This window comes from Ochotona curzoniae, unplaced genomic scaffold (assembly GCF_017591425.1).
Source record: "Ochotona curzoniae isolate NIBS_2020 unplaced genomic scaffold, NIBS_Ocur_1.0 scaffold_4683, whole genome shotgun sequence".
Lineage (NCBI taxonomy): Eukaryota > Metazoa > Chordata > Mammalia > Lagomorpha > Ochotonidae > Ochotona > Ochotona curzoniae.
Window position 1 is genome coordinate 359,585 of NW_024467121.1, and position 118,432 is coordinate 478,016.

Genomic DNA, 118,432 nt, shown 5'->3' on the forward strand with positions numbered 1-118,432 from the left:
AGAGGAGTTGTGTTTGCTGGCAGGAAAGCGCCTCTCAGTGAAGATAGGATACGCAGCAGGGTTGAAGGGTAAGGGTGGAAACAAGCCAAGGTCTCCCACAACAAGCCCTGCGCACAGGGCCTCTTAACTGTGGTCTGTCCACTTTATCTTGGTGTTTATTATTGAAACAGCTGCGGTTCTGAGTGCGTGGGAGGTGGGAAGGGCAAGTTGGCACGGTAAAGAAGTCGTAGCTGAGCCATGTGGGTCCCGGGATTGGCACTGTTACAGATGCCAAGATCATGGGCGACCTTGGGTTTGGGGACGCGAGGGGATATACACAGCGGCCCTGACCTCTCGGGCTCTGTTGGAAGACAGATGGTTGCTTTTAAATCTCCCAAAATGTCACGGAACAACCCCTTTATAAGTTACGAAGACACACAGAAAGCTTGAGCGTTTGCTTTTTCGATTCAGCTGACCACGGTGTAAAATCAAACAGCTGAACTAGTTTCTGAACGCGGGCGGCTTTTTGAGGAGCCCGTTTTTCTCGAGCCGAGGCAGAGCTCCAGGTGAAGATGCTTTCTAAAGCGGCTCAGGTACGGAGGGCGGAGCGGGACCTGGGCCAAGGGAACGCCCCGCCTCGGGGTCGGACCTGGGCGGGGACAGCGCCGAGGCCGAGGAAGCGGAGGCGAGAAGGAGCCGGGGAGCTCGTGAAACGCACGTCCGCTGCCGCCGCCGGAGCCTGCGAGCCCAGACCGTAAGCCCTGGGGCCGGGAGGGACGGCGCTCCCAGGCGGTGTGTGCCCTTCGGGCTCCGCCGGGACAAGGACGGGGCCCGGGGCAGGGCCACGGTCGATGGGCACAGCGGGACTTGCAGCCAGGCTATCCTCGCGCTTCGGAGTTGTAGCCCGACCCAGGGGCCTGGTGCGTTTCGCCTGGCCGCCCGGTGTCCCCACAGGGCTGCAGGCCAGGAAGAGGCCGCCCAGGGTTCTACGAGCCGCTGGAGCGGGAGGAGGGCCAGGGCGAGAGAGCCACCACAGGAGTGCGCGAGCGCGCTGGTGGTCCCCCAAGGATCTCGTCCTTGGTTGGCCCGGGCTTCCTTCTCAGCTCCCTCCTCTCTTGCCCCTGCCCCGTCTGAGAACTTGGGGTCTGTGGGAGCCCTCCGGCTGAGTTGTCATCTGAATTTTGACTAATTGCGTGCCCCCCTCACCAAGCCTAGATCCACGCCGGCTCCTCCCAGGCTTGTGGGTGCAGCTGGAAGGCAGGTGCACTCCCAGCGCGTGCCCTGCAGAGGCTTGACGAGCCGTGCCTACGGTGCGCCTACCGTTGCGAACGACTGGGCCCTGGGCCTGCCGGGCCCTGCCGCCTCTCAGCCCGATTTAAAATAAACATTTTTTAAGTGTAACATTGTTTTCTCGGGTGAGGCTAGTTTTCTTCATCAGGCCTTTTCCACGCCCCGCGATGTCTGGCTCAGCTGCTAAAATTGGGGGAGTGCTCTGCAAACAGTTTTGTTTTGAGTTTTCCCTGAAGGGAGGAGGGCCTCCGGAGACTCTCCCTTTCCTGGGATTGGTGTGGGCTGTGCTTAGGGGGCTGCTGGCTCAGAGCCCTTCCTTGCCCCAGGGGGCAGCAGCAGACAAGCCTGGCAGGGTGTGTGTTTTCAGGGGTGGGAGTGGACTATAAACAGAGGAAACTTAGGATACGAGTTATGCAACTGAAAACACGCAGGATTACAGAGGGAAGAGGATGGGCCCAAGGAGTTGGGGAGTGGCCAGGGGGCGGCTCCGTGGCAGCTGTAGGCAGGGTGAGTATTAGACCCTGGGGCAGGAATGGGCCAGCATCAGTGACCTTCCTGGCCACACTAGGGTCGGTGACCCTTTGCAGAAACTGGAGCATCCCACAGGAAGCCAGAGGGCCCTAGGAAAGGGGGGCCCTCCCACAGAACTGAACTGTGGCGGAGGCTTCTGGGTCCCACCAGCAGGACACAGCCTGTTTGCTCTCTGCTGTGCTCACACTTGGTCAACACTTGATCAGCAGAGGGGCCCGCTGGCAGCAACCTTTAGGGAAGGGGCTCTTTCACCACTGGCAGCAATGGAGCGTGTCCCCTGCCCCCCATTCCTGCCGTGCCTTACTTCCTCTCTGATGTCTCAGCCCAGTGTCCCAAGATACCCATCTATCACTACACCCAGGGTCACCAATACCCAGTGCCTCTCCTGCCACCAGCATAAGAGTCGCCATGCCCCAGCTCACCTGGCACCTGAATATGAAGAAAGGGACTGCCCAGACTCCACGTCTCAATTGTGCTGAGAGACACAGGAATATGCAAGTGGCTGAGCTTGCAAGGTACAAGCTGGCCCTACTGAAGCCCACTGTTGGCATTCCTCCCTGCCAGGCAGCACCGGCTGCAGGAGGAGGATCACCCTAGAGAGAGGGTCTGGCTCTTCGTAAGGCTTTGCCCTTGCCAGCCTGCCTGCACCTCAGTTAAGGGGCAGAACTGGGCGCAGCTGGCTGCACAGCTCCTGGCGCTCCCACACCGGTGGTGTTGTAGATGAGTCCAAAGGGAACTTGGAGAAAGGCCACATGTAGCTGGGGAGGAGTCAGCTTTGAGGGGGCCTGTGTGGGCCCAGGCTCAAGGCTGGAGAGTCCTGGTACGGCCACGGTGCCTCCTGGGGTTACTCCCACGACTGCCTTTGCTGGTTCTTGGCTGACTGCTGAGTCTGCGTGGACTGGGCTGGGAACACGAGGAGGTTCCTGCTAGGTTCCAGCACCTATATGCACATACGCATGCGCACCCCCCGCCCCCCCCTCCCCGCCGGTCAAGCGCTGTTGGACCTCAGTGATGTAACTGAACACTGTCACTGCCTCCAGGCTTTGTTTGCTTTCCCAGGCGAGGTCCCAGGTCATCTTCCCCATGCTCACAGCCTGGCCCAGCTGCCAGACTGCATGCCCACCACACGACCACCTCAGTCCCATTGACCAGTGGGCACTGCTCTCCTGGAGCCCTGACTTAGCACATCCCCCGCCCTCCCGCCTATATTCCCCCCACCCACAGCAGAGCCACACCTAGCTGAGAGGGCTGGCTGGTCATGGGGGACAATGCCCTCTCCTCTTCCTAGAAAATTCCCTTGCTGACCCAGACTGGAACTGCAGGCTCATTCCTCGGAAGTGTGTGCTGCCTTCAGCCTTGAGAAGGAAGAGGGTCTTTCTAGCGTATATCAGATGGGTCAGTTCAGGCCAATCAGCCTCTCTAAGCTTCCTTTTAATTCTTTAATTCAACAAAACAGTTGTTTGTTTGAAAGGCACAGTTAGATCTCACGTCCACTGCTTTCCTCCCCAAATGGCCACAATGGCCAGAGCTGGGCCGGCCCAAAGTCAGGAAGCCAGGACTTAACCAGTGCCCATATGGGATGCAGGTAGCAGTTCACATGCTATGCCATTGCACCAAGCCCCATTTTAATGGTCTTTAACACTAAAAAAAAAAAAAAAAAAAAAAAAAAAAAAAGAGCGAGCTACTTCCTACCTCTTAGGGGGCTGTGTTACACGGGTGATGAGTTTAAAGAACCTGCCCACCCCATGGCACAGTCCAGCACTTCTTGGGGGGGTGTGCAGTCCTGGGGGCCTAGAGACCTCCTGAATCTCTTTAGTCCACCTGTGGCTGCACTGTGAGCCATGCCCACCGTGGAAACCCAGGAGCAGAAGGTCCAGTGTCTGTCTCTGGGGAGCCTCAGATGGCTTGTCAGTGCTCCACAGCCAGGCTCCTCTACGCCTCTTCTGGCTCCAGGTAGGGGGACTTGATATCTGCAGAGAATAAAAGCTACCAGGCAGGGCACAGCAGCCAGCTGAGCTGGGAGGCTGTTGGAAATGGAGAGGTGTCCACCAGAGCGGTTTTTGCAGCTTGAACATTGCCACCAGTAAGTGAACCTGCAGTGAGTTAACAGCCCAGAGCATTGCTCAGAACCATCCCCAGCGCCCTGCTGGAACCCACCTGCCCTACTGCTCCAGACAGGAAAGCTGGAGGGTTACCCAGTGGCCAGTGCTCTCGGGTTACAGGCTCAGTGGAGGAGCTGCTGGGGCCGGTTGCTTAGGGAGGGAAGGGAGGTCCAGAAGGCGCGAGTGATGGGGAGATGCAGTCCGTGTCTCCTGCGGGCCTGTCCTACTGGCCCTGCTACAAAAGCTGGCTGCCTCCAAGAGAAAGCCCACACAGGGGAATGAACACCTTTTCCTTCTAGGCAGTGAAGCGTGTTGCCCTGCATGGTTTAGACCCAATGGAAGGCAGAGCTCTTACTCTAGAGCACAGGGGAGGCAGAATGCAGAGGCATGCCTGAACCCTGCAACCTGAAGACAGCCTGTCACCGCCTTTCCTTAAGTGAAAGCACATTTGTGTGTGCAGTCCTCCTTCCCTTCAGGCCCTCCTCAGCAGGTGGTGGAGCCTGGGCTAGGGAGGCTGGGGAGGCTGGGGCCCTGATGGAATTCTAGCTTGTGTTCCTGAACAGACTCAGCCTATCTGCCAGCCCCTGACAGTGTCCACTGCAAGGCCAGTCTCAGATTGCGAGCCTCCTGTGTGTCTCTCCCCATACACAGAGATGGGCTGGGCTGGGAGTTTCTGTGGTGGCCCTACCCACAGCCCTTTTCTATTTTCAGTTCTGTCTTCACCTACAGAGCCCAGTTTCCTCTCCCCTGGTTGCTGGCTGCAGACTGTTCTTATGGGGCTCAGCTCCAGGGCTTGCACAACAATGAACAAGGCCTTTGGCCTGGTGTAGAGTGCAAGACTGGTGTGTGTGTGTGAAGGGGGGTTCTCTCCATGTGTGCTGGGCCAGGCTGCAGACCAGAGCAGTCATTGCTGGAGGGAGCAGGGCAAGGATGCCCACGGCTTGGATAGCCACTAGGGGAGCCTGTGGCAACAGCGTATGCCCATCCTGCTCTGGCACAGAACTAAGCCATCTACTTCTGCCTGTCCATGAACTGTCTGACCATGCCACTCATCTCTATGGAGGGGCCGCAAGCTGAGGGGGGAACAAGGCCAGCCAGCCTGGGAAGACCCCAATGCATGCCACCCTGTGGGACTGATTATTTTCCCTTGCTCCATGTGTCCCCACAGCTTGCTGCCAGAGTGGCAAAAATCCCCCAGTAGGAGCACAAGTCCACGTTCACTGTCAGGAACATTGGCAGCTTGTTGGAGGGAAAAATCCCTGTGAGCAGGGCCAGGCCTGCTCAGCCATCACGGCTTATGCACTCCCTTTGACCTTTGTTCTGGAAAAATCTCTGGTGTGCCTTGGGCCAGGTTCAGGCAAACAGTCAGTGCTGAGTCACCGTTAGCTGGTTCCCTGCTCTGGGTTTTGGAGCATTTCCTAGTTGTGAGAGTCCAGCTGCGTGCCTGGGTTAGGGGTGGGAGAGCCTCCCAGCTCACGCAAGAGACTGGGCCCAGACCTCAGCTTTTTAAATCCAGAACTGTTATGGGAGGTGCTCCCAATGCTGTTCTCCAGTCTCGTTGTTGGGGCAGACTCACCGTAGTGCCCCATGCCACCTGCTCAGCCCCCTGCCTGGTATGTTATAGTCCATCTCTACAAAACCAGAACGAGAAGTCTCAAGGAACATCCAGCCATCGTTCTGTGCAAACATTCTGATAACTTCCTTTCATGTTGATTTTTTTATGTTTACTCTTGAGTTCAACAAGTACTTAGCATCCAGTCCTAACCATGGATGTAGCAGAGCCTGAGCAGACGTGGTCTGTCCTCTGAAGGAGTCCATGTGCAGTGGGGGAGGCCGCTGTCAGTCCATGATCACAGAGTTGTATGATGGTGACAAGGCAAGGCATGAGAGGTGTGCCGAGCTCGCTCAACGCGATATGAAAGACAAGGGCAAGTTAAGGAGCCGGGGAGAGGAAACAGCACTCACAAAGACCTGTGGTGGGAGTGGGCATGTGGCCAAGCAGCAGGACACCTGCAGTCCGCACTGAAGTGCGCAGGCTGAGTCCTGGTTGCAGCTGCCAACTGCAGCCTCTTGATGCAGGTCTTGGGAGGGCACACACAGTGGTTCAGGTGACTGGGTCCCTGCTATACCTTCAGGGAAGACCCGGATTGAGTTCCTGTCCTTGGCTCCCCTTACCCCCATTGCAAACGTTTGTGGAGTAAACCAGTGGGTGGGATCTCTGTCTCTTTCTGAATAACTGAAAGAAGACAATAAAGGGTGGCTGGAACCCAGGAGAGTGGGGATGAAGTGGACAGTTAGCTACATGGACCTCGAAGGCCACGTGAGCTCTCCACGTGTGTGCACAGGCAGCAGCAGGAGTAGTAGATAGTACATGTGTTTGGTGAAGGCACAAAAGTTCATCCAGTGGAATCAGTCCTTGCGGGGTTGCTGTGAACTGAGGGACGCTCCCTGAGAGATGTGGCCACGGGGGAGGGGGAGAGTGTTCTTTGGTCCACCCAGACAGTGCCTGCATTTTTTTTTCATGAAACAGGGAGGTCTTGTCATGCCAGTGCATATTTGCCTAACCCTTTTTTTTTTTTGCATTTGTTTATTTTACTTGAAATAAACAAATGTCAAAAGACAGAGACCTTCCATCCACTGACTCATTCCACAAATGTCTGCAATAGCCAGGGTTGGGCCAGCCCAAAACCAGGAGCCAGAAGTTGTCTCCAGGTCTCCCATGAGGGTAGTGGAGATCCAAATACTTGGGCCAGGCTCTGCTGCCTTCCCAAGCACCTTAGTGGAAAGCTAGATTAGAAGCAAGGCAGCCAGGACTCAAACTGACTCTCCAATGAGAGGCTAGTATCTTAAACAGTGGTCTAACCTGTTGTGCCACAACACCAGGCCCATCTGCTTCTCCCCCCACTGCCCCACCTTCTGCATAACAGTCCATTGTACTAATAGTCCCCAGCTGGTGAGCATTTGTTTCCAATCTTGGGACATTTCCAATCCAGCTCGTTTCCATTCCTGGTACTCTTACACTTGCACACCTAACTCAAGCCCCACCACACATGCTCTTGTGCAGCTGGCTTATTGAGTTCAGCATTGTATTGTGGGTGGGTGCATTGTGTGTCATGTGTAACTGTTGATGGTGCCTCTTACTGTGGTCTGTCTGTTGTGGGTGAGCTTTAGGGTCATTTGTCTAGCTCTGTGAACACTTTGGGAGACATGGGCACACGTGGGTCTGTATCTGGGAATGGAACTGCTGAGTCCCAGAGGTGTGTAGCTGGTTCTTGCAGAAACTGCCAGGCAGTTTTCCTGAGTAACTTACCAGTCTTCCTCTGTTGTATATCCTCCAGGAGCTACTCTGGGTGCTTTGCTTTGCTTCCAGTTTTGGTGATACCCTCTGCACCACATACCCCCTTCCACTCTACCGGCTGTGACTGGCAGCACCATCAGGCCTGGAACCCCAGGCTCCCAGCTTCAGGCTGGTGGGTGCACAGACTCAGTGTGCAGATGCCAAAAAAAAAAAAAAAAGAAATAGAAGACTGTCTTTCACTAGGAGAGGGAGAGAGGGGTAGGAACCTGCTGGGGAGGCAACTGGAGCCCCAGCAACGAACACCCCAACCCCCATCGTGGTCATCCTGGCCAGGGAGCAAGCACATGTGTACGAACTAGGGGAGCAGCAGACTTGGGCTCAGCAGTAACCCCCTGGTGACCTTAAGCAGAGGCATTTAATGTCCATTAGCCCCAACCCAATGAATTTGTGTGACCTGCTAGCTCCACAGCCCTGCTGTGTCTGCTTTGTCTGAGAGCTAAGTGGCTGGGGCAGGGATCTGTCTTAATGCGCCCCCAGCCTTTGCTTTCTGCACACTGACAATAAAGCAGCAACACTACTAAGAGAGCTCCAGAGGGCAGAGGGCAAGCCCACTGCACAACTTGCCCCCAGGGATGCTGGTCGCCCTGAGCCATTGCCAGCTATGTTTCTCAGTCTCAGTGCTGAGGGGTCTGTAGGTGGGATGAAGCAAACAGAAGTGGGTTCTCAGGTTCTGATTGGTCAGACTCCATGATGTTATGTAGCCCTTTCTGGCTGGGTCATCTTTATTTTATTTTTGGGGGAGACAGAGTGGAGCACATGGCTTCAGCTCCTGTGGAGTGGCAGCTCAGGGGCTAGTAGGAAGGCTTGAGGCTGCAAGCAGGTGCTCGGTGGGGAACAAGATGGGAGGAGGGGTGAGGGACAGCCAGGGGAGTGAATGTGCCTTACCACAAACTCTAATCCTCACTGTTGCTGTGTGAGTTGGAGCCAAGTCTTTGCCTTTATAGATTCTTCACATAAAAAGGTGGAAAGGAAGTCAAATTCTATGAATTGTGGCTTCCTAGGGGACAGGTTTACACTTGCAGTGGTCCCTGAAAGCCCTTGGAAGCTTACCAGTAGACAGTCCACACCTGCTGCTAACACAGGGCTAAATCTGGAACACCCTCATGTGCATTTACTATTCACTCGTGAACAAACCACTGCCAGCATGTGGCACATTAGCAGTCTGCAGTAACACCTGTTCTCTAATCTGATGACAGTGGCATTAAGGCACTGCCCTGATTCTCTTAACCAGAACGCAAGAGAAAGTTTTTTCATTCTTTATGACTGCTACCTTGCCCGCCACTCCAATGAACAGTACTCAGGGCAGTGATGACATCAGCCACCATAATGCTCCTTGTCTTGGATTCCCTGTGTTCAGGTGGAACCTGAGCATGAATCTTTTCAGCCCTGTGTCCCTGGGGTCATGGGAGTTCAGTTTGCTGTTTGAAGTCCAAGGGAGATAACTGTGGTGTGGGCATCCAGTCAGCTGAGTCAGCAGGACTGTGTAGTTATAGAAAGGCAGCGAGGAGTGGGACCGACACCACAGTCTGCCCTGCCCCGACTGCGGCTCGCAGCTCTGCTTCCTCAGGAGGCGAGCACAGGGTGACTACGCTGCGTCCTTGTCAACAGGTAAGAGCGCTAGTCCAGGCAGAAGGGAGAGGTGGACCGTGGGGAGGAGTCCTCCAAGAGTCCACAAGGGGTGCCCAGTGTGAGGAGGAACTATGCGTGGCCTTTAGATTCTGTTGCACTGAAACAAGTGTGTCTTCCAGTTCTGTTCCCACACCCTTCCTGAGCTGCCCTGGTGTGTCCCTGGGGAGGTGCTGGTGGGGCTTCTGGCCTGTCTATGCTGAGGTCTGGTATAAAGAGGGCTACTCCCTGACGGCTGCCTGTTTGCTACCAGGGTCTACACAGTTGGCACAAATATGATAAATATTGGTGAAATGTCTTGCTGTGTTGAGCATTGCACTGGGGCTGGATGGGGGCTGGTGACCGGGACAGACACAATCCCTGCTTTGTTGAGCTTTGTCACCACCCACATGGCTGCCAGGTGAGCTGCGCCCATCTGCTCCTGCTGCAGGGGCAGCCTGGCCTTGCCTCCCCTCCTCCCATACTCTCCTCATGCCTGCTGCTATCGCTGAGGCTAGAGGGAAGGTCTGTGCAAGTGTTTGTTTCTGAATTCCTAAAAATAAGAAGGAACTGATGAATTGCCGTGCTCCAGGAGCTGGGGCTGTGCCTATTGGTACCTAGGATTGAGAGAGAACAGCTGCGGCCCCCGATCTGTCTTGACTAGGGCAAGGACACACACCCACGTGACCCCGGACCACATGTCTGACGCAGATGTTGGAAGCCTGCTTTGTGAATTTCCAATAAACATTGAGTCGCTGAGACCTTGAGCCAGTTCAGAGTTTCACAACCCAAAGAGGGAGAAGTGTTGGAAGCTCCAGGCTGGGTTTGCTAAGCGCAATTCCCAGGACAGTGAACATGGAGAGGCAGGGCTGGGAGCTACTTAATGAAAGCTGTCGTGATGAAAATGTGGGGTGACAAGGTCTGTGGTGTAGGAGAGGGGCCAGGCTCAGGGAACACTCTTGCTTGACTGTATGGGAGCTGGGAGGTAGCACCACCGACAAAATCAGGGCACTTCCAGACAGCTTTTCCCAATCAAATTGCCACTGTCCTGCCAGAAGGGAGCAGGTGCCAGTCCCGGCGGGCCTTTGGTGGAGCACCTTGGCTGAGCCTGTCTAGGTGGTATTTCTAGACATGACCCCCAGGTTCTGTGCTTAGTATCACAGCTCTGGGCCAGAGCACGCCTCAGGTCCCTGCAGATGCAGAACACAGAGCAGGTAGTGACCAAGGGCATGCAAGCCATAGCTCTCACTGTCTGTTGGTTGCAAAGCCCGACCTCCTGCACATCTAGGAAGGCAGGGGATGGAGGAGACAACAAAAGGCAGGTGAGTGTCTGTGGAACGACTTAGTTGAGTCCCTGTAGATGGCCGGTGCTGGGGGCACTGGGAGGAGACCAGGCCCAGGCTGTGGGCTTCTCTGTGGCGGCACAGATGTTCTAAAATTGGCTGTGGCTGTAACCGGACATTATCTGCACCACATGCTTACGTGGATGAGCTGTACCGGATGGGGGTTTGCATGAGACCTGCTCCAGCCAAGTTCAGAGCTCGAGGAAGCATGTGGAATTGGCGAGGGAAAGAAAAACAGACCAAACTGCTATATTGTGATGCTCATAATGGTTGCTCAGGAAAGCTGCCTTCTTTATTTACACAGAAATCATCACAAGCTTTTACACAAACCCCCTTACTTTAGGGTCAAGCAGGTGTTTTTCCTTTAAAGACAGTCCTGCAAATCACATCCTTAAAGGCAGGTCATTATATATTCTGACCCTGCAGCCAGGAATTCCTCAGCTGGCAGCATGTATTAATCAGTAATACATTCCTGCTACATTTCTCTTTCTACAACTTATCATTGAAAGGAGAAATATAAATATATAAAAGAACAGATCAGTAACAAAAACTGGAAGCATAAATTCCCATTACGGTCATGTATATAACCCCTTAATCAGTTTGAAAGTATGTCTCTATAATGTTAGTACAAACATCCTTGCGTTCCTCTAGCCAAAGGGTCATGGGAGCGAGCAGGGCAGTACGCTGTCCATGTCCAAACAGGTTAACCCTCAAGGTTACAGCAACTTCATTCATCACAACAGTTTGAGGGGTGCAGTCATGCATTAAGTGGATTTCTCATATTCCCACCATTTTAATCAACTTTTGAGATACTCATCAAGCCATTTCTCAGAAGGCACGTTACGTCTCTGGGCCAGGTTACGGAGTAAGGTATTCAGGAATGGCATGAGCTTTGAAATCCAAGTGCACTCGTGTGTGCATTGATTCTCATACATTGTTAAAGGACCACTCACCAAGACATTATTAATGACATTAGTTCCTAAGTTACATCAGTTACAGAAACTGTCCCCTGTCCATGCAAACAGGGTGAAACCACGTTGAAGTGGTTGGAGAAACATCTGCCAGGCCCTGCCATACAGCTGGAAGCTCCCTGTGGCCTTGCCAGCACAGAAGCCATTCTCTTTACACTTCTGAGTTGTTCACCCTAACTGCATGGCTGCCAGCAGGGGTGCTGTGAAAAGTGCACGGAAAATGAAATTCAAAGTATATGTGGATTTTCCCTCAAGGTTCTGAAGTGCCCTCATGCATGAATTATATTTCATATGTGAGGGCACAAGACAGGTGCGCTGTACCAGGGATTCCTGACATTGCCTCGCAGAAACCTCAGGGAAGGGCCTCTCAGGGAGTAAGGAAGGGGCAGAGACGCTCAGAAATCTCCACCCCCATGGGGCGTGGCTTGTAGAAGCTTCTGGAACAGAAGGCCTCAAACACAGGAAACCTCAGAAATGTTGCTTCCAACAGCTACTGCCCGGGACCACTCGGAAGCCAGCCTGGTCTCTCTCTTCCCAGCATACTTACTGATGGCTGTAACTCAGTGGGATTATGAGTGATGCCTCTCTGTTGTCAGCTATTTTTTGAGGTCTATATTCTAGGACACATATAAAGGAAATCAGGGGGTTGGACAGGAGAGAAACCAGGGAGGAGCTAGTGAAAAACTGGGTGTCTCCGACTCTGGAAGGATCCGGGGGCCATAGCCAGGCTTGGCAGGGTGGTCCCCTGCAGCTGATGGCTCATCCCTCCCCTTGTAGGAGCCATGTTGCTGGAACTTCTCCTCGCCTCGGTGCTGGGCTTCATCATCTACCGATTTGTCTACGGAGACAAGGAGGAGACTCTGCCCCTTGATGATGGCTGGTGGGGGCCAGGGTCAAGGCCCTCAGGCAGAGAGGATGAGAGCATCCGTCCCTTCAAGGTGGAGACGTCCGACGAGGAGATCAAAGTAAGGGCTGGGACCAGGCTTGGGGCTTGGGCTGGGTGGTGTTGGGAAAGCGAGGGGCACAGCCTGTCTTGGGAGCATTTCTGGTCCCCCTTCTCCCAGGTGCAGGGTGAAGCTGGCTCCAGAGAGGTGTGCCCAGCTTCCGCACCCTGTAACTTCTCCTTTGCTCTGCCCAAGGCCAGCCATGCCCCAGCAGGAGAAGGAGTGCCAGCTGGCTCCAGCTGCCAGCTTCAAAGGTCACAGAAGGCACTTCTCACCTCCTGTGAGCCCCACCTGAAAACCTGGGCAGGAACTTGTGTGGCAAAAACAGCAGGCTCCTGTCAGGGCCTAGGTGGAAACCCTGAGGGGAAACACACAGCCCTGAGGACGCCAAGTGTACCATTCACGGTCAAGTACAGTCCCTGCAGCCGTCCGGTTGTGTAAGGACGTGTCCCTGTCACACAGGCAGTGAGGGGGAGCTCAGAGAGGCAGAGCAAATTATCCAAGGGGAACAAGGCCAGGAGCAGAAGGGCTGGGCATTGGTCCATCTGCAGCACACAGAGCCAGAGGCTGGAAGGAAGTGGCACGTGCTCTGCGAGTGTGTGGGAGAAGACAACAGTCCTCCCCTCAGGCACGTGCTGTGCTGCCCAGTAGGCGAGAGAAGCGGCAGAGAGAGTAGCAGAGATAAGTACTGTGAGAAGTGCCCAGGGCAAGTCAGGAAGAAGGGTTCTAAAAATAAAAGCTGAGCCAAACCCAGGAGAAGGTGTGGCTAGGACTTGTTAGGACCCTGCTGTTGAGGGCAGCTGCAGAGCCCTGCGGGAGAGCCCACAGTCGCTTCTTAGGCTCCTCCCCTTCCCTCCGGGTCTGTAATGTTTATTGAGACAGAGCGCCACGTTGAGTGCTGCTCATGTCATGGGTAAACAAGCCAGAGCCTGTAGGCAAACAGGAGTTTGGCACCTGTTCCTGTGGACTAGGAATAATTCCATATTTTTATTTTTTTAAATTTTCATTTATTTGAAAGGCAAACAGAGAAATCTGTCTTCTGGTTCGCTTACCAGATGCTCACACCAGCCAGGTGTGGGAGCTAAGTGGGAGCTGGAGCTCCATTCATGTCTCCCACAGAAGTGATGGGGACCAAGTCCCTCAGCCATCACCGGGGTGCTCGGAAGCTGGATTAGAAGCAGAGCTGACTGGGACCCAGGCCCTTCGAGTGGGTTGCAGGCAAATGTCTGTCACCAGGGTCACATTTTTAAATGGCTAAGGGAAAGTCAAGAGTATTTTATGACGTGTGAAAATTGTATGGCATACAGGTTTTTGTGTTCGAAGACTTTTTTTTTCTTAAAATTTATTTGAGGGCCCGGCGGTTTGGCCTAACGGCTAAAGTCCTCGCCTTGAACGTGCCAGGATCCCATATGGGTGCTGGTTCTAATCCCAGCAGCTCCACTTCCCATCCAACTCCCTGCTTGTGGCCTGGGAAAGCAGTTGAGGACGGCCCAAAGCCTTGGGACCCTGCACCCGTGTGGGAGACCTGGAGGAGGTTCCTGGCTCTTGGCTCCAGATCGGCACAGCACCGGCCATTGCACTCATTTGGGGAGTAAATCATTAGACGGAAGATCTTCCTCTCTGTCTCTCCTCCTCTCTGTATATCTGCCTTTCCAATAAAAATAAATAAATCTTTTTAAAAAAACTATTTGAAAGAGGTAGAGAGAAACAAATTTTCCACCCACTGCTTCATTGCCCATGTGACTGCCACAGAAAGGCCGAGCCTCACTAAAACCAGGAGCTTCATGCAGGTCTCCCACGCAGGTGGCAGGGTTCCAAGGCTTTGGACCATCCTCTTCTGTCCCTTCCCAGGCCATGAGCAGAGAGCTGGATGGGAAGTGAAGTAGCCAGGACATGAACCAGTACCCATATACAATTCCAGCACTGTAAGCAGAGGCTTAACTATACCAGAATGCTGGCCCCCAAGTGAAACTTTAAAAAAAAAAAAGATTTTTTTTTTATTGGAAAAGCAGATCAGATTTGAGAGAAGGGAGAGAAAGATCTTCCGTCCACCAGTTCACTCCCCAAGTAGCCACAGTGGTCGGAGTTGAGCTGATCAGGAACCAGAAGCTTCTTCCGGGTCTCCCACCCAGGTGTAGGATCCCAAGGCTTTGGACCATTCTCTGCTGCTTTCCCAGGTCACAAGCAGGGAGCTGGTTAGGAACAAACACAGTTTGTTCCCACTTATCTGCCTATTGTCTCGAGCAGTTCTTCCACTATGAGGACAGAATGGAATAGTTTAATTCAGGAATCCTAAATTATTTACCATCTGAGTCTTTAAGGAAAAAGCTTGAGATATTCGTCTTTTTAAAAGACTAATTTATTAGAAAGGCAAAGTTACAGAGTGGGGAGATCTTCGATCTGTTAGTTTACTCCCCTAAATGGCCTCGGTGGCCAGGTCTGGATACCTGGTCTCTCGAGGTGGGTGGTAGCAGGAACCCACGGATTCCAGCCAAGGCTGCTGCTTTCCCAGGTGCATTAGGTAGGAGCTGGATCAGAAGTGGAACAGTCAAGACTCAAACCAGTACCTAAATGGACACTGGTGTTGCAGGTTACGGATTAACACAGTGCCACAGTATCAGCCCCCAGCTGACCCTTGTTTCATAGGAGACTTGGCAAGTTAAAGTTGAGTGGTGTGCAAACATTTAAAAACAGAAAAGGTAGACGACCTTCAGACTACTGAAGATGCTGACATCAAAGTACCTACATTCCACAGTTGACTGCTGCTAATGCGGGCCCCAGGAGGCAGCAGTGGCTGCTCCGACCAGCAGAGCCAGTAATGTCATCCCCGACAGGAGACCAGTGATGGTAGAAGTCTCTGCAAAGTCTCAGTTTATTGCTCCTTCACCTCTCCTTATATACCCTTCCCCCACATCCTCTTTTAGCAGGATATTAGATACAGATGAGTCCAATTAGTCTTTGCGTTCTTAGCCACAAGCCCAGTTCCTGTTCCACTCCAGGCCAATGAGCATTAATCAACTCCTTATGCCACAACAAGTGGCAGTTCAAGTCTTTGGGTCCCTGCCACCCCCGTGGGAAAACGTGGGTTGAGTTCCTAGTTCCCAGCTCCAGCCCTGGCCCAAACCTCGCCATTGTGCCCTTGTGAGTAAATCAATGAGTGGGAACGAACTCTTTTTCTCTCTCTCTGCCTCTCCATATTTAAAAATATATATATTTGAAAGTGAACCTGCAGTCTACAATGAGACACCCTTGTGCTTTGGGAGTAGCAAGTGATGTGGGCCAGTTTGGGCTGCTGGGTGCTGCGCCTACTCTTGTACTCCACCCCGCCCACCCATCTCCCCTTGGGGTCCTGCCTTTTGCTCCAGGACTTACACCAAAGAATCGACAGGATCCGCTTGACCCCGCCATTGGAGGACAGCCGCTTCCACTATGGCTTCAACTCCAACTACCTGAAGAAGGTCCTATCCTACTGGAGGAACGAGTTTGACTGGAAGAAGCAGGTGGAGATTCTCAACTCGTACCCTCACTTCAAGACCAAGATCGAAGGTAGGCATCCAAAACCCCAGCCGAGGGTGGGAGACACGCGCCCTGGCACAGCTGTCCAGTGTGATGGGACCCAGAGTCAGACCAAAAACGGGGAGGCCCCCAGAGGTCAGTACAGGTCACTGGCATGTGTTTGTAGCTGTAACTCAGAGTGGTGCTAAGTCCCCACAAAGCCCAGAGACTTGGGAGCTGCAGGGAAAAATAGGAAAAATTTAAATGCCAAAGAAATACAGACTCTAGTTGTACGATACGGCAGTCCTTGGGAGGAAAGAGGGAGATTCGGCCTTGGCTGTGGCCTTGGTTGGTTCAGCTCTGCTCAGAGGTTTGGAGGCTGTGACACTAGGACTTCGAGGAGAAATTGTGCTGGCAGTCAGCAGCTCTCAGCCTCGTGTCCCAGCTGTGTCCCAAGTGGTCATGCAACACTTCCGGGCAGGGAAGGTGACTTCAGTTTCATTGATGATGAGTTTAGTCTTCTTAGTGGAAAGCCTGTTTTTGTTTTATAGAGTTATCATATCTCTTTTTCGTATCTTTTATTTATTTTTGTTGGAAAGTCAAATATACAGAGAGGAGAAACAGAGAAGAAAATCTTCTGTATGCTAATTCACTCCCCAAGCTGCTGCAGTGGTCAGAGCTAAGCTGATTTGAAGCCAGAAGCCTGGAGCCACTTTCGGGTCTCCCATGTGGGTGCAAGGTCCCAAAGCTTTGGGCCGTCCTCGACTGCTTTTTCAGGCCACAAGCAGGGAGCTGGATGGGAAGTGGGACTGCCAGGATTAGAACCGGTGCCCATATGGGATCCCAGCGTGTTCAAGGCAAGAACTTTAGCTGCTAGGCTACCATGCTGCTGGGCCCTGTTTTTTTTTTTTTTTTTTTTTTTTTAAGATTTATTTATTTTACTTGAAAGTGCAAGCTTCCATCCACTAGTTTATTTCCCAAATGGCTACAACAGCCAGAGTTGTGCTGGTACAAAACTGGAAGCCAGAAGTTTCTTCCAGGTCTCCCACATGGGTGCAGAGGCCCAGGACCTTGGGCTGTCCTCAGCTGCTTTCCCAGGAACATGAGCAGGGAGCTGGATCAGAAGTGGAGCACTTGAATTCTAACCAGTACCTGTATGGGATGTCAGTGCCATAGACGGACTAGCCTGCTATGTCATCAGACAGCCCTCTGGAAAACTACTTTTTAACCCTGGAAGTTCTTAAGAATGAGACATGGAAATGTTGTAAGAAAATCAAAATTCATGCCTGGTGCAATGACTCAATTGACTAAATCTTCCCTTGCAAGTGCCAGGATCCCATAGGGGAACTGGTTCGTGTCCTGGCTGTCCCAGTTCCCATCCAGCTCCCTGCTTGTGACCCAGGAAAGCAGAGGATGATGGCCAAAAGCCTTGGGACACTGTATCCACATAGGAAGCCCACAAGGAAAAGCTACTGGCTTCTATCAGCTCAGCTCTGGCTGTTGTCCCCATTTGGGGAGTGAACCAGCTATATCCTTCTCTCTGTAAATCTGCCTTTCCAAAAAAATAATAAATCTTTATAAAAAAAATCAAACTCATACTGTTGATTTTTAGATGAAAAAAAAAGTAATGATAAAATACATGTAACATAAAGCCATCACAGCCTTTTTGAGGTGCACAGCTCCCTGGCGTTAAGTACCTTGTTGTATAACCATCACTACTGTCACCAGAATTTTTCTCTTCCAGTACTAAAACCCACTAAGCACGATTCCCGCCACCCACCCCTGTAGCCCTTGGCAACCACCGTGCTGGCTCTGTGAGTGCATTTCCCTAATGATGAGTAATGCCAAGCATGTTTTCATGTGCTTTTTGGCCATTCGTGTTTCTTTTTTGGAAAACTGTTCAAATCGTTTGTCCATATTTGTCTTTTTTAAAAAATTTTACTTTATGTATTTGAAAGGCAGAGTTACAGAGAAACAGAGATCTTTCATCTGCTAGTTAACTCCCCAAATGGCTGCAACAGCTAAGGCTGGCCAGGGCACAGCCAGGAACTTCCTCCAGTTTTCCCAGATGCATACAGCATTTGGACCATCCTCTGCTGCTTTCCCCGGTACATTAGTGGGGATCTGGATTGGAAGTGGAGCAGCTGGGACTCAAACTAGTACTCATATGGCATGCCAGTGTCCCAGGTGGCAGCTTAACCTACCATGGTATAGCACCGGCCGCAGAAGAGACAAAGGCTTTGCACTCCAGCTGGTGGTAGCCCCTCCCTCTTGAGACCTGGTCATGTAATGGTGCAGTGACAGTTCCAACGACAGTAGGTGGCGGGGGGAACCCAACCCAGCCTGGAGTAACCTAGCCAGCCAGTGACCCTGTCCTCAAAAACCAGGAGGCTGGGTCCAAGGGGAGACCTGGTGAGTGGAAGGCCAAGTAGCATCCTGGAGCTGGTGCCCTTGCTGGAGCTAGTCCAGAGACAAGGCTGGTGTGCAGAGCTGACCACCTTGGACCCCGCCCCGTGACTGCCCTGCACTGCATGTTGGTGTCTTCTGTTGTAAGCCTCACAGGGGCCACTGCAGGTTGTTGTGAGTTGCTTCCAGAGGCTCCCTCTGGCATGGCTCCCTCCTTAGCCAGGCCTCAGCTACTCTGTGTCCATCCAGCAGGTATGTTGATAGGGCAGTTCCTGTCCTCGTGCAGTTTTCTGCAGCCAGGGACACACAGGACAGGATCCTCCTTTCACAGCTTCTAGGTTCCTTGAGGGCACCGGGAGAGAGAGGAGGCTGGGAAGCCTTGTGAGTCTTTTTTTTTTTTTTTAATAAGATTTATTTATTTGAAAGCTAGAGTTACAGAGAGGGAAACCTTCCATTTGTTTGGTTCACTCCCCAAATGACCAAATGGTTGGAGCTGGACCAGGCTGAAACCAGGAACCTGGCACTCCGCCTGGGTCTCATGGATACCATTAGCCTAACTGCTTTGACTACCTTCTGCTACATTAGCAGGTGCATTTGCAGGGAGTGGGATGGGAAGTGGGGAATCAAGGGCTCAAACTGGCATTCCTATGGGATGCCACATCACAGCTGGTACCTTAACCTACCACCCCAGCTCCACAATGCTGGTCCTGTTCTCCACATTCTTCAAGCATGAGAGAAGATGCAGAGGCATGTGTGGGAAAGTGGGTCCAAGCGAGAAGGAACAGAATACTCAGAGTCAAAGGCAAGATGTTGGGCAAAGAAGGCTCTTTGTTGGAGACTGGAAGCTTGGACCATCTTACCCCTAGTCCACCCAGCATCCCCAGGATGGCGGGAGTTTATAGCACAGGTGCTCCATGGGAGGCCGTCTCTGGTATGTGTTCCTCAGGAACAGTAGCCTACTTTGATCTAACCCACCTACAGTTCTGGGGCACTCCCCATGGCTGGCTCCCTAGTTCTTGTCCTGGCCTGATACAGCGGGGTGCTTCTGCTGGGCCTGGGTCCTTTGTCCTCTGCCCTGCCCCAACTATGCCTCCATTCCCCAGCCTGAGGTCAGTCCCAGGAGGCTCCTTCTGTTCTCCTCCATTTGCTCCCATCTTCCTCCCTCATCTTGGATGCTGCCAGGGGCCTCACTTTGCGTGCTCTGACCACTGTGTTCCTGCTGTTTATCACACAGCCTCTGATACCCTGCCACTAAGGAAGAACTTGTCCCTGGTTCTGGGGAGCCAGAGGTGCGGGAACCAGGACAGTCTGCAATCTCCCTGAGTGTTCACAGCACTGCCCTTTTCCTTATACCCCAGCTTGGGCCCGCTGGCTGAGACACCTCCCACCCATGCTGTCCCCACGCCACCTCCTGGGCCCAGTGCTACCTCCCTGGACACAGCTCAACTGCTGCGTTCTGACACCATAGTTCCATCTTGGCATCCTGCAGTCTGCATCGACCTATAGGAGACCCAGGAAAGAGGGGGAGCACAGAGGAACCTGTGGCTTTGAAATATGCGGAATTCAGAAAGCACAGCAAGGGAGTTCAGGGACAAGGAAGCCTCACCCTCGCACTCCCCCTGGACATGCCCACATGAGTGAAAGAGTGCGTGTTTCCTAAGTGAAAACTTGATGTAGTAGAATTTTAATTAAGAAAACCATCTTGCATCATGCAATAGCTTCTGAAAGAGATAAGATTACCTACTTTAAAAAAAAAAAAACTTTAGAATGGGAATAAATTTAGCCACATGGAAGGACACCCAGGGTACACTGTTAAGTGACAAAAAAAAAATCATCCAGAATGGGATGAATGTAGTGTTCTATTTTGGTTCAGAGAAAGTTCTGTTCTCTTTAGAGTTTTTGCAAGTATGAATTCTCAGAGCTAAGAGGAGTTGAAAGACAACACAGCTGATGTCAGGTGATGTCCCGAATGGGGTTGTGGGGCACGAAAGGGTCTCTAGGTTAACACTGAGGCAGTCTGAGAGGGTACACACTGACTGGGTCCCGGGGTGTCAGTCAGCCTTAAAGGGAGGAGCCTGCGGCGCGCTGTGGCACGCTCCACCTTGAGGATGCATCTTGGTGGGCAGGTGCCGTGGCCCCCCCATCAGAGCGTGCGGCTCCCATGCCAGCCTCCCACTAACAGGAGACCCTGGGCATCAGCCGAGATGGCTCTTGCCGTTAGCTTCCTGCTGCCCATGTCAGGGACCCAGGTTGAATCACTGGCTCGTGGTTTTAGCCCTTGCCAGTGTTACTGCTGGCATGTGGACAACGAACCAGCAGACGGTTCACTACCCTGCCACCTTCTGTCATGAGTAAAATAATGTTTATATTTCTTCGTCATTGGGTGCTCATATCCATGAAAACTAATGTATGTTGATTGTAGGAAAATCACACAGTACATGCAACATGAAGAAGAGAAAAAAGCACTTGATTCTGCTCCTCAGGCAAAACTGCCTTTTTTTTTTGTATTTTCTAGCTTATTGTTCAGACTCCTATAATTCATACACGCAATATAAACATGCTTACATGACTGCAAAACTCGATCATACAATGGACATGACTTGGTAATTTTACCACCTGCTAATGTCTGCTGGGCTATTTTTTAAAAGATTTTGTGTTTTTTTTATTTTTATATATTTGTTTATTTGAAAGGCAGAGTGATAGGAGAAGAGAGCTTCCACCAGTTTACTCTCAGTGGCCTTAATAGCCGAGGCTGATCCAGGTTGAAGCCAGGATCAGGAACTTCATCCGGGTCTCCCACGTGGGTGGCAGGGTCCTGAGTACGTGGGTCAGCATCTGCTGCTTTCCTGGCACGTTTGCAGGGAGCTGTATCAGAAGCACGAGGGTGGCCAGGGCTGGAACCAGCCAGTGCAGCACGGGATGCAAACATCCTAAACAGTGACTCAGCCTGATGCCACCGTACCTGCATCTGAGATGTTTGCTGTGTTAAGTAAATTCACACACTGTCATCCTGAGTGACCATGTTGTATTCTCAGCCCCTGCCAAGCTGTGATCTGATGACTCCTCAACTTTTTTTTTAAAGATTTATTTTTATTATTTTTTAATTGGAAAGGCGGATATACAGAGAGGAGAGACAGAGAGGAAGATCTTCCATCCAATGATTCACTCCCCAAGTGAGCGCAATGGCCGATGCTATGCCGATCCAAAGCCAGGAGCCTCTTCCTGGTCCCCCACGCGGGTGCAGGGTCCCAAAGCTTTGGGCTGTCCTTGACTGCTTTCCCGGGCCACAGGCAGGGAGTTGGAAGGGAAGCGGGGCTGCCGGGATTAGAACTGGTGCCCATATGGGATCCCGGGCGTGCAAGGCGAGGACCTTAACCACTGCGCCGGGCCCGACTCCTCAACTTTTAAGTGGTTAGATAAGTGTTTGTGGAACCTTGCTGTGGGCCAGGAGTTGTCTGGGCCCGGGGTACGCAGCCTGCTTGCATGGGCTGACCCTGTCCTTCTGCTGTGACCAGGAGGTGGTCCCCATGAGGGCCAAGTGAGGATGTCATGTAGCTGGACTGAAATGACCACTCGATTACCACTGTGTTCAGAACCACCCCAGGGTGGGGGTCACTGTGCACATTCTGGGGACACAAGGGGGTGCAGGGCCTGGCCCCTGTGTCCGACCTCCCAGGTGCTCCTTGCCCTCACCTCCTCCTCTCCCACCTGTGCTCTGTTCCGCAGGGCTGGACATCCACTTCATCCACGTGAAGCCCCCGCAGCTGTCCTCCGGCCGGACTCCCAAGCCCCTGCTGATGGTGCACGGCTGGCCTGGCTCCTTCTTCGAGTTTTATAAGATCATCCCACTTCTGACCAACCCCAAGAGCCATGGCCTAAGCGACGAGCACGTTTTCGAAATCATCTGCCCTTCCATTCCGGGCTACAGCTTCTCAGAGGCGCCCTCCAAGAAGGGTACGGGGGTGCTGCAGGAGCCTGCCGGACCCACACTGTCCCCGGCCACGATCTGCCAGGCTTTCCCACTGGGCTAATGCTTCCAGAAGGAGGGTCTGGGTAGGGGGCATCTGAGAGGCAGGTTCAGGGGGCACTGATGGCTTTTGCATCTCAGGGAGTGGACAGAGCAATAGCCTACCCTGTCAGGTCCTGCCCAGCTCCCACATTCTGTCTCCATGAGTCCCTTCTTGAGGATTCCTGACTGGGCCCTAGGCTGCCCCAAGTTGAACTGACCCCCAAGCCATGTGAATCCTCAGACACCTCTGTGGGTTAGCTTGAGCTCATCAGCACACATGTGCCCCCTCAGCCCCAATAGGCACTGGCTCCTTGCCTCTTGGGAGCTGCTTTTGCCCCAGTCTCAGGTGGGGAGTGGTCAGAGGAATCCCACAGAGGGACCAAGGAGTCCCCTGCCTGTGACTCGGTTCTCTCCTCTTGGCCACCAGGCTTCAACTCAGTGAGCACAGCCAGGATCTTCTACAAGCTCATGCAGCGCCTGGGCTTCCAGGAGTTCTACATCCAGGGCGGGGACTGGGGGGCCCTGATTTGCACGAACATTGCCCAGCTTGTGCCCAGGTAAGGCCACTGCAGGGTGGGGCAGGGGGTGACATGTGCATGTGCACAGCCTTGGAGAGGATCTGCGTCAGGATGCAGGCACCTACTTGGGGCACAGAGACCCACCTGGGTACAGAGCCTTGCCAGAGGCCAGCCAGGAACGAGTGCTGTGGGCCTAAGGATGAGGAAAGGTCCCCAACATTCTGCTGGGGTTGGGGTGCATTGTCTCTCTCGGGCATAACTCAGAGTTAGTGACTCCTGGGCCAGGTAATCAGAGGGGGTCACAGGAAGAGGTGGTTGGGCATTACCAAAGCTGGGAAAACCCCAACCAGAATTTTCCAGAATCTCCATATTCCACTCCTAGTCCCTGTCCAATGATTCTTGCATCCATCCCAGGAGCAGGTGCTAGAGGAGGCTGGCACTGTGCTCCTCCCCCTTGGCTGGCCTTCCTCCTCCCTCCCCCTGCCCCTGGCACCAGCTCAGGCTCACCTGGCCCCCTCTCTGCCCCCAGCCACGTGAAAGGACTGCACTTGAACATGGCCTTGGTGCTAGGAAATAGGTACACACTGACACTTCCCCTGGGACAGCGTGTCGCGGCCCTCCTTGGCTACACTGAGAGGGATATAGAGCTGCTGTTCCCCTTCAAGGAGAAGGTGTTCTACAGCTTGATGAGAGAGAGCGGCTACATGCACATCCAGAGCACCAAGCCGGACACTGTGGGTGAGTGCTCCTGCCCAGCCGGGGTCTCCACTGGGGGACGGCGAATCCCACCTCCCTGGGGCACTGTACATCGGGCAGACCGCTCGGAAGGAACGCAGAGTTGTTTGAGCCCCTCGCTGCACTGTCCCATGCAGGCAAGTCCCATGTGGTTGTCACGTTCCCAGGCCGGTCCTGTCAAGTCTGTTGAGCTGATTGAGAGTTCACAGCAACTCTGACCACTGAGCTCAAGTCCAGTGCTAGGAAGCGGAGGGGAAGGAAAAAGGAGGAAATGGCAGAGCACAAGAGGAAACCCTAGGCTTGGCAGCTCTGGACCCTGGGGGAAGGGGAATAAAGTGAGGTACCACTTGTGCCACAAAGGTCATGGTTAAGGATAAATCACAAAAAGGAGGTGCCAGAGGAGCAGGTGTGTGCCCTAGAGTTGAAGAAACCCTTGCTTCATATCGGCATACCTGGGATTGGGACCCAGCTCAGCTCCTGACTCCCATTCCCAACAAATACAGATCTTGGGAGACAGTGAGGACTCCCTGCTGCCCCCATGGGAGACCTGAGCTTTGCTTAGACCCAGCCCCAGCCATGGCAGGGATTTAGGGCATTGTAAAATCTTGATTCTTATACAATGTAAAATTCAATCGCCAAATATTTTATTTAACTCATAAAGGAGATAGTAAATAAAAAAAATAGTAGTTCAAATATGATCAGGAACACAGAATTTATTTATTTATTTATTTAAAAGGTAGAATTAGGGAAAAACAGAAGATTTTCCATTTGCTGGTTTAATTCCCAATGGCAGCAAAGCCAGGAGCTGGTCCGAAGCCAGGAGCCAGCAACTCGTGCCAGGTCTCCACAGACTTGAACCATCCCCCACTGCTTTCTCAGGTGCATTACCAGGGAGCTAGGTCAAAGGTGGAGTGGCCAGGTCTTGAACCAGCACCCATACTGGTAACTGCAGGCAGTGGCTTTACTTGCTATGTCACAGTGTCTGCCCCACAGAACAGATTTTCTAGGAGATACAAAACTTGTTAAAACCCAGAGTAATAATCAGTGAAATCTTCATGTAACAAGGTTCATTGGTCTTTGTGAATAAAAGCATCTGGACCCTATCAGTTTCCCATAACTCACCCAGCTATAAAATAGCTCGAAGGTTAGGGACAGTATCCGCCCCCTCCACAGAATCAGACACCTGCGTGGCTCCCAGAATTCCATCTGGTGTATGGGCAGCACTCACGTGGACAATTTCCAAGGCTTTTATGGCAGTCTCATTCGTGTGATCATAATAGTTTATCAAGCCATTTTCCCTTTGCTTATAAAATGCGTCAGTCACCCGTAACCACCCCACTTTTCCTGACTTTCCAAAGAGCCTGCTAACACCTTGGCTGATGGGTTTTCACAGAGTCTGCCCCCGTGGCTGGTGGAAGGCTGGCATCCCAGGCACTGTGCCCCCCCACACACACACACCAAGGAGCACCACCCTCCTGCCTCCAGACCCCATCCATACATCTCTCTCTCTCAGTGTCACATCTATGACCACTTAAATCAGTGTGGATCTCTTAGCAACCTCTGGTTTGGCCTCAGAAGCTGTTTCTTAGTTCCACTCATCAAGTGAACCATAGCCACAGGCCCCTCAGCCTGAAGGACAGGGTAGGGCAGGTGCCAGCCAGCCTCATGGGTCAGATGAGGATGCCAGGTCAAAGGTTACCCAAGGGCCAGCCCCCAGGTGCCCAGACCTAAGTCCCTCGCTGTTCCCCGCACCAGGCTGTGCACTGAATGACTCCCCCGTGGGACTGGCCGCGTACATCCTAGAGAAGTTTTCCACCTGGACCAATTCGGAGTTCCGGGACCTGGAGGATGGAGGCCTGGAGAGGTGAGTGTGTCTGCCTGAGCTGGTGGGAACCCTGGTCCCTGGCAGCCACCTTCCTCACACCTCAGCGGCCTCTTCATCCTCATCACCAGTGCTGTGTGGGGTGGTGAGGCAGCTGCAGCTGTCGCTGGCTGTCACGCAGGTCCTCATATGCAACCCTGGGTTTTGGTGAGGTAGCATGGAGACTGGCCAGGCTTCCCCTTGAGGTAATTGTGGTGGAATGTGGTGGATTGTGGTAGGGTGAGGCAGCCTGTACCCTGTGGGTTCAGCAGCTGGTTCCCGACATTGGGGAGTGAGTCCAGGGGGCAAGGAGCACCCCTATGCTGCCAGGGGCAGCCATGGCCTCTCCTGAGTTTGAGAGCCCAGGGACCACGTGTTCATGGGGTTGGTGGAAGTGACCCTAGAGGGTGGCGGGCTGAGAGGTAACCTTGACCTGACTGACCTCCAGGGCCCTTTCTCCACCCAATCCCTTCAGGGAGCATCAGGGGTCAGGGTGGAGTTTCTGCCATGGCTGTGCTTCGCCTTGATCACCTACAGCAGGGCCAGGCTGTGGTAAGAGGCCTGGCCTGTTCCTCTCTGAGGTACACAGGAGCCCGATGTGAGGTCCCTGGCCACTCCTGCCCCATCCCCGGAAGGCACCAGGGAACAGAGAGGATCACGGCTGTGTCCTGGCATGACCATTGACACAAGCCGATGGTTACGATAGTTCTCGGGCTGTAGTCGGAGGTGCCGAGGAGATGGAGGCACTCAGCTGCCTTGGCAAAAGCTGGCTTACAGAGTTCATGTTTATTGTTTGTGGTGACCATAAGGGGTTTTATTGGCAATCCAAACCACATTGGATGAGACATGTGTCACTGCTCCAGCGTGGCTGGGGATAGAAGCTGAGGCATGCACAGCCCTAGGCATGCAGAGGCCTTGGGGGCAGACTCATCCTCCCCTGTCCCACGGGACCTGGCACTGGGCTCAGCCCCTCAAGTCAGCAGATGCTTTGGGAGAACCTAGAGAGCTTCCTGCCAGGCAGTCCTCACTTCCTCCTGGGCCCAAGGCCACCAGCAGTGACCAACCTCAGGCTGAGTTACTGTGGCCATGGTCATCAGTCACCTCCTACTTCCTCACATACAAAACTTGTGCCCCTCCATCCCCACCCCCCTGTGTCACAGGACAGCTTGGTCAGTGGCTTACAACCCAGCCTCCCTGCAGGCTCCATGTTCCTCCTCCAGACAGGCATCCAACCCACAGCATCTTTGGAGCCTCAGCACCTGACCCAGTGTGTTTAATAAATGCATTACCAGTGAGTCGATAGGACAGCAGTAATCCCTTTAACAGCAGGGAACTTGGCACCAACTTCCTGCCCAAACACAAAGGTCCTACACATGGGCCTAGACCCTGAGTAGTGTTAACTTCTGATGTGTCTGTGTGTTTTCAAGTGGTGTTGATCCTGTTTTCACCAGAGGAGAAGCAGAGTAAAACAGCAAGTCCTACAGCTCCTGAGTAAAATGACTGAGATGAGATCCCAGGCCCCTAGTATCCTGGGCTCACTGCCTCCAGGAGCTTCAGCAGGTCCAGGCAGCCTCCAGTGAGGCCCCAGTCCCTATGAACACATTGTAAGGCTCCCAGCCTTGGAGAGACCTAGTACCTTGGGGATGGCTTCCCTGGAGGCACCTGCTATGCTAAAGTCAGTTGCAGGTGCATGGAGGTGGGAACAATGGAGTGTGCAGTCTGGACCCCACTGCAGTAACAGGGGTACAGGTGGTAACAGGGCCTGTCTGTGCCCCTTTCAATGTAGAAAGGAATAAACAAACTTATTCCTTTTAGAACCAGCTGTCTTATTCAGGGCCTGCACTGCACTGCCCAGTCCTCAGTCTGGTGAGCTGGTGGCGTGGCGTAGGGGTCAAGGCCCAGTAGGCAGGGGCCTCGGCCCATGCTCATGGCTCAGAAGGGGCCACCTTGCACTGTGTCCAGCTTGAGCAGGGCTCTCTCTTCTGCCTCTACAGGAAGTTCTCCCTGCAGGACCTGCTGACCAACATCATGCTATACTGGACCACAGGCTGCATCGTCTCCTCCCAGCGCTACTATAAGGAGAACATGGGCCAGGGCTTCATGAACCAAAAGCATGATCGGTGAGCTCACCAGGGAGCTGGGGTGTGGCCTGGTGACAAGATAGCTATAGTTTGGCCCGGGTGTGCACGGGGGCCCAACACCCCAGCTCTGGCTCAGGGTCCAGTTTTAGTACGGCTCTGGTGGCTCTGATGGCCCTGAGACTTCAGATTCCAGACAGGGAAGGGAAGACAGCTGGAGCACTGGGGGCTGCCAGCGCCCCCCTCCTTAGTTGCCTCCTAGGGAAGAGCAGGTCCTTTGGACTGTCCTTGAGGAAAGGCTAAACAGATTTGAGGGGGCCAGCGTGGTAGTATAGCATGCTGAACTTCAGCCTGAGTTACTGGTATCCTATATGAGCACAGGCTTGAGTCGCCAACTGCTCCACTTCCAGTCTAGCTTCTGCTGATGGCCTGGGGAAACAGAGGAGGCTGGCCCCTGTCCTGGGTCTCTGCACTGACATGGGAGACCTGGAAGAAGCTCCTAGGCTCCAGCTATTTGGGGAGTGAATCAGCAGATGGAAGCTCTCTCTCTCTCCTCCTCTCTATAACTGGCTTTCCAATAATGAAAAAGAAAAGCTCTGGCTTTGGAAAGGCAGGTGGAAGGAGTTCTCATCTGTCTACTGGCTCACCCCCCACAAATGGCTACAGGGGCCCAAGGACTTGGGCTGGGCCGTTTTCCCAGGCACATTAGCAGGGAGCTGGATGGGAGGCCAAGCAGTCTGGTACTTGACCAGGGGATGGAGCACTTGTTAACCTGCTGAGCCACAAGGCCAGCTTCGCCTGCACTTCCCTTTATGGCTGGGTGTTGGTAGCTGGACAGGCCCAGACCCCACCCTTAAGGCTGTGTGTCCCTTCCAGGATGAAGGTATACGTACCTACGGGCTTCGCTGCCTTCCCCTGTGAGATCATGCATATGCCAGAGAAGTGGGTGAGGACCAAGTATCCGAAGCTCCTCTCCTATTCATATATGGCCCGCGGGGGTCACTTCGCCGCCTTCGAGGAGCCCGAGCTGCTGGCACGGGACATCCAGAAGTTCGTGGGGCTGGTGGAGCAGCAGTGATGTCCCAGTAACGCATCCTTCTGGAGGGTTTGCTTCCCCACCACCTCCTGCCAGAGTCCACCTCTCACTGCCACACTCACCACACCACCCCTGGCACATGCTGACACCTGTGGTAACAACATGGCTTTGCTAATAAATGGTTTGATTTATACCAGTGGCTGGAACCCGTTGATGAGCAGGGGTCACAGCCTACAGGCCAGGGCAGCAGGGGCCTGCAGGAGATAAGGCCCTGGCTGACTGTGCTGCCCTAGAAAGGGCACCCCCTGGAGGCAGTGGGAGTGGAGGGCTACTAGGGCAAGAGTCCAAGGGGCTACTGGGCCTGCCTTTGGTGATCACAATCCCCAGGGCAGCAGACACCCCCCTCCCCAACTACCCTTCCACCCTGAAGGGGTTGGACCCCATAGCACTGAGACAGGTGGGATGTCATGTCCAGCCCAGTGGGCACTTTATTAGTGGTCCTCGCTGTCCTTGCCTGCTGCAGAGTGGCCATGGCTCAGCCACAGCATCTATCCCAGGAAACATGATAGGAAAACAGGCCTTCAGGGGGCTGCTGCAGGGGCATACCCCTCCAGCTCCCGCCACATTCTAGCTTGGAGGGGCCGTGGGCCGGCCTCCCATCCAGATCCAGGATGGCCTGCTGCAGGAGGGGTTACCAGCTGGTTGGGGGCCTGCAGAGGTGGAGGCGGTGCTGGGCACTCAGGCTGGGGGCTCCCTTGCTCATAGGATGCTCCATTGCTTGCACAGTGTCCAATGTACATCAGCCTGGAAGACAAACCCCGACACATGGCCCCAGTTGCAGAGCTGGCAGCTTGGGCTGGGAATGTGAGGAGCCAGGAGGAGAGGGTGCTGTGTGCACTCCCCTCCTAGCTGCTGGGGCCAGGAATGAGGGGGACCGACTCCTGCCCCTAATGCCCTGCAGGTAGTCCCAGTTCCCTGCCCCACCTCCCCCAATCCCAGGTACAGAGCTCAGGTCCTACTAGCTCTGCCATTCATAACAACAGTGGAGCTTAAGACATGGAGCAATGGTGTGAGCTCAGCTAGGGGTGGAGGCACCTGCTGTCTCCTCCTGGGCTCCCATGCATGCGGCCCCACCCTGCCTGCCACTCACCCATCCTCAGGCCTCTTGGAAGTCAGCAAGCACACTGTCCGGCCCCGGCAGTGCTCCGCTGATATTGTGGATGGCACCATAGGTCTGCTGCAGCTGCGGGGACAGGGCTGTGGTCTCTGAGGCAAAACCGCCAAGAATCCGAGGCACATAAGGCTGTGGACAGGTGGGGAGTCAGCTCCCAGCAGGAGCAGGCGTGCAAGGGAGTGGCATCAGGATATGGGGTCAAGGGCCAAAGAGACCACAAGTACAGACTCGCCAGCCCACTGAGGGAGCAGAGCAGAGAAGTTTGCTTTGTTTCTCAGGAAACCAATGTCCTGGCAAAGTTGGTGGGTTGGGGAGGGTTGAGGGAGTGTTCTGCTTTCACACAGGAAGTCTGCACAGGCAGGCAGATTGTGGTGCATGGGACCTGGGATGCTGAGTGGGTCTGTATGGATGAAATTTCCTCCTACCCCAGGCTTAGGCTGCCTACCCTGGGCACCGAGCCCACCCAACTCCTCCACAGACCCAGGCCGAGAATGAGCAGTGCATACCTGCCCTGACCCAGCCACAGGTGGGTCTAGGCAGCGAGCTCTGTGGCTTGTCCCAGGATAGACAGGGGACGCACCCCCAAAGAGAACACGGCCCATGACATCAGCCCTGGGCTGTCAGAAAGGCAGTGGTCACAGCTTGGGGACCCAGTGGCTGTCTGATCCAGCCCTTTCTAGAAGCAGGGGGCACCAGAGAGGGCAGGAATCCTGGTGTTTTCCACAGTGCCTGCCTTTGCAGCAGGTGCACCACATTCATGAACTCCAAAGGGAAGCCTGTATGGTGCCCTCACACACCAGCAGGCACAGTGCTGGGGATCAAGCTTCAAACCGCAGGGTCTACTGACCTGTCTTGGCTTAAGTGACAAACACCCCACACACAGAACGTTCACAGCAGCAGACAGCCAGACACCTTGCCAGGGCTAATGATTGGTTCCATGACCAAGGTGTTAACGTGCAGAGGGCCCAGGGCTTCCTTCTGAGTAGACACACTGGGAGAACTAGCCTGCCACGTGACTAAGGGAATTCTGCCCCAGCAAGAGATGATCCAGCAAGAGTTGATCAAAGCACATTTGCCACAGCCCATCTGGCTGGAGACGGTTAACAGAGCAAGGGTGGGCAGCAGACACTGCGGAGGGGAGTGAGGGGAGTGAGGAAGGCTCACCGTGAACGGTGGGGGCGCACGGGCCTCAGCCTCGCTTCCTTTGTCACTTGCTGGTTCTTCTGTCTGCAGATAACAGCAAAGACTTGGAACAACCAACAAAACTGATCTCCCTAAATGAACAGCCTCCAAACAGACTTAACCTCCAGAATAACTACCAGCTGGCACCAGGCTGCCAGCAGCCCACAGCGGCAGGAAAGAGGGGAGGGAGTCGCATCCGACACCTGACCCATGGCTTCCCCAAGGATAAACTCCAGAAGGTGGCTTCCTGAGCCAAGACACGCAGGTGGCAGAGGATGGGCGGAGCCTCACTGTCCTGGGTCCCAGCTGGCAGTGCAGCAGCAGGTGCTTCTTTACCTTATAGTTGAGGGGGCTGAAGTGCTTGAAGCATCCAAAGCAGGTATAGGCCAGGCAGACCAGGATGGTGAGCAGCACCACCAGGAAGGTGAACAGGGTGGCGGGGGCCTTCATACCTGGGGACACAGGGATGCCAGCCTTGGGGGCAGCTGCCACCCATACTCACCCTCCCCCTGTCCAGAAGGGCTGCGCCTGGTACACAAACAGTGGATGACAGTGCCCTCTGGCAGGAACTAAAGGAAAAAGGCCCCTCCCTTCCCAGCCCACCCTCTCACCCCAGCAGCAGGTGGTATCTCCATAGCCAGGAGCACAATGAATGTGCCTTCTCATTGTCCCTGTTCTCATCTTAAGACACTGGGGTACCAAGTCAAGGGCATTTTGCCAGTATCCTGGCTGGATCAGTTTTTTCCAGTCTCAGGGTGCCCATGGGGGCTCCCCTAGCCTAAGACAGAGTCACGTGTGTCTTAATGCCACCACTCCCAAGGAGTATTCTGGATCAGCTGTTCCATCTCCTTGGGTGCAGTGCCAAGAAAGGGACCATCTCTACCCCTATGTCTAGGGATGTCTGGGGCCATGAGCAGGCCATTCCATGCTAAAGCTCCTCACGGAACCAGCCTGCCCCCTGCGAGGTTTATCATGTTCTCATTAGACACCCAAGCGGCCTGAGGCACACATTCTGATTGGGAACCAAGCTGATGCCCTTCAAACAGGGATCTGACTGGCTGATGTAGGTGTGGGAAAGCCAGGCCAAGAGCCAGGCACTCACCCAGGCGCAGGAAGGAGAAGAAGTAGAGCCAGAAGAGGCACAGGATGGGCGCAGCCAAGGCCTGGTTCACGGCAGCAAAGTGGATCCTCTTCTGCAGCTTGGTGGGAAGGTAGACAAAGTAGAGGTTGTGCCGGTCCACCATGTGTTTCAGCAGGATGTAGATGAGGCCTGCGGAGGAGGGGCAGTGAGCAGGGTTCTCATCAGGCCCCCCAGGTGCCTCTGCCCCTTGGTCCTCAGTTTACACATGTCTAGAGTTGAGTGCTGCCCTACTACGTGACTGCAGGAATTTTGCAGGAGCACATCCTGCTGCTCGTGTCCAGCTGCCCCTGTACCCATCACCCCCTTCCTAAGTCTCCTGAGATTCTGTCTGCTCAGGACTCTGAAGCACCAGGCTCCTCTTGGGAAGCAGGCTGTGTCACATGTGGATGCCCAGCCTCAGTCCTCCCAGACCCTTTCTGAGCCAAAGCCCCTGCCCCAGGCTCCCACACGCATGGCTGTCAGCAGCCACTCACAGCCCCCAGTCCAAGGCTGGGGCAGGAAGGTATGTGAGGCGTTTTATGCCAGGTTCTTCATTTTAAAATGCTTTGTGTTATTTTCAATGAATATATATGCAATCATTCAAATCATACAATAGAATACACAGGGCAAATAAACTTTCTCCTAGCCTTAACCCTCTGCTATCAAGGGTCTATTGGATGCTCTGTTTCTCTAGAGTCTTCCATTAGTCTGCTGGTTCCTGATGTTTTACTTTGGCCGCTAAGACTCCAGCCCTTAAAATGAAACAGTCCCTAAATTCAAATCCTGGCTCTCCTTCCTAACAAATGGACTGGTGAGAAGTCAGTGTAATCACCCACACGGTGCACTGGCACCTGGTTGGGATAAGAATGCCAGCCTGGGCTTCAACTCTTACAACACCACCACCTTACTGCCTTACTGGCTGTTAACAACCAGGAGGGCCTGGCATTGTGGTGGAGAGGGTTAAACCATCGCCTGTAATGCTGGCATATCAAATGGGCACTGGTTTATATCCCAGCTGTTCCAGCCCCAATCAACTCCCATGCTAATGTATCTGGGAAAGCACCAGCAGATAACCCAAGTGCTTGGACCCCTGCACTACCATACAGGAGACCTGCAAGAAGCTTCTGACTTTGGCTAGCCCCAGCCCTGGGACAGCTATTTGGGGAATAAACCAGCAGATGGAAGATCTATCTCTCCTTTTTCTCTGTAACTCAAATAAATCAATAGCTCTTAAAAAAAAAAATACAACCTAGAACAATGCAGTCACCTGGCATAGAACCTCAGGCAGGGACATAGGAGGAATGCAATGAAGTTGGTGTCGCATGTGGTCCCCAGCAGCTTGTGATTCTGTTGGCTACAGGTGGCCTACTGGGGGCCTGGTGTGGTAGCCTAGTGGTTAAAGTTCTCATTTTGCATACACTGGATCCCATATTGGTGCCAGTTCATATCCCAGCTACTCTACTTCCCATCCAGCTCCCTGCTAATGGCTTGGGAAAGCAGTCAAGGATTGTCCAAAGCCGTGGGACCCTGCACCTGCATGGGAGACCCAGAAGAAGCCCCTGCCTTCAGCTAGGCTCAGCTCTGGCTGTTGCAGCCACTTGGGGAGTTAACCAATGAAAGACAGATCTTTTTCTCTGTCTCCTCCTCTCTTTATATCTGACTTTGCAATAAAAATAAATACATTTTTAAAAAAGAGACCTACTGGCTTGAGAGCTCCCTAATGTCCAGGTGGCAGCTCTCCTGGGGGTAGTGTGGGGGCCAGCTGAAGTCAGCCACCCGGCTCCACGCCCACTCACCAAACGGCACGATGATGGGGCAGGTGATGCTGTAGGCCATGATGACGGTGAAGACGCACAGCATCCACGCGTACATGGCTCCAAACTCGTACTCGGATGCCTGGTTCTGGGAGCAGAAGTGGGGGTGACACAGACTGGTCCCACTCTGATACCTTCCTGGCAGGCTGAGTGGGCAGGTAAGCGCGGGGCAGGAGAGGTTGGGGGAACAGGAGCCAGCCACTGCCCTGTCCCATGCCATCCCACCCGGCCTGCTCCAGCTCCACTCCCAAGGCTCAGGGAGCTGCGGATTCTCCTCGTGTGTCCTGGTTCTAATCATTCTGCCCAGTGGCCCTTGAGAAACTGAGGATCAACTCCCCAGAGCTCAGGGCATCAGGCTGGCACCGGCTCAGCCCCCCAGCCCGGGCCTACTCTGCTGCATGGCATAGAATGGGGACCTGAACAGCAGACAAAAGAAGGTAGCCAATCCCTCTATCAGTGCCCACCGTGGTGGAGGAAAACTAATGAGAACCCCACGCTACCCCATTCAGGGACTCAAAACAAGTACCACTGACCCCAAAGGTCTCCGACAGCCATGGTTGTAACCCTATGCATGCAGATGGGGGGCCATGGAAGACAATGTGGGGGTTTCAGCTGTCTGTGTGTATGGCTGGGATAAAGCATGAAAATGCAAAAGCCCTAGAACTAGAGCATAGCACAGTGGGTTAAGCCACTGCTTGCAATGCCAGCACCCCATATCGAGTGTGGGTTCCAGTCTCAGCTGCTCCACTTCCCATCCCGCTACCTGCTTCCATGCCCAGAGAAGATAACAAACAATGGCCCAAGTCCTTGAGCCCTTGCCACCCCCATGGACACCTGGATGGGCATCTTGGCTCCTGGCTCCAGCCCTGTTAAAGTCATCTCAGGGATAAATCAACAGATATGAGATCTCTCTCTTCTGAGCCTTTCTGTCTCTCAAATCTTTGTGGGTTCTTTAAAAAAAAAGAAAGATTTATTTAAAAATTTTTTTTTTGGAAAGACAGATATACAGAAAAAAGGACAAAGAAAGAGAAAATCTTCCATCCACTGGTTCACTCCCCAAATGGCCACAACAGCCAGAGCTAAGCCTGTCCAAAGCCAGGAGCCAGGAGCTTCTTTCTGGGTCTCCCGTGCAAATGCAAGGTCCCAAGGACTTGGGCCATCCTCCAGTGCTCTTCCAAGCCACAAGCCACAAGCAGGGAGCTGGATGGAAAGCAGAGCAGCCTTGACATGAATCGGCACCAATACAGGATCCTGGTGCATGCAAGGCAAGGACTTTATCCTCTAGGCTACCGCACCAGGTTCCATAAACAAACGTTTGTAAAAATGCAAAATCCGACGCTGGTACTGTGGTAAAGCAACTTAAGCCTCTGCCTGGCACTGACATGCCATAGACACTGGTTCAAGTTCCAGCTACTCCATTTCTGATCCAGCTAATGGCCTGGGAAAGCAGTGGAAATGACCTAACTCCTTGGGACCCTGAACCCACATGGAAGACCTGGAAGAAGCTCTGGCCCCTGGCTCCTGCTGAGCAGTTGCAGCCATTTGGGGAGTGAACCAACAGATGGAAACCCTTTCTTTCTCCCCCTCTCTAACTCTGCCTTTCAAATAAAAATAATTTTTTTTTAAATGCAAGCCCTCCAAAATCTCTCCTTGCAGCCTGTGAGTGGGAGCAGAGGCTGGGAGAAGACAGGCTTTGTTCCTGCAGAAGCCCCTGTGTCCAGTCCAGTCAGAGGCCCTGCCCAGAAGCACCTGCTTAATGTTCCTGCGGTCAGCAGCCGTCTTAGCCATGAACATGCGGAAAGAGTAGAGGATGAGGCCCGGCAGGCGAACCATCTCCATGCCGTTGCCGATGAAAGCCGAGGCGATGACATAGTTCACAAAGAAGGCGCCCTGGTCAGGGAGGAAGACACACCTGGGGACCCAGGCGGGGTCTGTGAGTGGAGAGCAAAGGGAAAGGTAGGGCCCTGGGCTGGGCAGGGACAGCCACGGGCTTCAGCCCCATCCCTCACCTAGCCCGCGTCCACCCTGCACCTGCGACGGGGCATACAACCAAGCCCACCAGCACAGTGGACCAGGGGACTTGCCCAGAGCAGGGTAAGTGTTCTGTTGGGATGAGGGAAGGAAGCCACGTGGGTAGACATCACCCAGGTGTGAGAGGAGGGCTGCCATGTCTGAGGCAGCAAGGCGAGGGGGAGTCCTGGACCCCTCCATACAGAGGCACAGGCGTGTGCTACTCCACGGGGTAGTGGGGACACGTGAACCACAAGGTGTTGTGCAAGAGCAACTGCAAGACATTACGGAATGGGGAGCACGTGTTGGCGGCTCCAAGTTTGGGTACTGGAGAAGTAAAGTCTAGAAAGTTGCAAATGCCGGGCACTGAAGTGCAGGCAGGCAGGTGGAGGGGGCAGCTGGGTGACACCTATGGCGTTAATCACACATTTTAACTCTGGGGAGTAGTGGAGCAGCAGGAAGGGCCTGGGTCCAGCTGAGGTCACCCAAGAGAGCTGAGCCCTCCGGCCGCTGAGGTCTGGAGTTGCAGGATATGAATGAAAGCTCCCAGGGGCTGTGGAAAGAGGCCGTGGCTAGGCTGGCCAAGGGCTGGTGTGGACAGCAATTCAGGATCACGGGTGTCAGGTGTGGCACAGCACACAGAAGATCAAGTCTGAGAATGGCCACTGGGTCCTGCAGTCTGAAAGCCACTGTGCAGCCAGACAGGGGCCAGCAGAGCAGAAATAGATCTGCAGCTACCACTTCCATTCCCTCAGCCTGTCCTGCCAGCATACCCTATCCACTGGCCCCTGGAAGAGGCCACTCCAAGCCCAGGGGAGCCTTTGCAGGCAGGGCTGAGGTTGATTCCCAGTTCTCTTAACCAGCTGGGAAACCTGGGGCAGGTCACAGGATCGCTCTGGGCCTCATCTCCTGAGTGAGCACGTGTTCATAGGTGTTGGAAGGTGAACGGAGGGACAGGCTTTGGCACACCACCTGGGACACCCACATCACAGACTGTAGTGCCTGGCTCCAGTCCCAGCCATTTGGTATCCAATCTGTCTTCCTGCTAATGAGCACCCTGGGAGGCAGCAGATGGGGAAATATCCTCTCTGCACCTTGCAAATTATATGTGTGTATACATATATATATATATATATATATTTTAATGCCTTTGGCACTGATGTGGCATGAGGGCTTAAGCCACTACTTGCAATACTGGCTTCCCATAAGAGACCAGGCTGTTGTACTTGCAGTCCAGTCCCCTGCCAATGAACCTGGGGAAGCAGCCGAGGGTGGCCCAAGTGCTTAGGGCCTTGCACCATGTAGGAGACCCAGAAGAAGCTCCTGGCTCCTGGCAGCAGATTAGCCCAGCTTCAGCCAATGTGCCATTTGGAAATGAACCAGTAGATGGAAGATATCTCTCTCTCTCCTTTACTTCTCTCCCTCCCAAACTCTGCCTTTCAAAGAAAAAGTGTTTTTTTTTTTTTAAATTGCCTTTCTAAAATGCTAAATGAAATACAGATGTACAAAGTATTGAACTATCACCATTAGGTGAGTATGGGAGAAGTTTGAAACACCAACATGGAGCCAGAGTTGTGGCATAGCTGGTAAAGCTGCCCCCTTTAGGCTGCCCTCATCCCACAAGGGTGCTAGTTCATGTCTCGGCTGCTCCACTTCCAATCCAGCTCCCTGCTTTTGGCCTGGAAAGGGCAGGGGAAGATGACCTGCAGCCACATGGGAGACCTGGAAGAAGCTCCCCCTCCTGACTTCGGCCCAGCCCAGCCCAGCAGTGAAGCACCAGGTCAAAGCTCTTTGAGCACTTCTCATACTAACTCTTTTTCAAGAAAAATACAAATAAATCTGGAAAGCAAATCAACAAAAATCCTAACAAAACACTACCATCAGGGTCACGTGCCACTGTTGCCAGGCCACCCTTCCTAGGGGAGTCACGGGGGCCCAGCAGTGCCCTCTCTCCCCTGAGCTCTGGGCTCAGTGATAATGACTGAGACTGCCTCTGGCTACGTGAGAACCTTGGAGCCTCAGCACACTGCCGCAGGTGCAGCGCCCAGTAGGTGTGCTCCCACAGTGTGAGCAGCACCTACGAGAGAGCTGGGGAAGCCCTGAACCCCCCACTGCCTGCAGCTCTGACCACAGGCATCCCCACTGGAGCCTTTCCGGGACCCTTACCCAGGCCTGTGACTGCAGAGTTCAGTCCGGCTGATATACTTACTCCAACCTGATGGACGCCTCCGAGAGGGTTTTGTCAAAGAGCCACCGGAAGAAAAAATCCAGACTGGAAAACAAGAGAGCCCCATGAGCGAGTGTTCCTGGGCAGTCCATGTGTTTCCCATTCCTCAGGACCCACACTGGTGCTGAGCCATGCCACGTGCACTGCGCAGCATCCTTCCGGGCGACATGCAAACCTGTGACTGCAGCCTCCCTAGCAGGAAGGTCTCCAGGGAATGTTCCCACGTGTCATTTGGTTTGTTAAGGAAGGAAGGAAGCTATTTCCCCAGCATCCACAGGCCAGCCCAGCCACGCTAGACTTCAGTTGACTCCAAAACCATTTCCACTGTCTAAACATAATCCTGAGTCCCAAATCGGAGAGGCAGTGCCATGTACCTGGTGAGGCCGAGGGATGGCAGGATCAGCACCATGAAGATCAAAAAGATATACACCTTGGTCACCATGATCCGGTTCTCCCCCGACCTGCAGGAAGCCAGAGGTGACCACTCGCAGGGTTCCCAGGCCCCAGCCAGGTGCCCAGCGCCCTTGGGTGGTAGGCTGAGGGACATTCTGCTCAGTGGAGGGGTCCCAGCACTCACTTGGTCCAGTGGGACTCCAGCAGGGTGGAGTAGTAGACAGCGGATGGCAGCAGGGCCGAGAAAGACCAGAGCAGAAGGGTCGGAAAGAACTGGCTGATGACAGGGTTCTGGAAGAGAAGGTGGGAAGTGTGGCTGGAGGTCCAGGGACTACAGGGTCAGGGGCATGGACACCCTTTCCCCCTAGAACCAACACTGTACATCTGGGTGGTTCTTCCCTATGCAGTGATATGTCCAGCTGAACTCCAACCTGCTGCCAGCCCAGGTTAGACAACTCCCGTGCCTTATAGGCCAATGGCTTCTGTAAGCCAAAGGCCACAGGAAGACCCAGTGCTCCAGGCCAGGGCTCCAATTCCCACCCACCTGCCTTCCCAGCTCTCCTGGTCCACTGCAGCTTACAGGACCCTGGCATTTGCTCCAACTCTTGCTTAAGCTTGCAGCACCTGTCATTGGATGTACGTGACTTGGTTGACTTACTGCTTTTCTTTTTTAAAATACTTTTAAAATTTTTATTGGAAAGGCAGATATACAGAGAGGAGGAGAGACAGAGAGAAAGATCTTCCGTCCAATGGTTCACTCCCCAAGTGGCCACAATGGCCGGAGCTGAGCCAATCCAAAGCCAGGACCCAGGAGCTCTCCGGGTCTCCCACACGGGTGCAGGGTCCCAAGGCTTTGGGCCATCCTTGACTGCTTTCCCGGGCCACAAGTAGGGAGCTGGATGGGAAGTAGGGCCACCAGGATTAGAATCGGTGACCATATGGGATGTTGGTGCTTGCAAGGCGAGGACTTTAACCACTATGCTATCGTGCCGGGCCAACTTACTGCTTTTCACTGATTGAATGAACTTAAAGTAGTTTTGTGGAGTTGGTGTTGTGACAGGGCACCTTAATCAGATACTTGCAATGCCAGCATCCCATATGGCTGCTCCACTTCTGATACAGCTCCTTACTAATGCTTCCTACTAGAAAAGCGGCAGATGGTCCAAGAGCTTGGGCCCCTGTATCCACATAGGAGACTGAGATAAAACCCTGGTTCCTGTGTGGCCCAGGTCTGATCACTGTGTTCATTTGGGAAGTAAACTGATGAATGGGTGGATGAACTTTCTAACTGTGCCTTTCAAATAAATAATTCTTCAAAACTTTGTCTTTAGATTTAGAGAATACTTAATGAAGCCCAACTGCCAATAACACTGAATTAGAAAAGAGTAAAGTCATTAAAAAAAAGTAAAGACATTATAAAAGATATGAAGGTATTAGAAAGGATATGAAGTCTTAAATGTTTCTGTTTTTAGTGGCTTTGCGAGTTTATTTATTTATTTATTTATTTAGCTTCACTAGAGCTGGCATCGTGGCATAGCAGGTTAAGCTGTTGCCTGTGATGCCAGCATCCCATTCGGGTGCTGGTTCGAGTCCCAGCTGTCCCATTTCTGGTCCAGTTCCCTGTGTCTGGGCCACTGCCTACCACATGGGAGACCTGGATGAATGCCCGACTTCAGCCTTGCCCAGCACTGGCTATTAGGCCACCTAAGGAGGATAAGAAGACAGAATATCTCTGATTCTCTCTCTCTCTGTAACTCTGATTTTCAACTCTATTGTGATTTTCTTTTTCTGTTTTGTCTTTGTTTTAACTTCATATTGTTGTTGACCTTATTTTGTGGCTTCTCATTTAAGGGAATGTATAGTGATGGAGTAATATAGACTACCATATCCAGATGTGAAGATACAATGCAATATGCATCCCTACTTCTAAATCAAAGATGGATTTCCAATGAAACTGTTGAACATATCTAGACAATGGAATGCTACACTGACATTGTCTGTACCAGCAATATTGGGGCACACTTAAATAACAGACTGATGGGGCCCGGCGCAGTGGCGCAGTGGTTAAGGTCCTTGCCTTGCACGCCTGGGATCCCATATGGGCGCCAGTTCTAATGCCTGGCAGCCCTGCTTACCATCCAGCTCCCTGCCTCCCATCCAGCTCCCTGCCTGTGGCCCGGGAAAGCAGTCGAGGACGGCCCAAAGCTTTGGGACCCTGCACCCGTGTGGGAGACCCAAAAGAGGCTCCTGGCTTGGGATCGGCATAGCATCGGCCGTTGCACTCACTTGGGGAGTGAATCATCGGAGGGAAGATCTTCCTCTCTGTCTCTCCTCTCTGTATATCCACCTTTCCAATAAAAATAAAATAAATCTTAAAAAACAAAACAGACTGATGAAATTATAACTTGTTATGAAGGACCATACTATTGTAACAATATGAGGAAAATCAGTCAGGGGGTAGAATTTTTTTTTGGTGGGGGGAAATCCCAGACCCTACATAATTGTACCATAAAATTCAAAGTTTAAAAAAAATAGACGTATATGTCTTTAAAAAGAAGTTTGCTATAAAGAAATTGAAACCGGAATTAGAAACAATAAAACAAGGATGTGGTTTGTGCTAAACAGACAAAACAGACCCTTCTTCCAGAGAACAGGCCCATCCTAGGTCACAAGACCACCAAAGAAACGGACCTGTCAGCCTCCAACAAGCAGCCCCATGTCTGGGCAGATCTGTCACACGCCAGGCCAGAGCACCACTGTCTACTGAGTGGTCCTCACGGTCACCTGGCAGTGTGACACAACAGGTGCCTGCACCTTTCTGGGGTGGGAAACAGGTTTCGAGCTCCTCATGGGGGATAGCAAAGACCAGGACCGCAGGCACCCTGCCAGGCTGCCTTCTCAGAGGCTCATCAGCCAAATGCCAAGGGTAAAAGGGAGAAGATGGAGGGCGAAGTCTCAACAAAGCTCCCGGGAGACATCACTGCCCGTGTGAAGGCAGACGCCCACTTACAGGGCACGAAGCTGCCATCTCACTGAGCCTGCTGAGCCTTCTGAACATATGACTGTGTAAAATAATGGACAGAAACCAAAACGTAAGATGACTCATCCATGACCCTGCCACCCCAAACACGGAAGCGCTGCCCATTCGCTCCTGTCTCCCATGGAGTCTGCCATGTGCATAGGAAATTCTGCTTTTACCTGAAGCTGCTATGTTTGCTGCAGTTTACACAATCTTTAATGGATGTTCATTTAGTTGACTAAACATATCCCATTCCATTCAGATGGCCCCACAGAACATTTGATTGATTCTATTCATGTATTGTCCATGACTAGCACCATGGAATAACATATTAAGCCTCTACCTGCATTGCCAGCATCCCACATGAGCACTGGTTTGTGTCCCAGCTGCTCCACTTCTGATCCAGCTCCCTGTTAACATGCCTGGGAAAGCAGCAGATGACAGATGCTTGGGATCCTGCATGCTAGGGAGATCCGGAAAAAGCTCCTGACTTTTGACTGGCCCAGTTCTGCCACTGTGGCCTTTGGGAAGTGAATCAACAGATGCATGATTTCTCTCCCTGTTGTTACTGCCTTTACAATAAAAATCAATCCTTTAGGACCTAGCGTGGTAGACTAGCGGTTAAAGTCCTTATCTTGAACACACCGGGATCCCATATGGGCTCTGGTTCTAATCCCGGTGGTACAGTTTCCCATCCAGCTCCATGCTTGTGGCCTGGGAAAGCAGGCGAGGATGGCCCAGAGCCTTGGGGCCCTGCACCTGCATGGGAGACCTGGAAGTGGCTCCTGGCTCCTAGCTTTGCATCGGTTCAGCTCTGCCATTGTGGCAGCTTAGGGAGTGAATCAACGGATGAAGATCTTCCTCTCTGTCTCTTCTCCTCTCTGTATATCTGTCTTTCTAATAAAATTAAATAAATATTTAAATAATGATAATAATCCTTTTTAATGTATTTTTCACATTACTATAAAGGTGCTGTCTGTAATGGACAGAGCTAGCCTGCACACATGAGCTGAGGGACACGGCCTATAGGCTCAGCCTCCCTTCACACTCCTCTGTCCCTGTCCCTCCCCTGCCTGACCCCCATCACGCCCCTCAGTTCCTGTCTGTCCTCCACCCCTCAACCCCTACCCCCAACCTCGTCCTCCTCTCACCAGCCCTTGCCAATAGTCACTCACATTCAGTGCATGAATGGGTTTGGTGACGTTGAACTTGTCCATGGTGGACAGGATGATGGAGGGTGTGGTCAGGAAGAATAGCCCCAGGAAGAGGACGAAGTTGATGCCCAGCCACTGGAGCCACCAGCGGAACCCCTGGACGGAGAGATTTTTCCTGCAAAGGGCAGAGGCGGAGGACACATAGTGAGGCAGCTTTGACAGCCACATTCAGGCCCAATGACACAAAAGTGCCCTGGCTCAGGGCATCCAAAGGACAGACAGATGGGAGCCGGCATCATGCCACAGCAGCTAAAGCAGCCACTTAGGATGCAGCATTCTCTGCGGAAACTGGTTCAAGTCCCAGTTGCTCCATTTCCAATCCAACTCCCAGCTAATGACCTGGGAAAGCAGCAGAGGGTGACCCAAATGTTTGGGCCTTCATCTGGGAGACCCAGATGAAGCTCCAGGGTTCAGCCTGGCCCAGCCCTGGCATCTGGGGAACGAACAAGTAGACAGGTGGTCTCTGTATGTCTCCTTCTTTCTCTGTAACTCTGCCTTCCAAACAAATAAATGTAACGTAATCCTTTTCCTAGTTCTCACAGCCAATTTAGGTCAAATTTTTAAAAATATAGAAGACCAGTTTGCAGGAGAAGTGGTATACAGGAAACAGCTTCATCTGACAGGAGTATGCAAAGAATATGCAAGTTTCCCATAAGACTTCATAAGCTTGGTGCATTTTTAAGATGTTTTAGCTATTGAAATTTGTTTGTCTCTTAGAACAATGACACACAAACAGATGTAATTCTTGTGGTTTAAAATGAGTCATATGAGGTATATAATTCTAAAAATCACTACTTTACAATGTCCCTTAAGCAAGATTGAATTTAGTTTTGAGTTTTAGTCTTGCATGGACTAATGACCTCTAACTCCTGCCTAGTGACACAAAATATGATGTTTTAATGCTGTAGAAACAGCGTCAAAAGGGAACCAAGATGTGTTTTTTTCATAGCTGGCATACAGCACACAGCTAGATACATAAGCAGCTTCTAAGAGCTGCCGTGACACAAGCCAGTAGGTCAAAATATACGCTGCACCATTAAAATAGATGAGAGGTTTAGAAAAAACTCAGTCAAATTCTGGGCCGAAGTTGTCAAGTTGGTATAGAATCGGGTAAGTTTTGAAAGTTTATCCTCACTTGGGTGGAAAGGTCCTTAGGTTGTTCCTTGGGGCCTGGTGCAATGGCTCAGTGGCTAAATCCTCACCTTGCATGAGCTGGGATCCCATAGGGATGCTGGTTCATGCCCCGGCTGTTCCACTTCCCATCCAGCTCCCTGCTTGTGGCCTGGGAAAGCAGTTGAGGAAAGCCCAGAGCCTTGGGACCCTGTACCCACATGGGAGACCCAGAAGAAGCTCCTGGCTTCAGATTGGCTCAGCTCTGGCTGTTGCAGCCACTTGGGGAGTGAACCAGTAGGTGGAAGATGTTTCTCTGAATCTCCTTCTCCCTGTATATCTACCTTTCCAATAAAAATAAATCCTCAAAAACAAACAAACACAGTCTGTATTGGGAAATTTGAGATTTTGAAATTTAATTATGTCCTGCCAGTTTAAAGGGATGCTGCAGAGCTGAACTTGAAGTCACTGGGCAAGATTATCTTTCTCATGCTGTCATTTATAGTTTGTTTTTCTAAGAATCCTTGAGATTAAAGTTTTGGTTACAAAAACAAGTTTGAAATTTCCTAGTACAGATGTAATTAAAATAAAACAAAACACCAAAAGGTCAAATAGGAACAGGCCCTGGATGAGCCTAGGGACTCTGGCTGGGGGCTTGCATGGGTATCAGAGGTAACGGGCAAGATTGCTGCCATGAATTCCAGGATGTCCTGTCCAAAGAGAGACCAGGGAGCTCAGAGGGAAAACAGGTCACTCTCCCCTGGCTGGGGACTGGCTGAATGGGTCCCACAGGCACTAGACTGACCACAGAAGCCTCCTGTGTGCAGCTCCCGGACATGTCTCTGTGGCCAGCGACGCATTCTCCCCCACGAGGCCTGGTGTCTCTGGGCCTCTCACCCCTCCTGAGGGCAGAACCACACAGCAAACCCAAGCTCAGGGAGCCCCTGAACTTGGACCCCGGTGTGATAAAGGCAACCTGTCCATTCCATACATGGACTCAGGCCATGCTGCATGGGCTATCATGCCAGGGCTCCTGTGGTGGCTGCCCTTGCCTCAGGTTGGCTTGCCAGTGGCCACATGGACATGCTCCCCTCACCAGCCAGACCCCTAGACTGCTACCCGACCTCAGGCTGCACTGTCGAGATGACAGCCACAGCTACACATGGAATGTCACTGCTTGGGCATGAACTACATAAACTCCCTAAATGAAGCATGAAAGAGAATGAGAAAACCAGCTTAACTTAAAAAAAAATGCTGCCACATTGAGATGATAACATTTTGGCTACACAGCAGCCTTCCCTAATCTGCAGTGGCACTTCCTATGGGTGTGGCCCACAGCCCATGAGATCCAAAAATGCACATAGAAAATTCCAGAAATAAAAATCTAGGTCTTCAAGTGCATATGGCTCTGAGCAGCACATGAGAATTCTCACTGTCCTGCTCCGTCCTGTCTTGGATGCGGCTCACCCCTCTGCCCAGCGTATCCCCACTGAGTATGCTACTCACCCATCAGCCACTTGCTCACCATCTGGGTTATCACATCTCCTGGCACAGCCGCACAGTGCTTGTGCTCAAATGACCATTATTTACTTTAACAATGGCCCCAAGGCACAACAATGATAATGCAAGTATTGTGGGTACCCCAAAGAGAATCACAAGGGTTTGGTTTTGCCCACAGTTGCAGGCATTTCCTGCAGCAAAGAGCCACAGTGTACTGGCAGATTCCGGAGGAACATGAACTGCAACTGTTTCCTTTTGCTGGTAGTTTGTACCTCATTTCTGCCCACTAGAGGGCCCAGAGGGAGGCAAGCTGAAGCAAAACAGCTGGACTCCAGCTCACAACCCACTCACCCACCTACCCACTCACTCACTCACCCAGACCCAGCCCAGGGCTCACCAGCAGATATCCTCAGGGTACGCGGCGAAGGCCACCGTCCACTTGGAGGTGCAGAGCTCCCTGCTGTAGGAGGACGGCTGGGGTTCCCCTTTGCAGTGCAGGCCCTGGCACTTGCAGGCATTGAAGTCTTTCAGGATGCTGCAGGAATGCAGAAAGCACTGGGGGCCAGGCCTGCCAGCACACCGTACATGCATGTGGCCAAGACAGACTAAGGGGCACACCAGCTTGGTGGTGCAGGAGTTTTCCCCACTACTCTCCTGTTATACTGAAGACTACAGAGGAGGGACCTCCCATGGCACCAGCCCAGGGATGACAGTGCTTAACCTGACAGGCCTGCAGGCAAGAGACCCTGACCCCATGCATCTTCCTCCATGAAGGGGAGTGAGGCTCCCCTTGGCTGGGTCCAGGCACCCCCATATTGCTCCTGCCTAGGCCACCTCCTGAACTCTGTCCACTCGATCCTGCTGCCAGCCTAGCAGCTTCACCATCCATTTCCACTTTTTGAGCCTAGCCCCAGAATAGTGCCAAACGACACATCCTATCCTGAACTCCCCTCCCCAGCACCCCAGCCTCGACCATCTCTCTCAGGGGGTTGCCCCTGCTCCCTCTTTAGCCTCCCATAAGGAACCCACCAACTCCAACGCCTGAATCAGAACAGCTTCCTGAGTCCAACATTAAGTGCAGCAGGTGAAGCTGCTGTTTACAAGGCTGGCATCCCAGATGGGAGTGCTGGTTCAAGTCCCAGCTGCTCCACTTTCCTTCCAGCTCCCTGCTATGTACCAGGGAAAGCACTAGGAGATGATCCAAATGCTTGATCCCGTGCCACCCATGTGGGAGTTCTGGTTGGAGTCCCAGGCTTTGCCATGGCCCAGTTCTGGGCATTGCAGCCATTTGAGGACTGAGCCAGCAAGTGGAAGATTCCTCTCTGTAACTGCCTTTCAAATAAATAAAACAAATCTTTCTTACAAACCAAACACTTTTCATATACTGACTTCCACCAGGACGTGGTCCCCAGGGCCACCAGGCCTAAGCCCAGGAGGGAGGGGACAAGCACCGGACTGGCCTCCTTTCTGCATATTTCTCCCAACCCCATCCACCTGCTGCTCCCAGGGTGAGGTGACACCAAGATCCCAGGGGTGAAGACACTTCGTGAGCTCTGAGCTCTAGGCTTCTCCAAGCTGGGGGCCTTCCCCAGGAAGTGTGACATCCATCGGAGGAGCAGGGACGGGGGTGCCATGGACAAAAGGAGGGGCCATGTTCCCACCAGGCATATGAGGAGGAGATATAACCACCCCCACGGCAGAGTGCAGGGCACAGAGCCACTGGGATGGACCCTGCGGCTGCTGGCAGGTGCCTTGTCGGGGTGAGGGAGGCAGCCCATGGTGGACCAGAGTGTCAGCTGGAGCCACCACTCTATACGCACCACCCATGTCCCCTCCCCACTGCTGTCACACACTTAGGGGCTGGGTGCATCAACAGAATGAAGGAAGCACTGTCTACCCAAGAGAGGGGGGGGGCAGGGATTCAGTGGGCCAGGCCTGGAATGCCCATACACACTAGGTGGCCATGGACTGCTCCTGGAAGGTGACGAAGGCCATTCCCAGGGGCTGGTCCTGGACCCGGCGTTCCTCCTCTGTGATCCGCTCCAGTAGCCCATCCTTTAAGTGTGTGTAGTAGGCGATGGCATCCTCCTGCCACAAGACACAGCTTGGTGGACTGAGGCTGTCCCGGCAGGTGTCAGGGCCCACTCCCAGGGCGGAGAGCACGGAATCCTTACACGCTCACACCCGCGAACTTCACAGCAACAGAACTGGCCACAGGGCTTGGGGTTGATGAGCGTGGGCCGACCGGTCTTCCGCTGCAGATCTGTGTAATAGGCCAGGCTCTTCTCTGTCTTCTTCCTGAAGGGAACAGACTTCAGACCCAGTCCCTTGGCATGGACCCCACGTCCACAGTGTGATTATCAGTGGCCAAGAAAAAGTGGGCAGTCTGGCTGCTTCCTCAAGGCAGGGCAGGGCTTCCTCTGCTGGCTGGTGGATCCCAGGCCAGCAAAGGAGGAGGAAGGGAGAGAGGGGCCAAGGGGAGGGGTGCAAGGAAGCTACGGGCCCACCCACTGCCCCCCTTACCTTTCCTGGCACAGGTAGAGCAGCTCAGCCACATTGTAGCACAGCTGCACATCCACCACCTCACACGTGGGGTATGCGTCCCTGTGGCCAGAAGCAAATGACAGTTATTGTGAAGGGGAACCCTCACGGCTAGCACTGTAAAGGGGACGGGTTAGGCTGCTGCCTACAAGGCTGACATAACACCTGGGCAACATTTCAAGTCCTGACTTCTTCACCTCTGATTTAGTTCCCTGCTGATGTGCCTGAGAAAGCAGAATGCAACCCAAGTGCTTGGGCCCCTGTCACATGGGAGACATGAAGAAGCTCCTAGCCCAACTTTAGCCATTGCAGCCATTGGGGAGTGAACCAACAGATGGCGGCCAGGCTTCTACCTACTTGACTTTCAATTAGCTGGCTACTTTTCCCTATGACACCCACCACCCGCAAGCGGATTCATGGCCTGTCTCAGATCAGAATCTATCCCGGCCATCACTGAAATCTTGTTGAGTCTGTAACATTTTTGAATGTCACAGATCCTTAGAGGGTTGAATGAAGCAAAAGATTCTCATCCAGAAAATATCTAACAATCAGCAAAATACACACTTAACATTGGCCAGGTACCATTACACGTACTAACTTATTGAATCCTCATTGGATCAGAAAACGAGACACCCACAGGTGAAGCAGCTTGTGCCTGGTCACGCAGCTGGCCAGTGTCTGACCTAGGACCTAGGCATGGCTCCAGGTCCCAGGCCCACAGCCATCATACAAGGGCCCTCACCACACACAAAGAACCACACACACAACTCCTGGCTGCAGGATCACATAAATCCCAACCTACACAGGGTTTGTGCTGTGGCATTATGAGTAAAGTTGATGCCTGCGGTGCCAGCATCTCATATGAACTCCAATTCATGTCCCAGCTGCTCCACTTCCCTTCCAGCTCCTTGCTTTTGACTTGAGAAAGCAACAGAGGATGGCCTGAATCCTTGGAACCCTGTACCTGCATGGAAAACCTGGAAGAAACTGCTGGCTTTGGATCAGTTCAGCTCTGGCTGTTGTAGCCATTTAGGGAGTGAACCAGCATCCCTCTCTCTGTCTCTCTGTAAATCTGATCTGCCTTTCCAATAAAACCAAATTAGTTTTTTTAAAAATTATTTTAAAAATCAGTAGGGCAATCTCAGGCCTCTGTAAGAGCTCTGAGGGGCAGCCCCAGTTGAAGCAATCCCACCAGGAGGTGAATCCACACCAGCAGCTCGCTCAGCACAACGCTTCGTAACAGAAACAGGAGACTCACAGGCCGTGTGGGAAGCAGCCTTCCTGCTAAGCCAACACTAAGCGGAACCAGGGTCTCCCAATGGTGTGAGGCATGTGACTTGGGAAAAACAACTTTGGTATCAAGTGTTTACACATAAGTGGTTTTCCCTCAATGATTCGTAGTTTCTGAACTGTTAACATTCATCTCACAATGCTAGTTATAACTAACAGTTCACTTAGTGAGTACCCGCTTCATCAACCGCACAAAGTTAACATGAAGCCAGTTTCTAATCCACGTAAGAAATGAGTGGCTACAAGCACCAAACCAACCTCAGCCTCTGAGGTGGACTTTCAAGTCCTCTGGCTCAGGGTCCAGGAGCCTCCTGGATTGCTAGCCCTCACCCCTCGCCCCTTTTTCCTTATTCACGTGAGGACTCCAGGCCTCTCTCCCAGTCTGTGTGTGTCTTGGGACAACATCTGTACTATCCTCCACCCGCAGGCATTGCTGGGGCAGCTGCTCGCTGGGAAGCCAAGCCAACAGGTGCACGTGGCCTGGGGCCCTTCCCCCGCTGAGGCTCCTGCTTGTGGGCTGGCACACAAACAGCTCACGTACCTCTCACTCTGCAAGGTGACTCCCTCAGGTGTCACTGAGAAGCCAGGGCCAGCCACTTTTTTCCCATGTATCATACCTCCCTCCACACATACGCACCTGTACTCTGGACACCGCAGGGTCATCTGGGGCCACTGTGGCTGCCTGCAGAGACTGGGTCACCCTAGCCTCGCCCCTCTCACAGCCCCAGTAATGCCAGCACCTGGCAGGCATTTGATACCGTGGTGGCAGGGCCAGGTCTTTCTCTGGTGTCACCTTGACACTAGGTAGAAGGCACAAGGTGTCCCCTAAGGTGCTTGCCCACGGAACTGTGGTGACCCCATCTAGAAGGGGAGCAGCACCCCTTCCATCCCACAGTCCTGCTTACCGGAAGTGGCTTTCCACAGTCTCCTTCTTGGCCTCTCTGGGGAGCCCAGTGACGAACAGGGTCCGCCTCACCTGCCAGGGAAGCGCACCAGTGAGAGAGGTCACGAGAGCTGTCCAGTGTGCTGGGACCAGCTGTTGCACTCCATCCAAACAACGAAAACACGAGGCCAGGGCTTTCTCCCTGCCTGGCCTGGGCGAGCCCTGCAGCATGTACTGGCAAGTAACCTCTGGAGGCTGTAGCAGTTCACCTTCAAAGCAATGGCAAGAGCCTCCTCTGTGTGGTGGCACTGAGACACTGTTCTGGGGGTGCAAGCTACTCAGACGAAGTCAGGGAAAGAGCTGCTCCCAGCCCAAAGTTCCCAACCTCAGCAACCACAGCCCAAAGCCCACACATCACGGGGGTAAGTTGGCAGAATTGGGGAAAAAAATTCCCAAACTAACAACAACTCACCAGGAAATGAAAACAAAAAGAAGCCTGCCACTGCTCAGTGGGATCACGAACACAGGGGTCAAGGCTGCAAGGCCCTCCCGGCCCCCAGCCCCACTCACCAGGCTCTCCTCCTTGTACTTGATGGACCGGGTGTGGTGCCACATGAAGCCCACGGTGAGGAACAGGTAGATGACGGCAAAGATGGTGTGCAGCCAGAGGAGGTCATTGCTGAGAGGACAGTGCCTACATCAGCACTGATGCCCAAGGATGGGGGCAGGCCCTGACCTGGGGCAACCAGCTGCACCTCAATAGGTGCCTCCCACAAAAGCCGTGGGGACTGCACCTCTCTGCCCATCACAAGTACTTGGAGTACCTGGTCCTGACAAATGAGCTCCAGATCCGTTGACCCTCCCTGTCTGGAGTCCCCTCCCACCTAACAGCAACAGCCCGCAGAGTTCTGTGGCCCGGGAGCATGCCAGCTGCAGGAGCAGGCACTCCTCAGCCTACTGCTCTGGGCCACTGCTGGCTGCCCCAGTGAGGACACTCACTTGGTCTGCAGGTTGGCTATCGTCGTCCTCCCGAAACTGTAGGGATCCTTGTCTGCAGGGAAACACGGATGCTTAGCTACATGGTCATGGCTAGGGATGGCCCAGCCTGGGTGCATGGAGCTGAGAGAAGACATGGCCCACAATGCCAAGACCAGCCAGAGATGGGAGCCACCCAGGGCTCCTGCCTGCTACAAGATGCTCCCAACTGCCTTCAACCCACCGCACAGGCAAAGGCAGGCTGGCACTTCATCTTGCCTTGAGAGGTTTGGTTTGGTTTTGGAAAAGTTTCAAGGAAACCAACAGCAGCCTAAGCTGTTCCCAAAGCCAAGGCAGGGACCGACCAGGCATCCTGGGTGGCTTCAGGATAGCGCTTCAGAGCTGGATGCCCAGGGGTGCCTGGGGATGTGACACTGCCCTCGGATCTTCACCGAGTGACATCCTCCATGGTCCCTGACCATGATCTCCTAATCTGGGTGAGGGCAGGAAATCATAAAACACTCTGCAAATGTCCCCAGTTATATAAATTCTGGGGTTTGCAATCAGAAACTGCTAGTAGGGGCCCAGCTTTTGTCCTGACTTTGGGGTGACTTTTTTCTGGCACTTCAACTAATTGAAAAGGCTCAGAGGGTCACCCTGAGGTGCCTTCCCCCCTATTCTACCCTGCCCCGAGGCCCAGGTTTCTGACCCACTGCTGCCACAGCAAAAGGGTACTCACCCAGCAAGTCTCCCGAGAGATTGACGGGCAGGATGACGCACAGGGACAGGAGGCTGAGCAGCACCAGCAGGAAGATGATGTGCCTCTGGAAGGACAGGTAGTGGATGGCGTCCTCGCCACACCACTGCAGGATCTGGTCGTCGCTGACCAAGACACAGACGCTGTCTTAGCACGTGCAGCATGCTCCCCACACAGCCCTCAGGGCAGCCTGAGGCGGAGGCACTATGATCACGCCCTCCGTGTTTTTCCACACGAGGAGGAGGAAGAAATGTGTGGAACTCTGGGGGCCACAGCATGGGTCCCTGAGCCTATTCCCTCTCCACACTCAGGGCAGAGGCACTGCCACCACCCTGCCTGGTGGCTGGGAGCGTCAGGGTTTCCAACCACATGGAGACTAGGTGGTGAACTGCTTCCTGTACCATACCCCCTGTCCCATGGTGCATTGGTTACCAGCCTTTCATTCCCAGTGAGGCAGGGAGAGTCGCCTCGCCATCCCCTACTCTGTCCTCTGCCTCAGGCCAGCTGGGAGAGAGGAGTGGACACACTAACTAAGGCTTGGCCACATCACAGTCTCTGTGTCCCCACTGTGGCCCTAGAGATAGAAGGCGATCTGCTCCACTCCCACCCTCCCAGTCCTACCCTAGGATGCTCTTGCCCAACTGTGATTCCAGAAAATGTCATATTCACACAACGAGACTCTGCTTTACCTGCTCTGCTGTTGCCCTCTGCCCTGCTTTCACAACCCTAGCACCAGGCAGTACTTGGAGAGCACTGTGTGAAGTATGCTGGGTGGGTCTGTCACAAAGTGCCCACTGCTGCCCTGGCACCCACAGCAGCTCAGGAACAGCTGCTGCCTGGGGCTGCCTGGGGCTCCCTGGGGCTGCATGGGCTGCGAGCTACAGCACGATGCTTTGGGACTTACCATGTTGTCCCCTTTCTCAGTAAACCAGCTCCTTTCTGGCCTCCTCTGGTCTCCTCCTGCCCCAGGGTAGAGTCCATGGGCTTCTCCCACTGGACTCTACCCCAGCAGCAAATCCCAGCAAACCTCTCATGGGTAGCACCCCCTCCCTCATACTGGTTCACCTGACTTTGGGAAAGTGCATGCTGTCCCCAGGTCCCTCTGACATTTGGGGAAACAGAGGCCCAGGGAGAGGCAGGCCCTCATGGTCCTGCAACCCACACATCTCAGCAAGGCTAAGACACCCTCTTCCTGCTGCAGCTCCTTCCAAGGGGTTGTACCTGCAGTTACAGCAGCCAGCAGCTTACAGGGCAGCACTTTCCTGCCCTTGGTGCAACACAAAATAACAAACTCCCTAGAGTGAAGCCTTTGACACAAAGCAACAGGACAGAAAGGGCTGAGCAGGACACACATCTGGAGCCCAACTCCCAGCTCCTGCCTCTATGGCAGACAACCCAACCTGCACTCATCACCAAACACCTCTTTAAGAATCTCTCTGTAGGCCCCAAGTTCTGAGAAAATCAAATGAGCTCACTGTATTTTACAGCTCCACCTCTAATTCAAAAGACATGGGCAGCCTAGAAGAGCTTCCGTCCACATCCCATCTGTTAAACATTAAACAGAACAATGACAGTCTAAAGGAAAAAATTCCCTTACGCAGCATGATAAAAGATGAACATGTGATGGGGAGGGTGTCATGGTGCAGCAAGTTAAAGCCACTGCACCCACACCTCATCCGGGTGCCAGCTACTCCACACTTCTGATCCAGTTCTCTGCTAATGTGCTTGAGGAAGGCAGTGGAGGATGGCCCAAGTACCTCAGTTTCTGCCAGCCACTTGGACCCCAACAGTTTCTGACTCCTGGCTTCAATCTGGCCTAGCTCTGGCTGTTGCAGACATTAAGGGCATGGACCTTCTCTGGTTTTCCCTTTCTCTGTCACTGCCTTTCAGCATTCCACATGGGCCAGGATCCCATATGGGCACTAGTTCAAGTCCCAGCTGCTCCTCTTCTGAGCCCAATCCCTGCTAATATGCCTGGGAAAGCAGAGGAAGATTATTCAAATGGCTTGGTTTCCTATAACCATATGGGAGACCCAGAAGAAGCTCCAGGTTCCTGGCTTCAGCCTAGTACAGCCCTAGCCATTGCAGCCATTTAGGGAATGAACCTGCAGATGGAAGACCTTTTTCTCTCACTATTTCTCCTTCTTTTTCAGTAACTACATTTCAAATAAAGAATCTCATAAAGGAAAATGAACACACAATTCCCACTGAATAGGCTAAAGTAAAATTCATCGGCACCTTCAAGAGCCCTTGGGACCCACGTGCAGCTGGAAGGGCGCAAGCTGCCACAGGGACTGCATGTCCTCAAGACTCTTCCTGTTCCCAAACTCCTGACCTGGGGGGTAGCCCAAGTCACCACAGCCTCCATGTGCTGTCTTGGACATGAGCTGACACATGTCTAAAAGACTGTCTCAGCATCAGCATCCTGGTCCTCTCCTTGACTGGCCAAACACCCTAACCATTCTGGTCTGGCAGAGGCTGCAGTAGCTGCCCACGGGTACTCACTGCAGACGGAAGATGGCGGTCAGCCAGGGGCAGCATCCCTGCAGAGAGAGAGGGGATCAGCTTCAACACCCGGGTCTTAGGGGAGGCTGACATCAATCTCCTCTCTGACACTAAATGACCACTGACCCACCTCTCACCCAAACCAGCATTTCTGCCTGTACATGGTCCAGCTGCCACCTGTCCCAATCACAATGGGCCCAGCCCTTCACAAGGTGCCTGGCATTCCTGCTAAAAATCTCTCCAGCTGACAACCGGAGGACTCACAGATGCCCCAGGGTGCAACCAGGCAACTCAGAGCTAGACCAGGGCAGCTCTGGGGAGAATGACACTGGTGACTTCCAAGAGACGGTGTGAGTGGTGGCATTAGAGAGGAACCCAGCCTTGGGCACCAGACTGTTCCCACTGGAATGCAGTTCAGAGAGGGAAACTGATATCTGGAGGTTCTTTGTGTCCTTCCGGTCTATCAAAGGTAGCCCTCCCCAGAACTGGGCTGCTCCCTGGCTGGGAAAGACAAATATTTGCCTATCATTCCTTCAACAGTGACTAAGCCCCTGCTGGGCCCTAAGTGCTGAGGAACAGGGCTAGATAAGGAAGGGTTCCTGCCCACACCTGGCTCATAATCTAGCAGACAAATCAATAATTAACTGCCACCAAAGTCACAGGCACGATGAGAGCCACTCGAGCTGGGAGTAACCTGGGGGATGCTGTAGCCTGTTCTGCCTCATGGCCCCAGCCGCACTCCCACCGGGGACTCTTCCAAGCGAAGGTGTCTCTGTCAATCCAAACAGCAGCCTTCCCTGGCAGCTGCCACTTGCTCGAGGACTAAGTCAGCCCCTGCATCAAGAAGTCAACCGGCCTTCCCCTCCCCGAGGACCATGGCCGGTGCCCTTTCTCCCCATCACCCACCACAACCTTCCCTAAGATACCAACCAACTCATTTTCAAAGTCCTGTTGCCCCGAGGAGGAAGTTGATGACAATCTCTGGTATCTGGACTCACTAAAGAGAAGAGTGGGGAAATGACAAGAATTTTTTTTTCATTTTTATTTTAAATTTTGAATTTTACAGTACAATTCTGTAGAGTCTGGGATTCCCACACCCTGACTGATTTTCCCCATATTGTTACAATAATTTAGTCCTTCATTTTTTTTTTAAAATAATGCCCAGTATTTTGCTGCCTCTCAGAGTCTAGAACCCCAAGCTACCAGCCTCCCATGATTGGGATAAAATATGACTCTGAGATGCAGGACATGTTCGTGTTCAGGGGCAGTGTCAAGCTCCGTGTCATATGGGATGAATTATAGGGGCTCGAGGCATCCACAACTTTGCCCATACTCCCACCATGGAACTCCTGGGACTTGTCCTTCGAGTGGCTTCAAAGTGTTGTCTGTTCACAATGAGTTTTGTAATGTATCAAATAAAACTGGGAGTAACTACTACAATTCTTCAAATCAGAGACATAGTGTGTAAAACATACTATTATCTTAAGAACCATTAAGAAATAAAACCATGACGATTAAACTGCGATCACAAGACGTGTGCCCATTTCAGAGGTGAGAAAATGCCAGCACCCATGCGTCAGAGTTGCAGCGCTGCAGTGGTTTTGCGTTGTGGCACCTTCGTCTGATCCTCAGGGGCATTCAGGAACTTTGTTCTGTCCTGGTCCCACCTCTGATGGCATAAAACATGCCGCTCCTTCCCCTTCCGAGCACTCACACAGATGCTACCTCATAGGGCCTTCACACTCACCCCATGGGCAACAGAGGCCAGAAGAGAGACCCCGGTCAGCGTGGGGACTTAGCCACAACTCAGGAGGGCCTCCCGATGCCCAGTGCACTTGTTGATGGCACTGCCTGGACTGCTTAGGTCATAAATACAGCAGACATGCCAAAAGGCTCTCCCTCAACTTCAAGGTCATCCGTTTGGGCTGTCGGCAATGCCAGAAGAGAGGACACAGGGAAATAAGTGCATTTACGGATCCTTTTTCCAGGCCACACAAACCACGGGAGCAAGTGTAAGAGTGATAGGCTGTCCGTGAGCACCCTTGGAGTCCTCCCTGACTTTGCCCACGTGCTGCAATTGCTGCATCCCACACAAGATCCAACATGCAAAACAGCTGGCTGGAGCTGGAAAGTCTGGTTGTGCAGACTGAAAGTTCATGGCCCTCCTTCAGCTAAAGGCAACGAAGAGCCATCAGAGCCCAGTGTGGATGGGAGGCAGGGCAGCTCCCAGAGGTGCTCAGCCAGCACCAGCCCCTGGCAAGTGCCTTGCACAGGTTCAACACTGATACACACACACACTCGGGAGACAGAAAACGGGCAGCATCCTCAGTTACCCTGCAAGCCCTAAGGCAGCAGTGTCCTCAAAGTCCCAGCCATAGCCCACCAGGAACCCTAAAACAGCGAGCATGAGGACAATGAGGCTGACCTTATGGGGTGAGGTGAGGAACAGAGAGGACAAGGGCAGACCCAGGCCTGGCAAACACAGTCAGTGAGCCACAGTGCAGGTGCAGACCTGCTCACATGGCCCACTGCTCACGCATGCACACCCACAGTGCAGGCAACTCTGTTCCTCTGCCTGTTTTGTTTTGTTTTGTTTTTCACTATTTTATTTTTAATATTGTTTACATTACCTGCCTGTCTCTGACACCAGGGCAATGCGGCCATAATCCCAGAATCTTCTTCTAATGATGGAAAAGCCACAGATTAAAATCTAAAAGTAGAAAAGAAACCCAAAGTCAATCAAGCTGCTTCTCGTGAGACCCTGTCACAGCCGCCAAGCCTTCCACTTCTGCCCAGGAGCAGTGGAACCTCAAGGAATCACTCCCAGCCCAGAGCCGGGTACTCTGCTCACACCCTACACCAGCCACTGTCACCATGCCTGCCCCGGAGCCCTACCCTGGTCCAGTACATTAGCCCCTGGAGGCCCTGGCCTTGGCCTTGCCTGTCTGCAGCATGCCCCAAACAAACACATCTCTCCTGGGCTGGCCCAGGAACAGGCCAGCTGGTTCTCTTGAATACAGGCCCAATACCATTCAAGGGGCTGCACTTCATCCACTGGTTTCAAAAACTCCAAGATTCCAGCCTACCCCTCGCTCTCCCTTTGGCTCTGGCCAGCTCATGCCTCCCTCCCCTTTACCACTCAGGGAGGCAGGGAGAGACCCTTGAGTTATTTCCAGTCAGAGATTGGGTTATTCAAGACAGGGCTGTTTTCCTGGAGGGCACCCAGGGATGCCTGAACTCCCCTGGACACTTCTCTAGGGCAATCAGGAAGTTAGGGCTGGTCTGTGGGAGGCTGTTGAGTCATGCTACAGGAAAAGTGAGTACCTTCCACCCATCCAGGCCAGCTGCTGTCTGGACCTGTGGGGTGTGGGCATCTGCCACATGTCTGTGTCCACCCAGTGCTCCCAGCCCCATCTCCCCACACCCTGCCAGGTGGGACGAACCCAGCTCTGAACCTGGCAGCATGACTCTTCTCATTAGCCCTGTGGGAGCCATTCCCACCCAGCCTGCCTGGGGCCTCCACCCTGGCCTCCCCCGAGCCCTGGAGAACAGGGCCTGCCCATTCCCTCCCAGATTCACCAGTACAGCCCCTGCCTAGTCCTGCTCCTCCAAACGCCTGGGGCACAGAGTGCTGCTCTCTTCGACAGCGGACCACAGTCCCCAGCAACAGGCCCAGAGAGCACTTTCTTGTGAAAGTGAGGTAGACCACTTGTAGGTGGCCCACCTTGGTGCATGAATGAGCAACAATGCAGCAAGAAATGCGATCACATAGATCTTAACCCAGCACAAAACAGGAAGGGGGACTCCCTCCCCTGTCGGAGGGCAGCAAACTTATGGTTGGCACCCTTCTTGCCACCTCCTAGGGCAAAAGTCCCCTAAGGATGAGGGTTCTCTCCTCCCTCCAAGCCTCCATGCCATTTTTGGATATGGCATCAGGAGCCATGACCCTCTCATGAGCATCTGGGAATAGAAGGGATACTTTAACCCCAAAGAGTGTCGGCTAGCCAATGCCAAGTCCATACAAGGAAAGCCAATGACAGACTTTAAGTCGGGGCTTGGTGGGGAGGAGGGGTGAAGATCTCTAGGAATAAGGAGGTTTATCCTGAATGAGCTTAGAGGGCAGCTCTGAGAAGCTGGGTCCAGGGATGCCAGCGGGAAACAGGTGGTGTTGCTGACACCTGCAGCTACTCTAGCTCCACATACATCATTCATGTCCCTTTCTCCCATCCCACCCCCCACACCATTCCCCACCCAGGCCTTGGGGCAACCTGGGGACTGGCTCTGTGTCTCCCCTACATGCAGGGCTCTGAAATTCTCCTGGGCTCAAACCTTGATGTTCCTAACTGGTCAGAACACAGCATAAGCAGGACTTTAGCTCAGAGATGGGTGTCCCTCCCACCACTCCTCCAGGGCCCTGCCTGGGAGATTTAACAGAGTAACCAAAGAGGGGCCCAAGTATCCAGGCTCTCTCACCAGGAAGCAGCTGACGTCCAGGAGCAGCACAGTGGGGATGCCGCCAAAGGTGACCCCCTGCAGTACGGTGCTGTTTTTGGCCGAGTTGTAGCAATAGGACTCGTTGGGCCGGTCCCCGAGGCCCAGCTGCTCCCGGACAGAAACGGCTTGGGGCTGCCACAGCTCCAGGAACGGCGAGTTGGTCATGGCGCCTGCCCTCCCTGGAGAACAGGGCAATGCCAGAGATCACGGCTGGGACTTCCTCAAGATTTCCCCAGTCAGCGCTGACACAGTCAAAGAAGGTAGATCCCACAGGGGCCTGGTGATTTGGAACTGCAACTGGGGAGAGCTGGCCACTAGACCCCCTGCGTGCCTGGTAGCATCCACAGAGAATAGCTCCATTGTGGGGAAGAGTCCCAGAGGGGCAGGTGGCCGGGAAAGGCAGAACAAACAGGGAGGGAAAGGGTGGCAGGGACAGAAGCTGTTGCTGACCCCTAAAGCTCTGGCATCCCTCCAGCTACAAGGAAAGCTGTTGGCAAAGAACTCCTGCAGGAGAGACAGACACAAAAACAGAGATGCCACCTTACGGGGAAGGGGACAGTGAGATCGTCAAGGGCTGACTGCTTGGAGCCTCAGAGAAGTCCTCAAACACTGTTGCTGTCATAGGACATCAGAGACAGGCCATCTGACACACCCAGAACAACCTGGCCCAGGTTTAAGGAGCTGGTGGGGGCAGGACAGCCTCCACACAGCCCACTGATTCCCAGAACACATGTTTCCTATGGTGCCAGGCGGCCAGCAGCTGTGAACTCACTGAGAGACCAGAACAGGGCTTCAGACAGGCAGCCCAAGGGGAAGAGAGGGAGACAGCCCAAGGGTGACCTGGGACACTGAGAGGGAGGAAGACCCAGAGCCTGCTCAAGGGCCTCAGGAAGGCCAAAGCAAACACCACCCCAGATTGAGCCATTGACAACACACTGGGCAGGCACTGTACCACAGAAGTGCAGGTGGGTGGGTGGCAGGCCCCAGGGCAGGGGAGGACTACCCGCAAGGCTGAGCCACTCCCTCAGGCATGCAGGATACATGGTGACACTCTAGGTGACAGGAGTAGTGATGTCCCAGACTTGGTGCTCTGAACAGAGGCCCCACAGTTGGCTTCCCCTAGACCCCACCCAGTGGCACTAGGCCTGGCCTTCCTTCCTGTCCCACACTCAGCAAGCACACGCCAGGGCAGGAAGGGGCTGTGGCTGGGCCCACGGGAGGCCCTAGGTGGCAGAGCTGAGAAAGCCAAAGCAGCGCTGACCACCCCCACCCTGGCTGCTCGGGGGCCACGTCTCAGCAACTGCCACCTGCCCTTCACCAGCCTCCTGCGAGCCCAGCCTGCCCAGATGCCCAGCAGCAGATGGGAACCACCCTCCTTCAGCTTAAGGGTCCTGAACAGAAGCTGCCCTACACACTGCTACCTGCCAAAGCATAGGACTTGGTCTTGACCCCTACCCCTTGAACCCCATGCCTCAAGAGCCACTCCTTGTCACTCAGGGCCCCTGTGACTCCCCTCCCAGCCATGACCAGAGGCCCTGCTGGGGCCAGAGAAGGGCCTCAGGTAAGGGGGCCCCACTCTAGGCCCAGGGCCTGTGCAGGCCTTAGGACAGTTGCTGCTGGGGAGGTCCCCCAAGGGCCAGAATCGGGGGTAGGGAACACAGCTGAATAGACAAGGCAGGCTTGAAGTGTGGAAGAGGAAAAACATCCACAAAATGCTCACAGAGGACGCATTGTCCCTCGGGGCGGCTGCGGTGGCGGGTGGTGCTGGGAGGAGGACCCATGGTCCCGGAGGCTTCATGCCAAGAGGAGGGAGGGGCAGACAGGCAAGTAGGCACCTGGGGCACCTCTTGATCATCCTGCTCAGCACCTCCTGAGGCTCTGCACCCCACCCCTAGGCAGGCTCCACCATGTGGGTTTAACAAGCTTGATGAGAAACAGAATGGGAGGTAGCTAGCCTGGGAGCCGGAGGCTGGGGTCCAGCCAGATTGTGGAGAAGGGGTCCCCAGGGTCTCACAAGCCTTTCAGCCTAGTCACAGCCCACCCCTGACAAAGTCCCCATCCTGGTGTGGCTCTCCCCTGGGCCACACCGTGCAGGTCCTCCCTGCAGTGGCTGGGAACTGAGGACCAGGCCTGCCAGAGGGGAGCAAAGCAGCTACCACAGGAACCAGGCCAGACTGTAGACCGCACAGCTCAGACACACACCACACCCCTAGGGTGTGCTAGATCCACGGGGGGATACCAGTCATCCTCTAAGCCTTCCAGAAAGCAGGCATGTCAGCATCCCCTTCCTCCAATACCCAGAGGGTAGGAAAGCCTTCTGCCCCGAAGGCTAAGAGGAAAGTATTGCACCCCACAGCTGTTCCCAAACAGGCCTAGTAAGTCAGCCAGCAAAAATGACCACCTGAGCCAGCAGCAAGCCTTGTGGCAGACTGGACAAGCGCAGGCCTCCCTTCCACAAACCACAGCAGAATGCTGCAGGAAGTACATGGTTCTGCTAGGAAAGGCCGTGTTCTCGTTCCGGGACCGTCAACACCACCATGTCTCCTCAGGGCACTAGCAGCTCCAGCAGTCTTCTGCCCTCCAAGCTCATTCTGACCTTCTAGATGCACAATCAAGTTGCACACCCAAAGGTGTCCTTGAGGTATGGACACTATCTGGAAGCTGAACAGGAACCCTGAAGTCAGGGAAGGGCGGAGGATGGGGGTTGAGCCTGTGGCTGCCCTGACAAAGGTTACACAAGCAGGTTCTGGAATTCCATCTCAGCACCACTTGTAGATCAGACAAGTGCCTTAACTACTCCCTGCCTTGTTCTCCTATTCCATGAAATGGGTTTTTCTCAAGAGACAAAGCTTATAAGACACTGAAGCCCTGAGTATGCCCCTACTGAGCACAAGAAAAAACTTGTGCCAGGGCCAGCACTGTGGCACAGTAAGCCTCCACCTGCAACACCAGCATCCTACGTGTTGGGGTCATGGCTGCTCCACTTCCAACCCAGCTCCCTGCTAATGGGCCTGAGAAAGCGGCAGAGAATGGTCCCAGTGCTTGGGTCCCTGAACCTACATGGAAGACCCCAGAAGAAGCTCCAGGTTGACCCAGCCTTAGCTGTTGCAGTCATATGGGGAGTGAACCAGTGGGTGGAAGATTTCTTTTTTTGTAACTCTGCCTTAAAAACAAAATGCCCCCAAAAAAACTCCTGTGCCTTTAAGGCATCCCTCTAGCCAATGCAAACACAGCAGCAGGCAGGCAGGGGCCCCAGGAACAGCTGGAGACAGTAAGCAAATGCCAGGGGTGTGTGAAAGCAAAAGAAGACCTCCCCTCGGCTTCTTTCCACATCCTGGTGCAGGCAGCACAGATCTGAGGACGCCCGGCAGGTGTCATACAAAGGAAGGGAGGACAGCCGGGGCTGTAAGAGGGAAAGCAGGGCTGCTTCTCCACTAAGGATGACCCGGAATGCCCACAAGCCACTGCAGCCAGCACAGAGATCCCAGGATGTTTCCCCACAGCCCCCATGTACCCACCAGGTAGGAACTGGGGACTGCCATCCTCTGGCTTAGCTTCAACAGGTAGGGGCGGGAAAAATCCAGGGGATTTGGAGGTGGGGGAGGGGACGCTGGGCGGCAGCAGCGGGGGGCGGGGGGGGCGGAGCTTGGGTCCACCACACCAATGGCCCCCTGCCCTTTAGGACATTGCTTAGGGTTGACCCTGACTTGGAGTGTGACCAAGTGCAAGGGGCTCCCCAGACTCGGTTCCCGGACAGGGCTCTCCTCGCCCTCCCCACTGACCCTCCAGGCCACAGGCCTCGGCGGGTCGGCAAAGGGCGGCCACCAAAGAGCCGCGCCTCTCCCACCGCGTCTAGAGACTCCGGCATCCAACCCTGCCCCCCACCAAACTGGAAGCAGGAAAACACCTGGGGGGTGTTCCTGGTTGGGCTGCGAGGTCCACTCCTGTCTGCAACCCGCCCCCACAGGACCCAGGAACCGGGAAGGGTCGGTCGCCAGGGCGCAAAGTGGCGGCCTCAGAGAGAGGCCAGTTTGCAAAGCCAAGTCCCTCTCCCAACTGCGCCCGGGAGTCCCCCTGGCTTGGGGGGTGGGGAATGCGGACGCTGACACTGGGCACTCAACGTGGACCCCGGGTCGCGCAGTTCCCGTGTCCCAGCCGAGGTGCCCTCCCACTCCCCACTTTACCTGCGGAGGCGGCGGGGGCAGCTGTCCTTTCCCACCTGGAGGGACTGGGAAGCGTCCCGGCTACTTAAAAGTTACAAAGTGAAACTCCGGCTCCTCCTACACATGCGCACAGCCGCGGCCGCCGCTTGCCCAATTTGGAGTTCCAGCTTCCACCTGCGCCGGCGCGGCCCCGACGCCGCCGACCGCGCCCGGCCCGGCTCCCCTCGGCCCGGCCCGCGCAGCTCCTCCCCGCCGGATGCAGGCTGGCCTGGCCAGCTGGCGCCCAGGGGCGAGGACACCGCCGCCGGGGCCAGCTCTCTTTGCCTCGGCTGCCCAGATTCGTGGGAGACCCCGGCCCAGCCTGGTTGGAGGTGCGGATTAGGAGGGTATCCGAGTGTATTCATGTCCCTGTTTTCCTCTGAGTATCCCCCACAGGCCCAGGGGGAGCTGGGGCGATGGGTGAAGAATGCGTGTTGAGCGTGCTCTGCCTGCCGCAGGAACCAGTGGAACCCTGAGGAACCCTGAGGCTGCGCGTCCAGCCACCCACGCGGGTAGCTACGTTGAAGGCTCCCAGGGGCCGAGCCCTGGGGTGCTGAGTCCTGCCCAGCCCCCTGGCCCTACGCGGTAGCCAGATGGTGCCCCAAGGTCTCTGCCCCAGGACTGCCCGCTCACTGCCCCTTGGGGCCGCCCAAACCTCTCCCTCTGTCGGCCAGGCTTCACAGCTGCAAAACAAGGGGTTGGGACCAACTTCCTCCCAGGCCTTCCAGGCCCTGAGCGGCTCCTGCCTCCCCACATGCGCAGCCTTGCCGCTTCTCTGACCTCTCTCCCTTCTCTCGGCTTTCATCTCTCCCCGTGATGACGAAAATACTCTCCTCACTGCCTGTCCCGGATCCCAGCGCTGGCCTGTGCCGGGGGAGGGCTGGATCGCTTGCCTCCCTCCCTGCCACACACACACCCAGTTCTTTTCTGTCCCATTCTTTCCCTCCCTCTCTACCCCAAATTTAGTCTCCTGCTGCCAAGACCCCACACCTGACCCCAGCAGGTTCCTAGGCATGGGTCCCCCGACTTGGCCTGGCTTCTTAGACTGCTCCTGTCCATCTTTTCCCCAACCTGCGTGTCCTCACTCCGCCCCTGCCTCCATAATTGGCAGACTTCCACATTTGTTCTCCAGTGTGCTAAGATTATTTTAAAATCAAAAGAAGGATGCATACATCAGAACGGGAGTAGAGAACCTGCCAGCACCTCTTGTGTCAGTGTGCACACGGTTGTAAAACCAGCCTAAACTGCCATTAACTGTGTACAAGTCAGGGATTGTTCCTATTGACAGAAGGAAATAGTCTCAAGGATACTGAATTTACAGACCATAAAAGCTGAGCAGACTGACAAACCCACGGTATCTGAGAGGCTGGTGTGATGGCTCATCTGGCTAATCCTCTGACTGCAAATGCTGGCAGCCCATATGGACACTGGTTCGTGTCCCTCTGCTTTCTTTCCCCTTCCAGCTCTTTGCTTATGGCCTGGGAAAGCAGCTGTGGATGGCCCAAGTCCTTGGGACCCTGTGTGGGAGACACAGAAGAAGCTTGTGGTTCCTGGCTTCAGATCAGCTCAGCTCTGGCTGTTGTGGCCATTTGGAGACTAAACCAGCAGATGGAAGAGCTTTCACTCTGTAAGTCCTCCTATTCAATGAAAACAAATAAATCTTAAAAAAAAAAAAAAAGTGGCCCCCAGGTCAAGGACATAGATTGAAAGCACCTTACTCCAGACATTCTGCAATATTAGTATGGAAAGTGGCTGCCTTTCCCCAAATCTGTACTTCTAGTCTAGCTCCTGCTGACACACCTGAAAACAGTGGTACTTGGGACACCGCCACCTGTGTGAGACCAGGCTAGAGCTGCCGGCTGTAGCAATGATCATTTTGATAGTTGTTTAAATTGTTGCTGTCAGGGGTTGAAATCAAATCCCATCACTATTACAGTTAGAATGGCAGCAACAAAAAGATGTTGTCTCCCAGGCATCCACTAGAATCAGAATGCATCTCAAACCTGGCTTCCCATGTTGCTTCAACAAGACCTTAAGAAAGTCTTTGCCCAGTCAGGTCCTTTGCTTAATTCTCCAGTCAACTTGCCTTATTCACTGTAGAACTTTCTGTCCTCAAGTTTTAGGACTCTTGATAAAATAGAGAAATACAAAATTACAGAACAAATATGTTTTGTGTCTCACTAAGTCCATGTGAGAAGCATACCCCACACTTGATCCAAGGTCTTTGGTACTGGCCAACGCTCAGTGACAGGGCAGGAAACGAGAGCTTGGTGCTTTTTCTGGAGGTCACAGTACCCACATGGCTAAGTGCTTAGAACATAATGTTGCAAATGACAGAAGTGCAGAGAACACAGGGCCAGGGAGTTGATGGAGAACAGGTCAGCTGACTCACTGTCAGAGGAGGCAAATTCAGAATCTAGAACGTGTGGTCATTGGCAGTCAGCTGGCACTTTGGGGTCACAGTTGTCTTGAGCTCTGTGGGGAGACAACCAGGCACAGGGTCAGAGGTCAACTGGGAGCTCAGGGGCAATGAAAGTATGATCCATATGACATCAGGTTCAAAAATCCAGATACAGTTACAAACTGGAGCTGTGGAGCTGCAATGAGGTGGGCATCCCACATCAGATGCCAATTCCAGTCCAAGCTACTCTACTTCCAACCTAGCTCCTACTAACTCACCAAGCAGTGGTGCTTGGTCCCTGCCACCCATGTGGGACACCAGTATGCAGTTGCTAGCTGCTGGCTTCCAAATGGTCCTGTTTTACCTGCGGCTCGCTCGACATGCCACCAGCCTCCCCCTGCCAGGCAAAGCGCACCAGCCTGTGCGTGCTGGACGCGCCCGCGCCCAGGTGCTCCCTGTGCACAGACACCTGCAGCAGCAGCGGCTGCCGGGGCTCCCTCAGCTGCTGCCAGAAGTTCACGGCCTCCGTCACGTCGAAAGCCTTCCAACCGCTCTGGTGGATGGACACTAGCCTGAAAGAGAGAGAGAGCGCAGCCTCAGGGCGGGGTGGAGCCTGGGCTACCCCTCCCGCCCCGCCCCACAAGCATGCACACACAGAGCCACATTCCCCTGCCCGCACCCCGCCTACACCCCAGCCCCTCCTTGCCCCCACCTGGAGTCTATGAGGGAGGTGTGGTTGGAGCCGTCGTCACGGATGTGCAGCCACTCCACGGTGACCCGGGCCTGGGCGCTGTGCGGGGGCAGGCGCTCGTGCCTGCGCAGGGCGGCCTTGGGGACTGGCTCCTGGAAGAGCCGCAGCACAGCTTGCACCAGCTCGCTGTTAGGCGGCAGCCGCTGCTCCATGCCAAACACCAGCAGGTGTGTGTGTGCCTCGGTGATCAGGAGCCTGCCGGCCACCTCTGAGGACAGGAGAAAGGTCAGCAGGGCGCTCGGAGTGGGGGTCACAACCAGGTGGCTGACCATCTCACCCTGCCACAACCCCACCACAGAGTGCTGCTTTCACTCCTATGTCCTGGTCCTGGCGATCATCCACAGTCCCACAGGGCCTCCCCAGAGCCACATAGCAGGGATGCTCTGGCCATGCTCAGCGCTGCTCCTGGTAGGGCCAGGGATAGCAGTCACAGTGTCCAGCAAAGCCACAGGGGCCCCATGGTGCTGTGTTCAGAAGGCTCCTAGAGGGTCTAGGGTGTGGCTGGTGTGCTGAGAGTCTGGGCTGTGCCAGCTTTATAGCTGGGCCTAGGCTGTCCTGGAATGGCGAGAAGGAGAGAGGGGGGAGGTAGAGTGAGGGAGAGGTCACACCCCTCGGACCTCCTGGGAGCTCAGCATCCAAAGTCCCTGAACCTGGAGGAGGGAGCTGTCTGGACTGGATCTGGCCATCTACTGCTATCTGTTCAATAGTCCTGAACCCAGTCCTTACCTTAGGTGTTAAGCTCAAAATCTGATTTCCTGACTCTCCTTGGTGCCAGCATGGGCTAAGCCTCAGCCTAAAGCACCAGCATACCATATGGGCATTTCCTGAGCACACCCAGGAATGTTTGATCCCTCACATGCCAGCTCTAATCTGCAGGCCACCTTTCTCCTGGACCCTGCTGTTGGCTTCACCAGGCCCAGCCTGGGGCCAGCTCATCCCTGTCATAGTTATCCTCCAGGACCTCTGACCTCACCTGGTAGCCTGACCTTGGGCTGAGGTCAAATCCCAAACCCATAGGGATTTGGGGTTATGGGACTACCCCAGCCTCAGGCATAATGCCACCTTGCAGGCCCATTAGGCTTCCCTGACCCTCAGGGCTTGTCCATGACAAGGGGTGGCCAGTTCTGCATACTGAGCCTCCCACTTCACATTCACTTTCAGCTGGCCCACTTCATTGATTTCCCCGGCATACTCTTGAGCCCCCTGGGGAATCCACTTGAAGATGGAGCCTCTGCTTGCAGAGGGATATTGGGCCTCTGTATGGGATATTTGCCTTCTGCCTGCCCCTGTTGAGTGGCCACCCAAGCCACTCCCTGCATTGGGAACATGTCACCTACTCTCCAGGCCCTGGCCAGGATGCCCCCAGGGTCTGAGCTGCAGGAGGCAAAGCTTGAGTTCATGGTCCCAGCTCTCTTTTCTGCTCTGTGTTTCACTAAGCACAGAGTGGCTGCAGGTACCAACCTTTTACAGATGCATCCCAGGCTCCTACCTCTAGCCTGACCTCTCAGTAGACAACTGAATGGTGCATCCAAATGCCCTTCGACCCCTTCAACTTTGGCTAGGCTCCACACCTAGGAGTCCTTCTGCATTCTTTAATAGCCCACATCCCTCAGAGTCAATCCCCTGCAAATCCCTTTCATCTAATGTCAAAAACATCAGGCCCAAAGCAGTGGCCTAGGGCCTAAATTCTTGGCTTGCATGCATCAGGATTCCATTTGGGCCCTGGCTCATGTCCCAGAAGCTCCAGCTCCAATCCAGCTCCCTGCTTGTGGCCTGGGAAAAGCAGTGAGAAAAGACCCATCTCTTGTATCTAGTCCCAGTCCTCCATTGCTTGTAATGTAACTGCCTCTTTCCACTCCTGGTCCCCACCCCCACAGCCAACAGTGATCTGTGACTGAAGGTAGTTAGTGCTCTCTCAATCAAAATCCTCCAAAAATTAACTCAAAATGGAGTGCAGTGAGGCCAGCACTGTGGCTCTGCAGGCTATACTGCTGCTTGTAGTGCTAGCATCCCATATGGGTGTCGGTTCAAGTTCTGCCTGTTCTACTTCCAATCCATCTCCCTACAAATGGCCTGGGAAAGCAGAGGAGGGTGGCCCAAGTGCTTGGGTGCAAGCATCCATGTGGAAGATCCAGGAGAAGCTCCTGTCTCCTGCCTTCAATAGCCCTGGCTATTGTAACCATTTGGAGAGCAAAAATAGCGGATGGAAGCGCTCTCTCTCTGATCTTCTCTCTAACTCTTCCTTTCAAATATATAAATGGGGCCTGGCGGTGTGACCTAGCAGCTGAAGTCCTCTCCTTGAATGCGCCAGGATCCCATATGGATGCCGGTTCTAATCCTGGCTGCTCCACTTCCCATCCAGTTCCCTGCTTGTGGCTTGGGAAAGCAGCCCAAAGCCTTGTGACCCTGCACCCGCGTGGGATACCTGGAAAAGGTTCCTGGTTCCCAGCTTCGGATCGGATCAGCGCAGCACCAACCATTGCACTCACTTGTGCAGTGAATCATCGGACAGAAGATCTTCCTCTCTGTATGTCTGATTTTATAATAAAAATAAATAAATAAATAAATAAATATAACTCTTTAAAAAGAAATGGATCAAACCTGGCACAATGGCTCAACTTGCTAATCTTTCCCTTACAAACACCAGAATCCCATATGGACACTGGTTCATGCCCCAGTTGTTCCACTTCCCATCTAGCTCCCCACTTACAGCCTGGAAAACAATAGAGGATGGCCCAAAGCCTTGGGACTCTGAACCCACATGAGAGGCCCAGAAGAAGCGCCTAGCTTCTGACTTTAAATTGACTCAGTTCTGACCATTTCAGCCATGTGGGGAGTAAACCAGCAGATAGGGAGATCTTTCTCTCTGTCTCTCCTTCTCTTTGTAAATGTGATCTGCCTTTGCAATAAAAATTAATCTCTCTCGTTTTAAAAAAAAAATAGTTATTGATCAAAATACACAAAGATGTAGTATAAAGGTTAAGCTGTTGCCTGTGATGCCAGCATCCATGTGTATACCAATCTGAGTCCTGGCGGCTCCACTTCTAACTCAGCTCCCTAAGGTGCATGGGAAAGCAGCAGGAGATGGCTTAACTACCTGTCACCCATGGGATAGCTTGAGGGAGTTCCAGGCTCTGGGCATCAGCCTGGCCTGGCCCAGCGCCAGCCACTGCAGCAATTTGGAGTGAACCAGTAGATGGAAATTCTATTTCTATTTTTAAAATTTTTTCTTTTTTAAAAATTTTTTTGAAAGTCTCTCTCTCTCCCCTCTATGCAACTCTGCTTCTCAATTAAATATATCTTTAAACAATACCAGAAAAACTTAAAATTTAACATTGAGAACCTCAATAATTCACTAATATGAGGCAAAAGACCTGAATAGATTCTTGAGGAAGGACAAGCAAAGAAGAGAAGGAAGAGGAGAAAAATGTCATTTGGTAAGAAAGCATGTCACAAGATGTTCCACATCATAGGCCATTGGAGAATAACCAACAGGCAGCAATGAGAGACATTACGCAACTATTAGAATGGCCAATTAGGAAACACTGACCGCACCAAATGCTGGTGAAGCTGCGGGGAACTGAAACACTCCTTCATTGCTGGAGGAAATGTGAAATAGGACAGCGCCTTTGGAAGACATTTGGGCAAGTTTCTTACATAATTACATACACTCTAACATTGCATGTAGCAACGTGTTCCCTGGTATTCACCAAAATGAACTAAAACCCAGGCCCACACAAACCTGCACCTGCATGCGTGCAGAGGCTTGACTCATAACTGCCAAAACTTGGAAGATGCCCTTCACGGGGATAATAAACTGTGGCACACCTAGACAACAGAATATTACCTAGCACTAAAAGGAAAGGAGCTCTCAAGCCACAAAACGTTAAAGAGGAAACTTACATGCATATGACTATGCAAGAAGTCAATCTAAAATGCACTCTGTATGATTCTAAGTCTGTGCCATTTGGCAAAAGGCAAAACTCCAGAGTCAGCAGCAAGATCAGTGGTGGCAGGGGCTGGGGAAGGGGCATGAGTAGGCAGAGCACAGCGGGGTCAGGACAGGGGAACTCTGCATTGCCGCAAGGGGGTCCACATCATCGTACATTTGCCCAAATCCAGAGTGTACAACACCGAGGATGAAATGATGTGTCAATATGGGGTCATCTGTGGCAACAAACACAAAGCAGGAGTGTGAGTGTTAGCAGTGGGTTCAGGGGAGATCTTTGCACCTCCAGCTTGATTCTGCTGGCAGTCTCAAACTGCTCTGAGAAGCAAAGTATGTTTTCAGAGAGGAAAACACCCTCCCATGGCTTCTTCCTACACTTTGGATAAAATCCAGATTCCTGCCCAGGTGGCTTAACGTGCAGGCTAACCTGGGCCAGGTTCCCTGCCTCAGATCTCAGCTCTGGTCCATGTCCCCTGAACATCAGCCAATGGGCCCCTCCCCCATGTGCCTCTGGGCCTTCTGCCAACCAGCCTGTGCCACCAGACGGCAGCATGGCTCGTGAATCCTGTCCATCACAGCCGATGCCACATCCTCAGAAAGAGGTTGTCTTGCCCATGCATGGGCACCTGCGTCCCTTCCTGCTTCCATCCCCCCATCACCCAGCTCTATCTCCTCGGTGACAGTATAGCATACATTTCCTCCATCTCTCAGTCTAGTCATTTGCTGTCTCTCCATCAGCTGCCCCACCACAAGCTCGGTCCATTTACAGATATGTCCTGTGCCTGGACACCACCCATAGGTGCCTTGTCAACATTTGCTGAGTGAAGAAATGAAGAAAGAAAAATGTGGGTGTTTTAGCTATGCAAGCCTAGACCGTGAGGAGACAGGGAAGGAGGAGCTGGGCTTCTGTCCAGGACCGGGAGCCACTGTGTGTCACCTCCCCAGGGATCCCCTGTACACCAGTCCAGAGCCCTGCTCCAGCAAGGGACAGGACTGCAGGTACACACTGTGGCCTCCGGCAGCTCCACCCTGTAGGCCCAACCGCCACCTGCAGGCTGCATCTTGGTGAGGAGTAGGCTGAGTTCCACCTGTGGAAAAGTAGCTTTTTGTTTGGGCATCACACTCCCCAGGGCATCCCCTGGTGGGCAGGCACCTCCCAGCAACAAAGGCCACCTCCACCTGCCCAGTGTCAGTAGATGCTTGCTGAAACCAGCAGGCAAGGGGGTTGGGACGGGACATGTAGTTCGAGCCAGCTGAGGGAGACCCTGCCAGGAGTGTGGCCTTGTCATCACCTGCTAACTAGCCACCTGTCCCTCCTGCGCTGGAGGCACAGAGGCCCAAGGTTTCTGGCAGGAGTCTCTGTCCCCAGTGCTTTAGGGCAGAAAAGCTGCTCAGGATGGCAGAGAAAGGAAGTGGCCAGGTTCTTCGGGGCTAGGTGGGAAGTTGGCTCTTCACTGCCCATCCTCCTGGTGCCCAGGTCCAGGGCACTGAACAGCCTGGTCATGGCACCAGTCATGGACTGGGGTGGGATGAGGACACGCAGGTCGGGGAAAAGATGAGACAGGAGCAGTCTGAGAAGCCAGGCCAAATCCGGGGTACCATGCCTAGAAACCTGCTGGGGTCAGATGTGGGGTCTTGGTAGCAGGAGACTAATCTTGGGGTAGAGAGGGAGGGAAGGAAATGAGACAGAAAAGAACTGTATGGGCCCAGTGCGGTAGCCTAGCAGTTACATTCCTCGTCTTACACGTGCTGAGATCCCATATGGGCATCGGTTCTAATCCCAGCAGCACCACTTCCCATCCAACTCCCTGCTTGTGGCCTGGGAAAGCAGGACGGCTCAAAGCCTTGGGACCCTGCACCCATGTGGGAGACCCGAAAGAAATTCCTGGCTCCTGGCTTCAGATTGACTCAGCTCTGGCTGTTGTGGCTGCTTGGGGAATGAATCATTGGATGGAAGATCTTGCTCTCCCTCTCTCCTCCTCTCTGTGTATCTGACTTTGCAATGAAAAGAAACACATCTTTTATTTTATTATTTTATTTTATTGGAAAGTCAGATATACAGAGAGGAGGAGAGGCAGAGAGGAAGATCTTCCGTACGATGATTCACTCCCCAAGTGAGCGCAAAGGCCGATGCTATGCCGATCCGAAGCCAGGAGCCAGGAACTTCTTCCGGGTCTCCCACATGGGTGCAGGGTCCCAAGGCTTTGGGCTGTCCTCCACTGCTTTCTCAGGCCACAAGCAGGGAGCAGAATGGGAAGTGGAGCCGCCGGGATCAGAACCAGCGCCCATATGGGATCCCAGGGCGTTCAAAGCAAGGACTTAAGCCTCTAGGCCACGCCGCCGGGGCTGAAAAGAAACACATCTTTAAAAAAAATAATAAAAAGAACTGGGTATGTGTGTGGCAGGGAGGGAGGCAAGCGATCCAACCCTTCCCCGGCACAGGCCAGCGCTGGGATCCGGGACAGGCAGTGAGGAGAGTATTTTCGTCATCACGGGGAAAGATGAAAGCCGAGAGAAGGGAGAGAGGTCAGAGAAGCGGCAAGGCTGCGCATGTGGGGAGGCAGGAGCCGCTCAGGGCCTGGAAGGCCTGGGAGGAAGTTTCAGTCCCAGGCTGTGTTTCCCAGGTGGAAAATCTGAGCCTGCTTTGGCTGGTCCCTCTTGATGGCAAGCTGGACCAAAATCCCCCATCCAGGACCTGGCCTCACAAACCCCAGTGCCTGGCGAGCTCTGTGCTGAGCCCAAGGAAGCTTTCCCTCTGCAGCACCAAGATCAAACTACAAAGCTGGCTCGGTGGGAAGGCACTGCTCCAATTAACAGAGTCAGAGGGGAAAGTGAGGAGGGACTGGTCCCCAGGTTCCTCTGGCAGAGTGGGGTGGTGGGGTGAGGAGCACCCAGAAACAATGGGGCAGCTGGGAGGCTGGCTGCTGTCACCTGTGTGGCAGGGACCACCCTGTCTAGGATCCAAGCACCAGGCTGCTGTGTTGGGAGGCAGGGGGAGAGTCACAGGAGCCTGTTCGTGAGTCAGCGCAGGAGGGAGGCTGGGGCCACCTTGGAGGCTAAGGGGGTGCAGCTAAGGGGGCTTGCAGGCTGATGGGCTCTCTAAACAAAGAGCTGTGATTTGCACCACATGCGAATCCCTGCAGCATCAGTAGCTGGACCCCGGCAGCCTCTACCAGCCAGGAGCCACCTGAGGATCATGCCCATCCGACGGCTGGGCTAGCGTCCACAACGTCCACAACGATGGAGCAGTGTCAGTCTCCAGCGGGAGGGAGGGGGACAGAGAGAGCATGACCTTGTGTCGCATTCCTCCCCTGCCCACGGCTGCCCAGGACAGCACCAGAGGATGAGCAGGCTCAACATGGTCCTGGGAGCAGCCTTCTGGATTTGGGCCTCACTCGTGGAAGATGCTGATCCCTGGGAAGGGTTGGTCCTCCTGCCTGGCACCCCAGTTCCCACCCCTTCCAGAGCATGTGCAATAGCAAAACCCAGCCTGTTCAGATCTCCCCGTCCCACATGGGAGCAGTCAAAGGCACACTGCAGACATTACAGAAGAGGGGAAAGGACTTCTTTGGGGGCCGGGGAGGGGCCATGAGGCCATGGGCTGGAGCTCTGCATCTTGTGGCCAGTGGGTCAGGGCTGCTTATGGCTGTCCAGTAGCAGATGGAGCATCTGCCATCTCTCCAGCCCTGCTCACCCCATTCCTGTGCCCCAGATTATCTGACCTCCATCATGGGCAACCTCAGGATCTTAGTCTCCCCGCTTGCCCTGCCACTGCTCCCCACTTCCCCAGGCTGTCTCCTTACTCGGTCTCCAGGAACCAGACTCTGCTCACCATAGCCTTAGGGGTTGTGTCCTGCACGCACGTGTGTGGTTTGAGCTCTAACCCCCAGTGCCTCCCAGTATGCCTGAAGTTGGAGACAGGATCTTTACAGAAGTTATTCAACAGCAAAGAATCCACTCATGTGGTCTCTGACCCACACCGTGGGGGTCATTTTAAGAAGCGACCAGGAAGCCAATGCTGTAGTAGGTTAAACCTTGCCCGCCACACCAGCATCCCATATGGGCACTGGTTTGAGTCCTGGCTGTTCCATTTCTGATCCAGCTCCCTGCTAATGTGCCTGGGAAAGCAGCAGAGGATGGTCTAAGCGCTGTGCCCTGCACCCATGTGGGAGACCTGAAAGAAGCTCCTGGCTCTTGGCTTCAGATTGGCCCAGCTCAGCCACTGGATTAATTTAGGGAGTGACCTAGCGGATGGAAGTGTCTCTCTGTAACTCTGCCTTATACATGGATAAAAACAAGAAGTCAGCACCCAGGCAGGAGGTGACTGCCTGCAAGTCGACCAGTGCCCAGCCAGGGTTTGCTGCCCCATGAACGCAGCTGTTATCTGACAAGCTTTCAACAGGTCATAAAATCAGCAAGCCCCGCCTCCACAAATGCCTCTCCTTCATCTGCCCCCTTGTCGTGGCTCAACGATCCCATTAATGACCTACTAATCCGTGGTGAGCAACTACAGCCCAGGTGCACACACAAGGGTGCAGTCTGTGAACAGAGCGGCAGAGGGCGCAGCTGAGCTGTAGAACAAACTCCTCTTCAGCCAAGCAGGCAACACCCAGCCACTCCGGGGTGCCAAGGTTCTGAAGCCAGCCGTGGGGTTACCCTTTTCCACTAGCCCCCTCATCCTTGAGGACGGCTGCAAGGCACAATGCATGGTGCCCCACACTCTCAGAGCTTTCTTCCCCAGGCAGAAATGAGACTGCCCCACCTCCTATAGCTGCACTACCTTCCCAGAACCCAGACTTTGTGCTACAGTTCCCCCAGCACCACACGTTTTCCTCTCCTTTCTCTCAACACCAGAAAGGAAAGGACTTACCCATATACTGGCAAGGGTGCCCCACTGCACTCCTGGACTCCGAGAGCGCCTATCACTCACCTGAGGGCCACTCCTTGCCATCCCTGCCACCCACACCATGCTTGCAGATGTCCCACGGCTCTTCTAACACCAGCTCTACTTCCAGGGAGCCTCAGCCTCTGCACCTTGTCCTGTCGGCACTTGGCAGTGATCTCTTTTCAGCCCTGTCTTCACTAGCAGGCCAGGGGAGACATTAGGAGACAAAGCCGTGCGCTGGCACACAGAGGGAGCTCAAGGAGCCCTCAAGGAATTAGCAACTCAAGGAATACATGTACGTAGGAGGGACCCAGCAGGTGCCGCACACCTCATGGAACCTCTCACAGCAGAGTACAGGCAAGCTTCTAAACATGCCTTGCTTCCTCTCTTCCCTCTCCCACTGCCCCCTTACCCCTGTGGTCACCTTGGGCTTCACTTCTCAGGGCCAAATGTCTCCAATAAGGACACTGCTACATCGAGGCCCTGGTGTGTGAACAATGTACATTTTTATGTGCCTCAGATAAGACCTTGGTAAGTATGTGCTGCCTGGTCATCGGACTCCTGGGGATGTTAGTTAGCTGCTGGCCACAACCAGCTTCAATTGTAGTTTTTGTTATGTTCTGTTTTGTTTTTATTATTTTTAAAATATACTTTCTTGGGCCCAACACAATGCTTCAATGACAAAATCTTCACCTTGCAAGAGCTGGAATTCCATATGGGTTCATGTCCCAGTAAGCCCCACTTCCCATCCAGCTTCCTGCTTGTGGCCTGGGAAAGCAGTAGAGGATGGCCCAAAACCTTCAGACCCTGCACCTGCGTGGGAGACCTGGAAGGAGCTTCTGGCTTCAGATCGGCTCAGCTCCAGCCATTGTAGCCATTTGGGGAGTGAACCAGCAGACAGAAGATTTTTCTCTCTGTCTCTCCTCTCTGTAAATTTATCTTTCAAACAAGAATAAAAATTCATTTTTCATTTGAAAGGCAGAGTCACACAAAGAAAGAGAAATCTTCCACCCAGCCAGCCACTGGTTCGATTCACCAAATGGATGCAACAACCAGGGCTGGGCTAGTATGGCAGGGTGGGCTAGGGTGGCAGGGTGGGCTAGGGTGGCAGGGTGGCAGGGCCTCAGTGCTCCAGTGCAGGATGTGGACATCCCAAGTGGCAGCTGAACCCCTGTGCCACAACGCTGGCCCCAGCAACACTCAACTGAACAAGGCTTTGTCAGCTCCAAGTCCAAGGAGAGAGCCGGGTAGTGGGTCCTACAGCGGGTGTATGTGGGGGTCCACCATGGAGCCCCCAGAGACCAGCCCTGAGGCTTAGAGAGGGGGACAAGAGTCCGTCGTGTGTAGACAGGTGGTGAGGAAGGAGGAGAGGCTTCTGGGGGGGAGGGAATGGGTCAGCTGAAGGCGGGGGCCCACAGATACGGGGGTCTGTGGTCAGGATGAGTGAGGGTCTTTCAGAGTTGACGATAATGAAGTTGGAAGAAGTGAAGCCCCCCCATGTGCTTGTTCCTCTCTACTCCCTTCGTTCCCAAAAGGAGGCTGTTGGTCAGCAGCTCTGGGAACGGGACCTGGAGACAGGGCTATGCAGGGACACTCACAGCAGAACCAGTTTCGGCCCATCCTCCCAGCTTAGGTCCGTGTCACAGGTTCCTCAGGGACTGAGTTGAACACAACAGCAGCCTCCATTCACCTGCAGGATGCCAGGCCCAGCTCCAACTTGCTGCTGCCTCAGCCCAGTACTCCCAGGTGGGGACTGTTCTCTCACTTCTTCCAGGAGTTCCAGGAGGTCGATGCTGTAACTCTGCAGAGTAACTCGGGCAGCATGGAGCCAGATGACCCAAGGAGTTGGGGCACGCAGACACTTGCAGCCTGGGCTCGGGCAAGGCTGACAGGTCCAAGGGCAGCAGGGGGGTGGCTGCCTGACAGTCCTGGAGGAACCTGTGGGGATGCAGCCAGCTGCTCCCCAAGTCCAGGAATTACCAGCCACACCTGGGCCTTGTTTTGATTCCCTTCTCCCTCAGGGCCCAGGTCGACAGGATTTTGCTGGGACTCCCCCGCTTGACTCCTGGCGCCCTCTAGTGGCATGGAGGGGCCTTTCTTCTGTCTGAGCGGTGAGGACCAGTGTGCTGGCTGCTGAAGGGTCATTTTAAGGGCTTGAGCTGGTGGGAACAGCTGGAAAGAGGACTTGGATCCAAAGGCTGGGATTTTGGGTACCAGCTCTCCTAGTAGCCTTAGAGGGGTGCCCTGGGCTTCTGGGTGTGAGATGGGGTTACCTCTCAGCCCCGCCTCCCAGGAGGGCCGTGGGGTTCTGTAAGATGCACTGTGTGACCCCAGAGCCTTGTCAGCTCAACAGCGCTATAATAGAGCACATAATGTTCATGAGGAAATGCCTGACTGTACGGGGTGCCAAGGTGCAGAGGCAGCAGGGTATGGGGGCAGGAGCAGGTGTGGGGCAGTGAGCATGGTGCGGGGCAGTGAGCATGGTGCGGGGCAGTGGTGGCTGCAGGCACTGAGAACGCCGGAGTGCTGTGGGAAGTGGAAGGCACACCACAGAAGCCCCAAGAAGGAAGTCTACGCCTGCCAGAGCAGACTTACCAGTGTCCTCAGAAACAGGCCTGCCCAGCTGGGTCAGGCCAGGCTACAGCATCCAGAGGCAAAGGTCATGACAGGTGAGGGACTAGGCCAAGCTGGATCAGAGCAACCACTGCCCCGTGCAAGATCAATAGCTGGGAGCAGCCCTAGTTGGGGAGCTAAGGGGACACCCTGGCTGGGTTGTGGTAGCCACTGGTAATTGTAGGAGCTGGAATGGAAGCCACGTTCTGGTCTGGACATGGCTGCAGTGTCCCTTGGCACAAGTGTGGACTGGAACTGAGTGCACCAGACTGGGATAGACTCCAGCACCCACTGGTGCTCGTGAGAGCCAGGGTAGGTATAGGACAGGCTAGGCTAGGTTTTTGCCCCTGCTGAGCCATGTGTGAGCTATATCTGGGTGTGGACCAGGCCAGACTGAGCTGTAACATCCAACAATAACAACCAGAAAGGGTTGAAGGTCGATCAAGAAAGGCCATTGTTCCTCCTAGGTCAGGAGGTGGACTGAGTAGGGCTGGCCCATGGACCCACCCTTGTGCACAGGATCTGGCACTGGGAGAGGTTCTGATGGAGGAGCCTAGGAAACCCTCTGTCGGGACACAGTCCCTGCAGGTGTGCACAAGAACCACGATAGGGAGCAGCCTAGACCAGGCCAGAGAATGGTCAGGGTGCAGGTCGGGGGCAAACCAGGCAGGGCCAGTTCACATTACCCGCTGGCAAATCCAAGCACCAGATTGGCATGTGCGTTGGGCCACGTTGGGTCACAACACAGGCCAGTATTCATGAGGGCTGGGACTGGATGCCTGCTGGGCTGGACTAAGCTGTAACCCCCACAAATGTGTGCTCGAATTGGGGATGGGCCAGGCTGGGCCAGATTACAGCACCCACTGGCAAATGTCAAGGTGAGGCAGGCCATGCCAGACTGGGTCACGGCACCCAATCAGCACACATGAGACCCAGGAGTGGTGGATGAGACAAAAGCAGTAGTGGGGCTGCATGGGGCCACCCTGCTGGATCACCACTCTCACTGGAGAGGGTGAGTTGGGATGGGGGCAGACCAGACCAGGCAGAGCTACAATACCTGTTGGCCCCATGTGAGTTGGACCAGAAAAAGCCAGGCTGGGCTAACTGTTCCTACTGATGCAAGCATAAGTCAGAGTGGATGTGAATTTAGTTGGGCTCTGCCATAGCATAAGCTGGCAGATGCTGGCACAGGGGGCTAAATCTGTGAAGCCAAACTGCAGAACCCTACTTCCAGACAAAGATGGACTTACAATGAAACTCTTTATTATTATATCTTGATAATAAGATGCTGGACTCTCTGCCATTGTCCATGCCCGCAATGATGGACATATGAGTGTGTATGAAGAACTATACTTTAGTAATGATATAGAAGAACTAGGTGGAGGAGGGGATTGGGGAGGGGATAAGGGAAATCCCAGGAACCTCTTTACTGTATCATCATCATAATAATAATAAATAAAGATTTGAAAAACAAACGAACTGTAGAACCACCTGGAGAGTACATGGTCTGGGAACGGGCCCATTAGGGAAAGAGTGGGCACGTCCCTCTTGGGTTGCCATTCTGACTGGTGAGCATGAAAACCAGGACTGGGGCAGGCATGGCTAGACAGAGAGTGGCACCCACTGGAATGTGTGTGGGCTGGATAGTGGAGCTGGTTGGGTTGAACTAGGCTTCAGTGCCCATTGACATGTGTGAGAGCTGAATGGGATGTGGGACAGACTGGATCAGTCTGCTGTACATACTGGCAAGCACAGGAACCAGGGCAGGGGGTAGGTCTGGTAGGGGTTATTGCTCTGACTAGGCTACAGCTCCCACTGGTTTGTGTAAGGGCTGAGTGTGTGGTGGGCAGGATCGAATTGGGTTCCAACACTCATTGGTTTGTGTAGAAGATGGTGCTGGAGGCAGAACTGACCCAGCAATGGCAACCATCAGTATATGCATAGGTTGATTGGGGCGATAGTCTGTGCCAGACCCTGTGCTGGCAAGCACACACAAGAATCCAGTCTGGGATCACTTCAGATGAAGTTTCTTTGGGGATACCCCTGTTCGCTGTCCTGTAGTGATGGATTTGGTGCACAGAGCCTGAAATTAACACACATGAACTATTGACTGATGGTCAGACTTTTGTAGACTGAGGGTCACACAGGATAAGGGGAGAGGCATTGAGCTTATCTACGGAACCCAGCAACTATTTCCAAACCCTTGTTTGGAACTCTTTTCTTTTGTATATCCCACCAAGTGTTCTCATTCAAATGCTATCCATTCAGTTGTTCTCATACAAATGTTATCCTATCAATTGTAATCCTATGCTCACTGTCCTAAAATCACAAAGTCCTTCTGCACCCCCCCCCACATCGAATCGCTGGACTCAGAACCCCAACCATGAAGAGAATAGCAGGTTCCATGGTCTGACAGCGGAGTGCGTGTGTCAAAGCTGAGCCTCCTCGGGCTCAGTCGAAGCAGTGGACAGCATATCCAGGTGCACATGGAGGATATGGCAGTATATTGGAGCCTGCATAGGACACCTGGTACCACAACAGAGGGCAGAACAAATCAATCAACTACCCCAGCCAAGTGTTGGCAGTGAAAATCTGGGCAAGTGGAAACACTAAGTTGAACTATATCAGCCAGTGGATTTTAAAGAGATTTCATCGTGCTTGGAATGGCGAGACTGGCAGCAATTCATAACTGTTGAACTATCAAAACTGCTTGAGCAGGACCTTTGGAGCATGCCCCACGTCAGGGACCTGGAATGGGTGGGAGGCTGGGTGGGGCTTCTCTCTTTGTTTCTCCCCTTCCCCCAGATACAGGAAGGAAAAAAGAGAATGTGAAAACAAACACAAAAGAGAAAGAAAAAAACAACAAAGAAAAGAAACAGGCCTGCCCCTGGCAAAGGCTGCGCTATGGTCACGCCCAGCCCAGCCTGTGTTCTTGGTCTCCTGGGAACCCAAAGAACTGTCCACCCACTCCCACCCCCCACCTGGCAACCATTTCTAGTTTCCAGTCCCAGGTCCTGGCCAGGAGCTCCACAGCTGCACTCCCAGCTTCCCGCCCAGCCTGTTTTTCCAGTTGTTCCCTTGTGTGCCCTCCCTGAGAGAGCAGTGAGGATGGCAGTGCCAACCCTGGGCAGCACAGGGCAGTGCTCAGCCTGTACTTGTACCTGCTCCGTGCCTCAATTTCCCCAGGGCTACAACTGGAGAATACCTATATCAGAATTACTACAGAGCACAGTTCAGGCATGGGTCAGGGTGCCCCCACCCTGCAGTGATGCCCCCGGCTCCTGACTCCACCTTCCTGCCACAGCGGCTGCTGGGAGGTGGGGTGGGACCCCAGGAACTGGAGTCCTGCTGCCATGTGAGTGATCTGGGTGGAGTTTCTAGCCTAGTTGTGGGCATTTGGAGAGTGAACCAATGGATGACAGTTTTGTCTTTTTGCCACCCCTTACCCCACACACAGTTAATTGAAAAGAATGGAACCTGGCATTGTAGCATAATGGGCCAAACTGCTACCTGTGACACCAACATGCCCTGTGGGCCCTGGTTTGTGTCTCAATTGCCCCATTTTTTTTTTTTTATCTGGATCCTCATTAATGGCCTGAAAATGCAGCAAAAGATGGCCCAGGTGCTTGGGCCCCTGCTAACCATGTGGAAGACCTGGAGGAGGCTCCTGGCTTCAACCTGGCCCTTCTCTAGCTGTTGCAGCCATTTGGGAAGTGAACCAGCTCTGCCTCCTTCCCTTTATAACTGCCTTTCAAATAAATAAACCTCTTTAATAAAATAAAGACTTCCTGAGATCATGTGTCCTGCAAGTAGGAAGAACACATGTGTTTGTTAAGAGGCTTTCCACATGTGGGGCGAGGGGCAGCTGGGCATGAGCCATGAGCTGGCTTTCGGTCTTAGGAAAAAGAGGCCCTGGCATTGGAGTTGTGGAAAGAGAGATGACTGGCAGGACCACCCACTCAGCTGCTGAGGGGCCGCTAGGCTATGAGGAGACCCAGATGGGCACCCTGTGAGAAGCCCCAGGAAGATGCATTTTCCACTCTTTGTGAAATAAGAACATGTTGCAGAGGGAATGGATTCTTTCCTTACCTGAAGTCACACTGCCAGTGAGGGTTATAACTCGGGCCATGGCTCTGTGACCAGAATCACACTAACTGACCAGATTACAAGCATGTTCATGTCCATCAACAAGTTCCAGAGGTCAACCCAGGCCTCAGGTGCAGCTGCTGCAGCCGCCCACACCCCTTTTGCAGCGGCTGTCACTGCCAAACAGAACACCAACCCACAATCCCTCCAAGCACAGTGCTGCAACCACCCCGGCCCTCGCTGGATGCTTCCCTCTTACCTGAAGGAGTCCCAAGAAGCAGGAGCTGGCAGGTTGTCCTCAGGACTCTAAATCCTGACGAGGCTCTCAGGCAGCCAGCTGGGCAGGTGTGGGCTGCCATGACAGAGAATCCCTGTGACAGAGAGGACGGGACAGGACTTCACACCCTGCCGTGGGGCACCAGCACAGCCCTCACTGTGCCGTAAGTGAGCATGCACTGCATAGAGGCAAGTCACATCCAAACTATGGGCCGCCAGGTCCCAGAGTGGCTGGGAGTCTCTCAACCTGGTAGACCAGAGGCCCGCTTTAGGTCGGGCAGGAAAGCTGTCATTCATGGATGTGTGTATCCAGCTATGTGGACTGGGCAGCAGCACAGCTGTGCTTTGGCTAGTCTCCCTTCCAGTATCGACAGCTAGCATTACAGTTCCATTGACAGACCACGAGTGTGAGTGCCAGCCCCGCCTGGAGCTCCCAGGCTAGGGCAGGAGACAGGAGAACAGCAGATAACCCTGCGTGGTAGGTGTGGGGAGTGTTGGCACAGGAGCCAAGCTGGGGGCTCCAGCCCATCCTGGAGACCAACTGCACAGAAGATGGGCTGGTGAGGAGAGAAGGGGGTGGGCAGGGGCACCCTTCTACTCGTCTTGGCCATGGGAGATGCTCTCTGCCTTGAGCATTCTGGAACAGCTCGAGACCAGAGTGGGCAAGCCAAGGGTGTGCACCCAGGCCTGCCCCCATTGGGCCACATGCTCTGCTGGGGCACGGCATGGCCAGGGCAGCCTGGCAGCCCCCAATGCTACCCAGACATACTGTAAACCACAGTTCTGTATGAGTCCTAATCAACACAATACCCAAGCTGTGTAAAGCAACACCCCTCTCCTGCCCCACGCCATTGGCCACATTCTCCTGCCTCTCTTCCAAACCCCTTTTGTTGCTTGCTGGTGAGTCCTTCTAGAATATATCTAATTCCTTAGTAAACTGTTTTTATTGATTTATTTGACCAATAGAATTACAGAGCGAGAAAAAGGTAAAAGATGCAGAGAAAAAGATCCTCCATCCACTGGTTTACTCCCCAAATGGCTGCAACCACCTGGGGCTGGGTCAGATCAAAGCCAGGGGCTTCATCCTGGTACAAGGGCCCAAGCACTTGGGCCATCTTCTACTGCTTTCCCAGGCCTTTGGCTGGAAGCTGGGTCAGAAGTGGAGCCGCTGGGAGTCAACATGGCATCCATATGGGATATCATAGATGTCTGTGGAACCTGCTGTGCCATGGCACCAGCCCAAGTTTATCTAATTTTGCATTGTCTGTCTATCTTGCATTCCAAGTAGTGTGCTAGCCACACTGTCATGGGCCTTTTTAAAATGCTGCTGGTCACATATTGTGGTGATGTTCTCTTGGGTCTGGCTCCAAATGCTTTGCTGGTGAAAGCAGCATGCAGGTAAAGGCTTCCAGGTGTTTGGACAAGACCTGCCAGAGTCTCTCTGGAGAGCGTTGCTTAGCAACAGCCACATCGGGATGCTGGAGAAGGAGGAGGGTACATCTGTTCCCACAAGGCCTGGAGTGACAGCAGCAAACAGCGAGTCTCTGGACTACCAAAATCAGTCTTAAAAATAAGATGAGCTAAGAAAGCAAGGGGAAGTCAGCCTCAAGCCTGTTTCCCAAAGGAAGTATGCCCTCTGTCCTTAGCAATTAGGACAGAAAGCCATATACAGCCCTGGGAGCAGCCCCCAGGCATTGAGGACTCCTGGTGGGGCCTCCCTGGGATACAGGTAGTGACCAAGGGTAGAAGGGGCCTTCACGCTGGCATGAAGATGGCAGCTCAACTTGGGGTAGGGCTTGCGCTGCAGCAGAGCAGACTCCCCTCCCAGGAGGCAATGGACAAAAGTGGCAGCGGTTGACCAGGTGCCATCCCAGTCCGACACACACACAGTGCAGAGCAGAGCCAAGGGTGGCCATTGGGCCTGCCCCAGGACAACACCCACACGGAGCACCCAACCCCCCCCGGCTGAGGACTCTGGCTCCTGGCATCCAGACCCATCCCCAGCTCCCACCTGACTGACTCCGTTTTCTCAGCCCTCTCTGTCTGCTTCTCTTCTCCCCACCACACCTGCCCCATCTCCCACATCTAGGGCTGTACTCCACCGTGGAACAACTCAGAGCAGAGGGTCTTAATGGCAGGCCCGCCCAGGCTCACGGGCCACATGACACCGAGGCACACTTGACCTGCACTGCATGCAAAGGCTGTGCTGACCCCTGGGGGGGAGGGGGTTGGTCCTTGCAGTTGCCACTTGGAGGCTTCCCCAGGGAGACGGGGGTACCCAGGGGAATGAGAGAGCCAGGTCTAGACCTCTGCCCAGGGCCTGGCAAGCTGTGGACTCCTTGCACGACCTCAGGCACTTGCCAGTCCTGGCTCTGGCCACATCCATGGCTGGTCAGCCCTGTGAGGAGGTGGGCAGTGGTAGAAAGGTCCTGGGTGCTTCCCAAACTCCAGCCCCACCTCACCCCCCACCAAGCCTGAGGTCCTGAGGAGAGGGGACCAGAAATGATGCTCTTCAAGGAATGACCCTCTGACATCTCCCTGGAAAAGAGTAGGGCTCCAGTCACCTTGCCAGATATGGCCCTGCTTATACCTCACCACAATTCAGAGATGAAGGGCAGTGTCCCAGCTACTCCACTTCCCATCCAGATCCCTCCTTGTGGCCTGGGAAAGCAGTGAAGGATGGCCCAAAGCCTTGGGACCTGGGTGGGTGACCAGAAGAAGTTCCTGGCTCCTGGCTTCAGATTGGCTCAGCTCTAGCCCTTGTGACCATTTGAGGAGGAAACCAGCAGATGATCTTTCTCTCTCCTTCACTCTGTAAATCTGTCTTTCAAACAAAAATAAATAAATCTCTAAAAAAACAAAGTTTAAAAAATAAAAAGTTTAAAAAATACTCGAGCATTTTATTTTTAAAAACCTTGCTGAATATAATTTACACATGGCAAAATTTACCTATTTAAGCACACAATTTGGGGCTGATGTCGTGGCACAACAGGTTAAGCTGCTACCTGCTACACAGGCATTCCATATGGGTGCCAGGTTTGAGTCCTGGCTACTCCATTTCTGATCCTGCTTTCTGCTAATGCACCTGGGAAAGCAGCAGAAAAGTGCCCAGGTGATTGGGCCCCTGCACCCACAAGGGAGGTCCAAATGAAGCTCCTAGCTCCAGCTTCGGTCTGGCCCAGTCCCGCTGGTTGCAACCATTTGGGTAGTAAGGCAGCAGATGGAAGATCTCTCTCCCTGTAACTCTTTCAAATAAATACAAATCCATCTTTTCAAATAAAAAAGAAAGTTCACACTATATGTGAGAGTACTTCAGAAAGTCCACGGCAATGCTCTGGAAAACTGCACAGATTTCAAACGTATTTTACACCACAATAAACCGACCTTTGGATTCTGCTTCTTCATGAACTTTCTGCAGTGCTGTCCGTACACTTACGCATGATGTAACCTGTCTGGAATCGTTTGGCTTTCGATCAGCAGCCCTGCGCACATCGCACTCCAGCCCTGGCAACCCCCCATTTCCGTCCTCCCCATGCTTGTGTTTGGTGATCATTACAGAGGAACAGGATGAGCTGCAGCCTGAGTAGCTGGCTCTCGCTCAGCACGCCTCTCGGGCACGTCAGGTGTGGCAGGGCGGCACTTCTTTCCTTTCCTTGTTGAATCACACAAGCACACTTGCAAGAGTTCACGGAAAATGAAATTAAAAGACACGTTTACTGCCATGCATCCATGCAGCTTTTCAAAGTATGTATTGTCCATGAACTTTTTGGATACCCTCTGTAGAGATATACAGGCTTTTGATTTTGATTTTTTTTTTTTGCAGCAAAATAAACTTCTCTTGTAATTCAGTTTCCATGAACTCTTCTCCTGATAGACCATTGTGTAGATATAATGTATTTTGCTTACCTGTTCATTGGCCAATGGACATCTGGGTTGTTCCCACCTTTTGGCTATTTTAAAAATCTTAAAAATGCAGGAACAGGGTCTGGAGCAGTAGCCTAGCGGCTAAAGTCCTCGCCTTGAACAAGGTGGGATCCCCTATGGGTGCCAGTTATTATTTTTTTTTAACTGTTTTTGGTTTTTTTAATTTTGTTTTTTTCTTTTTGGGCACTGGTTCTAATCCCAGAGACCCCGCTTTCCATCCAGCTCCTGCTTGTGACTTGGAAAGCAGTCGAGAATGGCCCAAAGTCTTGGGACCCTGCACCTGTGTGGGAGACCTGGAGGAGGCTCCAGACTCCTAGCTTCGGATCAGCCCAGCTCCAGCCATTGTGGCCACTTGGGGAGTGAATCAACAGATGGAAGCAATTCTTCTCTGTCGCTCCTCCTCTCTGTATATCTGACTTTGCAATAAAAATAAATAGTCTTTAAAAAAAATACAGGGGGCCCGGTGGCATGGCCTAGTGGCTACAGTCCTCGTCTTGAAAGCACTGGGATACCATATGGGTGCCAATTCTAATCCCGGCTGCTCCACTTCCCATCCAGCTCCCTGCTTCTGGCCTGGGAAAGCAGTCGAGGACGGCCCAAAGCCTTGGGACCCTGCACCCATGTGGGAGACCCGGAAGAAGTTCCTGGCTCCTGGCTTTGGATCGGCATAGCATCGGCCATTGCGGTCACTTGGGGAGTGAATCATCGGACGGAAGATCTTCCTCTCTGTCTCTCCTCCTCTCTGTATATCTGACTTTGCAATAAATAAATAAGTCTTAAAAAAAAAATACAGGGAGGATAAGAGCAAGAGCAAGAAAGTGAAAGTGAGACAGCATCGTTCATCTTCTGTATCAGAGCTGGGACTCTGAGTCCCCAACGCAGGTGGCAGGAGCCCGAGGACTTGAGCCACCACCCTCGCCACCCAGCACATCAGCAGGAAGCTGGACTGGAAGTGTGAAAGAGCCAGGATCCGAACTAGCACCCCCTGCAGCTATCCTGTGCTTCACCTGTGCTGCCACACCTCCCTCCTACACAGGCTGGTTTTTTTTGTTGTTGTTGTTAAGATGTAACTGAACTCCTCATCCCAGCGCGCAGCACCTGCGTGGGCGGGCTGGGCGTCTCCCTCAAGGACGTCGAGCATCCTTCCTCACGCTTCTTCCCAGGGTGCAGATCTTCTCCAGGGACACGTTTACCTTTTAGGGCTACTTACTTAAAAGCTCTCCCAGCTTCCCTTCACTTTTCTGGGAGAAAAAAGAAAAAGATTATAGCCAGTGCCTGAGGCCAGAATGAGAGTGTGTGTGAACTGCTGACAAAGAGCTGTGGGCGTTGTGCAGCTGTCATGGGAGGAGCATCCCCAGGGGCTGCCAGGTTTGGTCCTGGTAGGAGGGAACTGGCAAGCTGCCGTGGCAGCTGGGGGGAAGGGAAGCACCATCGGGAGGAACGGCCTATTACACTCCTGACTTTTTAAAAAAGATTTATTTTCTTTACCCAGATACAAATAATAATGTTGAAACAATGGTCTTACCCACTTTCGTGTAGCCCTTGATCCTTTGTGCACTAATCAACTATGTAAAGATTGTCAAAATAATCTTTAAAAATTTATTTTTATTGGAAAGTCAGACATACAGAGAGCAGAAACAAAGGGAGAGCTTCCATCTGTCGATTCATTTCCCAAGTGGCCGCCAGGAGCCCGGAGCCTCTTTTGGGTCTCCCATGTGGATGTGGGGGTTGCGGGGAGCGTTCTTGACTGCTTTCCCAGGCCACAAGCAGGGAGCTGGATTAGAATTGGAACCCATATGGGATCCTGGCACATGCAAGGCATGGACCTTAGATGCTAGGCTACTGCTCTGGGCCCCATTCCTGACTTTCTATTGAGCCAATTCCACCCTGGAAGTCAGAAACATTCTAGAACTTTTCCAAGGCTGTGGAGTTCAAAGTGCCAGGATCTAAGACTTGAACTTTCACTGATGCCAATGTTAATTGTGCATGCCTTTTCTTTTTTAGGTTTTTTATTTTTTAATTGGAAAGGCAGATATAGAGAGGAGAGACAGATCTTCTGTCCACTGGTTCACTCCCCAAGTGGCTGTCACAGCCAGAGTTGAGCTGATCTGAAGCCAGGAGCTTCTTCTAGATCTCCCATGCAGGTGCAGGGTCCAAAGGCTTTGGGCTGTCCTCTACTGCTTTTCTAGGGCTCAAACAGGGAACTGGATGGGAAGTGGAGCTGCTGGGATACAAATCAGCATCCATATGGGACCTAGGCAGATGCAAGGCAAGCATTTGGCTACTAGGCTATTGCACTGGACCCACCTTTTCTCTTTCTGTAGAATTGTATTCTTATCCAAAAGGCTGACAGGAGTGAGGCAGACCCTCTACCCGCTGGTTTACTGCCCAAATGCCCACATCAGCCAGGCTGGGCCAGGTGGCGACCAGAACCAGGCTGGTCTCCCATACGAGTGGCAGGTGATCTATTACTTGACCATCATCCACTGCCTTCGCAGGCACATTAGTGGGAAGCCGGATCAGAACTTGAGTAGCCAGAACTCAAATCAGCACACTGGTATGGAACGCTGCTATAGGCAGCTTAGCCCACTGTCCCAATGCTCACACCATCTACACCTGTCCAAAACAACCTGGGTGTGTGGCAGACAGCACACTCATGTGCATGAGCACCAGGTCCACGTAAGCCTGCGCAGGGAACTCACCAAGAGCTCAGGGAGCTGGCAACCCAGCCCAGGCTTCCGGGAGGCCGGGCTCGGGGCTAAGGACACAGCCCTACCACTTACTGACAGCACAGCAGTACACATGCGCACTACTTCCCCCAGGCCAGAGAAGAGAGGGCTGGTTTGACAGCCATGTGGTCTGTGGGGGACAGCCAGCTTTTCCCTGGGCCAGGGGAGCGGGGGGTCTGGCGCCGTTTCACCATCAGCGATGGCTAACGTCAGAGATGACAGCCCTCTGGGCCAGGGCCCTCATTTCCCAGCATCCTTAACCCTTCCCCACAGAGGGTGACCCGCCCACAGAACTAATGATACTTGAGAAGTCCTCCATAATGATGACTATATGGAGCATGAGAAAAGCAGAATAAAAAATACATTTTACTAGAGGAGTTAAAATTTAGCACAGAATAATGCATCCCAATTGGAATACCTACAAAGCCAAAAGTAAATGTAAACACAGTCGAATTCCGTGCACTTCTGATTGGCTGGGACGATTCTAAGTTGCTCACTCCATTTTTTGATTCGCAGAAAAGCCGGATCAAGCTTTTTTTTCAGCCTCTTTTGCTGCCATCCAATTGACCCTGCAGCCCCAGCTGCAGGCCACGCAGCGTTGGCATGTCTGCCAAGCCAGGTTCTGGCTTGAGTGCTGTCCCCCGGCCTGATGCCCACGGTGGGTGGCGAGCAGGGCTGGGTATGACCCCCAGCATTCGTCACCCAGCCAGGGGCTCTGGGCTGCTCAGTCCTTTTTGCCTCCAGGAGCCATGTTCCTGGTGAGGAGCTTCCCTGTGCTGGAGGGGGCCAACGTGGACACGGTCGGGGATTCCAGCTTGACTCTGTCCAGGAGGGTCTTCTTCAGGGCCGCCGGGGAGATCTTCTCCTGGTCAGCCATGGATTGCAGCTCTCTGCAGATAAAGCCCACGTGAAGCCCAGAGCTCCCCTGTGTGGGGAGCCCCTGGGCCCTGCTGCTCCACTTCCGCCAAGGCCTACAGCCCAAACCCAACGCCCCTGCCGGGTCCTCAGCAACCCTCGGCAACTAAGTGCCGGTGTGTCTGAGTTATCTGATTCACACTGAGCTAGGCGGAGAGCGATGAATCTGCCATCCTATGAAAAGAGTATGGAAAATGATAGGTCTGGAGTCGTAGGTGAGAAGTGGAATCCTGCTCTCATTGCTTATTTGTTGTTTGACCTTGGAAAAACTGCTTCTGAATCTCAGCTTCCTAAATCTACATGCACTACAGCTGTCAGAAACGCAGTGAGAGCTTGATGAGGCCTGCAGACCCCTCACTACACGAAGTTTAACAGGCTGTGGTGACTCCAGCACCACTCATGGCCCCCAGCACGGCAGGGTCTGCAAGATGGTGCCCAGCCCAGGCACTGAGAGGGGGAGTGAGGTAGACCTACCGTGTTCGGGTACAGGAGGCCTCGACTGCATTGATGAGCAGAGAGCGGAAGCCTCCACTCTCCAGGAAATGCAGGGCGTGGATGGTGGCCCCCCCAGGGGAGCACACATTGTCCTTGAGCTGGCCTGGATGGTCCTCAGAGTCCAGCAGCATCTTGGCAGCTCCCTATGGCAGAAAGGGACAGTAAGGGGAGAGGATATTGCAGGTGCTCATGGAACAAGCTATCCCAAACCCACTGCACCTGCCCAATCCCCATCGCGGCTTTCTGATCTACCCTCTGGACCCGCACCTCACACCCTGATCCCAAACATGCAAGAGGAAAAGTACTGACCAGCAAGGCCTGGGCCCCCAGGCGGACTGCCAGGCGGCGCGGCAGGCCCATCTTCACCCCACCGTCAGCCAAAGCGTCCACAGCCATGAATGCCTATGGAAACAGTTACTGAGCCCCAGGTAGCAGTTACTCAATGCCCTCCCTGGGGTCTTCCTTTTCTGATCCTAGAACTAGCTCCCAGGGTCAGCTGCCTCCACCAGCCAGCCAGCCACATCCTGCTTGGCCCTGTCCCCAGCCCACTCCACTGCCCCTATTTCCGGAAGGCTGAGAAAGCAGGGGAGGCCTCACATAGGCAGGCCCGCTGCCACTGAGTCCTGTGATGGCGTCGATCAGGTCCTCCTCCACTTCGGTGCAGAAGCCCACGCTGCTCATGAGCTGCTCCAGGAGCTGGCCGTCCTCCACGAGGGCGTGTGTGCCTGTGGCGTACACCGTGGCCCCCTCCCGCACCAGCACAGGGGTGTTGGTCATGCAGCGGATCACCTTGGGGGCCGGCTGGAAAGCCATCAGCTTCTACAGCAGCAAGACACGGGGCTGAGTGAGAGGCCTGCACCCTACAACCCCCACCCTGCACCCCCACCCATTGGTGGTCACTCCCAGGGGCGGCAGAACTGAGAAGGGCACCTTCTCCACAGAGCTGATGGTGACTCCGGCCGCACAGGAGACCACGATGTGCCGGGGCTGCACATCAGCCCCGATCTCGTCCAGGATGAAGGGGATGATGTGTGGTTTCACGGCCAGGAACAGGACATCACTGTGCCTCACAGTCTCCTTGTTGCTGCGGGTCAGGTTCACACCCATCTTCTGCAGGACGAGACAGCCAAGCGCCTGGTGCTGAAGCAGCCTAGCTGAACCCGGGGCCACCCTGCAGCGGCTAAACCCTGGCCAAGCTCACTCTGCCAACGCTGCCCACAATTTCTTGCCCTGTCTCCTCACTGGACACAAAGTTTTTCGCTGCTACTACTGAATAAGTCAGCACAGGTGTTAAGCCCTGGAAAACTTCTCCGTGGAAACCAGAAAAAGGCTATCCCTTCAGTCCCCGCCCCCAATCTTCTAACACCCAAGACACACATGGTGAAACGTGGCATGTGAGAGGAAAGTGAGATGTCAGCACCCAATGGGTGCATCGAAGACAGATCAGGTCCCATCCAGCTCCAGCTGCTAGTTCAGTTGATTATACCGAGTCCATATGGTCAAGAGGTGGGCCCAAACTGGGCAACCAGGTCTCCCAGTGCCAGGAACATCAGGGACTATGTCCCTGACCTCATTTACCACCCTCTTAGCCACACAGCTCAGGGTCTGGGTGAACCAGAAAAAAAGGTTGCTGCATTCATGCCCCAGCATAACAAAGTTACTATTCTAAGAAACAGCCTCAGGGCACTACATATGTTAAAACCCCACAACCAGTGGTCAAAGAAGAATGACTCATTAGTTGGGTGCTCCTGTGCCTGTACTTTCCATATGTTGTTGCTATTGGTGGATCCTCTCCAGTACCACTCCCCTCTTGTCCCATAGTGGGGTGCACCCCCCCATACGGAGGCACTCCCTGAGGGTGGGAGGATGGTAAGGTTGTTGGTGGGAGGTCACTGCCAGCCATAGGCCAGCACGATTCAGTTCTTTTCAGGTCTTCCCTGGCCTGGCCCGCCACCCTCTTCCCCACCACCTCTTGGCACCGCCTACCCTGAGCGCAGACACGGTGGGCAGGTCCATTTCTGGGGAGCTGGCCATTATCTTATGCGCCGACAGGATGCCTAGAATTCGAGCCAGATGAGGAATGTGACCCCCAACCTCAGCCCCATCCCATTCCCATTGTTTTCCCTGAGGAAGCCAAATTAGAACCACAGTCGTTCCAGTGCCAGATTTGGTTACTCCAGGTCTCGTGCGCACCTGCTCTTAACAAGAGCCTCCTCAACCCCTCGGGGCTCAAACTGCCCCCACCCCATTTATTCACTGATGCATGCTGATGAGGAGGAGACCTTTTCGGATCCGGATCAGGGCCCGCCGCACCCCCCCCCCCCCCGCCCCGCTCACTCCTGCCGCCCTGGGCTCACCTGCAGCCGTGAAGCCCCGCGCCAGCGCACAGGCCAGCTGGCCGGCGCCGATGAAGCCCACGCTCATGGTGCCAGGTCCGCGCCTCCGGGCAGCCGCAGGAACCCGCTCCGCGTCAGCAAGTGCCGGGCCCACCCGCGGCGCGGAGAGAAACGCCTGATCTTGGGGGTCCCGGGCAGTTTCTGACCGATGCTGGGCTCAGCCTGGCGCGATCCCTCCCTTCCACGCTCACACCGGGATGCTCTCGCCGCGTCGGCGACGGCGCCTCCGGCCACGTGGCCCCGCCACGCCCTGGAAACCAATCCTCAGTCAGCGGCTCGGAGCGGACCAATCCGCGATCGATTCTGCGCCGAAGGCCCGCCTTCTCCCGCTCGACCAGTGGGAGGAACCTTGGATAAGACCCAAAGCCGCTGGCGCCGCGGGCTGACGTGAGCCCCGAGGCCGGAAGTTGCTGTCAACCCCTGCCGGGGCTCCGGGTTCTCACTCAGCTGAAGTCTGGGTGAGCCGTCAGGCAGATCTAGAGGCGAGAAGAATGGTCTGGGTTGGCGGTTGAGGGGGATGGACGAGACCCCGCGGGCGGAAGCATGGAGCCCCAGGGGCTGTGAGACAAGGATCCCAGCTCACCGTTTCTGGCCTTGTACTTCCAGGTCCATGGTTGCCCTGGGTCTGTGTCTCTTCTAGGTCTCTGGCTTTCTCACGTCTGAGGCTAGCCCGGGTCCATGGCTTCTGGATGTGTGCATGTTGGGCTGTTAGGGAGGACTCTGTTGATGACCCTAGTGCTGGCACAACCCCCAAACCAGCGCGGGTCACTTAAGACAGGGAGCAAAGTTGCTCTTGCTCCCCTAAAAGTTTGGAGACTTGAGTGCTGGCCAGAAACTGGTGAATTTTGGTGAGTTTTAGTGAGAGCTGTTGTTTTCCAGAGCTAAAGTTTTGATGTTTTGTTTGACTTGTAGCCATTGCTAGAATGACCTTGCAGACCTCGAAGGTCGATTTTCTTGGTGTTGTGGTTCCCAGAGCATCCAAGGCAGGTGCCTGTGAGGGGATGTTGAGAAATGTTGAGAGGGGAGGCCTTCTGTCACCACCACCACTCCTCACCTGTTTCCCCATCCCCTGGTGACACACCAATCTGCTACTTCCATGGTGCCAAGGACGCAATGTCTCCATGTCCCCCAAGTCTCCCTGGGTGCCCACGCCCTAGCCTGTCAATGTATTGAACCAGCAGGCACAGCCACGAGGCTGCCAGGACTTGCCTGACCTGGCTCCCCTCTGGCTCCCCAGCATTCCAGGGTGCAGCTGCTGTGTCCTGCATCCTGGCCCACCGCTGTACCCTTGCCATCCACCTCAGGCAAAGTGACTGAAGCTTCATTTCTGTCTTCACTTGCCTGGGTTCTTCCATTGCAGGCCTCAGGCCTTCCCTCCCTGCTTATCTCTAACTGCAGACACATCTCTTGTGAGAACTGATGCCACCCGGGAGACCAATCAGGACCTTGAGAGGGCAGGCAGGCCCACTGGCCACCAGCCCTCTGACCTGGGAACCTCTTGGGGGGGAGTCTTACCTTGCATACATTTTTGCATTTATTTTTGTCATTATACAAAGAGTCCATGCTGATAGAAAGACTTGGGATTATGGCCAATAAAAAACACACATTGCCTTTAATCCCACCAATGAAAATGGAAATCTGCAGGGCCAAAGCAATGGCTCAGCTGGCTAATCCTCCACCTCTAAGCACAGGTGCCAGTTTATGTCCCACCTGCTCCACTTCTGCTCCACATCCTTGCTTGTGACCTGGAAAAGCAGTAGAGAGAGGATGGCCCAAGTGCTTTGGGACCCTGCATCTGCACGGGCAAGCTAGAAGAAGCTCCTGGCTCCTGGCTTCGGATCGGCTCAGCTCTTGCCATTGCAGCCTTTTGGGGAGTGAGCCTGAGAATAGAAGATCTTTGTCTCTCTTTGTAAATTTGCCTTTCCAATGAAAATAAATCTTCGAAATGGAAACCTGTGACCCTTTAGAGTATAACTCAGCATTTTTTTCTGTGTAGTAAGACACATCTTAAGCCTGATTTCTATTTGTTAACATATTTTAACAATATTTATTTTCATCTACTTGAAAGGTAGAGAGTCCAACTCAAAGGTACATGGAGGGAACTTGCCCTATGTGGCAGCTCTCCAATGAGAGATTCTAACCCTACGACTGTGTCCTGAGCAAAGCCCCCTGCCCAGGGCAAGGGGTGGGAAGGAGTGTTGACAGTCGACACTTTTGCACTGCCTCAGCCTCAGTTTATCCACCTGAAGAACAGGAATGACTCTGACATGAAGGGTAGTTACAAGTTCACAGTGAATGCTTAGTGAAGGGATCTTGCTTACCGCACCGCTATTCCACACACCCATTCCCATCACCACCAGTGCAGCGTTAAGTGCTTCCCAAGGAGCAGGTAATACTATGTTTGGAATGAGATTTGTATGAGAAAATAATCCTAAATGAAAATTTCAAACGCAGTCATTCCTATCTTTGATGCACCCGAGAAACTAAGGGACTTTAAGCCTCTGCCTGCAGGGCAAGCATCCCATACGGGCGCCTGTTGGGTCCTGGCTGCGCCACTTCCTATCTAGCTCCTTGCCTGGGAAAGCAGCAGAGGATGGTCCAAGACCTTGGATCCCTTCACCTGAGAGAGAAACCCACAAGAAATTCCAGGCTTCAGATGGGCTGAGCTCCAGCTGAGGCAGCTGTTTGGGGAGTGAACAAGCAGAGAGGAGCTCTCTTTCTCTGTCTGGGTTTCTCCTCTCTTAAAAAAAAAAAAAAATCTTTTAAAAAGTATTAGAAGTTGCATTAAAAAAAAAGAATAATCCCAGAAATACAGAGTGACACGTCATTTTGTTTTATTTCTTCAGCTTTTCTACGTGCATGTGTTTCGGCTACATTAAAGAAACACTGTGTAAAGACAAGTGGTTTCTGGCACTGTGGTCCCTGCAGTAATTATGGGATCCCCTACATGGGACTGGCAGCAGGGAGTCTGCAGGGATGGCTTGGGTCCCTGCCCCACAGCATCTTCCAGCTGGAGCCCACTCCTCCTTTGCGAGAGAAAGTGGGGACCCTAAGTCTTCTACATGTGCTGGGGGCGGGGTTCCCAGCTTGCAGCTCCATGAGGCTCCAGAGCCAGGGAGGTACTGATTCCGCATCCATCTCCCTCAGCTGGCAGTCTGCTTCCTCTGTCCTAGTGTCCTCTCACAGAAGGGGGGACTAGAGTGAGTTCAAAAAGTCCAGAAGTACTTGCAAGGGGATGAAGTCGTTTTCTCAGACATCCTCCTTATCTAGGAGAAGCAGGGATTTTCATTCTTTTGTTCTTAATTCATCATAGGATGGGGGCACCGGTTTTCTTTCCTCGGTTCTCATTGCAGCATTTTTGTTGTTGTTATTGTTGTTCTGTGCTCAATGAAGAATTAATTAGCCAGAGAATAGAACTCCCCCTGCCCCCATCCCCCAAAATCTGTCCATTGCTCAGCTCGCTGGGATTCCCTAACATAACTGGTATTCTTCGCTCATGTAAGTGCTTAGGATGAAGGATGGCAAAAGCTCTATGGGGCTACATCTGCATGGGGTCACTTGCTAAATGTGCAATTAAAATCTATGTATTAACACTTGCATCTATGCCTGTGTCTAGTCAGAGGCCTCAGGAGCAACACGGGCACTACGGCTCCAACCTCCTGGGCACAGGTGCCCCATCCGAGGCACAGCTACACCTCTGTACCCTCATGTTGGGCAGGCTGACCACCCGGGGCCTGGTCCTGCCTCCCTCCTTCACGTTGACAATTAAGGGCAACGAGGTCGTCTCCGAAGCAATGCACTGTCGTGGGCCCAGGTGCGGCCACTGGAGGCTCAGGCGCTCCGGGGGCTGCAGGCAGCTGCCCACACACTCGTAGGCCAAGAAGCCAGGGGGCTCCAGGACCCAGTTCTCAGCCCACTTCATCCCCTGCAGGTCAATGTAGGTCTCCTGGCGACAGCAGCGGGTGCCCTCGGTTGCTGGCATCTCAGGGTCACAGTTGTCTTGAGCTCTGTGCGGAGACAACCAGAGTTAGGGTTAGAGGTCACCTGGGAAGGCTGAGGTGAGGGGCGCGGGAGGAAGCTTAGAGGCGCATCTGAGAAGGAGGTTTGTGATCCATGCCTCATCAAGTTTAAGAAACTGAATATTGGGCCCAACGTGGTGGCCCAGCGGCTAAAATCCTTGCCTTGCATGCTCTGAGATCCCATATGGGCACCGGTTCTAATCCTGGCAGCCCTGCTTCCCATCCAGCTCCCTCCTTGTGGTTTGGGAAAGCAGTCGAGGACGGCCCAAAGCCTTGGGACCCTGCACCCACTTGGACTTCAGATCAGTACAGTTCTGGCCACTTGGGGAGTGAATCATTGGACGAAAGATCTTCCTCTCTGTCTCTCCTCCTCTCTGTATATCTGACTTTGCAATAAAAATAAATATATTTTTTAAAAAGCTGGATATTCACAATAGAGAATGAATGCTCAAGTGTCTACTTCTCAGCCGCTATGTATTAGGATGTCCCCAGGAGCCAGGTGCCTCCCAGGTATCACCTCAGGGGACAACTGTCTTTCGTCCTCAGATGAACCTTGAAGCAGGGTGCAACTTTACGTGTCTTGCATCAGAGGCCTGAAGCCCCCACAGCATTTAGTGAGGCACCAGAAGGATGCAGCCAGTAGGAGGCAGAGCTGGATGGAAGCCAGGCACTCCCGCTCCAGGAAGCCCGTTATTAACCTCTTCTGTGGTGATACCCATGAGGGGTTTGATTCCAGGACACCCCTCACACATACACCCGGCATAGCCTAGATGTTAAAACCTACCCGTGCTCACGTTCCTTATCTGCTTAAAACTTGTACAACTCTCCCGGATCCCTTACGTCTTCCCTGGGGTCACTCATAATAATACCATGCAAATGCTGTAGCTCTAGGCCCTACGCTGTGCTGTTTAGGGAGTAAGGCTCAAGGGCAAAGTATCCACGTGTTTGAGACAGGGGTACTTTCATTCTGACCTCTGGCTGAACCCATAGGAACAGGGTTTGGTTGTACTACACAACCACTGCCCTATACAGGCACCCAGTCCCCAGAACAAGGACGTCACCAAAGTGGGAGGAACAGGATTCCGCTAATATTTTCTGCTGATATTTTTCAAAGACTTATCGTGAAGATAAACAACAAACGATTAATGTATGTGACTCAATGAAAACGTAAAAGTCCACTGGAAATTGTTGGATGTTTTTCATGAAATGTTCAAATAACAAAATTTCTACCATTGGAAATCGTGCCCTGATACCTTGCTGCTCAGCAGCAGCAGCCAGTCCAGGGAACAGAAACCCTGGACTAACCAGCACCCTGCATCCGCAGCCCTCACATCCCAGTGCCTACCCATAGTGCTTGAGGTCCAGGGTGTGCAGCTCCAGCTGCGGCTCGCTCGACATGCCACCAGCCTCCCCCTGCCAGGCAAAGCGCACCAGCCTGTGCGCGCTGGACGCACCCGCGCCCAGGTGCTCCCTCTGCACAGACACCTGCAGCAGCAGCGGCTGCCGGGGCTCCCTCAGCTGCTGCCAGAAGTTCACGGCCTCCGTCACGTCGAAAGCCGTCCAGCCGCTCTGGTGGATGGACACTAGCCTGAAAGAGAGAGAGCGCAGCCTCAGGGCGGGGTGGGGCCTGGGCTACCCCTCCCGCCCCGCCCCACAAGCATGCACACACAGAGCCACATTCCCCTGCCCGCACCCCGCCTACACCCCAGCCCCTCCTTGCCCCCACCTGGAGTCGATGAGGGAGGTGTGGTTGGAGCCGTCGTCACGGATGCGCAGCCACTCCACGGTGACCCGGGCCTGGGCGCTGTGCGGGGGCAGGCGCTCGTGCCTGCGCAGGGCGGCCTTGGGGACTGGCTCCTGGAAGAGCCGCAGCACAGCTTGCACCAGCTCGCTGTTAGGCGGCAGCCGCTGCTCCATGCCAAACACCAGCAGGTGTGTGTGTGCCTCGGTGATCAGGAGCCTGCCGGCCACCTCTGAGGACAGGAGAAAGGTCAGCAGGGCGCTCGGAGTGGGGGGTCACAACCAGGTGGCTGACCATCTCACACAGCAGGAGGGCTGACAAAGTCCCAGTGGGAGGCTGACAAGGTCTTCTCAGGAAGAGCTGGAGAATCCCCTGTGGGATGCTGGCCCTGGGAGGCCCTTGGAGGAGATTCCATGCCCAGGGAAACAGCTGCAGCAGGCCTGGGACCACAGCCCAACAGTACGTCACATGGTCTTCAACTTGAGTGTTTCCTGTGCCCACCCAGTCACTCCCATGTGCACATTTCAGGGAAGCAGATGTTCCAGGTGTGCAGGGCGATGCTGGCCTTCTGGAAACTGGGCCCCAGCAGGGTCTGCCTGTCCCCCAGTGCTCTCAGGGGGGCTGTTCCCTGCAACAACCCACCCCAGAGCATTGCTTTTCCTCCTGTGCCCTGGTCCTGGCCACTATCCAAAGCCCCACAGGGCCTCCCCAGAGCCACACAGCAGGGATGCTCTGGTCCCCACCCTCCCCGTCCTATCCCTACAGGGCCAGGGTGCAGCTAGGCAGGGGGCCTCACCTCGGAAGTTCTGGCTGAACCTCTTGCCGCGGGAACGCTCCCTGTGGCCGTGCTGCAGCAGGGCCACATATTGGGCCCTCACATGGGCAGGCACGGCCAGGCCCTCCAGGTCGGCTCTATCCAGGACAGGCGCCTGGTGGAGGTGCAGCTGTTGCAGCAAGCTGGCCAGGATCTGCTCCCCGCTCAGCGCCGCCCCTGGCGGGGCCAGGGATAGCAGCCACAGTGTCCAGCAGAGCCACAGGGGCCGCATGATGCTGTGTCCAGGAAGCTCCTGGAGGGTCTGGGGTGTGGCTGGTGTGCTGAGAGCCTAGGCTGGGCCAGCTTTATAGCTGGGCTTGGGCTGGCCTAGGGTGGTGGGAGGGAGAGAGGGGGGAGGTGGGGTGGGAGAGAGGTCACACCCCTCGGACCTCCTGGGAGCTCAGCAGCCAGACAGGTCCCTGAGCCTGGAAGAGGAGGCTGTCTAAAAAGGCTCAAGGATCTGTGGAAGCCACTGGGCACTGGAGCCCGGGCCTCCGCAATGTTGTTAGTGCTGGTTCCACTTCCCTGGCTCTATCCTAATGACTGTGGTGTGGAAGCAAGGCCCCTTAGCCAGCTATTTCAGGCGCTTTCTGGAGGAGAGTCTGCATGTAGGTTCATCATGAAGGAAGCAGTGAAAGTGGTTGGCTCCCCTTTCAACTCTGGCCACTGTCACAGGAGCCCCTGGTGCCGTCCCATGCCACCCTTTAGCCTGTGCACACTCCTGTCTGTTCGCTGTACTGCACCACCTAAGCCCCTGAGTAGTAGGTCACAGTCCTTGAGCTCCCCCAGCCAGGACAGGGACCAAGCAGCTGCAATCTGCAAACCCCATGAGAAGCAATGAGGCAGGTTTCTTGGCAATCACTCACCCTCAGAGCCAGGGTGCCCCTTTCCAGACACCACTGGGTTCTGGTCAGGGCACTGTCATGTCCAGGTGATTTCCAGACACAGCACAAGGGATAGTGATCAAGAAAGCAGAGGTCAAGGTTGTCCACAGGTGTGCCCTGTCCAAAGACACAGGAAGTGGGAACCCCTTGGGGTGGGAGCTCCCCAGTGCCTGCTCAGATCCTCATTCTGGACTGGCTGGATTTGTCAGAATGAATCAGTAAACAGCAGGTGTTCAGCCCAGGACCGGGTCCCTGGTGAACAGCCTGCTTGCTAGGAGTCTGCCTGAAGTCTGTGCTCCCAGGGTTGGGACTTTCCTCAAAGTATCAGAAACAGGAGCAGCGCTTCCTCTGTGTCAGGCCCTGTTCCCAGTGCTGAGCAGGTACTTGCCCAGTACCTGAGGAGCAGGTGTTGGCTTCAGGTACAGCCCTGCAGGCAAGATGGAGTGGACTCCTGGCTATGGGGGGTCAGTGCAGGAAGGGGGCTGTTTCCAGGGGCCCCTGCTGGAGTTGAGGACATGTAAAAGGAAGCCTGTGCTATCTCTGGATGGTCTTATGCTGTATTCTGCCACATGATGGTGAGTCAATGGTGGCAGCACACAGGGGGTAGTCTCAGTGAGGCAGGAAGGAAGGTATGATGGGGCTGTGCCTTGTGGGCGTGCCTCGACACCGAGAGGTCACTCATATCACCCTCTGCTTCTGTCCTGCTCATGCGTGGATGGCAGTGCTCACTTCAGCAGCACATATACTTAAAATTGGAACCATACAGGTGGCAGGCAGGGCAAAATTGTGACTGCATGAGGGACACTGTGTGCATATTACTACTCACATATTCACATGCAGGTGCTCACAGAGACCCAGGCATGGAGGGTCCCTAGTCAGGGGGTGCTTAGGATGGGGCGTGGTGAATAAGAATAGCACTAACCATGAACTTTGTGGTGACTAGTGCTACAGACCATGTTTGTGCATATTATTAACTCCACCCTCACAGGCACGGGGGATGTTGTCAGCATTATTTCCTTTTTAAAAATGTTTAAATTTTGGCCTCAGCATGGTAGTCCTTGCTTTGCACACGCTGGGTTCCCATATGGGCACTGGTTCTAATCCCTGCTTTCCATCCAACTCTTTGCTTGTGGCCTGTGAACGCAGTTGAGGACAGCCCAAAGCCTTGGGACCCTGTACCCACGTGGGAGACCTAGAAAGGGCTCCTGTCTCCTGGCTTTGGATTGGCTCAGCTCTGGCCTTTGCGGCCGCTTAGGGAGTAAACCAGTGGACATAAGATCTTCCTCTCTGTATATCTGACTTTCCAATTAATTTTTAAAAAATAAAAATGCTTAAATTCTGGTTTACTTTATTTGAGAGACAGAGATCTCTTAACCACTGGCCTACTCCCCAGGTGCCCACAACAGCCAGAGTTGGGCCTGGCTGAAGCCAGGAACATGAAACTCCATCAGGTCTCCCACCTTGGGAACAGGGACCCAAGCAAGTTCTTGGGCCACCATCTCTTGGTGCAATAGCAGATCAGAAGCAGAATAGCTGGGACTTCAACAAATGCTTTGATAGGGACCCGAGCATCCCAAGTGGCAGCTCAACCTGCTGTGCCATGATGCCTACCCCCCAATATTTCCATTATTTTTAGGTGAAGACATGGAGACTCTAAACTTTTCCAAAGTCATACAGCTAGTCTACACAGAAGGGAAGGGCACAGGAGTAGGATCTCAAGCACTAATGAGAGGTAGGAGGCTCCAAGCTCCTGGCAGCCCACCGTGGGGGAAGAGAAGCGAAGTGGTTATAGGCTCATGACCTCAGCTGCTTCTCAGCTTCCCTCTCCTTTCCAAGGAAACTGTGTCATTCACATCCCATCCTGGAGCTCCCATCTCCAAGTCCGAATCTCCCCTAACACCGGAGGTTGCATCCGATCCCAAGTCGCACTCCTGTCCTGTCTGTGACAAGTGTAGCTAGCCTACTTCCATAGTAGCTGTGGTCTTTCTTTACAAGTGATTATCAGAGAAAGGACTTACTTGATGCAAACATTTGGGTCTTAAGTCAGGCCAAAAGGTGCAGAAATGTCACATTTACAGGCAACCCCAGGCCTAGTGGCCCCGGGGCCTCGGTAGCTGTTTGGAGGCTGGTGTTCTGTAGATATTCAGTAGTCCACCACCCTGCTGCTGGGTGACAGGAGCCTGGTGGCTTATCACTGGATCACCGGTAATTGTGGTGCCACAGATCTAACACCCAGTGGGCTCTCGCATGCCACAGCCCCCTCCCCAAGGCCCGGTACCTAGATGCTCACAATGATGTGAGCCATTCAGAAGTGTCCTTTCTCTGACTGACTGGCAGATGCCCACAAACAAGCTATTGCCCACCTAAAAGACTCTGATCTGAGCTTCACAGGGAGTCCCTGGCTGGTCAGGAACCCTGCTAACCTTGGTTAACTAACCAACTAAAGTGCAATCTCTTAGCACAGAGCCAAGCCCAGGTCCAAGCCCTCTCAGGGCTCCATGGTTACTGGAACCACCGGTCAATGGCCAGACTCTGCTGGCCAGACACTGCTTCTTCAGTGTCCTTGGAACCTCTTGGAGCCTGGACGCTTGGTTCATCACTGGGGAACAGATCTCTTCCCAGTCTTGGGGAGCTCTTTCGGGAGGGGAGGGGTATCTGAGAGCAGTTAGTACCACCAGAGGGCTGTCCGGCAGGTACCCTGCCCTCCTTCTTGCCCTTGTACCTTTGTGGCAGCAGAACACTCCAGAACATCCGCTTGCCCTCCAGTTTTAGGGCAGAATAAAAATAAAGCTGAGAAAGATTCTCGCTTTCCCAAGCGTGTGTTTGCACAGTTGGTGACTGATAACCATGCCAAGCCAGGTCTTCCACCTTTAGCCCGTCTTGCTCCTGACCCCATGAAGCCAGCCAGGCTTGGCCACTGGCCTCCAGCAGCTGGGGACTCCGCCAACCCAGGGGTGAGTCTGGGTGGGGGCAAGAGAAGTGTGAGAAGCAGACAGACAGGGCAAATCCCCCAGACCTCGGAGCTTTCCCAAGACACCAGCCCTGAGGTCGTGAATGTGGATTCCTAGCAGCCTGAAGAGCTTTGCTGGGGACATAAAGTAATTGGGCAATTAGCTAACAGCCAGAGGAGCAGCCCTATGTGGATTGGGAGGCTTTTGACAATGGACAGATTAGTGGAGGGCAGCCTTCCTTTGTCGTGCAGAGGAAGGCGCCTGGGGTCAGGTCAGGCCTGAAAAGTGGTGCATTTGTAAACTGGCAGCTTCGGGAGCGGAGATGTTTGCAGAACAGGGACCACCACTTATAAAACTGTCTAGACCAGACTGTCCCCTCCCAGACACGGCCGGGGGGAAGTCACCCAGACTGTTGACCCACCTGTAGGGCCAAGGGGTTTCAAATTTGATGCCTATTTTTTTTTTACTGTGCTGTGAATGCCCCGAGGGGTCACTGTAGGATGCCGTGTGTGTGCAAACGTGAAGGCTTTGCACGGCATTTGTTTTGCTTGCTTAGGATAGAACTGCACCTCCTCCAACCCAGATGGCCTTTGGATAACCCAGACATCTCAGCTTGTCCTGTGAGCCGGGCAGTGGCTCTGCCTGACTTAGTATTACCCAGACTGTGCTCAGGGCAAGCTGGCATCCTGAGCTTTCCACAGCCCTGAGGTTCTGGCACCCCCTGCCTGCTGGCAGTTCTGGGTCTGTTCCCTGACGGAACCTAGGAGCATCCTTGGGGGTTCCTGGACCCAGCCCAGGCCTGTTGGGTGGACGTGGCAGGGGGCAGGGTCTGGAATCAGACTGCTGGTGATTCTGGGCATTTGAGGTTTGAGAAGCAAGGATGCAGTGTGGGGGTGAGGGGCAGCATCACTTAGGAGCTGAGAGTTAAAGAGGCTGCTAGAAGAACATCAGGTAAAATGGAAATCCTGGGCCCGGCAGCATGGCCTAGCAGCTAAAGTCCTCGCCTTGAACATGCTGGGATCCCATATGGGTGCCAGTTCTAATCCCTGGCAGCTCCATTTCCCATCCAGCTCCCTGCTTGTGGCCTGGGAAAGCAGTTGAGGATGACCCAAAGTCTTGGGACCCTGCACCCATGTGGGAGACCTAGAGAAGGTTCCTGGTTTCCAGCTTCGGATCGGCGCAGCACGGCCTTTGCACTTGGGGAGTGAATCATCGGACGGAAGATCTTCCTCTCTATCTGTCCTCCTCTCTGTATATCTGACTTTGTAAAAAAAAAATAAATAAATCTTTAAAAAAAGTGGAAATCCTGTCACTTGCACAGGTGGACCCCTATTCTTTCTGGGTGTTAGTTTCTTAATTGCCTATGATGAGAGGGAAGAAAGCAACCGGAAAAGAATTTTCCTTTTTCCTTAAATCCTTCCTGTCTTTCTCTGAAAATTTAGAGAAAAGAATAGCTAGCAGGAATTAAAAACAATTTTTTTTTTTAAAAAGAATGACAGAGAGAGGCAAAGCGAGACACAGAGATCTTGCATCTGCTGGTTCCGCCCCCCAGTGGCTGGGGCTGGGTGAGGCCAAAGCTGGAAACTTCATCTGGGTTTCCCCTGTGGGTGCAGGGGTCCAAGTGCTTGAGTGACTTGCTGTTACTTTCCTAGTGTGTTAAGAAGGAGCTGGATCCGAAGCAGGGCAGCCAGGACTCAAACAGGAGCTCTGATGTGGGAAGTGGCATCACAGGGGCTGCCTAACCCACAGCTTCAAGAGCCCACCTGAAAGAGTTCTTTTTGCTTCTTTAAATGAACACTCAGAATAGAATCACATTGCATGCAATCAAGCAACACTGTATTTAATGTTCTAGAGTTCATGGCATATAGGTCGTAGATCCATCAAATTAAAATCTTCTCCATCTTCCTTTAAATTTCTGACTCTTTTCTGCTATTTCTTGCTTTGCCAAAAAGATTCTTTTGTGTCTCCCCCACCCCACCCCCCACACATACACAACTTTAATACTCCAGGAAAGGTTAATGTCCAAGAACCCAGAGCCTGGGGCCCAGCGTGATAGCATAGTGGTTAGGGTCCTTGCCTTGCACGTGCCAGAATCCCATGTGGGCACCGGTTCTAATCCCGGCAACCCTACTTCCCATCCAGCTCCCTGCTCATGGAATGGGAAAGTGGTCGAGGATGGCCCGAGGCATTGGGACCCTGCACCTGCGTGGGAGACCCGGAGGAGCTCCTGGTTCCTGGCTTTGGATTGGCTCAGCTCTAGCTATTGTGGTCACTTGGGGAGTGAACCATCGAATGGAAGATCTTCCTCTCTGTCTCTCCTCCCCTTTGTATGTCCGCCTTTCCAATAAAAATAAATCTTAAAAAAAAAAAAAAAAAACCCTGATCCTGGGGTAGAAGAGCAGGTGCTGGTTCTGAGCTGTGCCTGCTACATGGAGTCCCCAGCCTGCTGCCAGCATCTCTGTGCCTATGAACAATGCTTTCTGTCTCACTCCCAGTTGCAGACAGAAGCGACTCCTCCTGAGCCAATCTGGAAGCTCTTCCCCAGGCGCCAGCCAGGCCTTCACCCCATGCCCTGCTGCTGTCACCAGGTCCTCTGCTTAGCTGGCATTCGGGCCTCTCCAAGCAGGCCCCAGACACTCATCTGTTGGTTCATCCTTTTTTTCCCCTGTGCCCAAATGCCCTTTGTCTGTTTATTTACCAGGATGGTGGCACAGCAAGTGAAGCTACCACTTGCAATGCCAGCATCCTGACCTAGGACACCAATTCAAGTCCTGGCTGCTTTGCTTCTTATCCAGCTTCCTGCTAATGCTCCTAGGAAGGCAGTAGATTGTCCAAGTACATGGACCCAGGTGAGAAACCTGGATGCGGTTCTTGGGCTCCGAGTTGGGGCCATCCAAAAAGTGAACCAGCAGATAGAAATCTCTGTCTCACCCTCGGTAATATATAAATAAATATAAATATAAATAAAATTGTTTATTTGTATTGGAAAGTCAGTTTTACAGACAGAAGGAAAGGCAGAGAGAAAGATCTCCCAAATGATGATTCACTCCCAAAGTGGCCACAATGGCTGGAACTGAACTGATGCAAAGCCAGGAACTTCTTCTGGGTGACCCATGCAGGTGCAGGGTCCCAAGCTTTTGGGCCATCCTACAACTTTCCCAGGCCACAAGCAGGGAGCTTGATGAGAAACAGGGCTTCCAGGACATAAACCAGCACCCATTTGGGATCCTGGTGCATGCAAAGCAAAGGCTTTAGCTACTAGGCTACCATGCTGGGCCACATAAATAATCTTTTAAAAAAAATACTACCCACCAGCAAATCTCAGCATAAATTTCACTCATACCATGCAAATTCCTCTTTTTTTTTTAAGGACTTATTTATTTTATTGCAAAGTCAGATATACCAAGAGGAGGAGAGCAGAGAAGATCCTCCATCTGATGATCTACTCCCCAAACAGCTGTAGCTGAGCCAATCCAAGGCCAGGAGTCTGGAGGAGCTCTTCCGGTCTGCCACGTGGGTGCAGGGTCCCAAGGCTTTGGGCCATCCTCAACTTTCTTCCCAGGCCACAAGCAGGGAACTGGATGGGAAATGGGGCTGCTGGGATTAGAACCAGCACCCATATGGGATACCAACGTGTTCAAGGCGAGGACTTTATCTGCTAGGCCCCCATGCCAGAACCCCTAATGTTCTGACCATTGCCATCTCCCCTGAGATGGTCGAATGCCACCCTCCCCTGGGGCCCTAGCTAGGCTCTTGTGCTGCTCTCCCAACGGAGCGCCTACTCCAACCCACACAAACCCTCCTGTTCCATCCTGTAATGACGCGTGGTGCCTGTGGTGAAGGGGTGCCGACAGAGAGAGAGAGAGAGAGAGAGAGAGAGAGAGAGAGAGAGAGAAACAGATGAAGGAGCTGCTTCTTCCTAAAAAATTTGAAATGGGAATTTAGAGATATGAGCTGTTAGATCAGGTAACAGCCAAGATTCATCACAAATTAGCAACCAAAGCCATACAAGTGACAAAACCAAACTAAACCAAATCCAGGCCAGGCAAAGGAAAGCACGGATAGAAGTTTCCGTGTTGGCCGCCTGCCCCCTGCTTAGCGTCAGCAAAGCTGAGCCATGTCTTACATGCACCATCCCCACCCCACCACCCTACCCCTTAGGCCAATGGAACTGGCACAAGCCCAGTTGTGTGAGAACATGGTGCCCGGTGTCCGCAGGAGTGCCTCTCCTGGCCCTGCCAGTCCCCAACCACACGCCTCAGGGGCACACTTCCGCATCCCACTTGATGCCCTGGGCTCATCCTGTTTTGGAAGAATTCCAGTGAAGCCCCTGGGGGTACCCAGTGGGTACTGCGTATTGATAATAAGGGCCATTACCTGATTCCCTAATTCCCTAATCGTAGAGTGGTTGATAAGGCGGGAAGGAAGGTAATTGGAAAACTGCACTGGGTAAACAGAATAGGAAATAATGAATAAGGGGTCGTTTGGGAATGGCTGGGATAAGCCCTGTCCTGCTGGGACAGTCCCTGGCCCCAGCAGCCGCTGCCGGTTATCAGCAGCTCAGCCACAGCTATCGCTGAGAGGAAACGAGCTTGGCTTGCCGTGCACTCCCATGTGTTCCACCCCCTCCCTGCGCAATCCTTAGGGAATGTGACACTCCAGCCACCCAACACTGACACCTCCTGAAAACACTTTTGGCTTCCTCTGCGGTTCAACTCCAAGCTGTGCTTGTAGCATTTGGCCAGCCTCTTGGTCTGGGAGCTCTAGCAGGCCCCTGGTGGGAGCTGATGAGTTTTCTGAAAGAGATCCGTGTGTGTGTGTGTGTGTGTGTGTGTGTGTGTGTGTCATGCACCAAGTCTATCCGTGGGAGGAAAATAAAGCGCAGACAGGCTTACGAGAAGCAGCAGTCTCTGCTCCCGCCTTCTCCACTTCCCCAAAGCCATAATTAAAGTATAGAACATATACTCATGGATAATTCATAATACTTAGAAATGGTTGGGGGGGAGGGGATTCCCAGACTACAGAATTGTACCATAAAATTAAAAAAAGAAAAAAAGAAAGAAATTATAAGGAACAACTACGGGGGTAGGCAAGGTACCATAGATTAGGCCTCTGTTGCAATGCCCATACCAGAGAACCCAGTTCATGTCCTGGTTATTTCACATTTGCAATCCAGCTGGTGCAAGTATTTGGGACCTTGCAACTCACACAGGAGACCCGGATGGAATTCCTGGCTCCTGATTTTAGCCTAGCCCCAACCTGGCTGGTGTAGGCATTTGGAAAGTGAACCATCAGTTAGATCTCTCTCTACTCTGTCTCTTCCTCTCTCTCTTTTAAATAATAAACAGATCTTTAAAAAAATTATTTATTTTATTGGAAAGTCAGATTTGCAGAGAGGAAGAGAGACAGAGAGAAATATCCTCCATCCACTGATTCATTCTCCAAGAGTGACCGTAATGGCTAGAGCTAAACTGATCCAAAACCAGGAGCCAGGAGCTTCTTCCAGGTCTCCCACATGGGTACAGGGTCCCAAGGCTTTGGGCCGTCCTCGACTGCTTTCCCAGGCCACAAGCAGGGAGCTGGATGGAAAGTGGGGCCTCCGGGATTAGAACCAATGCCCACAAATAAATAGATCTTTAAAGAAAAAGCAGGAAAAAAAAAAAAGCAGAAAAAAAGCAGCGAAGCAACTCTGTGATGGGAGTATGTGTTCGCTCTATCTTGATTCTACAGTGTACTCCTTCTGTTCATAGTAAAGGAAAGCAGGTTGTTCTACTCAGTGTGCTGGGTTCCACAGCCATGGCCTCGCACACCTCGTGTTGACTGTGTCTCCTGATTGTATCAAGGGGCCTTCGTGTGGTTGATTTACACAGGCAGTGTGCAGGTTCACTGGGTCACACACTGACACAGTAGCCTGACGGCTCATTTCTCCAAATCTATGTGTGACACTCAGTCACACGCGATGGCACTAACACCTCTCTGCTTCGCTCCCCAAGTGTCTCAGTGGCTTACCACGTGAAACGAGCCCATGTGCGCCACCTGCTTTTCTGTTGCTGCCTCTCCTGTCCTCCGCTATCTATATCCTCATCGTGTACCGTCACAGCAGGCGATCTTCACATCTTCCAGTCTCCTATTTGTAAGTTGATTTAAAATTCTGGAAACTATTAAGTAACATTATATATCATTTTTTAAATTAAGCAAATACATTTTTACTGTGGAAGATTTAAACGCCAGTGATCAAACCAAGCTTCCCTGCCCTAAAACCTCTTCACATTCTCCATCTCCTTTAAACTCTTCCAAGCCAATTAGCCACTGCTATCATTTTGTTGTGTATTCATCGTTTGTATGTAAACAAACAAAATATTTGTGTATACCTGCAGAAATATAAAAGTTGCATAGTTAGTTTTATTTAATTTGTGAAGCGAAGAGACAGAGAGGGAGTTTTTATCCGCGCTTCTCCCCCGAAGCGTCTGCAGTGATCAGGGTTGGGCCGGAGGGACCCACAGGATGAGCACGGAGTGCGGATCTAACTGCTTGAGCCGTTACTGCTGTCTGCGAGGGTCTACAGCAGCAGGAAGCTGGAGTCCAGGGCCTGAGCTGGGTATCAAGCCGAGGTACTCCAGTATAGGACATGGACATCCGAGCCAGTGTCTTACAGCTGGACCACATGCCTGCCTCTGCCTTGCTTTCTGTTCTCTTTCTCATACAGTTGGGATCGCCTGACAACCTTGTTTTCTCACTTCACACAAGAGGCTTCAAAAAGTGTATGTGGAGGGCCTGGCGCAGTAGCCTAGTGGCTAAAGTCTTCATCTGGCATTGTCAGGATCCCATGTGGGTGCTGGTTTGTGTTCTGGCTGCTTCCTATCTGAGGCCTAGGAAAGCCTTGGGACCCTGCACCCATTTGGGAGACCTGGAAGAAGCTCTCGGCTCCTGGTTTTGGATAAGATCTTTGTCACTCTTTCTCTCTGTAAATCTGATTTATAAAAATAATAAAATAAATCTAAAAAATAGTAAAAATAAATAAATCTTTAAAAAAGGGTGTGTGGAAAAATAAAATCAAGAAATAAGTTGTGACCTGCAACAGTTGCCTTCCATATGAGAGCTGACTCAAGTCCTAGCTGCTCCATTTCCTTTTTTTTTTTTTAAGATGTATTATTTATTCTTATTGTAAAGTCAGATACGCAGAGAGGAGGAGACAGAGAGGAAGATCTTCTGTCCCATGAATCACACCCCAAGTGGCAGCAATGGCCAGAACTGCACCCAATCTGGTACCAGGCCAGGTATTTCCTCAGTTCTCCATGTGGGTGAGGGTCCAAAGCTTTGGGCGTCTCAACTTGTTTTCGGGCACAAGCAGGGAGCTGGTTGGGGAAGTGGAGCTGCCTGGGATAGAACTGGCGCCCATATGGGATCCCAGCAAGTTCAAGGAGAGGATTTTAGCCGCTAGGCCACCGTGTCAGGGTCTCCATTTCTTCTTTCTTAGGACTTATTTATTATACTTGAAGAGCTAAAGAGAGGACATCCTCCATCCACTCTCCAAATGCCAGAATTACCAGAGCTGGGCAGGTCTGAAGCTGGGAGCCAGGAGATTCTTCTGAGTCTCTCACAAGGGTGAGGGGCCCAAGGACTGGAGCCATAAGCAGGAAGCTGGATTGAAAATGGAGCAACTGGGACTCAAACTGACACCCATATGGGATGTGGGCACTGCTCCTCAGCCTGCTATGCCATTCTGCCAGACCCTGTTCCACTTCTGATCCAGCTCCCTGATGACGCCCCTGGGAAAGCAACAGAAGATGGCCCGAGTGCTTGGATCCTGCTATCTACATGGAAGACCAGGAGGGAGTGTCTGGCTCAGCCCGGCGCAGCTCTAACCATTGTGCTCATTTAGAAAGTGACCCAGTGGATGGAAGACCTCTCTCTGCCCTTCTCTATAACTCTGCCTTTCAAATAAATAAGTAAGCTTAAAAAGAAAGAAAGTTAGAACGAGAAAAAGAAAGAAATCAGAACTTGCTCTTGGCGAAGCCATCAGCTACTTTCTCGAGTGCGCTGCAGCCAGGGTGCAGGTTGCCTTGCGTCCCAGGGAGCTGGGAGCAGAAGTCTCCTGGCATCACCCGGGCACTATAGGTGTCTGAGGTCCTCAGGGACACCCTAGTGTCTTTTGAGGAAACCTGCTGTGGAACAGGGGAGGTCCCACTCACCCTATCTCCAGAGCCTGCAGAAGCTCATGAAGTGAACAAACGGAGGTCCTAATGCTGTGCAAAAAAATCTGTGGAGTTTGAAGAAATGGGACTCCAGCAGTTGGGCAGGACCACCCATCCCCATCCCATCGTCCCGGAAAGGGTGGCTGGGGATTGTCTGAAGCCACATCCATGGCAGCTGGCTTGGGGCTGTCATGGCTCCTCAAACTGGCACCAGCGTAGTTTGAGGAAGAGGTATCAGGAGCCTGAGAAGCAGCACAGACTATAACCTGCAGCAGGTCACCCACGCTGTGATCCTCAGCACACAGGGTCAGGAGCAGGGGCTGGTCTCATACTCAGGAGAGAGGATTTAGGGCTGACTCCTCTGATGCCCTAAAATGAGGAGCCAGCCGCCTGGTCGAGGCCCATCTCCTTGGGCTCATCACAGTTGGTAAGAACCTGTGAGCTGCTACCTGTGACAAGGTCCCAGCTGCTCCACTTCTGATCCAGCTCCCTGCTAATATGCCTGGGAAAGCAGCAGAGGATGGCTCAAGTGCTTGGTCCTCTAGAACCATATGGGAGACCTGGAAAAGCTCCTGACTCCTGTATTTGGCTGGGCCTAGTTCTGGCTGTGGTGGCCATTTGGGGAGTAAACCAGCAGATGGACAATTCTCTTTCTCTCTCTGTAACTGCCTTTCAAATAAATGAATACGAAATGAAAAGAAAGGAAAGGGATGCTGAACCCCAAACACGCAAACGAATTTCATTCAGGGTCTTGCAGCCTGTCATGTCCTCAGGGCCAGGGTAGCCCAGTGGGATTGGAACCCAGGCCTCTGCCCAGCCTAGGCCACACCCTGAACACTTTTAGCTCAGAGTCCACAATCTCCTCATCCAGAAGATGGGTCACTGCTGGACAGCTGGCTGATCCTGTTCACCGTTCTATCAATCAACATTTACTGACCACCTGTCTGTCATCAGCCACCTCTGAGCTGGGCAAACAGGAGGACCCCGCCCTTAAGGAGTTCAGGGCTTGGTAAACAGGTTTGGTAAACAGAGCACAGGTGATAAGTGTGGCTGGCCCGGGGAATGCTAACACTAACGTAGATTCTCATTGGCTTCCCTGCAAGGGGGGAGATTTTAGCCTTGCCTTCCATTGGGGATCGGGCCCTAGTGTGTTGAGTGGACAGGTGCAGCCAGTGGCTTTTGGTGCGAATCCCTGCACACCTGGTTCCGCTCCAGCCTCTTGGGTGGGGACCTGCGCCACAGTCGGGGACTGGCAAGCAAAGCGTCACCCTTGCCACTTCACAGGATCCTGGCTAGACTGCCTGAGGGCCCAGGGCAAGGGAACCAGGCTGCGCAAGCGTCATCGAACCAGGACACCAAGAGAAATCAGTACCCTCAAAGAACGAAAGCGAAGTTGGCAGATGTATGGCTGGGACCCCAGTCAGGGATCTGCAGAGCCACCCACCCCCAGCTTCCACTGTCCCCCACCTCTGGGTGGCCCCAGCATCTACTCCCGGGCAGTATGGAACACTGGCCAAGCCCACTGGTACCCTCGCCAGGAGTCCATGAGCCAGGTGAGACTGGATGCCCTCTGTGTCTGTTTCCAGTAAAGATGGGGGGGAAAATAACAAGAACCCTCTTTGTAGCATTGTTTAGATCACTTAGTATCTTTTTAAAAATTGTGGCAACTTGGATTTATTACAATTATACACAGTCATGTCTGATCCTCTGGAATCTATACATGATCACACTGACAAACAACTATTCTGGTGGGGGGCAGACGAGGTCGGCGGTCAGCAGGGCCCTCTGCCCAGCTCTGCAGAGACGTGGGATGCACGGATCACTTAGTATTTCTGAAAGAGCTTCCTCAACATGAGAAGCATGTAAATGCTTACAAAAATAAATAAATAACAGAAGACGGCTGGGCCTTGGGCCTGGCAGTTCAGCTGCTGGCTAACGTGTCCCTGACTCAGCTTTCCACCTCCAGCTTCCGGTCAGGGCAGACCTTGGGACGAAGCAGTAAAGGCTCAAGTAATTAGATTTCTGCCACCCACATGGGAGACCTCGTGAACTCTTAGCTCCTGGCCAGGCCCAGTTGTTGCAGGCATTTGGAAGTCAGCCAGCACATGGGCGCTTTCTCTCCCTTTTTTCTTTTTTTTTTTTTTTAAGATTTATTTATTTTTATTACAAAGTCGGATATACAGAGAGGAGGAGAGACAGAGAGGAAGAGCTTCCGTCCAATGATTCACGCCCCAAGGGGCAGCAACTGCCAGAGCTGAGCCAATCCGAAGCCAGGAGCCAGGAAATTCCTCCAGGTCTCCCATGAGGGTGCAGGGTCCCTAGGCCTTGGGTCATCCTTGACTGCTTTCCCAGGCCACAAGCAGGGAGCAGAATGGGAAGTGGAGCTGCCGGGATTAGAACTGGCGCCCATATGGGATCCCGAGTTCAAGGCGAGGACTTTAGCCACTAGGCCTCCATGCTGGACCCATCTCCCTTTTTCTTCATGCATTAAAGTGCCAAGATCTCTGCTGATGGCCTGGGAAAGCAGTGGAGGATGGCTGTAGTTTTTGGGCCCTGCACCCATGCAGGAGACCTGGGAGAAGCTCCTGGTTCCCAGCTTTGGATCAGCCCTGTTTTGACTATTATGGCCATTTGAGGATGAATCCGTGGGTAGAAAACCCCTCTCTCTGTCTCTCCTTCTTTCTCTGTAAAATCTACCTTTAAAATAATAATAATTTTAAAAGGCACATATAGGCCCGGTGCAGTCAGTGCACTAGTGGCTAAAGTCCTCGTCTTGTATGTGCCAGGATCCCATATGAGCGCCAGTTCTAATCCCAGCAGCCCCACTTCCCATCCAGCTCCCTGCTTGTGGCCTGGGAAAGCAGTCAAGGACGGCCCAAAGCCTTGGGACCCTGTAACCGCGTGGGAGACCTGGAAGAAGCTCCTGGCTCCTGGCTCCTGGCTTTGGATCAGCACAGCACCAGCCATTCGTGGCCACTTGGGGAGTGAATCATTGGACAGAAGATCTTCCTCTTTCTCTCCTCCTCTCTGTATATCTGACTTTGCAACAAAAATAAATAAATCTTTAAAAAAAAAAAAAAGGAGGGCGCAATGGCATGGCCTAATGGCTAAAGTCCTCGCCTTGAACATGCCAGGATCCCATATGGGCACCAGTTCTAATCCCGGCAGCTCCACTTCCCATTCTGCTCCCTGCTTGTGGCCTGGGAAAGCAGTTGAGGACAGCCCAAAGCCTTGGGACCCTGCACCCGTGTGGGAGACCTGGAGGAATTTCCTGGTTCCCGGCTTCGGATCAGCACAGCACCAGCCATTGCGGTCACTTGGGGTGTGGATCATCGGATGGAAGCTCTTCCTCTGTCTCTCCTCTCTGTATATCCGACTTTGTAATAAAAAATAAACAACTCTTAAAAAAAAATAAAAGCGACATACCACTATTTATTATGCCTGGCCCCAGTCAAAACCTGTAGAGAACACAGATTTTTTAAAATTTATCTTTATGGGAAAGGTATATTTTTAAACAAGATTTATTTATTTTTATTGGAAAGTCAGATTTACAGAGAGGGAGAGACAGAGAGGAAGATCTTCCATCTGGTGGTTCACTCCCCAAGTGGCTGCAATGACCACAGCTGAGCCAATTCGAAGACAGGAGTGAAGAACTTCTTCCAGGTCTCCCACACGGGAGGAAGTTCCTGGCTCCTTGGCTTTGGATCAGCTCAGCTCCGGCCATTGTGGCCACTTGAGGAATGAACCAGCAAATGGAAGATCTCTTTCTTTCTGTAAAAATCTGCCTTTCCAATAAAAATAAATAAATGTTAAAAAAAAAAAAAGTGGAGTAGCCGGGACTTGAACCAAGGCCCATATGTGATGCTGGTGGCAAGTGGAACCTTTACTCACTAAGCCAGCAACACTGGCCCCAGGAGAAACTGTTATCAATCAAAAGTGAGACTTTGAATTGACTTTCTGTTAATTCTGATGCACAATTTCCGGAGTTATGAACATTATATTTTACCATAGCCCACCTACCGAGAATCTTAGGTCAATCGTCTTGCCATGTGATCACTCCATGGGGTCACCACGTAGAGGCTTAGAAGAACATCAGCTTCGGGAAAGTTTTGGGATTAGGAATAAAGTTAAGGCACCAGCACCTGGCGGCCCTTCAGAGACGAGCTCTGGCCGGCACTGCCACCTTGCGGTACCCTGAGGGGATGCAGCTGGCAAAGTCCCTGTTCCCACCCCCACCACACCCTCATCCCTTGGTGTCAGGCAGTTTACTGGTTGGCTTTGCTGAGCCTGCGGGTTTGTTTTTGTCTTAATTTAAGAAACAAGTGTTTCCGCTCTACAAGAGCTATTCAGAGACTTTTCCTTCCCAGCAGACCAGGGAAAGGGGACTCGAAAGTGCAAGATCTTTGTCTTCCTCTTTTGGGTGAAAGAAAACTAAGCACATCTAAAAAGGGGTTAGTGAGGGCACCTCCTGGGACACGGGGAGCGCCTGATCTGAGTCCTGGCTGCTCCAGCTTCTGTCTAATGTGCACTCTGGCAGGCACACAGCTGGGCGATGACTCCCACGGGAGGAATGAATTGTTCTCAGCACCTGGTTTTGTTGGATCCAGCTCTGGCTGTTATGGACATATGGGGAGGGAACTGCAAGATGGAAGGTGTGTGTGTGTGTGTCTGCTTTTCAAACTGAAAATAATTTTTAAACTTTTTTAAGTTATACATTTATTTTTTATAATAATTTTTTTAAAAGTCTGGTACACTAAAGGTGTCAAGTGGCTTTGCAAGAGTGGGGATTATTTGAATAATCTGGGGAAGTTTTTCTGGGTTCCTGCTGCTCCCTGGGCTGTACTAAGAGAAGAGAGAGGAGAAGAGGGGAAAAAAAAAAACTCAGGCTAGGAGGACCTGGTGTGTGATGGTTCAATGGCTAAATCCTCACCTTGTATGAGGTGGCATCCCATATGGGCACTGGTTTGTGTCCCCACTTCCCACCCAACTCCCTGTGTGTGGCCTGGGAAAGCAGTCGAGGACGGCCCAAAGCCTTGGGATCCTGCACCTACATGGGAGACCTGGAAGAGGTTTCTGGAGAGACAGAACCCCCATCTGATGACAATTCCACAAATGGCCAAAACCCTGAGCTGGAGCGCAATCCTGGTCTGCCTTGTGGGTGGCAGGGAGCAACTACTTCAGCCATCAACAATGGTCTCCCAAGGGCTGCAGCAGCAGTAGCTGGAGTCAGGGGCTAGACCTGGGAACAAAACCCAGGTGCCATCTGACATGGGGCACAGGCGTCTTAACTGGGTCTTCATCAGCATCTTTCCTGTTAACGTCACAACAGTACACATTTTATTTTCATATTGCAGCATTATTTTTAATCCTCATGTCCCACTCTACTGAACTATGGACAATTCATTTCTTAAAAAATCCATGTTTCTAATCAGTGCAAGTCTTGGGAAGTGTTTTTACCCAGGAACCTTTCGACAGTCTTATGTAGAACTATGATATGCAAAGAGATCATTGTGATGGTTTACTCAAGTAACATTTGTCTTCCGAGTCACAAGCCTGATGTTGGCCCATGGTGATATCCATCAGCCAGCACAGTGAGGCGAGTCAGGTCAGGTCAGGTCAGGTAAGGTCTGGGAGCCCCCCTAAGGTACAGCAGGAACAGGATACCCCAGACAGGGAGCTGCTCTCCCAACCCCCCAACCCAGGGCCAGTTCAGAAAGAAATGTATCTGCCAACTCCGACCTGCCAGCAGGTGGGGTCTCCTGCCTGTGGCTTCCTGTGCTCACTTGGGATTTCCAGGTTGTTCTAGGAGCTTCTCTACTGTACCAACGTGAACAGAAAGAAAGGTGACAGGGATTCCATCTGCCTGGACCCCATCCAGGGTGACTTGAGGGATGGGTGCAACCAAAAGCAGCTGCATTTTCCCGATCTGTCAGGGCAAATGCTGCAGCTTTGCCCGCCTTCCCCACCCTCCATTTCCTAGCCAGACCTCTCTCTCTCTCTCTCAATCCTGCAGTCCTAGCCATACAAAGAAAAATACAGGGGTCCATTGCAGTAGCTCAGTGCTTAAAGTCCTGGCCTTGCACACACCGGGATCCCATATGAAGACCAGTTCTAATCCTGGCAGCCCCACTTCCCATCCAGCTCCCTGTTTGTGGCCTGAGAAAGCAGTGGAGGATGATCCAAAGCCTTGGGACCCTGCATCCACATGGGAGACCCAGAAGAAGCTCCCAGTTCCTAGCTTCGGATTGGCACAGATCTGGCCATTGCAGCCGCTTGGGGAGGGAATCATCAGATGGAAGATTTTCCTCTGTGTCTCTCCTCCTCTCTGTATATCTGACTTTGCGATAATAAATAAATAAATCTCTAAAAAAAAAAAAAAGGAAAAATGCAGTGCCCTGGGCAGAGCCCGTTTGCGGGCTAGTCTAAGAGCAGTGCAGGTTACAGGTATCATCCAAGTAGAACATAACACCAACATAGACCTTTGCAACTAAGGCATGCCATGTCAGAATCGGTCAGAAATAACTACATCAGAGCAGTGAAACACAACTACAGATCACATTAAAAAAGTTTTTTTGATAGTACAAAAAGAAAGCAACAGTTGCAAATATCCAGATGCTCAAGTTTCTCCAGCAGACAGCAAAAGCAAATGGTGAGGACGGTCATTTGTGGAGAAGTGAAAATGTTATAAGATCCTCAGCAAGCCTGTCAATGATTTATTCATGATTGTAGAGTGAAAAGCTACAGTGAAATCCAAGCGTCTGAGAGCCAGGGGAAATGGTCTTATCAAATCCAGACCAGCTGCTCCTAGCCATCTGTCTGCCCCTGGTTCTGCTGGCACAGAGTAGGGCGGGAGTGAAGTCTTTTCAGGTCTACTTGCATACCTCCTCCCATCCTTCTCCCCAGCAGCCTCCCAGCTGGCCTTGTTCGGCTTGCATTTGCTGGTGCACAGCACCCCCTGCAGGCCATAGGTGGTATTCTTCATAGAAACAGGTGGACAGCCTGGATGGTTGGCAAGTCATCTACAGAAATCTTCCCATAGAATTGCCATTCAGGCTCACTTGGCCATTACACCCAGATTTTTAGAAAAGTTTTTATTTGTTTACATCTATTTGAAATGTAGAAAGATACACAGATCTTCCAGCTACAAGTATATCACCACCCTCCCCCAAATGCCTGCAACAGTTACGACTGGGCCAGGCCAAAGCCAGGAGCCAGAAACTCAGTGCTGGTCTCCCCTGTGGGCGGCAGGGACCCAACTACATCACCTGCTGCTTCCCAGATGTGCACTGGCAGGAAGAGGGAATCAAGAGCCGCCAGGACTCAAACCCAGGCACTCGGCTACGGGCTGCCTGTGCTCCAAGCAGCTTCCTAACCTCCACCCTCAAACACCCACCCTTTCCTCAGAGTCTGTTCCCTCAGCCACTTACAAAGGCACTCCTGTCTAGAAGCAGAAGTTCCAAGTAGCTACACAGTTGCAGGGGTTTTTTAGGGGAGTGTGGGGGTTGGGGAAGACAACAAAACAACCTTATCTTTAAATTTCATTTTTATGAGCTTTTTGAAATATTTTATACACCCCCATGGAGTATACTATATGATCCATTGAGGCATGATGAACATACTTTCAGCGCTTTTTTAAAAAAAAAGATTTATTTATTTTATTTGGAAAGCAGATTTACAAAGACAGAGACAGAGATCGTCCATTCGCTGGTTCACTCCCCAAATGGCCACAGCAGCTAG

General features: G+C 53.1%; 5 protein-coding genes across 16 annotated transcripts; 1 reads left to right on the plus strand and 4 right to left on the minus strand.

The window, feature by feature from the left end:
• The first annotated feature begins 461 nt into the window (after positions 1–461).
• Positions 462–28,454, plus strand: EPHX1 (epoxide hydrolase 1). 4 transcript variants are annotated; one of them, XM_040968248.1, is made up of 9 exons: positions 462–733; positions 11,957–12,144; positions 15,489–15,669; positions 21,751–21,978; positions 22,461–22,590; positions 23,081–23,289; positions 25,042–25,150; positions 27,142–27,267; positions 28,102–28,454. In XM_040968248.1, the coding sequence occupies exons 2-9, from the start codon at positions 11,962–11,964 to the stop codon at positions 28,301–28,303; spliced, it is 1,368 nt and encodes a 455-aa protein (XP_040824182.1). In that variant the 5' UTR covers positions 462–733; positions 11,957–11,961; the 3' UTR covers positions 28,304–28,454. The 4 variants fall into 4 exon arrangements, with proteins under 4 accessions (XP_040824182.1, XP_040824183.1, XP_040824185.1 ...); XM_040968249.1 differs by lacking the exon at positions 462–733 and adding an exon at positions 8,751–8,868; XM_040968251.1 differs by lacking the exon at positions 462–733 and adding an exon at positions 11,549–11,734.
• A 272-nt stretch (positions 28,455–28,726) lies between these two features.
• On the minus strand, positions 28,727–62,759 carry TMEM63A (transmembrane protein 63A). 6 transcript variants are annotated; one of them, XM_040968243.1, is made up of 24 exons: positions 62,654–62,759; positions 58,449–58,648; positions 56,606–56,685; positions 54,906–54,972; positions 53,976–54,013; positions 51,453–51,595; positions 50,738–50,789; positions 50,309–50,417; positions 49,761–49,831; positions 47,548–47,628; positions 47,199–47,322; positions 46,979–47,112; positions 45,422–45,559; positions 42,376–42,529; positions 38,366–38,472; positions 38,163–38,249; positions 37,771–37,833; positions 35,301–35,463; positions 33,534–33,639; positions 31,720–31,887; positions 30,954–31,069; positions 30,600–30,662; positions 29,412–29,564; positions 28,727–29,065 (listed from the first exon to the last, which is right to left on the minus strand). In XM_040968243.1, exons 2-23 carry the CDS (start codon positions 58,632–58,634, stop codon positions 29,418–29,420), a joined length of 2,397 nt encoding a protein of 798 aa, XP_040824177.1. In that variant the 5' UTR covers positions 58,635–58,648; positions 62,654–62,759; the 3' UTR covers positions 28,727–29,065; positions 29,412–29,417. The 6 variants fall into 6 exon arrangements, with proteins under 6 accessions (XP_040824177.1, XP_040824176.1, XP_040824181.1 ...); XM_040968242.1 differs by lacking the exon at positions 28,727–29,065 and having other exon boundaries at positions 29,411–30,662; XM_040968247.1 differs by lacking the exons at positions 28,727–29,065; positions 58,449–58,648; positions 62,654–62,759 and having other exon boundaries at positions 29,411–30,662; positions 51,453–51,537; positions 56,606–56,629.
• Positions 62,760–65,128: 2,369 nt separating this feature from the next.
• Positions 65,129–66,095, minus strand: LOC121148192 (left-right determination factor 2-like). The gene is made up of 3 exons (XM_040968286.1): positions 65,785–66,095; positions 65,437–65,644; positions 65,129–65,146 (listed from the first exon to the last, which is right to left on the minus strand). Exons 1-3 carry the CDS (start codon positions 66,093–66,095, stop codon positions 65,129–65,131), a joined length of 537 nt encoding a protein of 178 aa, XP_040824220.1.
• Positions 66,096–88,629: 22,534 nt separating this feature from the next.
• On the minus strand, positions 88,630–92,297 carry PYCR2 (pyrroline-5-carboxylate reductase 2). Of its 3 annotated transcripts, XM_040968056.1 has the most exons (7): positions 92,053–92,294; positions 91,682–91,752; positions 90,626–90,805; positions 90,293–90,514; positions 90,005–90,097; positions 89,675–89,838; positions 88,630–89,175 (listed from the first exon to the last, which is right to left on the minus strand). In XM_040968056.1, exons 1-7 carry the CDS (start codon positions 92,117–92,119, stop codon positions 89,010–89,012), a joined length of 963 nt encoding a protein of 320 aa, XP_040823990.1. In that variant the 5' UTR covers positions 92,120–92,294; the 3' UTR covers positions 88,630–89,009. The 3 variants fall into 3 exon arrangements, with proteins under 3 accessions (XP_040823990.1, XP_040823991.1, XP_040823992.1); XM_040968057.1 differs by lacking the exon at positions 90,005–90,097 and having other exon boundaries at positions 92,053–92,297; XM_040968058.1 differs by lacking the exon at positions 90,293–90,514 and having other exon boundaries at positions 92,053–92,295.
• A 3,396-nt stretch (positions 92,298–95,693) lies between these two features.
• LEFTY1 (left-right determination factor 1) lies at positions 95,694–98,897 on the minus strand. Of its 2 annotated transcripts, XM_040968099.1 has the most exons (5): positions 98,648–98,897; positions 98,055–98,083; positions 97,837–97,952; positions 97,456–97,698; positions 95,694–96,098 (listed from the first exon to the last, which is right to left on the minus strand). In XM_040968099.1, the coding sequence occupies exons 1-5, from the start codon at positions 98,895–98,897 to the stop codon at positions 95,735–95,737; spliced, it is 1,002 nt and encodes a 333-aa protein (XP_040824033.1). In that variant the 3' UTR covers positions 95,694–95,734. The 2 variants fall into 2 exon arrangements, with proteins under 2 accessions (XP_040824033.1, XP_040824031.1); XM_040968097.1 differs by having other exon boundaries at positions 97,837–98,083.
• Between the last annotated feature and the right edge of the window lie 19,535 nt (positions 98,898–118,432).

What these genes read in the sequence shown, in the direction of transcription:
- EPHX1 (XM_040968248.1), top strand. Translation starts at nt 11,962, where the DNA reads ATGTTGCTGGAACTTCTCCTCGCCTCGGTGCTGGGCTTCATCATCTAC. An exon ending in CGTCCGACGAGGAGATCAAA is followed by an intron (nt 12,145 to 15,488) that starts GTAAGGGCTGGG and finishes CTTTTGCTCCAG; the next exon opens with GACTTACACCAAAGAATCGA. An exon ending in AGAGGCGCCCTCCAAGAAGG is followed by an intron (nt 21,979 to 22,460) that starts GTACGGGGGTGC and finishes CTTGGCCACCAG; the next exon opens with GCTTCAACTCAGTGAGCACA.
- TMEM63A (XM_040968242.1), bottom strand. Translation starts at nt 58,634, where the DNA reads ATGACCAACTCGCCGTTCCTGGAGCTGTGGCAGCCCCAAGCCGTTTCT. An exon ending in ACTGTGGAAAGCCACTTCCG is followed by an intron (nt 47,629 to 49,760) that starts GTAAGCAGGACT and finishes TTCTGGCCACAG; the next exon opens with GGACGCATACCCCACGTGTG. An exon ending in AAGTTCGCGGGTGTGAGCGT is followed by an intron (nt 47,113 to 47,198) that starts GTAAGGATTCCG and finishes GTCTTGTGGCAG; the next exon opens with GAGGATGCCATCGCCTACTA.
- LOC121148192 (XM_040968286.1), bottom strand. Translation starts at nt 66,095, where the DNA reads ATGGTCAGCCACCTGGTTGTGACCCCCACTCCGAGCGCCCTGCTGACC. An exon ending in ACCTCCCTCATAGACTCCAG is followed by an intron (nt 65,645 to 65,784) that starts GTGGGGGCAAGG and finishes TCTCTCTTTCAG; the next exon opens with GCTAGTGTCCATCCACCAGA.
- PYCR2 (XM_040968056.1), bottom strand. Translation starts at nt 92,119, where the DNA reads ATGAGCGTGGGCTTCATCGGCGCCGGCCAGCTGGCCTGTGCGCTGGCG. An exon ending in TGGGGGCCCAGGCCTTGCTG is followed by an intron (nt 89,839 to 90,004) that starts GTCAGTACTTTT and finishes TTTCTGCCATAG; the next exon opens with GGAGCTGCCAAGATGCTGCT. An exon ending in GCCTCCTGTACCCGAACACG is followed by an intron (nt 89,176 to 89,674) that starts GTAGGTCTACCT and finishes CTTTATCTGCAG; the next exon opens with AGAGCTGCAATCCATGGCTG.
- LEFTY1 (XM_040968097.1), bottom strand. Translation starts at nt 98,897, where the DNA reads ATGCGGCCCCTGTGGCTCTGCTGGACACTGTGGCTGCTATCCCTGGCC. An exon ending in GTTCAGCCAGAACTTCCGAG is followed by an intron (nt 98,084 to 98,647) that starts GTGAGGCCCCCT and finishes TCCTGTCCTCAG; the next exon opens with AGGTGGCCGGCAGGCTCCTG. An exon ending in ACCTCCCTCATCGACTCCAG is followed by an intron (nt 97,699 to 97,836) that starts GTGGGGGCAAGG and finishes TCTCTCTTTCAG; the next exon opens with GCTAGTGTCCATCCACCAGA.